Below are 121896 nucleotides of genomic sequence, written 5' to 3'. Positions count from 1 at the left end.
TGCATGGAGATATGGTGGTATACTCCATGCTGGGGTAAGATGGTACTGAATCATGGTTGAAGGATGGTGGGGAACCGATGGAGTATGTTTGAATACTCATCCCTGGAAGTGGCGATGGCGGTGATCTTGGGCCTGCAGGTGTTTGTGGCATCCAGGTGCACCGAATGGAAGGTGCAAGCGTTGACCAGCCTCTTGCCCTTCATGTCGACCAACAGTCCGTGTGCCCTCAGGAAGTCGGCTCCTAACAACATAGTACCCAGTGAGGCTAACACGAACTTCCAGCTGAATTTCTTTTTCCCGATCTGGATCTGCACCCTGCGGATACTGAAGGTCTTGATGGCGGAACCGTTGTCTGCCCGCAGGTTGGGACCACAAGATCGGATGCATGTCTCAAGGGTGGTGGGGGGCAGGACGCTCAGCTCCGCTCCTGTACAGCCATCAATGGTGGCTGGCCGGGTCGTTTCCCCTGGTAATCACACATTTGTCGGCACTTGCAATCTTGCGCTTCCCAGCCCAAGTAAGTCCTTAAATGAATCTCTGATTGAGTTTGTCATTGAGGAGTCTGATGGTGGAGGGGTAGCAGCTGTTCCTGAACCTAGTGGTGTGAGTCTTGTGGCACCTAGACCTCTTTCCTGATGGCAGCAAAGAGGACAGAGCATGTGCTGGGTGGTGAAGGTCTTTAATGATTGCTGCTGCCCACCGACGGCAGTGTTCCCTGTAGATGTACTCTGCTCGAGGAAGATCTAACGGAATAGGGAAGGTTTGTGATCCTCCGCTAGCGCCAGCATCTCGTCCATTAGGGCCAATGGTGTGAGGGCCCCAAGCCCGTCGAGATGCAGGAGCCTGGAGGCACGCTGCTGAGGGGAGAGCCCGAAAGTTCCAAGGACCAGGTTCTTGAGGGCAGGATATTTACCCTTGGCTGGTGGGTTGTGTATTAGATCATCCACCCTGGCTGCCATTTCTTTGTCCAGTGCGCTCATGATGTGGTAGAACATCGTGGCGTCTGCTGAAGTGTTCCTCAGTTGAAACTGCACCTCCACCTGCCCGAACCACGTACGCGAGCAATGGGTCCAAAAGGGGGGAGGTTTGATGGCAACAGTGTTGATGTCTGCCAGATCCATGTTCTTAAGACCAGAGAGGCATCTGGGCTCAACGGGGTCACCAATGTAGTGCTGGACACAGCCAAGAAAGACTCAGCCACCACATTGAAAGTTGTTAATGACTGTTTTTATTCAAATTCAGCACCCGCTCTTTTAAGGGCAACATGTGCTCAGTCACTTCGTGCATTGTGACAACATAATCGCTGCTCCAGGCGCGCGCTGGGCAAGATACAGGTATTTATTTAAATTAAAATTCAGGGTTATTGCAGTTCTTAAGTTGTTGATTCTGAAAATGGCCAACTACCCAGTGAAGCCCTATTCATCATCTATTCAGTTTTAGATGAGGGACTTTCAGTGCTGCTTTCCTGACTTGCTCTGATAAATTAATTCCAAGAGGGGCTCTACAAAATAAAACAAATGAGAGTAAATTAATATGAACAGTGCATTCTCAAAAATGGCCACAATATTCAAATGTACCTTTCCCTCAGTTTTGAACATCATTCTTAAATAGCATGGCAGAAAATCAAAAAAATTGCACTCACACTGATTTTGAACAGAAACTAAAAAATTGTTACTCACTTAGGCTCATATCGAATTGTTTTTGGTTTATTCAGAACACCAATTCCTGCTCTAAGTCTCTCAATGCCATTCCTAAAAAACAGAAACGTACATGTGTATATCATTTTAATGGTTGTACATCATTTGATAAAAAACAAATATTATCAAACAGGAAAGTCTGCAGACATGATTGTTCTGGAGAAACTCAGATCATGCAGGACTTATAGAAAGCAAAGGGTAACCAATGTTTAGGGCCTGAGACCTTTGTTAAGCTATGAGCAAAAAGCAGGTACGTGTCTGAATAAAAAGATGGGGTTCAAGAGAAGAGGAGGGAAGAAGTAGCACGGGGGAACCTATCCCAACAAGTAAGAGGTCATAGGTGGGAGGGCAGAAGAAAAAAAAAGCTAAGATGACAGAGGGAGGAAGTAGCTCTTTGATTGGAGGGGGTGGGGAGCTGGAGAAAAGAAGGCAGACGGATAGGGAAAGAGGCATTATCAAAATCTATATATCAGAAAATGGGCAGCTTATAAGAAGTGAATATTAAATTAAAAGTAGCAGCAGAGTATGTCTCATGAAAACAGAAAAAAAGTATAAAAAGATTATATTGATCTATTTTTCATTTACACCTTCCCATGGGACAAGGTAACTGATGTGGAATAAAACTGATCAAATGCAGGCAATGCATTAGAGAAAAGTCAGACCACCATGTTTAAACTGTAATCTTGCTCTATCACATGTTGAATTTTGTACTCAGTACTGGAGGGCACGGTACCATGAAAGAAGACACTCAAGCTAGGAAGCATCGCTAAGAGCAACTACAATAATCTTATAGAGTTTGGTTCCAATCACAATATAAAATACGGAGATCTTGAAGAAGTATTCGAGTTAGTAATAGGCTCAGGGTCTAAATTCACGTCAAAAGTTGAATATGCAATAAGATAATACAATTCAAATTAGTATTAACTTTAGAACTGAACTAGGCAACTGATCTTTCACTCATGAATGAATCATTTTTACTCAGATGGGAGGGAGGATATGGAGAAGTAGTGAAGGAGTAAATCTTGGCATCAACTGAAACAGTGAGCACACAGCAGGATCTTTCAGAATAAATGACCAAGGTGTGCCAAATGGCCTTCCTTTTCTGTACCTATCTTATGCCAAGTTGAAAATCTGACATTGTTTTCTATTACATCAACAAATTTCCTAATTAAAAATGCTGAAATTTATGTAACTGTATATGTATATATATATATTGCATAAAGAAAATACATGTTCAAGAGCTAAAGAATAATCTTACACCTTGAGATTCAATCAAATAGTGAGGGAAGGAATTAAGTGATTAATGTTAAACCATGCAACAGCTGTGCATTCAGCCTCTGGAGTGCTCTTGTTGCATTCAAAAACTACCTAATGTCTCAATTTTTCTTATGCAATTCAGTGTCCTGTTTCTACTACTTGTAGTGGACTCTGTAACATATTATATGGAGGGGTACTAGAAATTATTGCTGATCTAAAGCAGTGCTAAAAACTAGCTGAAGGAGGTGCTGAAAGTACACTGCTAAAGGGGAAATAAATTATTTACAGTGTTTTAGAATCATTACTTCGAAATTTGGACCACAATCCAATAGAAAACAAAGTCAAAGTTGTCCAGATGAATTTCAACCGCTTCTTGGAATATTGAAGATGACAATTTGTCACACATTTGTGACCAAGAATCTGGAAGATTCCAAGTATGTGCTTTTTTGACTCAAATATTCTTCAAAAGAATCAAACAATAATAACATCCTGGCTTATGCTCCTCTCACCATGCAATCATGATGCCATTGTCTGTGCAGAGCTTTGGAGGAGGACACTTCAGTGAGATCCCATTTGCGTCAGTTACAATCTGCAGAACTTTTATGATATATTCATTACTGGCCACTCCACCTGAAACCACCTGAGATGATGCAAGGAATAAACATGAATAAATATTACAGAAATAGAAACATAAAATGTTAACTGTCGGAAATTGTCAATGAATAAAAATGTAATCCTGTTTCCTTAATAACCCTTATCAGAAGGCTGCATTGGATACTCTCCCAGATCTCTTCAACATGCCCTGCAAATTAATGACTACAAAATGTGCAAGAAATCAATATGTAAATCTGTTGCATCTCTTTAAGAGACCACTTAATTTCTGTGTGCATGTCACTTGATAGATTGTGCTAACAAAAGTCTACTTATACCTTTAATTAGATCCTCTAGTCTAGCAGATGCAGCCATTAGCTTTCAGAAAGCAGAGAAAACAGGAGGCCATATCAATGCTGTGGTCCAACATGTCACTGTAGGAAGGGTTGGGGAATTAAAATGGTTGGCTACAGGAAGCTCAAGTTGAGATACACAAACAGGACATAAGTGTTTGGTGAACCGTTTTCACACCGCAGGCGAGCAGTGACTTTACGCTGTCCCAGTGAAATTTACGGGAATTCAGGACCTCCCGGGCCTTTCACACTGCAGTCCAAATTCCCGGGAATTTGCCCTCCCCAGCAATTTAGGGGGGTGGGGACTGCCCCAACCAATAATGGGTTATGCACTCACAGGAGTGAGAGTACGTTCAGCCCCATCCGTCGGTTACTCGTCCACCCACTCCCTCCCCCGCTTCCCGGCGTCGCAATGGCGGCACAGTGCGGGATGAATGGCCTATAATTCCTCACACAACTGGATCTGCTCTGGGAAATCCAGCTAGATGAGGGAATATGGTTAACATAGATGGCCATTCATCCCACATTATGCTGCCATCGTGATGTATTGAAGGGGCCCGCTGTTGTCAGAAGGTATGTATCTTTTAATTTTAATCACCTATGTGATGCAGCAAACAAGCGCTGATGTCACAAGACTTCTCCTACTTGGCTATTTGCCTTTTCACACCACAGGAGAGGGTGATCTGGGAACATTTCCCAGGAATCTTCATTCTACACTGGGGTGTGAAAAGGGCCACTGATGTAGAGGAGGGCCACACTGGGTACATTGGATGCAGTAATTAGGTTGGGTGATGAGCACGTAAGGCTATGTCTCACCTGGAAGCACTGTTGTAATCCTGATGGAGGTCAAGGTGGAGGTGTAGAGACACTTACTGTGGGAATGATCCTTGCAAAGAGAACAGGGTGGAGAGGATAAGATTACACTAAAGTTAGTGCTATCCTGCTACCTGATTCCAGGTGAGGTAGAGCTTCACGTGCACATTGCCCAACCTATATTTTTTGTACCCAGTGAGGCCTCCTCAACATCGATGAGACCATTACAGATTGAGCAACCACTTTGTCCAACAATTAAACTTGAGTTTTCTGAAGCCAAACATTTCAACTCTCCCAACCATTCCTACAAAGACATGTCTATCCTTGGCCTCATCCATTTCCAGGGTGAAGCCAATTGTAAACTTGAGGAAGACATCTTCCTCCTGCACACCCTTAAACCTAATAGCATGAACATTCTAATTTTAGGTCAACTCTCACTTCCATCTTTTTTTTTTAAACCTCCTCCTGTACTTATTTTTTTCTCTAACTTTTTTTCTCTCTGTCCCTTCCTAATGGTTTATCTCTTCCCTGTTTCTCCATCTCTCACATGCTCTGTCCTATATTTTATCATCTCGGGGCCCTCCCTCCCTCCCTCCCTCCCTCCCTCCTCCCTCCTCCCCCCCCCACTTTATGCATGAAATTTCACTTATTTTTTCTTAGTCCTGATATAGGGTTTAAACCCAATCTGCAGCCTGACCATCTCTCCCCATGACTGCTGTCAGATCTGCTGAGTTATTCCAGCAATTCTGCTCAAGATCCCAGCGTCTGAAGCTTTTGTTTTCCTCTTGTTGCTAACAGATATGCAAAAGCAGACCAGATGAGTCTGCATCTCACTGTCCCTCCTTGTTATGTAGAAGTTCTTGTGTTCATCATCATTATCCAATGGTGTCATAATAAAGAATGATAACTCAAAGGAATAGAAACTCTACATAAGAATTGGCTGATATGGGAGAAGACTTGTGTGGACCATAAACAAGTGCACAGATTACTGGGGCAAATGGCCCTTTCCTATGCAGTTTCTTCTTTGTAAATGTTAAACTACTACTGTTGGAAGTGTTCTCCTCTGCACTTTCCTTCTACTGTCACTGTTCTGTTTACGCACTTCCATTTTACCTCATGATGCCCAGCACAGGCAGCAGTGAGAACGCTGAAGGAACTGCTCACACTAACCACTCATTTGCAAAAAAATGATATTTATTTGTATAGATAAAATACTTGTCCTGCATCTGTATTGTTTGTCTGTATGTGAGCTATGTCTGGTTGTGTGTCTGCATGCTTTGCACTGAGGACTGCAGAACGCTATTTCAAAGGTTGACCTTGTACAATCAAATGACAATAAACTTGACTTGACAGACTGTGCCCAAATCGTGCATAGGTGTGGCATGAGATACTAACCAAGGCTGGGTTTGATTGAGGTAACAAGTCTTCTTTCTTACAGAAGAGAATGGCTCGATGTGTACGTCTTGCTAAGTGAACAGCAACTGTATGTTGTACAGTAGCAGCGATGTCGTTCACACATGACAGCAACTGTCCACTCTGGATACCTGCTTACAGAAATATATGCAACTTATAGAGAGTACGAAAATGAATCAGAATTGAACCACATAAAGTAAAAATATAAAAGACCAAAAAACCTTCTTCCTTTTCCTTTTTGATAATTATTTGATTGACCTGATTGCGGAGACCAGAAAAGGAAAAATCACAGTCCAGGTGGCGGCTCATGGGCTGTGTTATTTCAACATGCAATCGATTTCCCGTTCTGGCCAAATATTCAATGGCTTCACCACCACTCATTGTACAGCAAGCTGGGTGATTTTTCAGCGACAGTCTCCTTGCCACCTGCAAAGAGTGTAATGGTTTAAAATCACTATTATCAGAAAAACTGCCTTCACTTATTATGTTAAAAAGCCTTAGAATTGTTTCCAAACAGCTCTGATCTTTAGAAACATTTAAAAATGGTTGAAAGTATTTATTTATATAAACTACTCTTGAACAATTAAAAGACTAATTATCACTTAGAAACATATATTTAGTGGTAAATATTGGTTTCCAAAAACATCCAAAAACTGAGTAAACTCAATTACAAATCAACATCCAAGTTCACTCCTCCCATATTTCCTCAATATTTTTGGCTGCAGTCAAATACACATCAGTTCATCAATGAATAAACCAAGAACAACTGCATGTGAACTTCCTGCAAAAAATACTTTGATAATTTAGTCTAAGATCTCAGATTCAGCAAAACACAAAGTTGATTTTTTTTTAATTCATTTGTTTTGTGTTTTCCTTCTGACTGAAGCTTGCACGGAATCTTCTGCAGCTTTGAATCCTGTGGTAGGACATCAGTATCTCACAGATAAAAATTATATAAACTTTTTCAAATGTACATTCTTATGCATGCCAGGCGTAATGAGTAAGAGATGGTTAGATAACTGGAAGCGTGTGTTTGCATAAGAAATGAGAAATTGTTGTCGAAGCTTGCTTTACCTCAGCCTACTCCACCTCAAGCACTGCTCTGCCAATCAATAAAATCATAGCTGATCTGCCTTTGACCTCGACCACTTTCTGCCGAACCACCCTCACCCTCCATCATATCCTTGGTTCTGTTTGTCCAAGCTATTTATATTTTAAATATCTTCTTTGGCTTGGCTTCGCGGACGAAGATTTATGGAGGGGGTAAAAGTCCACGTCAGCTGCAGGCTCGTTTGTGGCTGACAAGTCCGATCCGGGACAGGCAGACACGGTTGCAGCGGCTGCAGGGGAAAATTGGTTGGTTGGGGTTGGGTGTTGGGTTTTTCCTCCTTTGCCTTTTGTCAGTGAGGTGGGCTCTGCGGTCTTCTTCAAAGGAGGTTGCTGCCCGCCAAACTGTGAGGCGCCAAGATGCACGGTTTGAGGCGATATCAGCCCACTGGCGGTGGTCAATGTGGCAGGCACCAAGAGATTTCTTTAGGCAGTCCTTGTACCTTTTCTTTGGTGCACCTCTGTCACGGTGGCCAGTGGAGAGCTCGCCATATAACACGATCTTGGGAAGGCGATGGTCCTCCATTCTGGAGACGTGACCCACCCAGCGCAGCTGGATCTTCAGCAGCGTGGACTCGATGCATAAAGGCATCATAAAGGCTAAATATCTTCATTATTGAAACACTCTTGGAGAAAAAAATTCTTCCTTGCCTCAACCCTAAATGGCCATCCCTCTAACCTGAAACAACATTCCTTCACCATTGAGACTTTGCACAGTTCATGCAGAACTTTTTTAATGCTCTGCCGTAAACAGCGAAATTTGGCTATTAAGAGATCAGTAAAATGGATCTAATTCCACTTATAACTAATTAACTATTCCCTTATTATCTATAATAAAATCTAAGACAAATGCATGAGGTGATGTGTTTGCAATGACTGAAGTTGCAATTGTTTCAGAATCGGAATTTTTTGTCATGAACAAGTCATGAAATTTGGTGTTTCATGGCAGCATCATATTATAACCATCTTATGACATTACTGTAAAAAAATAAGTGTATGAAAAGTAAAACAGTGTCTTTGGTTAATTGATTATATGACTGATGTTGTAATTGTTTGTACATCAAGCCTGACTTGGGGAAAGAGATACAGGAATACCAGAGCTAGCCTCGCCAGGCCGAGAAACAGCTTCTTCTCAGGGGCAGTGAGAATGCTGAAGAACCAAAGCATTTGCTTGCACTATCCATCCGAAACTCTTATATTAACTAAACTAAATCTATTTATTTTATGTTTAATTTGTCCTGCATATGTATTGTTTAACTGTATGTGTGCTATGTCTGGTTCTGTGTCTGCGTGTTTTGCACCGAGGACTGGAGAACGCAGCTTCGTCAGATTGTACTTGTGCAATCGGATGATAATAAAATTGAATTTCAGGTTTAATACTTTTTTTCATTGTGTTGAAAGTTTTAATAATCTCAGCTTTTTCCAGTGCAGAAACGTAACAAACATATAAGATAACAAGACTGAAAATTTTAATGATAAATTAATATGCTTTCATAAGTCCTACAATTTCATGTACAGTATATCCTTTTTTAAAATTTTAAAGTACAAATTATAATGATCTGATAATGCATTTTTAAATAAAAATTCATTATTTGAATTTTGGGATTTACAATATTAATTAATCCACTGGATAATTCAAAATATTTTCAGTATTATTACATTAAGATGAGGCTTAACATGTACACTTTGTTCCTGGTCCTTGGATTTTTAGATGTGACTTGAATAAATACTGTTAAAATTCAGCTGATTTTTCATTGCTGATTTTAAGCTTTCCCTCAGTACATACCTTGTCCAATGTGTCTCCTGGGGCTTCATCCAATGTCTGTCCAAGAAGAAGAAAGTCATCGACTCCACGGACAACAGCAAGTAAACTATGACCACCGGAGATCAACAGGACCAGAAAGGGAAATTCTACCGCCTGCAGCATTCTAATGGTCAGTGCATGGGCTTCCATATGGTGAATAGGAATAAAAGGTTTCTCGTATTGTTCTATTAGTTTTAAGCTGTACTCTAGGCCAACACGTAGGCTTAGAGCAAGACCTGGTTTTATTGTAGTTGCTATTGCCGTGAGTTCATTAAGGGAGACTCCACTGTTATCCATAGCTTCCTTCACTACTCTGTCCAAGTGCTCTCTGTGTAGCCTCTGAGCTACAGGTGGAATAATTCCACCTGTCCTGAAACAAAACAAATATATATTTGTTTGATATATATATATATTTCTGACTTATAAGTTAATAAAATACTCAAATACTTATTCTTCCTTTTTTCAGTTAAAACACAAAGGTAAAGACATTTGTTGGAATCTTTGATTTTTCACGCCATGTGGATGTCACTGGCACTTTAACTATTACAAGCAAATCCCCATGTTATGAATGCCCAGTTTCTGGACACTTCTACATAAAAGTTTTCCTCACATTATTAAATTTAAAAGTCCATGAATGGAGAAGTAGTTTCCTCTCTTGCTCCATTTTCAGTCATTGTTCTTTCTTAACGGGCTTTTAACACTTCTGATGCTATTTACTACAATAAATAAATGAAGGTATGGGTGATTTTTTTGAAAATTTTCTGACTTTTGGATAAATCCGACTTAATGACATCTGTAAAAAGTGAAATCCATTTGTTAATCTGGGATGGTCTGTATTGATAAAAGAGAAAAGTGGCATGTGTGCGTTTCAATTCAAATGTCACGTGACTGAAGATGCGGGAGCAAAATAAAACACTGGAGGAAGGCCAATGTTTCAGGTTTGTAACCCTGCTTTATGCGATTGACTTTCCTGTCGTAGTTTCCAAAATCTGCTTTGCAAAACACCTTCTGCTTATGAAATATTCAGAAGGAAATTCGTGATCCAAAATGTATCTATCAGTTGAAGGATGTGAATTTTTTTTCCTTCTGATAATGAGAAATTCTTTTCAGATTTGCATACATTGGTCTAAAATTTCCACGTTTTCTCAAGGTGAATCACATACAAACCTATTTTATTTTGTAATAAATCGTCTAAGTTAACCAAGTTAACTTAGAAGTTAACTTAGAAATTAACCCAATAATGTTAATTTTCACATTATGTTGAGCATAACATATATAACAGGGGATTATCAAAAGGCAATAAGCCAAGTGAAATGGTTACTTATTCCTGGAATTATTTTACAGAATTGTGTTTTATTGTTTCAAAACAATTTAACATTGGCTTACAAGTATCAAGGGAAATACAGTACAGCAACTGGCAAAAAAAAAACCCTTAGTTTTTAAGTTGACCATCTCTCAACATGCTGAATGTTTCCAGCATTCTCTGTTGTGCTTGAATTTCTATGCAAGTAAACGAGAAGCAAGATTGTCAGAATTAAAACAATTTACTTTGCAAATGTCAGCCCCGGAATCATAACTGGTGCAAGTATTTTCACCTACTTCAGATGAGTTTCTTTCTGAGAATGCAAGGCTTCTCCTAAGACGCGCCCTCTCTCGGCCACCACCGCCGCGGCAGTGTCATCGCAGCTGGTTTCTATGCCCAGAACCACGCTGGGCTCGCGCCACGGGTGGCCGTGGAGCCCACGGGCAGCCACCGAACTCAGAGCGCGAACGCGGAGACAACGCATCGTCATGGCAACGCAGACCGGGTCAAGGTTCGATTTCCGAACCCAGCGAGCGAGTGCACGCCTTTCCTGGGCCGCTTCGCAGCGAGACGATCGCATCTCGTCTGGCCGGACCTCCACAAGGGTAGGACTCGTCTGTGTTCCCGTTTGCCTGTTCCCCGCTGCAGAGGCCGTCGAAACGTTCCGCCTTCGTTAAATTATTCCTCCTAATTTCGTCGCCAGATTCGTAAATATATTCACGTTCCTCTTTTAGCCTCGATTTCTCCATTAAAATGAAATGGAGAGAGTCGAGGGAATGTAGCTCGTACACATTAATGAAAGAAATGCTGGAGGAACTCAGCAGGCCTCGTAAATATGTAAAAGGGACATTTCAAGGCCGAGCGCCTCCAGCATTTCTGTGTTTTGACTACAATCACAACGTCTGCAGACTTTCGTGTTTCGCTACATCATGGAGAGGAAATGGATGAAAAGGCCACAGTTCCGCATGGCAGCCCAGCTCTCCCACCTCGTTCTGTTGGTTATTCTCCCTCGGCACACGGTCCAATGTGAGGATCCCTCTACCTCCATAGATGCTAGCTCTTCCAGTCGGGTTGTTTATCTATTTATGTTTTTCTTTGAACTAGCTCACCAAGACTCCACCACTTCACTATCAGGACCAAGCCTCCATCGTGAACTCCCACTCTAGCTCTTCTCAGCCTCCCTTTACTTTCTCAACCCTTCCCTTTCTCCTTTACACCCTCCGCCCCATCCTCCTCCCCCTTTCCTGACATCTTCCACCAACCTCCCCCCCCCCCGACAACCTCCACCCCATTGCCCCCAATCCAAGCCCTGTCTGGTCTTTACCATCTCTTCCGATCTTCCCCTCTCAGAGTCGGAACATTCTGTCCTTAGAAGAGGCCTCACCTTCATCCCTCTTTGCCCACACCTCAACGAGTCCCATGCATGCCATATGCCAACACTTCTTCCTTCGGCTCTGACTCCATGCCTATTACAACCCACTACAGACCCTATCTCCCACCTTAAACCTTCCTCCTGGAAACCTCATTCTGGCCTTCTGCCTGCTCTGGATCTTTATATTTCCAATTGCCACCAAGACATCAACCCTGTCAGAATCGGAATTTATTATTATGAACACATGTCACAAAATGTGTTATTTTGTGGCAACACTACAGGAGTAAAAATTGCTATAACTTGCATTTTTAAAAATACATAAATTAGTGCATAATAAAAGAAAAAGTAAGGTTGTGTCAGAAATATGATGGTAGAGAAGCTATTTTTCTATAATCGAGCATTCATCTTCAGGCCTTCCTGATGGTAACAGTGAGAAGAGAGCATGGCCTGGCTGGTGAGGGTCCTTGATGATAGAGGCTGCTTTCTTGAAGCATGCCTCTTCTAGATGTCCTTAATGGAGTGCAGACTCATGCCTATGATGGTGGTGGCTGAGTTCACAATTCAATGTAGTCTTTTCCTGTCCTGAGCATTGCTATCTCCATACCAGACAGTGATGCAACCAGTCAGAATGCTCTCTACAATACATCTGAACAAATTTGCAAGAGTCTTTAGTGGCATACCAAATCTCCTCAAACTCCAAATGAAATAGAGCCATCGGTGAGCCTTCTTCATGACTGTATTGACATGAAAGCCCCAGGATAGATCTTCAGAAATGTTGGCACCCAGGAAGTTAAAGTCCTTTACCCTTTCCACTGGGGTCCCCTTGATGAGGACTGGTTTGTATTCTGATTTCCCCCTTGTTGGAATCTAGGGGTTAAAACAGTATGAAATAAATGATTAATTAATAAGTGTATATTTACTGCATGGTTCAGGGAAAAAGGAATGTGATTAAGTGGCAATCACAGCATGGAGCAAAGTTGGCTGAGCAAAATTGTCTGCTCCAAAATACAGGGAGAGGAAATGCATAAAACGATTTAGGAGGAATGCTCAAACTAAAGGAGGTGGTGAGTAGCACAGGAGACACAGGCCAGATCAGAACAAAGAATGGCCTGCAAGAAACAAAGGGAATGGAAAACCAGTCTAGGAGGAAGATTAAGGCAGGGGGAGGTGTTAAAGAGAACAGCAGAAATTGGCCGGACAAGAACAGAATGGTGATTAGAAATATCTGGGGATGAATTAATTTCTGATCAACACAACAGGATAGTCTGGCCTGGAGGATTAAGATGGGAGTGCTACACCCCAGATATCTGCAAAACAGGAGATGACTTGTGATAACCCTTATGCAAAAAGATCTAGCAAAGGAAGACAACTTTTGTTCTGTATGATAATGAAATCTAGCAAAGGAAGCCAACTTTTGTTCTGCATGATAAGGTTGATCTATATAAACTGAGCCAACTGGACAATAGGGGTCAGTCTTGGGGAATAGCTCACTGTGCAGGTGACCTATGAACTAATGACTGACCCAGAGCTCTGTTAAGTTTTATTCTTGTGCTGTGTAATAAATTGACTGTTGAACCGAATACCTTCTCCTATCACTTCATTCAAAGAACACGCTGGACTCAGACTACACATAGACTAAATTAAGAGTAAGGTAAAGCCAGAGTCCGACAATTTGGTGACCCCGACGTGATGAAGATGGAGAAGTGACGGAAAAAAAAGATACGAAACACCGGTCGATTGTGGTGATAACAACAAGTGACCATCCTACAAAGGGAGGTAAGCAGACGCCTGTTTTAACGAAGTTCTGCTATTGGCAAAGATAAATTGTGTGTTGTCACTACTCTGCAAAAGTCCTCGTTAAAGCCAAAGAATAAAACAAAAGGGGGTTGGGAGTCCCCCTAGTAGAAGGGGGTTGGAGTCCCCTGTAGTAGAAGGGGGTTGGAGTCCTCCTAGTAGAACAGGGTTGGAGTCCCCTGTAGTAAAAGGGGGTTGGAGTCCTCCTAGTAGAATGGGGTTGGAGTCCCCTGTAGTAAAAAGGGGGTTGGAGTCCTCCTAGTAGAAAGGGGGTTGGAGTCCTCCTAGTAGAACGGGGTTGGAGTCCCCTCGTAGAGATCTCGAGAGATAGGTTTAGACACTTGGCCAATTAGAATAAGGTGTATGGTGATGGTTATTTGCTTCTATAGTGTGTAATAAGTATTTGATTAAGGATCGTGTACCATAGTAGTGTATAAGTATCTGTATAAGGTGCATTGTGATAGTTATTTGTTTCTGTAGTGTGTAATAAGTATTTGATTAAGGATCGTGTACCATAGTAGTGTATAATCAGTATCTGTATAAGGTGCATTGTTTTATAGTTATTTGTTTCTATAGTGTGTAATAAGTATTTGATTAAGGATCGTATACCATAGTAGTGTATAATCAGTATCTGTATAAGGTGCATTGTTTTATAGTTATTTGTTTCTATAGTGTATAAGTATCTGTTTAGGAATCGTCTAGTGTATCATAATAGTTTATAATAAGTATTTGTTTAAGGATCGTGTGTAGTGTGCTGCTGGTGTTCATAATAACGTGGGAAGGGACGAAGTATATTGCAGGGTGTCAAAATCCTACCAGGGGAGAGACCCAGTGAAGTACAAAGTCTAAAGGGTTAAAAATCAGAACAGAGATGGAAGGAGTAAATAGGGATGTAGGGCAAGAGCTCGGGGAAGACAGAGGAGTTCCCCCATCTGTAAACCAACAGTGGGAAAAAACAAGGAATCAATTACTGGGAGGATTACCGAAGGGAGAGGAGGTACAGGCTATGGCACGGTACGAACAGATATGGAGAGAGCTGCAGAGTCAGGGGAAGGTACCACGAGGGTTTGAAAAAATCCGGCTGGTACTGTACTTAGGAGAAGCAGAGAGGGAAGCAGCCAAGGAGGTACAGGAACATGAGGCAAAGGGACAAGGATCTATATGGAATAGAAGAAGGCTTAAACAACAGAGAGAAGTGAAGGAACAGAGAAGGGCAGATTTACACATTATGACATTGGCTTGCATGGCTGTGGAAGCGAACCTTCAACATGATATTAAAAAGGGATCCCATAACACTAAGGAGAATACGGGGGAGGTGAAGCCGTCAGCCCCGTTATATCCAGAGTTACCGGAGACATTGCCACCACCTTATTCTATTCCCCAAATGCCAGCGATGCAGATAAGTGAGGGAATAGTGAATGTCACTGAGTTAACAGGTCCAGAACTACATGAGGCGAAGGAGAGACTGAAGAGAGTTACGCAGGAGAGAGTGGAGGAAACAAAAGAGTGGGTGCACGAAGTACAGAACGATAGATGTGCAGTAAGGAAAAATAGTAGGGGCTTGGGATATACAAATGAGAGAGAGCAAGAACAGACACTTGAGAAAGCCTTCTCGGTAGGAATGTCAGAGGATCACACCACCCCCACTCCTCACAATAGACAAAAGGAGTCAGAGGATGAGGAGATCTTGACCTTTTGGAGTCAGTGTAAGGAGAGTTGGACGGATAAAGCAGGAGTACACCCAGCCACAGATCCCTTGCAGACTACACTCTTTAGGGCTGCAGTAACGAGCGGACTGCCAGCTGTAGTTAGGGAAGCATTAGAGAACAACCCTGATATTCCTGGCTGCTCGAGTGAGCAATGGGAAAAACATTTGACCCATCACATGAAACGTTACAGGGCTAAGCAAAAGGAGGACAAACAAACTACGGAGTCGGCACAAGTGCAACTCCTTAAGCTTCAATTGGAAGAGGCTAGGAAAAAGGCAAACGAGGCAAAAAAGATTTCCTCAAAGGGTGCGAACCAGATGATTCAGCAGCCACCGCAGCCATCACCTATGTCCCACCTATGTGGCCAGAATGGGAGGTCCAATGGGGGGATTCCGAGTAAGAGGGAGAGGTCGGGGTGCTCCACGAATGCAACCAGCCGTATGTTTTGTATGCGGTCAGCCAGGACACTGGAAGAGAGACTGCCCCCTAGCTTGGGATCCTCGGGACACTGGGAGAAGGGGATATGGACCACCACAAAATGAGCATTGGGTCCAGCCCCAGAGATCGTCAGTGCCACCCCCAGTACATCAGGCACCCTATGCGGCTCTAGCTCCGAAGAGACAATTCCCTTTGCTGACAGAGGAGGAGCAATATTGCCCACAGTGACGGAGCCCGAGCACCCACGAGCAGGCTAGGTTGGCAGACCCTTTCCTGCAGATTAAAGTAATGGACATGGAAGTATCCTTTTTAGTGGATACGGGAGCCAGATTTTCAACACTTACTGGCGCTGAGTTTCAAGATAAAACATCATCCTCTAGCGTCCAGCTGATAGGGTTCTCGGGTACACCAGAAAATCTGCCGTTTTCTACACCACTAGTCACTTCTGTGGCGGGACAGACTTTTACACATCAATACATTTTGTCAGCCAGGTGCCCTACCAATCTCTTGGGCAGAGACCTGTTGGTCAAGTGCGGAGCATCGATCCTTTGTGGACCCAGCGGAATAGAGGTCACCTTTCCAAATGGATATTCTATGAACTGTTCAGTAACTACACTTCATTCCGGTTCTAAGATGTTGTTGGCGGCAGCTGGAGGATCCACGTCTGAGGGACAATGGGCTGACATTTACTGGGGGCTGTTGGAAACAGAGGACCCACAGAAGGGAGGGCTGCTAAAGCTTTATAATCAATGGAAGCCGTGGATCCAGACGTTACACCCGTATACCCCTCCCTCGGACCCTCCCCATATGACCCTCTTTTACGATAGGGATGGGGATGAAATGTATCAGCATGCCTTTTATGAAGAGGTAGAGGGCATGCTATGGGAAATTAATTCGGACTACATAGTGGTAGGAAAGGAGGGAGTGGCCGCTACGGTGGCACTGACATCTGAACAGCTGGAATGGTATGAGATGGCAGGTGAGGCCATTCCTCATGTCACCCTTGCAATTGGCACTACTCACCAGGCAAAAGAATTGGGACCGATGTGTCGGAACTTGAGGTCCCTTAGTGACTGGTCTGACACCCAAATACCGACAGTGCAGTTCTCCTCATCTGGTCATGCATACAGAATTTTGTCTCCGACATATGATCAAGTCCTCCTTGAGCATAGACAGATTGAACGCTTTCATGGTAGAGAGAAGATGGATCACCCCGACTCAGCCCCTATGCTAGATTCTCTCCCTGAGAACCTGTGGTCAGTGGGATCAGCAGATGTGGGTTTTTGTCAGCAGATTGATCCCATAACCTTCGAACTGTCAGATTACACCCCTATTTGGCAGATGCAGTATCCCAACAAACCTGAAGCTGAGGAAGGTTTGGCAGAGACCATTGATGGCCTTATGTATTCAGGGGTGTTGGAACATTCGCGTTCTAGTTGGAATACACCCATCTTACCTGTTCCTAAACAAGACACGGGCAAATATCGGATGTCCCATGACTTAAGGCGCATCAATGGTATTGTGAGAACACCCACAGTTCCAGTACCAAACCCATATACTGCCATGACTGCTTTAACCCCCAACCACAAGTGGTTCTCTTGCATAGATTTAGCGAATGCTTTCTTTTGCTTGCCGCTGGCAGAACCATTAAGAGATGTGTTTTCGTTCACGTATAGAGGTAGAAAGTTGCGGTATACTAGGCTTCCGCAGGGCTTTATCTTATCTCCAGGGATTTTCAATCAGGTGTTGAAAGAACAGCTGGGGGGGCTAGCACTGCCAGGTGGGGTAGTTCTGATCCAGTATGTAGATGACATCCTATTAGCAGCACCTGATCATATCTCCTGTTTGGAGGCCACCTGTCTCCTGCTAGTGCAGCTGTTCAAGGCAGGCTTTAAAGTCTCTCGCTCAAAGCTGCAATGCTGCAGACAGGTGGTCACCTTTTTAGGTAGAATGGTCTCAGCGAAAGGCACAGGGATTTCCCCTGCACATCGAACAGCGATACTACATCATCCAAAACCAAAGACAGTTAAGGAAATGCTTTCGTTTTTGGGTTTGTCAGGTTATAGTAGGCAGTTTATCCCATCGTATGGTGAGTTGACACATCCACTGCGAACTTTGGTGAATGAGCAGGGGATGAGGAATCTGGGAGCTACACTTGATTGGACTGCACAGGCTGAGATGAGTTTTATTCTATTGAAGCAAGCTCTTACAACAGCTACAGATTTGGCAATTCCAAATTATAAACTGCCTTTCTTTTTGGATGTTTCTGAAAAAGCACACACAATCGATGGTGTTCTTTTTCAGAAAAAAGGGGGTGGAAGATGTGTGCTCATGTATGTGAGTATCACACTAGACCCAACGGAAGACAGACACCCACCATGTACGAGACATGCAGCAGGAGTAGCAAAGATTTTACAAAAGGTGGCACACATAGTAATGGGACATGGCCTGACGGTATTAACAACACATAGCATTGTAGCATTTGTGAGCTCGACAGCATGTACAATGACTTCACTAAGGCAGACGAGACTAGAAAAGATCCTGAATACTCCAAATGTTACATTTACCCATGAAGGCATTAACATGGCAGACAATATGGGAGAGGGAGAACCACACTGTTGTGAGAAGAGGGTAGTAAAGGATATTAAAATAAGACCTGACTTACAGGCTACACCCTTAAGAGAACCAGATGAAACCTTATTTACAGATGGGTGTTGTTACAGACACCCCACAGATGGATTGAAAGCTGCCTATGCGGTGGTACGAAAAACTACAGGAGGATTTGAAGAAATCATTACAGGGACAGTGAGAGGAAAGGAGTCAGCACAACTTGCAGAACTACAGGGAATGATAGCAGCATTAGAATGGGCAGAAGGGAATGAGGTCAATATATATACAGACTCGGCATATGTGGTAGGGACAATACAGGTTGAACTTAGTCAATGGATTAGAAGTGGGTTTTTAACAGCAGCAATGACCCCAATTAAACACGAGAAGGACGTTAGGAAACTGGCTGAGGCCCTCCTGAAACCAAGGGCATTAGCAGTTCTTAAATGTAAAGGACATGATAGAACAGATACGATGGTGGCTCGGGGAAATCAGGAAGCGGACATGGCCGCTAAAAGGGCAGCAGGATACGGCCCTCAGTTTATTATGATACAGGCAGACAGAACAGTACATGACTTATTACCACCGTGTAGGGTAGAAGTAATAATACAGGAACAAGCAAAGGCATCACCTCAGGAAAGGATGGTATGGGAGAAAAGGGGGGCAACCAAGGATCAAGGACTATGGAGATCGATAGACGGGAGGCCAGTTTTACCATCTGGACTCATGAAACCCCTCCTCGAGGAGGCGCATGGGCTAACACACTGTGGAAAGAAGCAGATGATAAGGTACTTGATACATTGGTGGCACCCCTTCCTGCCGGCGATGGTGGAGAACCATATTAGAGAGTGTGAGGTATGTATAACTTTCAATGTAAAGGCGACTGTAAAGCCACATGAAGGACAGTTCCCATTACCTAAGTTACCAGGGCAGGAAATCGTACTTGATTATACGGACATGATTGAGAGGGTAAGTGGCTATCGATACCTCTTAGTAGCAGTAGATGTGTTCACAGGGTGGCCGGAGGCAATCCCTGCCAAAAGAGAAGATGCAAGGATGGTATGTAAATTCCTGATCAACCAGTACATTCCGAGACACGGATTTCCTAGGAAAATTAGGTCTGATAATGGAAGTCATTTTAAAAATAACGATCTACAGGAGGTAGAAGCAATGTTGGGATTGAAACATGCCTTTGGAACGGTGTACCATCCGCAATCCCAAGGGAAAGTGGAGAGGATGAACCAAACAATAAAAGGTAAGATCGGGAAAGTACAAGCACGGACCAAACTAAATTGGGTGGATGCGTTGCCCCTGGCATTAATGTCAATAAGGAGTTTGGTAAGTTCTGTGACAGGATTTACTCCATATGAACTACAAACAGGGCACCAGTTTCCAGGACCGGGAGCCGAAATTCAGACTACGAAGAATGAGGTAAGCTCAATGGGATGCAAGTCGGACTCTGGCTTTACCTTACTCTTAATTTAGTCTATGTGTAGTCTGAGTCCAGCGTGTTCTTTGAATGAAGTGATAGGAGAAGGTATTCGGTTCAACAGTCAATTTATTACACAGCACAAGAATAAAACTTAACAGAGCTCTGGGTCAGTCATTAGTTCATAGGTCACCTGCACAGTGAGCTATTCCCCAAGACTGACCCCTATTGTCCAGTTGGCTCAGTTTATATAGATCAACCTTATCATGCAGAACAAAAGTTGGCTTCCTTTGCTAGATTTCATTATCATACAGAACAAAAGTTGTCTTCCTTTGCTAGATCTTTTTGCATAAGGGTTATCACAAGTCACCTCCTGTTTTGCAGATATCTGGGGTGTAGCACTCCCATCTTAATCCTCCAGGCCAGACTATCCTGTTGTGTTGATCAGAAATTAATTCATCCCCAGATATTTCTAATCACCATTCTGTTCTTGTCCGGCCAATTTCTGCTGTTCTCTTTAACACCTCCCCCTGCCTTAATCTTCCTCCTAGACTGGTTTTCCATTCCCTTTGTTTCTTGCAGGCCATTCTTTGTTCTGATCTGGCCTGTGTCTCCTGTGCTACTCACCACCTCCTTTAGTTTGAGCATTCCTCCTAAATCGTTTTATGCATTTCCTCTCCCTGTATTTTGGAGCAGACAATTTTGCTCAGCCAACTTTGCTCCATGCTGTGATTGCCACTTAATCACATTCCTTTTTCCCTGAACCATGCAGTAAATATACACTTATTAATTAATCATTTATTTCATACTGTTTTAACCCCTAGATTCCAACACCCTCTTGGTCCACAATCAGTTCCTTAATTTTGCTAATGTTGAGTGCAATGTTGTTGTGCCACAACTCAATTAGCTGATCTATCTCACTTCCTCATTGCCACCTGTGATTCTGATGAAGACTGTGGTGTCATGGACATATTTGTAGATGGCATTTGAATTCTACCTAGCCTCACATTCATGGGTGTGGAGAGAGTACAGCAGTGGGAGAAGCATGCATCCTTGAGGTATATCTGTGTTGATTGTCAGTGAGGAAGAGCTATTGTTACCAATTTACACTGACTTTAAGTCTTCTGATGAGGAAATCAAGGATCCATTTGCAGAGGAAGGTGCAAAGGTCCAGGTTTTGCAGCTTGCTGACCTGTACTGAAATGTTGAAAGCTGATCTGTAATCAGTGAGAACCACCCTGATATAGATGTTGCGGTTGTCTAGATGATCTGGGGCTGAGTGGAGAGCCAATGAGATTACATCTGCTGTGGACGAATTGTAGTGGGTCCAGGTCTTTACTTAGGAACGAGGTAATTCTGGCATGACAAGACCTCGATTTCACCAAACCCCTCACTCATTCCGATCTCATCCCCCCGGAATACCTTGCCCTCCACTCTCTGTGCACTAATCCAAACCTCATCATCAAACCTGCAGACAAATGTGGTGATGATGTGGTCTGGCATATCAAACTCTATCTGACTGAAGCCAAACGACAACTCTGATACCTCCTTTCACTTAGCCCTTCGACAGGACCCCACCAAAACTCATCAATCCACTGACTCAAGCACTATCTCTGAACATATCACTTCTGGTCATCTCCCTTCCATGGCCTCCAAACTCATTGTTTCCAAACCCCACACAGCCCGGTTCTACCTCCTACCGAAGATCCACAAGCACAATTGTCCCCATAGAATAATCTTTTCCATGTTCCCCTGCTCCACTGAAATGGTAATTTGGTTACCTCAACTCTGTTTCGTACCCCTTGCTCCAGTCCCTCCATACCTATATCCACAATACTTGACATACCCTCCATTACTTCAAAAACTTTCAGTTCCCTGAATTTGTCTGTCTCATCTTCACCAAGGTCATTCCGTCATACACGTCAATACCCCATACCGAAGGCATCAAAACCCTTCATTTCTTTCACAACAAACCTGACAAGTTCACTTCACTGTAACACACATCACTTCTGCCACAAACCCTATCACTGAATCATTCATTGGAACATGCATGTAACAGCAGTTGATGTCTGTTGCACAGAAGAAACTGGATATAAATTCTGACAGCCAGTGATCTATGGCACTGTGAATGAACTGGTGGTCAGGTCTGTGTCAACCAATGATGTGTGTTACAGTGAATGAACTGGTGGTAGAGTGGTAGAGACTCTGGCAGCCAGTGATGTGTGTTACAGTAGACTATTTATGTAGTATAGCACAGTTTGGCTCAATGCTCCTGAAGACCACAATAGGTTCCTCCCGGTTTCCACCTTCATCACATTCTGTGGCCAGACCTTCTATTTTGTTTTGTGAGAGATGGGAAAACTGATCTAAAATTATGAACATGAAGGAAACTAAAATTCATACATCAGTTAATGGCTGTAACCAGTACAAACAGGATGAGCTTGGGGATTAGGATGCAGGAAAGCAGTCAGCACGATTAACATAAGAATCTTCTAGTCTTTGTGACAATGTAGGAAGTTGAGGTAGTCTGGATCAGATAAGGGTCTCCTAGCCCTGGACAGAAGTACCAAGTCCTACATATCTAATTAGCTAACCTTACACAGATTTATACATATTAAATTAGCCAACCCTAGACAGGATGAGCCAACTCTGCATACCAAGAGACTGTAGCCCCGAGAATCAGGAAGGTGTGAATAAGGACAATAACATGAAGGGACACCGACAGGATACCCCCTGGTTCTCCAAGTATACTGAAACTGCACGTAGGCAGGAAGGATTGCCTAATGCCAAACCTCTCCAGCAGGAGGCAGAAGAATGTAAGGGGGAGGGTATTCTGATACTGAAATTTACTGTATAAAAGTTGGGTGAGCCCCAGTGTATGTGTGTATTCCCAGGGTAAGGGGAAGCACCCAACTTTGCATTGTTGTTGTAATAAATGTTCTTTGTTCTCAATATTTGTCTCGAGCAATTTCTTTAAAGGTACTTCTATTTCTAACAGTTTGTAATTATGCAGCAGGTCTGTCTCCATGGAGAATCCACCCTTTCTCAATCCAGATGCTGATGATGAAGTTAATTTCCATATTTCTCTGTGGTCTTGCATTTAATCAAAGAACATGTAGGAATAAAAGGAGGTTGGTCAGCTTGTCAGAAAAGAACAAACTGATCCCTTTGTTCAGCACTTGGGTCTGTGGAGTTAGAAGTCATACCTCTTCCTAGTATCCAATGCTGTTTAACTGTGATGAGAGTTTCTAACTCTCCCACCTCCTTAGCTAGTGAATCTCAGGTCCCTAGATTTTTATGGATGCATTTTAACTTCTTTCTAATTATTCCACAAAATTAATTTATGTCACTGGTTTTTGACTTATCAGATGCAGGAAACAGATTTTCCCTATTTACTCTAGGTTTCTCATAACTTTGTACATCTCAACTAAGTTTCCCATCAGTCTCCTTTGTTACAAGCAGAGGACCCCAAAACCCAGCAGCAATAGAAATTCACCAAGACAAATGGCTACTTAAACAAAAGTTGCTTTTAATTTTCTTTAAATATAAAAACAGGATCAAACTTTAACTTATTACTATTAACTTAACCTAACCCTCTTCTAATTCTAAGCGCATGTGTATGTTATGTGTATATGTTCAGGAAAGTCTTTTGCTTTAATACTCCAGTATTAAGAGACTCTTCGTCAACCTTGTGGATGACATTACACCTCAAAAGTTAAATAAATGGGACCCAACAGTATCTGATAGATGTTTTCGATGTAAAAAAGAAATGGGAACAACAATTCATGCAATCTGGACATGTGAGAAAGTAGAAAAATTTTGGGAAGATCTAAATCAGATATTAAATAAAATAACAGAAAACAATATACCAAAGAATCCAGAGATCTTCCTCCTAAGTAACATAAAAAACAAAGAATTTGGAATTGATTTGGAGGATGCACAAAAAAGATTTAAGATAGCTCTAGCTGTAGCAAAAAAAATGTATTATGTCAACCTGGAAATTGGAAGATAATTTGAAAATACAACAATGGTATATAGAAATGAATAAATGTATTCCATTAGAAAAAATAACATATAGTTTAAGAAATAATATTGAAATATTCGAACAAATATGGGAGCCTTACATGAAACACAATAGCGAAAACCTACCGGGGACAATCACTACCTAAGTTAACGGAAGGAAAAGGAAATGAAAAGAATGGACTCAGTGGAATTTCTGGTGTATTTTTATTGAATGACAACATTGTCTGACTGGTTTAATGTATCCTAGATTTTGTACCTTAAATGGACGGGAGGGGGGAGGTAGGGAGGGTGGGATGGGAGGAGGGGGGGTGGGGAGAAAATGGCACTGTATATGTGTGAAAAGAAAAAAGTGTGTATCATGGTTAATGTGATTTATGGTGTGAAAAAAAAAATTTTAAAAAAACCTTGTGGATGAAAGTAGAAGGTTATAAGGTAGGAAGGGTTTAATATTTTTGGTAGGAATATATAGGCTGGTACAATATTCAAGGGTTGAAGGGCCTGTACTGTGCTGTTGTCTTCTAGAGTTTTATTTTAAGGTTTAAGTTACATCAGAAATAGTGATCAATACGAACGATAGGGAAAAGATCACTTCTCCAAATTCACCAATATCAGGCAATTCTTATACTGTGCACAGAATTTAACATTTATGAATTTTCACCTGGCTCTGGTACTTAAAGCTAAATGGTAACCGCTCAGGAAAGTTCTTGTTGGTTTCAGAGAGATATTTGTGGCTCATTGGATACACTCAAACTAATTTCCTCCAATCAGCCACTTCATTGTCTTGCTGAAGAAGCTTGCCCTATCATGAGTTTTCCAAATGATAACCTATTCTTCCAGGCCACCACAGAGTTCCTCTTGTTTCCCAAAGTTCACTCTAGCCATCCATTTCGTCTTGTAAGAACTACAACAGGCTGAACTCAGAACTCACGACCCGTCTTCAAAATGGGATTTTCAAAAAGCCTGCCAGCTTGCCATGTGCAGCCTCAAAGAACACCTTCTCTCTCTTACACACACTGTCTCTCAGAGAAATCCTGTTTTCTTTCCTCTCTGCTTGTAAAAAAAACAGAACCCCTCCCAAGGCTAAAACGTTAGGGGTATTTAAGAGACTCTTCGTCAACCTTGTGGATGAAAGTAGAAGGTTATAAGGTAGGAAGGGTTTAATATTTTTGGTAGGAATATATAGGCTGGTACAATATTCAAGGGTTGAAGGGCCTGTACTGTGCTGTTGTCTTCTAGAGTTTTATTTTAAGGTTTAAGTTACATCAGAAATAGTGATCAATATGAACGATAGGGAAAAGATCACTTCTCCAAATTCACCAATATCAGGCAATTCTTATACTGTGCACAGAATTTAACATTTATGAATTTTCACCTGGCTCTGGTACTTAAAGCTAAATGGTAACCGCTCAGGAAAGTTCTTGTTGGTTTCAGAGAGATATTTGTGGCTCATTGGATACACTCAAACTAATTTCCTCCAATCAGCCACTTCATTGTCTTGCTGAAGAAGCTTGCCCTATCATGAGTTTTCCAAATGATAACCTATTCTTCCAGGCCACCACAGAGTTCCTCTTGTTTCCCAAAGTTCACTCTAGCCATCCATTTCGTCTTGTAAGAACTACAACAGGCTGAACTCAGAACTCACGACCCGTCTTCAAAATGGGATTTTCAAAAAGCCTGCCAGCTTGCCATGTGCAGCCTCAAAGAACACCTTCTCTCTCTTACACACACTGTCTCTCAGAGAAATCCTGTTTTCTTTCCTCTCTGCTTGTAAAAAAACAGAACCCCTCCCAAGGCTAAAACGTTAGGGGTATTTAAGAGACTCTTCGTCAACCTTGTGGATGAAAGTAGAAGGTTATAAGGTAGGAAGGGTTTAATATTTTTGGTAGGAATATATAGGCTGGCACAATATTCAAGGGTTGAAGGGCCTGTACTGTGCTGTTGTCTTCTAGAGTTTTACTTTAAGGTTTAAATTACATCAGTAATAGTGATCAATATGAACGATAGGGAAAAGATCATGTGGCAAGTCAAAATTAGAATGATAAAGCTTTTATTTTAGCCCAACTTCCTCCCAAATAAAAACCGTCCTAACAGTTTGACCCTGAACTCATTGGGAACTGTCCAGCAGGCGGGGGATTAGTTAGTGGCACAAGAGGTAGAGAACGAAGGTGGGTGGGAGAGGAGGATTTCAGCAAAGTCTCATCACTGTATCAATTGCGCGCGGATCGATCGCGCTTTCCCCGGGGTTCCCTTGGTAACGGCACCGCCCGACCGCAGCCCCGCGACTGCGCATGTGGACTACGCCTCGTGCTCCAATCAAGGGGACAGCCGGGTAATGCAACGTCTGCGCCGGAAATGTGGCTGTGTGCTGGACTTTGCGGATGAGAAGCCTGCCTGCTGTTCTTGCAATTGATCGGGTAAAGAGGTCCATCTGTCGGAAACGCGATGACCGCTTTCGAAACGTGCATGACTCTGCATCTGTTGGAAGAGAAACAGTTCATGTTGCAGAGCGAAGACCTTTGACAGAACTGAGGCCTTGATTGTTTCCCCAAATCTGAGGTCGAAGATACCATGGAGCCACAGTGCAAAAAGAGAAAAACTGAAACATTTGGCTCTTTCACTTGGGAGCTGATGCCCGTACTCTCAGACGAGAAGTCTTGTGAAGTTAAATTTCTGGAAGCATATGCAGCCCCCATTATCAATAAAAAACAAACAGCGACTCTTGTCAAACGTCTGGCTGATGTCTATCCATTAAGCACTCTCCCACACATCAAGAGAGTACGACCATGCAGGGAGAAGAAAAGTAATCATCCTTTAGAGATTATTATTTGCCTACTTAGTGATTTGAATGACACAGGTGCACTAAACGGAGAAGTCACTCTTAGTGGGCTCTTTCCAGAAGGAAATATTGATGTCATTGGTCTTGGAGAACCTTTTTTGGTCAAGATACCTGCACACCAACCATTGACGAGACTGCAATTTGAAGTTGCTAGCCAGCACTGGCCAACATCGTTCCATGAAAACAAGCAAATGACAGAAGCCCTCAGAGGCCAGCTATTTAATATTGAAGAGAAAGCAAAGATGCAGGCTTTTATGGAGAAAGCCATTGAAGTTGCAAAAACAGGAAAAGAATTGGGGATGGAACCAGTTGGTGCTGTAATAGTTAATCCAGCATCTGACAGTATAATTGCTGTAGGTCATGACTGCAGAAATGGACTAAATCCTTTGCTTCATGCAGTTATGGTGTGTATTGATCAGGTTGCTTATCGGCAAGGAGGTGGTGCTTTTAATCATAACAAGTATCCGAAGTGCAATTTTACATCTGCAGAACTTTTTCTAGGTTATGATGCAATCAGCATTGCAAAACCTTTGCATCTGTTAGATGACCATATTCCAAAACAAACTGAGGCAAATGGACTGCCTTACATATGCACTGGGTATGATTTGTATGTTACCAGAGAACCCTGTGTGATGTGTGCAATGGCATTGGTACATTCCAGAATACACAGAGTTTTTTATGCAACCTCCTTCCCAGATGGAGCATTGGGAACTAAATATAAAATACATACAAGAAAAGATCTTAATCACCATTATGATGTTTTTAAAGGACTGCTGGAAAAGGAATGTCAACTTTTATACTATTGAATAATGTTTTCAGATTTTCTTAAATAGTTGGTAAAATATTTTTAAAAGCATTTTATTTTTAATAACTTTTAACTTGATTGAATACACCTCATGGAATTTTGTTACTGTACTTATTAAATAATTTTTGTCATGCTCTATGACTGAGTCTATAATGTACAAAACCCATCTTGGCCTCATTCTGAAATAACCTGTGATTTGAAGTAATGCTTTTAAAGTGACATCATACTGTAAGCAGCAGTTCTGGACAAACAACAAAACTGTATACATTGCAGTAACTAGTAATTGATTTTTAAAAGTTTGAAATTGTGGCCTCTTTGCAAAACCAGTGCATAGAAAATGTGGAATGAATTTTTGTGTAATTTAAGATTTAACAGAGGATGGAAAGAGCAGAGGAAGGAGTGTTTAAGGGCTTTTGAAAATAAAGCATGAAATGAGTGGTGATAAAAAGAATGTGGGAAGAGAATGTAATTTGTTGAAGAGAATGGAAATGGGAGGTGGAGCCAACAAGAGAAGTGAGGAAAATATGAAGTTGGCTATCAAAAGGCATTGTGGGGGCAAGAACCCTCTGATAATGAACAAGAACAAGTCCTGGAGGAAGACATGAAAATTATAGGGTTTGATTCAGGTGACTATGTATGCAAAGTAGAAGTGGATGAAACTGAAAAAGATGAGTGTTAAAAGTTTTCTCTTTGGAATGGAGGCAATAGCTGGGAGTGAGACAGCACTGAAAAGTGTGCAGTACTTGGTCGATGAGGAAGGTAGCTTTCACATCAAAAGGGAATTTGCCTCTCAGATCAGCATTTCTTTTTTAAGGTCTTCACAGTAACAGCTCATCTGATGAAGTTGTTACTCAGGACCAAATGCCCTCAAATTTTCAAACATATCCACCACAATACTGCAAGAGGGAGTGTCTTTTTATGTTAGATAAATAATGTATTTTAGTAGAATTTTTTTTTTACATAAGACTTTTCATCTCAAGGCATCCAAAGTATCTTGTACTTAAGGGCAGCACAGTTACCACAATGCTGTTACAGCACCAGTGATCCGGGTTTGAATCTGGTGGTGTCTGTAAGGAGTTTGCACATTCTCACCATGACTGGAAGGGCCTGGTACCATGCAATATGCATGTCTGTCTGTCTAAATTCACATTACCTAGAAGCACTATTGTAAATAGAAAACAAGGAAACAAAATTGAACAACAAGTTCCATTTAAAAATCCCAAAGCACTTTAAGAATAAGAAGAGACCAAAGGAAAATTTAAAATAGGAAAGTCTGTAGATGCTAGGATTGTAGTGCAAGACACAAAAGTACTGGAGAAACTCAGCAAGTCATGCAGCATCTGTTGGAAGTAAAGGGTAACCAATGTTTTGGGCCTGCACCTCTCATCAAAAGAGCCAGAGGGCATAGGTGAGGAATGATCATCATCTGTATTTGGTAAGAAGGACATTGTTGCTGGAGATTTGGGAGGTGAATGGTGAAATTCTATAACATGAAAAATGAGTTATTGGATGTCGTAGCAGGCTTTAAAAGTTGATAAATGTCTAGAACAGTGGTTCTCAGCCTTTTTCTTTCCACTCACATCCTGGTGTTCCTAAGCAGTCTGATCTTGGAAATTAAGCAAGCTCAAGACTGGTTGGTACTTGGAGAGAAGACCGCCTGGGAATACCAGGTGCTGTGGGTTTCTGTGACGGGCACTGGACAAAGTGGCAAAAATTAAAGAATCTCATCTATGTTCCATTCTAAATGTAGTATTTATATAATAACAGAACCTTTACCAGCAAGTTAACCTTGAGGGTATCCTGCACTCAGACTCTCTAGTTCCACTGAACCTTCATTTTCTACCCATTTGAAAAGTGGTCACTTCTTTATTCCTCCTATCAAAGTACATGACTATACACTACACTGTATTTCATCTGCGAAACCTGTGTCAATCACTTAACTCCTTGCTTTCTCAACACTACCTGCCCCTCCACCTATTTTATCATCTGCCAACCTGGCTACAAAGCCATCAATTCCTTCACCCAAATAATTTACATGTGAAAAGTAGAAAAAGGAACAACAGTAGCCACTGGCAGGTAACCAGAGAGGCCACCTGTGTTCTTTCTCTGCCTTCTGTCAGCCAATCTTCTATCCATGCTGGTACCTTTTCTGAAATAGGAAGAGCTCCTATCTAATTTAGCAGCCGATGTGCAGCACCTTGCTAAAGGCCAGAAAATCCCAGTAAACAACATCCATTGACTCTTTGTTTATCCTGCTTGTTGCCCATCAAATCCGATACAATTCTTTAATGAAGTAAGATTTACCCTAGAAGGAAACCATGCTGATGTCAGCATTATGAGATGGACATCAAGATGCATAGGAAATAAGATTGGTGGAGCCCTGACAGATTTTTAAAATCTTTGCTAGTCATTGCCTAGGTGCCAGATGACTGGAGAACAACAAATATCCTACCTTCATTCAAGGGCATCAGAGATAAACTAAGTAATTCCAGGCTGGTGAATCAAACATCAATAGAAGGGAAGTTATTGGAAAAATTACTGAGGGATTAATTAGATTTTGATCTGTGGGTATCACTTTGAGGAGGTGGGTGTGAAAAGTAAATCCTGTCAAAATAATTTAATTATTTAAGGGGTTAACAGGAAGTACTGATGAGGGCAGTGCAGTTTGGCCTTTGACAATGTTCCACATGGGAGGCTCATCCCAAGGATTTGCATTAATTGGATCAAAGGCAGGGACAAATTTGACTTTATAAGAGCTAAAATATTATGCTAGAGGGTTTTTTTAAATGGCAGCGCTGCTGTAATGATAACATTGCTAGTGCGGACCTAGAGGAACAGGGAGCAGAGACACAGCAATGCTCTGCAGTGTCCTATTGCCTGGTCCCAATTCCAGCAGTTCAATACATGCTTTAAACCAGTGGTTTTCAAACTGACCCCCCAAACTAATTTTCTACCTATGCCATAAGTGCTCTATGATTAGTAAGGGATTATTTAAGGTGGTATATGAGCAGGAAGGGAAGGTTAAGAACCACTGCTCTAGACTCAATTTTTACTGAAATATTTCACTTGGAAAAAAATAGTAATTGGCCCATTTCCTTTGGAGCTATGAAACCCTGCACATAACGAGTCAATTAGGTACGATTAAAACAGTGGTTTTCAAACCTTTTCTTCCCACTCACATCCAACTTAAGCAATCCCTTACTAATCTCAGAGCATCAATAGCATAGGGATTATTTAGGGTGATAATGTGAGTTTAGGGGGCAGTTTGAAAACCACTGCATTAAACTTTTTTTTTATTAAAAATTCTGCAATTGTGAGGTCTGTACCTTAGATAGCAGCACCTGTTCTTGCCAGCAGGCCTCGAGGGGTTGCAAACTCTGGAGGTGCAGCGGACTGGTGCAGGGCACCACCAATTGGGATAACACCCCCACTGAGAAGCACCCTACAGGACAATGACCTGCAGGGGGCTCAGCAGCTGAAGGACCCACACTCATACGAGCTGCACGGTGTTGGTGACTTGCAGTCGAAGGACCCAGAGACTGCGGGCTGCTGGCGGCTTGTGGTCAAAGGACCCACACAGACTGGGGGCTACTGGAGACTGGCTCATGGGAACCAGGATTTGACAGGGTGCTGATGGCAAGAAGGGCTCTTGTAATGCCTCGGTTGCTGAAAGCTTCCTAATCGCATCAAAGGTTTGGACCTGAAGCTCGGGTTGCCAATGGATTGGATAGGGTTCCATGCAGCTGCAAAGGTTGCGACAGTACTGGAGGAGATTCAGCGTCTCTGAAAGGACTCTCTTTCTCCTGCTGTTAGGGTTGCCAGGCAATACTAATGGCAACTTTGGAAATTTTGTGTTCATTACATTTTTGGTGGTATTACATGACAGTAAAATGAATGTGGAATCTTTCTGCAAGTATGTGACAGGGATTAAAGTTGACACCCTTCCCGCTATTGTGATTAATAATGACGTGAACAAGGTATATTTTATTAGCAAGTTCACAAAAGGCATGAAAATTGGTAGCAAAATCAGTGAAGATTGTTGTCAGGCTACAAGATGATATTGATCAAAGAACAATGGCAGATAGAATTCAATCCTTCTAAATAAGGGTAGATGTACAACACAGATCCTGCACAGTGAATTGCAAGACCCTGAAATGTACAGAGAAATAGATGGGCCTTGATGTACAAATCCCATGATCCCCAAAGAGTGCATGTATATATTTTACAGAGATCATTGAATGTCTTAAAACTCAAGGACTTGAATGAGTATTAAAAAACAGACAGATTCTATTGTAACCTCAACATGACATTCCTGTTTATACTCCATGCCCTGAGCAATTAAAAAACTGAAGACACTGATAAAATTCTCATCATGCCAAATTCAAAAATAAATTTATGAAAATTGATTACAGCAAAATACACATTTCATATTACACTGAAACAGCAACACATCAAAGAGGCAACCATTCAAAATTCCACATTGCATTTCTAAAAGTTAATTACACTTTTTAAAAAAGCATGGGCCACAATATTGCAAGCTCAAAACTTTTTATTGAAGAATCAAATTCCAAAGAATATTGCATAGAACATGTAGATGGTTTGCATTTGGAAATACCAGTAACAGAAAGAGCAATTCCCTCAAACATTTTTTTTTAATTATATTTTTTTTTCACCATTATCACAAAATCACAAGTTTAAAGAAACAGTAGATTCATGTCTTCTTTTGTATGCACCTGTTATAATACAGAATGGTAAACTAACCTCGATTGACATTTGTGTTGCTGAGAAATCTCTTGAACTTGTAAGATCTTGATGTGTCAACAGCCCATGTTTAGAGTCAATAATTTGGGTTACTTATCCAATTCTTCAAATTAGGTGCAAGAGTTTATGAAGATAAAAGGGAAAATATTAGGCTGAGAAAGTAAATGGACATCCTGTTCCCAACATCATGTCATTTGAGCTCCCCAAGAACTGCAATTGCAGCTGGGAGACAGGTCTAATATCCTCTTTATACAGGTAATTAGCTCCTGCTTCATATATTTTCCTGAAAGCATGCAAGAGATTGAGAAATTGCCATGGCAGTTCTAAGCACATGAACTTTGGCATTTTTATCTCATTGCCAACACCAAAGTAAATAAGCGGTAGAGAAGAGGTGGGAATCTTTGGCATCAACCTTTTTAAAAGATCATTAACCAAAACAACCACATAAATCTTCAAAACATGGCAAGTTTTTTCCTGAAATACTATTTAGTAATTCTGGCATTCATAAGCACATGAATACAAAAACTGCTTTTACACAATTGACTGAACACTGGCAAATTACTCAAAACATACAAATGTTTCACCAACTAGACCAATGTGGTAAAAAGGAATCTATAATCACATACATTAGCTTCAAGAATTTTGCGATTTATAAATCAATCTTGTACCATTTGTATAATCTTGAAAGAAACAGCATGCCTTCAATCAAAATGACAAAAATCATAAAATTCAAAAACTGACACTCATTTTATACACAGCAGTGCCCCAATATTCTGTACCTCAGTATACACTGCACTCCAAGGGTCCAAAGTTGCAACACCTCCATGCAACTTCTGTCTTATACACTTGGCCAACTTTGTTTAGCCTTGTCAAGTTCCTTCCCATGTCAGAGCTGGGCCCGCCCAGATTTTTCCTGGGAAGCTTTTTACAGGATTAAGTATAGCAGTTCCAAATGACCAGATTTCATTAGTTTATCCCATTACAAAACCATGATTATAAATAGCATTTTGAAATGGTTACAAACAATGAAAACAGCAGAAAGATATATGGACTGCTCAATAACAGTACAGCAGATTACCAGTTTTAAGTCTTCCCAGTACATGTAACAAGCTAGTTAGCAGGTGGATGACAATTTCTAATTCAGTACTTATTGATTCCAAGGATCCGAACTCCATGTAATTGAGGCAGCTTGGGAATCAACACTGTCAAAAGAGAAACAGTGTTGACAATAAAATGTGTTGGATCATACTTGGTGTAAAAACTGGCCAGAAAGTACCTACAACAAGAACAAAAACAGCAGAATAAACAAACAAAAGCAGCAATTTTTTTTTTTTTTAAGATTAGGCTTTAAATTAAGTTTGAAAGCTATACAAAATTTGTGCATTTACCCCAATAATTCTGCAACAGGATACTCAGATTTATACACACACACAAAAAAAAATTTGGAGTGTTCTGTTGTCTTTCGTTATATCCATCAACAAATTTAATGACCATGTACAGCTGGCCAGCTCCAGGATCACGAGGTGAGCCATTGATGGAAATATACTGCAATACCTTGTCATTTTTCAATTTCCTTCAGGAAAAACACGGTTAGCAAAACGGTTAGCGCAACGCTATTGCAGCACTAGCGAACTGGGTTCAAATCCAGCGCTGTCTGCAAGGAGTTTGTATGTTCTCCCTGTGTCTCCTGGGTTTCCTCCTGGTGCTCCAGTTTCCTCCCACTCTTCAAAATTTACCAGGGTATTTGGGTGGCACAGGCTCATGGGCCAGAAGGGCCTGTTACCATGCTGCATGTCTAAATTAAACTTTAAAATACTCCAACCTCCTTTCAAAATGAAATTAATCGAAACTAATGATGCCCAAGGTATAATAATATATAATTGGAGTAGTCGGGCTGATGCAACTTTGGTTGCAGTTTGAATTATTCACCATGTCTTACTACCATTCAAATTACAGGGATTTTAGAGGAAGAAATTGTACAAGTCCAATCCACCAATACAGAATCCTTCAAATATGGAATCCATATCACCTTAATTGCATGCCCAATATCTCCTCCGCTAGATCAGAATATCAAGCTTGCCCTCCTTGCTAACAATGTAGGAACAACTACAAGACATGTCCCCATGCTCAAATCCTACCTTTATTTTGCACACACATACTGGTCAAAAAAAAAGTAATGCAGAGAATAGGCTTCCATTGTTACTTTGTACCATCATTTAACAGGAACAAGGATACTATCAATCAATTTGCATCATTGCTGTCCTAATTTTCCCTTTGGTATTTCACAAAATAGGGTTCATTTTCCAAAAGCTAATTGTAATTGAGCTCTCCCCCAACTCAATTTGAAAAGGTTAATTAAGAATCAAGTTTGCACTCATTTTCATTGCTTTCACAACAGAAGGTATAGTTTCAATAATTGGTTTCAATAATTCACACTCCTATCAAGAACACTGAACGTTGGTTTAAAGCTAATCAAAAGTCAGACTGGTAGAGTTTCAAGAACACTTAAAGAAATAGGTTCTTACAGAATAATTGGTGATATGGTGAGGAATTTTCTGGAAGATGTAAACTGTACTCCATAATCCAATTGTTCCCAATGTGTCAGAAGTCTAGCTTTCCCTTGATCAGGTGTTTCAAAGGGTGTCCCCTTGACTGCATGCAAGAACACATACATTCCCTGCAACAAGCAAATATCAGACAAATTAGTAATATTTACAAACCCTTTAAACAGAAGACAACCAGAAACCAAAGATTTTATGTTCAAAGTTCAATTTTAATTGTCAGAGTACATTCATGACATCATATACAGCCCTGACAATTTTCTGCAGGCCAGGCAGAATTTATACTTATCAATAGTACAAAAAGATAATACAAAAGAGATGTAAACAAGGAAATGCAAACAAACTGCAGTATAGAAAATAAATATTCAATAATCGATAGTGTGCAAAGTAAGAGTCCTTAAACAAGTCACTGATTAGGTTTGTTATTTAGGAATCTAATGGTGGAGGAGTAGCATCTGTCCCTGAACGTGGTGGTGAGAGTCTTGTGGCACCTATACCTCTTTCCAGATGGCAACAGCGAGAACCGAGAACGTATTGGGTGGAGTGGAGCCAAAAGATAAACACTCAGTGGCACAAGGACAGCTTCCCCCACCTCCATCAGATTCCTGAATAATCAATGAACCAAAGCCACTGCCTTACTTTTTGTGATCAGCTATTTTTTTTTAATTTATAGTAATGTTGTAAGATGGTTATAAAATGAATGTTTGCCCTATGATGTGGCTGTAAAACACTGAATTTCATGACTATTAATTTTGATTCTGTTGACTGCTGCTGCTCTCAGACAGCTGCATTCCACATAGGTTATCTTGACGGTTGGGAGAATTTTGCCTTTGATGTACTGGGCTGTGTCCACTACCTTTTATGGGCTTTCCGCTCAGAAATATTGGTGCCTCCATACCAGGCCATGATGCAGCTGATTAGCACACTTGCCACTACACATTCCGATGTCATACCAAACCTCCATAAATTCCTGAGAAAAAGGAGGTGCTGACATGATTTCTTCACATTAGTATGTTGGGTCTAGGAAAGGTCCTCTGACATAGTGACTCTCCCAGGAATTTCTATTTGCTCACCCTCTCCACCACTGATTCTCCAATGATCACTGGATCATACTCTTCTGGTTTCCCCTTCCTAAAATTCACAATCAACTCCTTGGTTTTGGTGACATGGAGTGCGAGGTTGTTGTTAGTACAGCATTTAGCCAAGTTTTCAATCTCCCTCCTGTATGCTGACTCATCGCCTTTCTTTATACAACCCATTCCCCTGGTATAGTCAACAAATTTGTAGATAGTAGTGTTGTTGTACTAAGCCACACAGTCATAGGTGTATAGCTAGTAGAAGCAGGGGACTAAGTATGCAGTCCTGTGGTGATGGAGATTGTGGAGGAAATGTTCTGACTAATCCTCACTGATTGTGGTCTGGAGGTAAGGAAATCCAGGATCCATTTATGCAGTGGGGTATTGAGGCCCAGGTCTTGGAGTTTGTAAAAATACAAAATGCTGGAGAAGCTCAGCAAGTCAGTGTGCTTTATGAGGGCAAAGGCAAAGATACAGAACCAATGTTTTGGGCTTGAGACATTCATCAAAGTTTACACCTTGATGAAGGGCTAAAGCCTGAAATGTTGGGTATTGATCAACCTTTGCTACATAAAGGACAAATGTTTGACCTGTTGAGCTTCCCCAGCATTTTGTCTTTTTACTTCAACCAGTGTCTCTCAGATTTTTGTGATTTAAGTCTTGGAGTTTGCTGCCCAGTTTTGAGGGGATGATGCTGTTACTACATTCAGTGCAGGTTAGCAATTTTCCCAGCAAGAAATATACAAATAATTTGGAACTTAAATTAAGGCCTCCTACAATGACAGGAATGGACAGGTTTGCTCCACTAGGAGCAAACCAAATGGTCTATTATAATAATTTTATGAATCCAAATTGTGCATGACATCTTGGAGAATATTTTAAAATCTCTACAATTAAGCAATAGTTTAAAACTAAATTCAGGTGGATATATTGAAATTAGATTGTAGATGAAAATCTGGAGAAAGAAGAAAAGTCTGCAGATATCAAAGTTGAGTCTGTGTATTGCTGTAAACAAAAATCTAGACTGTTGTATTCAGTCTTAAAAAGTGAGCCCTACACCAAGTGCAAAACTAATGGCAACAAGTTCAAGAATCATCATAAAAAAATTTAACAATGAAAACAAGTTACTCACCAAGTTGTGGATGACGTTGGTTAAAGTCCATACAACTGGAACAGTGAAGAAGGGGATACTCAAGAGCACAATATGAAGCATTCCAACACCAAGCGCATAGGTCAACCATATTCCTCGGCTGTTCATCACCCTTGTGTTAGGATTGACTTCACTGTGTGCAACACCCACATTCATCTTTCCACCTTCAAAGGATAAAATTCACAACTTTCCTGAAATCAAAATTATAGGACGTCAATACAAATTCTGAAGTGTGCTATTCAAAGCATACTGAGGTACTTGAGTCATCAATTCTACTCCAGCTGCTTGAAGATGCCATCAAAACTTATTTGAGAGCTATTAAATGGCAGTTCAGTATCAAATATTTACTCAGTTTTTCTTTGGAAAAGTGAATACTTTTCACGCTATTGTATAATATTGCATAATTTTCCATAATTCCTGTATATTAAAAAAATTGCTCTATCCACCCCCCCACCCCCCCACAAACAATCTCTATGGTTAGTGACAGTTTTGAACTCTAATCCTTCAACTAGTTTATTCTCAAGATGCCTCAGAAGGGTTCTGGTGGGGGTGCAGGGAGGTGGGGGGGGAAATCAAACAGATAGAGGAGAGGAAAAGTAGCATCTGGATGAAAAAGTGCTTGAACTTGAAAAGCAAAATGATGGTAGCTTGGCTGCAAGATTACTGATGAGTTTCACCAGGGATGAGAGCTGGTCCACTGGTGTTCGAGCTAAGAAGGGGTGAGTTAGGTTTGGGAAGGTCAAAACAGCCTTGGCCAAGTGTTCATATGTAATTTAAAAGTATTAGAATTCATAACTACTATTCTCAGTTTTTTTGTGCTTTTTATCTTCAATATCCCTTCTATCCCAAATTAATTTCAGTGATCCAACTGGTTTATGCAGACTGGTGCAGATTTGTCTTGACCTATACTTCAGGTATATTCCGATACACAAAACACAGTATAGGGCCTTTTATAGTGAAATGTAAAGACAGATTTCCTCTACCTTTAAAACACTCGACTTACCTGCATAAAAGGTCCAAAGGTGAATCGGTGGGTCCAACACGATCCAGGTTCCCTCCCCCAAGGGCGATAGTGTCAGAGGTGGAGTGAAGTCACTCCACCTGCTGTATAAAAGGATTGCTGCTAAAAGCGGCTCCTAAGGGGGGGAGGGCTGACGACATCACAAATTTTAAAGTACCCATCTGCAAAAAAGGAGATTACGAGGCGCAGAAGGTCTGCTTGAGTTCTAAGACTGCTCGAACAGATTTCCACTAGCATTTGTACCTGCTGTATATAGTGTTGTATATAGGGCGTTTTCATTTCCCACGCGCATGTTCCATGTCAGGGTGGCGGGCAATGCTACTGCACGACATGCCCCACCTCCTTCACCTTCAGAAGCCTGCTGGGAAATCTCTGCATAAAAGGACCGCATGATTTGCCTTTTCTGTCCTCTGCATAAAAGGTAAATTCACCTTTTATTTCTGTAAAGTGAGCAGGGAATAATGCGGCTTTTGCGCATTAAAAACCCCTCTGATTTTCTGCATTTCCACTGTCAGGGAACTATATAGATGGGTCATTTCTCCCAATTCTCTGCTTCTGGATATTTAGCATCTTTGTTTTGTCCTTTCCTTTCATCCTCGACTGCTATATACCAACTAAAATGTTCTTGACATGTTTTGTCTTGCAAGACATTTTATTGGACATTTTTTGTGAGCAGTTCCATTCCACTCCCTTTCCTGTCCTACAGAACAAAGTGGATTCAGGATTTTATAGTTTGTAGCCTTTGATCGAAGCTGCACAAGACAGCTTAAAACCGAGGAGGTAGAGGCAATTTGTTCCATCAGCTTTTGACACTCCTATTTCACATGGTGGTGAAGCAGGAGGTTATGCTGCCAACGTTTGACCTGTAGTTTCCTTCTGATCTCAATGATCACAGTCAAGTTCCGTGAAGTGGGAATCTACAGCAGTTTCACAAGCCTTGACAGCAAAGAGCAAGTACATTTTAGTTTGAATGTTCCAACAGATTTAATTATTACACATTGGAGAAACAGCAAAACAACCATTTCAATTTTTTTTTTTTTTTTTTTTTTATAAATGCTCAGCTCAACAAACCCTGTGGAGTTGCAGAGAACAGCAGCAACACCTTTTTGGGTTCTTAAACTCTAGAATTTGCAGTCAGTTTCAGTGTACTGGAATGACCAACTGACCATTATTCCTATTGTTACCTGCACAAAACCTAAACCAAAAAAAAAATAGCCAGATCTGCCCAAAACCCTTCCAGTAACTGCATTCAATTAATTGAAAGTTAACATACAAAGAAAAGACAAAGGCCAAGCCACAAATTCAATGTGTTAATTACTCTCTAATTGCCAAATTTATCCCACATCTTGAACAATGAACAACTTTCCAATGCCACAGGTGCATTAGTGTACTGTATCCAGGGTTCCTCCCACCTCAATAACCTATGATCAAGAACTCACGGTTTATTCCACCGTCACTATATTCTTAAAATGAAAGCTTTGCCTGATGAGTCACCATACAGGAGGAAGATTGTAAACTTGGCAGAATGGTGCACCACCAACAACAACCTTGTATTTAATGTCACCAAAACTAAGGGACTGATTGTTGACCATACCATCCAGTGATTATTGGGGGAAATCAGAGGTGGAGAGGGTGAGCAAATTTAAGTTCTTGGGAGTACTACTTCAGAGTATCTTTCCTGGACCCAACACTAATAGCATCATGAAGAAAGCATGTCAATGCCTCTATTTCCTCAGGAGTTTGCAGAGGTTTGGTATGACACCAGAAATCCTGGCAAATTTCTACAGATGTGTAGTGGAAAAGTGTGCTGACCAGCTGCATCACAGTCTGGTACAGGGACACCAATACCCCCAAGTGCAAAGCCCTCCAAAAGTAGTGGACACAGCCCAGGACATCACAGGCAAAACCTTCCCACCATTGAGAACATTTACAGGAAATGCTGCCGTCAGAGAGCAGCAGCAATCATCAAGGATCCACACCACCCAGCATGTGCTCTGTTCTTGCTGCTGCCATCAAGAAAGAGGTATAGGTGCCACTTGACTTGCTCCATCAGGTTCAGGAACAGTTGCTATCCCTCCACCATCAGACTCCTCAACGACAAACTCAATCAATTAGGGACTCATTCAAGGACTCTACTTGTGCACTTTATTGATAAGTCGTAATTCTGCCTTGCCTGGATAGTAGGTGATGTCATGTATGTACTCGGGCATTAAATCTGAAGTCTTGCCTGCAGTGATTCCAGCACTGAAGTTTAACTACATTTAGAAATTTAATAAACACTTAAATATACAGGTGTATAAATGCTTAAAAAAAACCTTACTATGCATCAAATTATTTCATCTCTCCACAGCACCTCTTTTACAATTTTACCAAATTTTAATGTCTTAGCTTATAACACTCATGCATTATGAAAATTTGTTTTGTTTTCTCTAATTTTCTTATTGTTCAAATCCACATTATTTTTTTCCTCATCTAAAATAGATCCAGAACTTTGCCTACCTTACATTTGATCATGGTATTTTTTTCTAATTCAGGAGATCAGTTACTTGTTACATTCCTCGAACCAAAGTGTTGCTTTAGTTGAGTATGTCATAATCCCAGAAACTACCAATTCAGCAGTTCTGAGCCATTATTTATGCTTCACAATCACATTCCACCTTTGTTCATGTTAACCTAACATGTCCATTATTACCTGTACTAGTCCAATTTAATCTTATCATTAATTTGATTGGATTTAAAAAAATATATATACATCAACCTGGAAAAAGGACATGGGTGAAGTCCAGCCACAAAACTTGAGTAATTAATCCAAACTTGCACATCAAGAATGTGCTAAAAGCTGCCTTTTAGCTAATAGAAGCCTTCTCAGGCCTCTCATTTGAATGTAAGCAATTATATAGTAGAAATTCTCCCTAATTTCCTGGTCCATACATCTCAAACAAATAATTTAACATCCAAAAATTTGATCAATACAGTATTTAGTTGCAGTTCAGATATTATTTGCTTTTTTCCCCCACCAGTGGAATACAGTTACAAGTTCAAGAATGGCTAGAAGGGTTTTAGAATGCATCAACTTGTGGGCGGCATGGTTAGTGCAACACTTTTACAGCTCCAGCAATCGAGACCGAGGTTCAATTCCCATGCTGTATGTAAGGAGTTGGCATGATCTCCCTGTGTCTGCATGGGTTTTCCCCGGGTGCTCCGGTTTCCTCCCACCATTTGAAACATACCAGGAGCTGTCAGTCAATTGTGTGTAATTGGGCAGCATGGACTCATGGGCTGAGATAGCCTGTTACTGTGCTATATGTCTAAACTAAAAAAATTCTCATTGCCTTGCATCACATCTTCAATAAAACAGAAAATGACAGAAATATTCAAATCAGGCAATCTACCAGGAGAAACATTCAGCATTTCTGGTAGACAATCATTCATCAAAATCCTTGACTGCTTTTTTTCCCCTCCAGAATTCGAGCAGCTTCAGATTTTGCTTTCAAATCACATCTCCAAGATTTGGTGGCATACTACAAAGATCAACTTTCAGCTTCACCCTCTCTCTTTACAATGGTTATTCAGAATTAAAAAAAAACACAACATATCATAAAATCACCCCAACCATTATACTGTCCCCAATTCTCCGACAGTTAATAAACAAGTTTCAAGTTATGGTCTTACTTGTCCTAATTAACTTAATTAATGCTTCAAACCATCCAACCTTGTGTCATATGTTGGATTTTTATTTACATACCAGTCAATCTGGATCAGAGTGCCATTTTCAATACAGGGTATTCAATGTGCTTTATATTTTAAAATCTGGTCAGTTTGAAAGGCCCAAAGATACGAATTAATTTGCAATCAAACTATCAGATAAAACATTTAACTGGATCTTATCAAATCATCGCAACCAAAACTTTGAGGGTGAGGGAATGAACTGAAGATTAGCTTTACTGATCACACCTTTTTTTTTTAATTTAAACTTTGAAACGCCTTTACTTTGACCCTTGGCCAAGGTGTACCATTGATCTAATAACTCACAAAATTGGCTACAGCCCTTTTGCTTTCCAATAGTATGTTAATAACATCAAGTCATTTTGGCATTTCTATTCTAACTCTGGCCCTTTGGACCCTCTCCCCTGACTTCCCCAACCCTCCCCCCCCTTGGATCCTTCCTACCCTCCACCTCATGATTCCCCCCATTCTCTTCCCCCTCAACCCCCTCCCCACCCCCACTCAACACCTGCCTGTTCTTTACCATCCCCTCCAACCCCCAGCTTTCAGAAATGGAATGCTTTGTTCTCAGAAGAGGCCTCATCTTCATCCCCCTTCACCCACACCTCGAGTTCGGTGCAAGCTACGATGTCAAACTCTTCTTCTGATGGCTTAATCTCGGTGCCCACCTACAATCAGGATTCTCCACCCCCCCACTACACACCCCTTCTCCCATTTTAAACCTTCCTCCTCCTGGACACCTCGAGCCAGCCTTTGGCCATATTTTCATCTGCTGCCGAAACATCAACCTTCTCGACTTCACGACTCCCCTCACTCATTCCGATCCCACCCCTCTGAACGCCATACCCTCCACTCTCTCCACACTAATCCCACCTGACCATCCATCCTGCAGACAAATATGCTGCTGATATGTTCTGGCTCATTGACCGCTATCTGGCCCTAGCCAGAATGCAACTCCCAGAACCTCCTCTTACTTACCCCTCCAACAGGAACCCACCAAAATTAACAAAACCACCGTCTCATGCACCATCTCTGTACTAGTCACTTCCAGTTATCACTGTTGCAAAGCCTTCATCCTAATTATTTTCCAATACTGCATTGCCCAGTTCTACCTCCTTCCCAAGATCCGCAAACCAAATGATCCCAGCAGACCCATCATTTCTGTGTGCTCCTACCCCACTGAAATGGAATCTGCCTACCTCAATCCAGTCTTGTCCTCATGGTCCAGTCCCTCCCACATCCATGATACTTCATATGCTCTCCATCACTTCAACGACTTTCAGTTCCCTGAACTCGACTACCTCATTTTTACCATGGATATACAAGCACTAAACACCACCATTTCCCCTATACCAAAGGTTTCAAAGCCCTTTATTCCTCTCTTGAGAGCAGACCCCACCAGTCACTTACACCATCACCCTCGAGTTGGAAGATTTTGTACTCATCCAAAGAAGTAGCCATTGGTACCCACATGGGCCCCAGCTAGGCCTAATTTTTTGTTGGCTACATGGAGCAAGCTATGCTACAAGCTGACACAAGCAAAGCTCCTCAATTATTTTTCCAAGACATCAACACTACTTTGGTGCTGCCTCATGCATTAACAATGAGGTTATTGACTTTATCCACTTTGCTATGAACTCCCACCTCAACCTCAAATTCACTTGGATCTTCTCTAGTAACACTCTCCCTTCTCTCAATCTCCATTTTGGGAGACAAATGCTCAACAGCTATCTTCTACAAACCCACAAACTCCCACAGCTACTTCGACCACACCTCCTCACACTCTGTACCCTGTAAGGATTCCATTCCTTTCTCTCAATTCATCCATCTCTGTCGATCCTGGATCCCCCTTGTCCTCATCTACCAGCCTTCCAGCCTCTGCAATTAACATATCATCTTCTGCAATTTCCACCACCCATGTCATCCCATCATCAGGCACATCTTTCCTTCTCCTTTCCTCTCAGCTTTCCGCAGGGACCGCTCCTTCCGTGCCTCCTTCGTCCACTCCTACCTTCCCACCAATCACCTACTTTGCACCTAACCCTGGCTGCACTTGCACCCAAGCCTCCTCCCTCACCATTACTTGGGATCACAAACAGTTCTTCCAAATGAAGCAACCCATGAATCTGCAATGGCAATACTTCACCCAGTGCTCTCATTGTGGTTTCCTCCAGATCAGAGAGACTCACTGCAAACTGGAAGATTGCTTCATTGAGCACCTGGGCTCTGTCTGCCACAATAGCAAGGATCACCCAGTGGCTACCCATTTCAATTCCCCATCCCATTCCCTTGCTGACCATGGTCTCGTGCGCTGCCAGAATGTGACCACCCTAACATCAACTTCTCTGCTTTCTGTTGGCACCACCTCCCATCTATTCCTATGTCTCCTATCTTCTTGCTCAGTCTCCCTCTTCAGTTTTTGTTAGGCACTTTCAGGGGGCCAAAATACCCCAATGTAAAGCCGCATATTCTACTCCTATGCGGCTGTCGGGAGGCCACCTGAAAGTGGAGAACCCAGCCAGGAAGAGCTCTTACCTAAGCCTCCTTCCGAGAATCCCCTGTAGCACCTGAAAGCAGCAGTGGGACTATGGGCACAGTCCACAGGAGCCGGCGTTTGCTTGGACGTGGCTCTCCTTCAGCTGGCACGTTCAGGTGATAGAAAGGGCTCTTCTCCGCAGCCACCCAGCCGCGTCTGCCGGCACCTTATCTGCGTCCAGGCACCTGAAAGCGGCTATTGTTTCCTCCTCCCTTCCCCCACCCCACCCCCCCCCCCAACTCTCCATTTCGAGCCAATACTCCCATCCCCTCCCACAATCCATTCTCACCTTTCCTCTCTCCTGTCCAATGAACACATTTTGTCTAATGATCTGCACTCCTCTCCCTGCTCCTTTGAATTCAGGCGCCTGCCTGCTTTTCAGACACAAAGTATCGGTTATACATCCCTCCCCCATGGACGACCCCCTGAGTTCCTCCAGCATTGCTGCGCTTCTACACACTTTCGTGTTTCACCCCAGCCTGTGCTAGAGAAACGAACTGCCACCTTAAAGATCTCGCATAGAAGGCATGCTGAACGCGAAGTGGTTTGCATCGATCGTCATGATCTAGGCTCAAAGGGGAGGACTCCTGACAGCACTAGGCCCTGCACGATCCTCAATGTACCATTCCATAGAAACAGCACGCTCACCGGAACGATTCGCACCAGAGTTCACCCCAACCCAGTGACCGCGTCGCTAGGGCGAAAAGGCTGATTTTAAAACCAGACGTCACTCTCAAATCCATACCTGTCCCACCATTCGCTGGGTTCTTGGTTTTTCAACTCCCTTTAGAACGGAAGTAGTGTGACGCAGTTTTGAGCGACGGCCGCAGCGCTCCTCCTCGTCCAATGGCCGGCCGGAGCTCCCGGCGGCGGCGGGCCACGGACCGAAGGGCGGGATTTCCACGAGCGCGGACGATCCCTTCGCCCGGTGGACGACGCGCGCACGCTGTGATCGGGTGGCGGCGGGTTGGATGGGGTGTGAGGCGCCCGGGGTGAGTGGCCGTGTGGTGCGGTGAAAAAGCCTGGGGGTCATGAGGCAGTCTTTCGAGGGCATGTTGACAGCTGGAGTCCCATTTGGAACGTCACCGGAAAAGTTTAAGCACTTGGTTTGGGTGCTCCGAGTCACCTCACGCGCACGGAACCATGGGAAAAGGATGCTCCTTTCGCACTCGGTGTCGCTCATTATTGATAGGGAGGAGGGGAGTCATTGGATCTGATTATTTATCTGGCCGAAGTCTGCAAAAGTAATTAGAATATACATTCAGACGAAAAGAGTTTAGGCTTGTTGCGACGACAAGTTCAGCAGAAATACTCTCATCTGGTGCTGGAGAGTCCTTCATTGCACAATTTCTTTAAGTCCAAGAGAGCCAGAAAGAATCAGAATTTATTGACGTGAATTGGTTGCTTTGGGGCAGCAAATATTGCTATAAATTACATTTCAACAATAAATAGTACAAGAAAAATAGGATGGAGTGAGATCATGTCTATTTCATGGTCCATTCCAAAATCCGATGGCAGAGGGGAAGAAGCTGTACTTGTGCCACTGGGTGCTGGTCTTCAGGCTCCTGCAGCTGCTTCCTTCTGACAGCAGTGCGAAGAGGTCATGGTGTGGGTGACTCTGAGGTTTTTTTTCCTGTCCTTCATACCAGACTGTGATGCAGCCAGACAGAATGCCCTCCATAGTATGCCTGCACAAATCTGCAAGTTTTTAGTGACATACCAAATCTCCTCCAACTCCAAATGAGGCATAGCCACTGGAAAGCAGCCTCTATCCTCAAGGACCCCCACCACCCACACCATGACCTCTTCGCACTGCTGTCAGAAGGAAGCAGCTGCAGGAGCCTGAAGACCAGCACCCAGTGGCACAAGTACAGCTTCTTCCCCTCTGCCATCGGATTTTGGAATGGACCATGAAATAGACATGATCTCACTCCATCCTATTTTTCTCGTACTATTTATTGTTGAAATGTAATTTATAGCAATATTTGCTGCCCCAAAACAACCAATTCACGTCAATAAATTCTGATTCTTTCTGGCTCTCTTGGACTGAAGAAATTGTGCAATGAAGGACTCTCCAGCACCAGATGAGAGTATTTCTGCTGAACTTGTCATCGCAACAAGCCTAAACTCTTTTCATCTGAATGTATATTCTAATCACTTTTGCAGACTTCGGCCAGATAAATAATCAGATCCAATGACTCCCCTCCTCCCCATCAATAATGAGCATTTGAATTGTGCTTAGCCACACAGTTATGAGTGTAGAACAGATTCTCAACCTTTTTTCTTTCCACTCATATACCGCTTTATTCCCTATGTCGTAGGTTCTCTGTAATTACCACTTGCTTAAGGTGGTATGTGGGTGGATTGAAAACCACTTTTAATTGTACCTAATTGACTCGTTATGTGCACAGTTTCATAACTCCAAAGGAAATGGGCCAATGACAATTTTTTTCAAGCAAAATATTTCAGTAACAATTGGGTCCAGAACAGAGGTTCTCAACCTTTCCTTCCCACTCGCTTACCATCTTAAGCAACCCCTTACTAATCACAGAGCACCTATGGCATAGGAATTACTTAAAGTGCTATATGAGTGGAAAGAAAAAGGTTGAGAACCACTGATCTAGATAGAAGGGAAAGTGGGCCAAGAAATTGCAGATGGAATTTAACTCAAACCAATGCAAGCTGTTGCTCTTTGACAGGTTACACCAGGGCAGGACTTGCATGGTGAATGGTAGAACTCTGGAGAGTGTTGTAGAACAAAGAGAATTTGGGGGACAGGCCCATGATTCTGTGTTACTGGTCAAGAAGGTGATGAAGTGATTAGGGCATTGAGTATAGGAGCAGGGATGCCGTGTTATAACTATACAAGACAGTAAGACCACATTTGAGCATTGTTTGCAATTTTTGTCACCCAGCTACAGGGAAAAATATCATTAGGCTGGAAAGTTGCAAAAAAGGTTGACAAGAATGTTAAAGGAAGTGGGAGTTTGAATTATAAGGAGAGGCTGGGACTTTTTTCACTGAAGCACAGGAGGCTGAGAAGGTACATGCAAAGGTTTTTTAAAATGAGGGGCATATATATAAGATAAACAGTCTGCCTTTTCCCCTCATGTGGGGAATTTACAACTAGAGGGCATGTATTTGACATTTAAAAGAAATGTCACCCTTCACACAGAAGTGTTGTATGGACCAAGCTGCCAGAGGAAGTGGTAGAAGTGGGGACGATTGTAATTCAAAAGTCATTTAGATGGGTACAAAGATGGGAATAATTTAGAGGGATAAGGGGCAAATGCAGGCTCCCTTGGTTGGCATGAAGGGCCAGTTCCTGTACTAGAACTCTAAAGCTAATGACAACAGTAATCAGAAGGAGTTGAATGTCAAGAGTTTTCTACTGTGAGGATTCTGGAGGCTAGATCACTAGAACCTAAGGAACATCTACAAATTTTTTGAAAGATCAGGTAATGTTGAGGGCCATATAGGATTGGCGTAGAAGAGTTGAAGCCTGGCAAAGAACAGCCAAGATCATACTGAATGATAACGTCTGCTTGAGGAGCCTGGTAGTTTTCCTGCTCCTATTTACCCATTTGGTTTTGATCCATCTAATGTAAGGTCAATTGAGTCACTGTGGATTATAAATCATTCTTCAGGCATTATTACTTTTTACTGTTTTTTTCTTTTTTATTACATGTTACTGTTGCATGTTAAAATGTTCCCATTAGTAATTAGAGCAAGAGATTAATTTCTTGTAACTGATGTACCTTGTTACAGGCATATATTCGTCCACTAAGTCATCATGCAGCAGTTACCACCCAGCACCATTAGACTTCTTTCAAGCTCTCAGTCAATATCCTCGGTTGTTAATGTTGTGAAAGAACTCGTGGAAAATTCCTTGGATGCAAATGCAACAAGCATTGAAGTCAGATTAGTAAGTGTCATATTGTTATTTTCCTTGCCATCATTTGTAGTTATAAATAATAATTTCGACTTACAAAGGATCTTTAATACAACAAAACATCCTAAAGCATTTGTAGTGAGATTAGTAAAAATAGATGCTAAGCCACATAAGCTGAAGACAGGCTGGATGTCTATAAGATCAAGCATCATCTTGTAGGAGGAAAAGAGTCATTGGGAGGTTTACAGAAGTATGTTTTGAGCCCATGCTTTGGAAACCAAAGACAGTACTACAAATAGTGCAGAAATAAATTTGTGTATGAACAAATATTTTGGAAGGTTATTAAGCTGGAGAAAATGGCAACGAGAGGGAGCGTATGAGTGCGTGAATGGATTTGGAATTGATAAAGATGCTGTTCAGTTAGGATTTGACACTGATGCACTGCATTTGCTGCAACTTTGATCAGTGGCACCAGAGCTGTGGTCGGCCTCAAATTTATGTAGAATAGAACAAGAGAGACTGGCCAGAACTGTATTAAAATTATCAAGGGCAGAGGTAGATGGTCATAAGTTTGACAAACTGCCACAAGTTCTTTGAGAATGTTGGCAGCCAGTGACATAAAAGACCCCATCATCCTGGTCACAACTCTACTCACTGCTACTTTGGGGCAGAAGATACAAAAGCTGGAAGACCAGTAGTTCTAGGTTCAAGAACTTTTTTTTCCAACTGCTATCACGCTCTTGAACTCCTCCTTATTACACTAATTGTGGACTGCTCTGACACCACAAAAAAAACTGGCTGCACTATTTCACAGTCATTTTTTTAAAACATATTTATTGTCTCTTTTTAATTCATTTGGCCAGAATTAACATGTACCTAACCAAAGTTCTGGACCTGCTGCAATTAGCCTATCATCACAATCTCTCCACAGCAGATGTAATATCGCTGGATCACCTTGAAAATAGCAATTCTTCATCGACTACAGCTTGGCCTTCAATACCGTTATTCCCTCAGTGCTGATCAAGAAGCTACAAAATCTGGGCCTCTGTACCCCCGCCCCCCATGCAACTGGATCCTTGACTTTCTCATTGGAAGACCACAGTCAGTACAGCCAATCAGAATGCTCTCCACAGTACACCCATAGAAGTTTTCAATAGTTTTCAGTGCCATACTGAATTTCCTCAGATACCTCACAAAGTATAGCTGCTGGCAAGCCTTCTTTGTGATTGTATCAATGTGGAGACTCCATGACAGATCCTCGGAGACGTTGACCAGTAATTTGAAGTTCTTGATCCTCTCCAATACTGAGCCCTCAATGAGGACTGAGTCATGTCCCCTGACTTCTTCCTGAAGTCGACAATCATCTTGTTAGATTTGCTGACGTTGAGCACAAGGTTGTTGTCGTTACACCATTCAACGAGCTGATCTATATCCCTCCTCTACGCTTCCTCATTGCCGTTTGTGATTCTGCCGAAAACTGTGGTACACCTGTATTTATACAGATTCCTGAATAATCAATAATTTTATAAACCAAAGACGCTGCCTTACTTTTCGTGCACTATTATTTTAATTTTTTTTACATAATGATGTTGTAAGAATTTCATGACTTGCTCATGACAATGAGCAAAAACAAACAATCGTTTGTTTTTGGAGGGGATTGTTTTTCTTTAGATGGTAGGGTTGATGACATAATATCTGAAGGTGTAGGGGTAGTTTATAACATTAACTAATGTGGTATCAGATGTTGAGTAGTCAGTAAATTATTCGTTTCCAATATTATTTTGGATTGAAGGTGAGGTTCGTTCAATATAAGAGAAATTTGCAAGTTAAGGACTTAGGGCCAGGGAAGAATCCTGGAAGTTTGAACCGATGGCTGAAGAGAAGAATGGGATGCATCATAGGCAGTAGGCCTAGATGGTTATAATTCTACTGACAAAATGTCCATGAGCTCCTCATCCATGTTATTGGAGAGGATTAAAAAGTATACAAGGGGTTAAAGAAAATAATTACTTTTATGTTCCAGAATAATATAGGCAAAATGAGCCATGCTGTTGCATTATTTAAAAATAAAAGGAGGAATCTTCAATGTGACCTCCCCAACTGCTCCTGTGAGGGGTTAATTCTCATCACTATCCATTTTAAATTAGAAGATACTGTGAACTCACGGGGTCACCTCTTGGAACAACACTGACTTACCGCAGCTTACAAACAAATAAAGAATCCACTCACTCACTTCTTTCAGCACACCATAGAGTCGACTTTCTTTAATTATTCACAACATTGCATTCTTCAACTCCCCAAACACCACCCAGCCAAACTCCTCTAACCTTCTCATTGGCTCACTGCCACATGGGTGATCCTGACGCTCTCACTCTCTTCCTCCTGCATCTGAGATCCATCACCCGTATACTGACGCTTAACACAACCGTGCATGTGTGCTATTACTCACACATGCTGCATTGCTTATCATCATTGACTGGCCCTTCTCCCGATACAGTTAAGTGTGTGACTGCGACAGACTTCTGGAGGACGATGGAGCTCATTCCCCAGTCCTGAGGCGGAAGTAGTGAACAGTTTAAGTTCTTAGATATAAACGTCACTAGTGACTTGTCCTGGTCCACCCATAATGACGCAATGGCCAAAAAAATTGCATCTGTGCCTCTACCTTCATAGAAGCTTGAAGAAATTTGGCACATCACCAGTATCCCTTAACAATTTCCACAGGTTCATCATTGAGCGTACAGGAATTTCCCTGCCCAAGACAGCAAGAACCTGGCTCTGTCCATCATACACACCCTACTCCTCTCCATTGACTCCATCTATAATTGCTGCTGCCTTGGAAAAGCAGAAAACATACAATAGAAGTCAAAACTCTGGATACTAGAAATCCAGGCCACCTGAGAATCCAGACTTTTTGAAAACTCTCAAACTTTTTCTATTTGGTGGGCTTTTGTGGGTGTGCGTGCACACGTAAGTGCCATAGATGCACAGAGGGTGGTAACAAGCAACATGCTTGTTGACTTTATTTTTATTTAAAATTGATCATTTTGATAAATGAAGCATGCTATATTTGCTAATGAATAAACTATCAACATTTACCTGTTCATCTCTTCTTTATTCCTCCTTAAATTTGAATTTTAAAAGTATTGCAAGACAATCCAGAAAGTACAAGCACTGAATCCCTGAGCTGTGCAGATTTTAGGACTTCTCTGTATTAAAATACTCATCCCACCCCAGCCACACTTGCTTCAACTCCTTCCTATCAGGAAAAAGATTCATAAGTATGAGATCATGCACATCCAAATTCAAGGACACTTTTTTTTCTGCCATTATACCTCAAAAATAGTAAAATTATGTTGCCTCTGCTCTACCAACCGATCATTCTCTAACTCTGCACTTTTGTACTGTGCTATCTGTTAACAAAGCAGCCTCTATCACTGTATTTTCAATACATATGATAATAAACTTGGGATACAACACTTTTTGAAAGATCCTTGGATTCTGGTACTTCCTTGCCATGAAAAAACTTCGAAAAATGTGTTTGTTTTGGTTCCTTTTAGATTAGCTGCACATTAATGCTGGGTGTATTGGCCTTGGAGAGGATGCTGATGTTGAATCACTGACGCTGCTTGTGGATTTGAAAGATTTGTAGAGGTAGCATAGAAGGCATACCTCCAGGCCTTTGACATGCAACTTATAGATGCTACTTACAGAGGTGTACAAGGCTGCCTGAACATTGGGTTAAGTCTGAGCTACTTGAGTAATTTAATTCCTTTGGTAATCCAAGGCTTTGCTGGCAATGGAGAAAATGGTGAATTTGATCATCAGTATCTACCTTCATTGAAAGGTGCCTACCAAAATGTTCAAAGTGGTCACATTGTCAACCTTTATTGCAGAGGGGCTGTGTTTTACGGTAGAGGAAAGTTGGTGGTGGACCTTGGTTTTACAGATGTTAAGTGTAAGGCTCATTTTCTTGTGTGCCTCAGTGAACATGTGATGAAGGTCTGGAGCTCATCCACTGAGCTGTACGTATGCAGTTAGCTGTGTACTGCAGCTCTCAGTGAATTTGGAGTGGCTTTTGTTTCAAGAGTAGTGGCAGTATAAATTAAGCAGCTTCCTATTAACCTTGTGGTTTAGCTCTACGCCAGTGGAACCCTGTGGAGGTGAGATGCAGTACTGCAGCAAGAGAGGTCAGTAAATATTTTGGGATGAATGTGTAACCTTGCCTGGTCCCCTTTCTGGTCTGAAATTGGGTCTGTGGTGGGCCATTGGTTAAGATCATAGCTTGGGTGCTGTCGTATAGCAGAGATAGGATAGAGACAAATTTCTGAAGGTAGCTGAAAAGATGCCTCACAGTCCATCTTGACTGAAGGAGACAGTGACCTGAGAGATCAAAGTGTAGTGATGAGGCTGCTCTGTACCTTTTCCTGGAATTGATGCCCACTGTCTATTGTGCCGCTGGAAGGAAGGGATCCATATGGTCATTTGGGGAACCCCGCTATTGTTGCCACAGTCTGATTTGTCTCCTTTCTTGGATATGGTTCCCAGTGTGGTGAATGTGAGGCCCTCTGGCAGGTGGTTCTCTTCCTTGATGTGAGAGCTGAAGCTGTGGATTTATGACAAGGGATTTTGTGTCCAATCTATCCTGCAACATTCTGAATCACAGTGCATCTTGTCAACATTACAAGCACCTCCACTTTTGATCTAATGAAATGTTTGCTCATTGGATACTTTCTAACAAAGGCTCTTTGTGTCTGAAATAGGAAAACAATGGTTTTGACAAGATTGAAGTGAGAGATAATGGTGATGGAATCAAAACTGTTGATGCCCCTGTCATGGGACTGAAAAATTACACATCCAAAATTACTCATCACGAAGACCTGGAAGCTCTGGGAACGTATGGATTTCGTGGTGAAGCTTTGTCCTCTATCTGTGCTGTGTCTGAGGTAAAAGATGAATATTTACCAAACATTTTTAAGCCACCACATTCACATTGCTCGGACAGTTATTGAGTATTATTAGGTCAATAGAAATAAAATGTGAAGAAAACACCTGGATTTCTGTAAGGTGTAAGTGAAGATTCACAGGTTAACTGTAAGGAGTTGAGTAATATGAAAGAACATACACAGGCACATTGCAGCATAACCATTCCTCATGCCCATTTTGATCACATTAGAGAAACAAAGCAGTTGATCTTTGCTCTGGAAATGTTAAGAATCCGCCAATTTGAGCATGGAGCCACGGAGTCAGAGTTATACTGCAGGGAAACAGGCTATTTGGCTGACCATTTCCCAGCACGTCTTGTAGCCTTCAATGCTGAGTTGATTCAAGTGTTCATCTAGACATACCTTAACTGCTGATCTACTTCCACCACACTTTGGTAGTGAACTCCAGGTACTTGCCATTCTCATCAGATGTTCTTTAAACCTCTTTCCCCTTATCCTAAATGAGACTCTTATAGTTTTATTGACCTCTAATTGGAAAGGTAATTCGTGAATCAGGATGCTGATCATGATCCGGAATGTTCACCACAGCAATGGAACACAGCACGTGTTTGAGGATGATCACAAGTAAAAGCCCTCACCCCATTAACATGTCCAAGGAAATCCTGGTTAAACAGCGGCACGGTTACCATAGAGATTAGAGCAACCCAATTAAGATTCAAGTTATCTTTATTGTCATATAATAGTACAGAATATGCAATTTTTTGTTTGTTTATTTAATATTTCAATGTAAACTACTACAATAAAAATATATACATTCATCATTAAAATATATAGTGACATTTTTTCCCCTTTTTCCTCCCACCCCATAACATGAAGTAAAAGTAAAAGAAAAAACAAAAATAAATGAACAATAAAAGAATACAGAATATGCAATATTACATGAATTATTTTTTGCCTGCCATAAGGTAGACAAAGAATTGCTATTAGTGTCGCCTGGTATCCCTTACTGTAGGATAGAAAGAGAAGTAAAAGAGAATCCCTTCCGAATCACTGAGTGTCCATGGATTCGCCTCGAGCACTCCCACAGCTTCTGCAGCTGCACAGATCCCTGTTCAATTCTCAGAAACCCGAGCTCCAGATCCAAACCATCAACTTGATCAGGAAGACTTCACCATCTGAGGCCCATTGGGAGCCCTTCTTGCCTTCAGCGCTCTCTTGAATCTTGGCTCCAGTACCTGGTTCCCATAGGCGAAACTCCAGCAGCCCGCAGCCCGTGTGGGTCGCCTGCAGCCTGTGTAGGTCTCTCAGCTGCTGAGCCCCTCATTGGTCCACTGCCATGGTCACCATCCTGTAGGATCGGCTTCTCTGACCTTACAGCACCAACAACCCAGGTTAGAATCTGGCACTATCGAAAAGGAGTTTGTGCATTCTCCCTCTGTCTGCATGGGTTTCCTCCAGATGCTCTGGGTTTTTCCTACATTCCAAAGATGTATGGGGTTAGTAGTTTAATTGGTTACGTGGCTATAACTGAGGGCGTGAAGCAAGGCTGCGTTCTCGCACCAACCCTTTTTTCAATCTTCTTCAGCATGATACTGAAACAAGCCATGAAAGACCTCAACAATGAAGACGCTGTTTACATCCGGTACCGCACGGATGGCAGTCTCTTCAATCTGAGGCGCCTGCAAGCTCACTCCAAGACACAAGAGCAACTCGTCCGTGAACTACTCCTTGCAGACGATGCCACTTTAGTTGCCCATTCAGAGCCAGCTTTTCAGCGCTTGACGTTCTGTTTTGCGGAAACTGCCAAAATGTTTGGCCTGGAAGTCAGCCTGAAGAAAACTGAGGTCCTCCATCAGCCAACTCTCCACCATGACTACCAGTCCCCCCACATCTCCATCGGGCACACAAAACTCAAAACGGTCAACCAGTTTACCTATCTCGACTGCACGATTTCATCGGATGCAAGGATCATCAACGAGATAGACAACAGGCTTGCCAAGGCAAATAGCGCCTTTGGAAGACTAAACAAAAGAGTCTGGAAAAACAACCAACTGAAAAACCTCACAAAGATTAGCGTATACAGAGCCGTTGTCATACCCACACTCCTGTTCGGCTCCGAACCATGGGTCCTCTACCGGCATCACCTACGGCTCCTAGAACGCTTCCACCAGCGTTGTCTCCGCTTCATCCACAACATTCATTGGAGCGACTTCATCACCAACATCGAAGTACTCGAGATGGCAGAGGCCGACAGCATTGAATCCATGCTGCTGAAGATCCAACTGCGCTGGGTAGGTCACATCTCCAGAATGGAGGACCATCACCTTCCCAAGATCGTGTTATATGGCGAGCTCTCCACTGGCCACCGAGACAGAGGTGCACCAAAGAAGAGGTACAAGGACTGCCTAAAGAAATCTCTTGGTGCATGCCACATTGACCACCACCAGTGGGCTGATATCGCCTCAAACCGTGCATCTTGGCGCCTCACAGTTCGGCGGGCAGCAACCTCCTTTGAAGAAGACCGCAGAGCCCACCTCACTGACAAAAGACAAAGGAGGAAAAACCCAACACCCAACCCCAACCCACCAATTTTCTCTTGCAACCGCTGCAACTGTGTCTGCCTGTCCCTCATTGGACTTGTCAGCCACAAACGAGCCTGCAGCTGACTTGGACATTACCCCTCCATAAATCTTTGTCCGCGAAGCCAAGCCAAAGAAGAAGAAAGAAAAAAAGGATATATTTGCTGACATGAGCTTGTGGGCTGGTCGGGCCTGTTACCGTGCTGCATCTCTCAATTAAAACTAAATTTAAAAATTAAACAGCTATCTCTCTTCTCCTCCCCCCACCTCCCACCCCACCCCCCAAGATCTCCAAGCATTGGTGGAGTTTGGGCGGTGGTACTGGTCTCCTGGAGTTATGATCATTCACTCAACTTCTGTAATGGCATTGCAAAATGTACAGATGCACTGAAATCCTTTCATGGTGCAGCCACTCCAAAAATAACAATTGGAGCATTAAATTAAAAGGAGATAATGCAAAAGATGGAAAGATAAATATTCACCATTACTAGGGCTTTTCTTACTTGAGCGATGGAAGGGAGAGGTCTTAGATGGTGAAGAGTCTTAGATGACCAAATGCTTTGCAATCAAGAATGCAGTTCTCAGTGCTGTTGCCTATGTAAAATGTGACAGTCAACTTGTGTGCAGTGAGCTTCTGCAAATAGGATTCTAGTAATTAGATGATCTATAAGGGTGATAGTGTAGAGATCAGTATTGTTCAGGGGACCAAGAATAAACTATCTGCTTTTCCTAAGAGTCATAGGATCTTTTACGATCACAAGAGGGCAGAATGGTCCTTGGTTTAATATGTTGCACCCTGCCTTGGTTCTCTACTGGATTATGAATGGGATCTGACTCAGGCAAGAATCTTATCAACTGAAGGACTGCTGACACTGTAAATATAGTTCCTGATCAGCATGTGCAAGCTTCTACATGTAATTTCAGATGGTTGAAGATTTATGGAATAATCAAGGAAATCTGGCAACAATTAATGTCATATGAGAGCTCGTAGCAGTTTACAGCAGTATTTTTTTTAAATTCTGCAGTATTTGGAAATAATGAAGGATTCAGGTTCAAGATTCTTTTTATTGTCACGTAATAATACATCAAAAAGTAACATACATGATATAATTTAACTTTTTTCTGCCATAAACCTGGCATCCCTAACAGGAGAAAGAGAAGCAATAGAGTCCCTTCAGAGTCACTGAGTATCTGTGGATTTGCCTCCATTGCTCCTGTTGCTTCTGCAGGAGCATAGACTTCCATTTGAATTTTTGGCAACCTGATCTCAGATCCAAATCTCCAATAAGATCAGGAAGCCTTCAGTGGCCTAGGCCCTTCGGGAGCTCTTCTTGTCCTCGGCACTCTCGAAACCCAGCTCCGATGCTTGGTTCCCATGGTCCAGTCTCCATTAGCCTGCGGTCACCGTGAGTCCCTCAGCCACTAAGAGAGATCCTCACTGATCCACTGGCATGATCACCGTCCTGTGAGGTGTAAGTGAAGATCCACAGGCTACCGGTAAGAACTCGTCTCTGCTTCTCCTCAATGGGGAGGGTGCTATCTCCATTTCTGGTGCTCTGCACCAGTCCACAGCACCTTGGAGTCTGCAACCTCTTGTGGCTGCTGCCAAGTGCAGACACCACTATCTTAGGGACAGACCCATGGTTGCAGGGTCCTAATGCTGGCAGCTAACCCATTTGAAGCCTGTATGGAGCCGCTAGCATTAGAACCAGGCAGTTGAACCCTTCGGAGCAGCACTAGTGGATCCATGCTAGCGTCAGTGCAACCATTACTGCAGACCTGGTAGTGCTGCCATTTTAAACAAGCAGATCAGCCAAAGAAGGTAAGAGATTAAAAATGTTTAGATATTTCTGTCCATTCCCACTTCTAGTTTTCAGCCTATAAAGATGCAAACCCCAGATGGAGCACATTCCCAGAGGAACCCATGATTTTGTGGACCACATGTTTGCTCATGCTGTCAACAGCCAGCTCATGCTGGTGATGTTTGACGTTACTCCTGCATTTTATTTGGACTAAATTATTCTTCAGTGGGTTTGGACAATAAGTGTAGGTTAATTGCTTGACTGAGACCAATTGATTAAGCGCACAGCAGGTGCGTTTAATCACTTTAGTGATTAGGATGAGATTGCTGGCTGATTTAAATCAGCTGTCAATCCTTTCTTGGAGCAGGATTTCAGCGCATGATCGAAATGGTTTTTTAATGGAGCATTGAATCATGACTGTCTTCTGGTAGAGGTTTTGTTGCATCAAATGCTATTTGGATCCACTTTTCCACAGGTTATTGTCACCACCAAGACCAGTGCTGATGAAGTGAGTTTACAGTATACACTGGACGGTGCTGGGCATATCATTTCACAGAAGCCTTCTCACATGGGACAAGGTATTCTATTTACATTGAGGTTGTGAGCACGTGTGTGTCTGTTCATGCCAGGTATTCAAGGGTTGAGATTACAACAATGGATCTTCAAACTTTGTGATTAAAAATTAAAGTGAGCAGGGAATTAATTAATTAGTAATAGAGATATCCCAAACTAAATGTCTAATTTTTTAAAAATTTGAACAAGAGAAATCAAAGTTTTAATTGGAGTGTATCGATTTATGATTGGATTTCATAATTATCAATTATATTGACATTCAGGATATTTTAGAAATAGTTTGCATTTTCTAAGAACTATGACAATCTTGGAGTATTCTAAGATCCTTTAAATTATGCACATTACAATGGAAAAATTTGATAAATTTGCATTCTAAGGTACCAGAAAATGAAGATGTCCAGTTAATCTGCTGCAATGATTGATTATTCAAATAAAATCAATGTCCAGGACCTGGGAAGATCTCCCTCAATCTTATTTTTCATCCTTTTTACCTTCTAGAGAGTCCAGTCCTGTCTGACAATGCAGCACTCTCCCTCTGCTTACAAGCCTAAATAGTGTGATCATAGCTCAGGGGCATAATGACCTTCTGATCTGTTTTGCTAGTTCTGATTCAACACTAATGTAAACATGTTGGGTATTGAAAAGTGGCACAGCAATTGTGGGAAAATGATAAAAGGAATTAATAGGCTAGTTACTCCTAAACTTGAAAGTGTTCTCTATGGCCAATTTTGAAATGGATTTTGAACATTTCAATTTTGTTTTGTTGCCTTTTTCGGTTTTTGTGTGAGTCATTTGAAAAATCGTCATTTTATGACAGCTATGTTGTCACTTCCCACTTCTATCACTAGATGGAGCATCACAAAATCCAGAAGGTCCGGATGGCCATTCAAGTTTCTGTAGGATCACACATCAACCGAGGATTATTCAATTTGTTCTTAGTCCATTGGAGATCCAATAGTTCAAGAATTTTTTTTAATGTCATCATTCCTATGGTATTTCTACAGAAGATAAACATTGAAAGTTCATAAATTGCATGGTTTCTTAGCCAGAATACATTTTGGATTTTGCAGAGAAGATTTGACAATCATTTAAACATAGCCTTAAATTGTTTGATTTTCTCTATAGCTAAAGTTAAGTAACTCAGAATATTTTTCCACAGCATCTTCTTTCAATTCCTAAAGGTGAACTCCCAAAGATGGTATAAATTATGCTTTGGGTATGTTTGGAATTAACTCTGTTTTAATAATCCATTTCCTTTCACAGATTCCATTTCACAATTTCTTCTGCTTCCGTGCACTAATCTTTTTTCAAAGAACTCTTAGATGTCAAATATGACTTGTATTTTACAAATATCTGTTCTCTGTCCTCAGCTTACATATTTTAAATGAGTATTAAATTTATCCAATATTGTGGCCTATCAATGTTTTGTTCACCACTGCCGTCTCATATCATGATTTTCTTGTTTTTTTAAGCAAGGGTGCAGATAATGCAGAGGATTTCTATTAGTTCCCATGTAACTTCCCTCAGAATAAAGGTAATCAGTTTCTTATTGATTCATAAGTCACATTATCCTCATTAATAAATATACTTGCTCTCCTCAGAATTGGACAGGTTTAAGGGTCAAGTCATTTGAAATATTTGCCCTCTCCCCACTATTGTTTCTTGTTAATTTCAATTTACTGTCCCTTCCATAGGAACAACTGTGACTGCGCTTAAACTTTTTAAGAATATTCCCGTGAGAAAGCAGTTTTACTCAACTGTCAAAAAATGCAAAGATGAGCTGAAAAAAGTTCATGACCTCCTAATGGCATATGGCATAATAAAACCAGATATTAGATTTATTTTCACACACAATAAGGTAAGAAAAAAATTTATACATTTAAATTTATTGGAGCATCTCAACTTGATCATGGTATTCAGTGATTTTAATTAGTAAAATATTTGGTTCTATGGTGGAAATTTGTGAAATTCAAAATTTAATTTTTTTTCTTTTGTTTCTCCCAATTTTCTTTGAACTTGATATGCTGCACATTTTGGAAGATATTTGCTCAAATATTTCGAGGTTAAAGCATAGTCTCTGTACATAATAATTTAAGTTGGTGCATATTTTTTTTAATGGGTCCTTTCAGATTCTGGCATGGCCACAACGTCACGAGTCTTCCATTTGTGTTAACTTGCGGACTCTTGGTCTAAATTGTAACTTGTTCACAGCTTTGGGGCTAGTTTTGTTGTCTGCTCTTGTTCATTTGTAATATACTCCTCTTGTTAGCCACCTCTGATAAATTGAGTTGGACCCAAGCTTTGTTGTTACTGCGAAAACCAGATGGATTTTTGCCTTTTCCTCGTTTGTGCTAATTCTTTCCATTGTCATTTGTTTATATTGTTTGTAAAATGAGCGGAATTAAGGAATAAGGATATTGATAATGACTCCTTTGCTGGCATGTGGACCAGAATTTTTTGGTTTAAATATTGCAATCATATTGGCTGTGATTATAGAAGCTGTCTATCTATGTTATCCTGCATGAATTGGAAAAGGTCTGTTCATCTCTTGTCCTTACGATTATGCTACAAAGTATGTACTGTAATAATTCACCAGATATTCAAAGAGCCAGATTTAAAGAGCAACATTTAAGAGCTTTTGTAGTTGTGTTTAAATGTTGAGCAATGCAATATGATGTTTGCAGAGGCCACAGAGTTTCTGTTTGTTTTGTTCTTGGCTGGTTTGCCATGAAGATGGTTTGGAGAGAGTTTGGCAATCCAAAATGATTTTTTGTCGTTTGGGGTACTTGCTGGTGAGTGGAGGTTCGTAGATGTTGAGGCACAGTTTATTGTTTGACTGTGCCCTTTTTCTGTTTTTTATGGGCACATCCTCAGGTCATGGGTTCTTACTAAAAAATATTCAAGTAATGTTGTTTGCATTTTTGTTTTAACGTCCAATTAGATACCGGTAGTCCTAGACTTCTGACCTACGTGAGTTACGTCCATCCGCACACACAACCAATTTTTTTTTTTAAAAAACCTCTACGCATATGCATGTACTATATAGGGCCATGTGCACCATTGCCATTCAGTAGATGCACAAAAAAAATGGCAAATGAGGAAAAACTTATCCCTTTTTGATAGAGCTGCTAAGAGACCGAGGAAAACCATAACTTTGCAGGTAAAAATCTTGAATGAGGAGGATGTGTTTGACAAGATTGGAGAGAATATTGGTAGTTGACATTGAAGATGTGGAAGAGTTATTGGATTTTGAATCAAAGAAATTGACCAATGAGGACAACTTCGAATTAGAAGAAAAATCCATTGCAGAGGTGGAAAAGAGGAAAGAGAGAGAATGAAGAACCACAGAAGATCTTCACCAGAATGTTGAAAGATTTGCCAAGATTGATCACCAAATTGAGGGCACTTTAAGTTCTTATTATCAAATTTATGATTGGGGGGGAAAAAAATATAGTGCAAACGAAATTAAGCATGTTCTTTTAAATATCCTTCTTCAAACCCCTGCCCATTGACCCATGAAAGGTGGTGAGGAGCCACAGCCAAGTAGCAGTACAAGTGCAGTGATAGGATCAAATTCAGATGAAGAGACTTCTGATTAAAGTTGAAATGTTGACAATCTTTATTAAAACCATAGGTATTGTACAGTACAGAATTACTACAGTATTAAAAGTACTGTATATGTTGAGATTCTTTATTAATTACTTGAAGTTCATATGTTGTATATCTTTATTAAAGGTTCTGAAATACGTGTTGAGAATCATCATTTAAAGGTTCATTTGTTGAAAACATTTTTGAAAAATTGTCTCAGGACCTGGTTTGGACTTGTGACCAATTTGAGTTATGACCAATCCTCCAGTCCCAATTACGGTCATATGTCCAACTTATGTGAAGTCTCCACGCTTTCAGTCAAACTGTATCACAGATGAATTTATCCAAATTAAATGTCATGTCTTTCCATTCTTTGTGAAATTTAATTTTGGCAAGTACGTTGTTTCACTGGGTTGAACAGCTGCTTTTAGTGCTTTGATTTAGAGAATTGTACAAATTTGTTGGTGCAATTTCTTGAGTTGTGACCATTGAGGTTTCTGGTTTTCCTGGCCAGAATAAGTCGAATGCTCATGAAACCCAATCACTATGCAAGTTGTGAACAAATCTGTTGCCTTTTGCTGCTTGCTTTCAAAAAGATGTTGGATGTGGAAGAGTGTGATCTGAGTATGATGGAAACATTGCTAATGTTTTGACATCTGTAAAGGTGCTTTTTTTCTTTTTAATTTTGTTTAGACATAGAGCAAGGTAACAAGCCATTTTGACCCACATGTCCGTGCCACACAATTAACCTACAACCCCCACTATATTTTGAATGGTGTGAGGAAACCAGAGCCCCTGGGGAAAATTCGTGCAGCACGGGAAGAACATCACTCTTTACAGACAGCACAGGATTCGAATCCTGGTCCCAATCATTGACACTGTAAATGCATCGCGCAAACTGCTCTATACCAAACATTTCAGTAGGGATGAAAACCCTTCCTGGAATCACAATGCAATTAAATATAATGTGGTCAAGAAAGAATGGTTTACACCACACATGTCAAACTCTGGCCCGCGAGCCAAATGTAATTATTGGCCTGCAAGATCATATTAAATATATATTAGAGTTGGCCCGCTGGCCGCCACGCCAGTATAGCGCATGCACACTGAAGGTGAAAATGAAGACGCCGGAGGTGTGGAGGGATCTCCGAGTCCCGAATCCCGGGGATTGGAGCGCCGCACTCAGCCCGCCCGGCTCCCGGACACACAGACGCGGCTGGAGTTGGGGACCATCCTCGCTGGGTCTGCGCTTCAGCGGCGGCGCCGGACCGAACGTCTCGTTGGCGATGCCTCACTCCGTGTGCAGCGGACCCTGCCTCCCGCTCCTTTTGTTGGAGACGAGCCCGGCGCCGTGAGATCACAGTTTAATCCCTCTCCAACCATGGGAGGGGGGTGGGAGCAACGCGCTCTTCTCAGCCAATTCCTCCACCGCCCCGGACGCCGGCGTTTCAACGGGGGTTCGGGTGCCTTCGTCAGGCGACCGACCTGTTGGTCCAAGACAAGGGGAGAGCGTACAAGCTCCACACAGACAGCACCTGAACTCGGATGAACGTGGAGCTGCGACCCCACATTCCACATCAGGACTGTGTGTAAGATTGGGAGCAATGAGACGGAAGCTTATTTTGTTCCTGTGATTTAAGCCTTTCTTGGGGGGTGGGGTCCTTCTCTGACCACTTGCCTAACAATTAACCTAATCAGATGTGGAGTTACCACAATACAACAGTTCTCAACCTTTTTCTTTCCACTCGCGTCCCTGTGCCATTGCTCTGTGATTAGTAAGGGATTGCTTAAGGTGGTCTGGGTGGAAAGAAAAAGTTTGAAGACCACTGCTTTAATCATCCCTCATTGACTCGTCATGTGCACGGTTTCAGAACGCTAAAGGAAATGGGCCAATGACAATGAAAGAGTTTATCCAAAACTATTATTAAACATTTATTTTAATAAGAAAATGTTTAATATTACATATGTTGAAAGAAGAGATAACATGCAGATGTTATTGAAAATTTTCAATAAATATTTAGTTCGGCCCTCGACTTAGTCCAAGTTTTTAATTTTGGCCCTCCGTGAATTTGAGTTTGACACCCCTGGTTTACACTCTTTAGAGCAAGAATTTGATCAGCAGATACTTAAAGAGGCTTTCCTTAAGTTTGCTCAATTTTATTCATAAATCACTATCTTTAGTTTGTTGACATTCCATACAAATCATTTCATGAAGCAGTTAATTTAGTTTTGACAATTAGTTTTTAAGGAGCTCTGCTGCCAAGAGATTGTTAAAATGCCGGTATTATTTTTGTTGCCAGCAAAGCAATGTAAGAAAAGCTTAGATATTTATCTTGAATCCACCTTCCTGGTTTAGATAAGTGTATTTTAAAAACAAATGTTACAGGGGGTAATTATCTGTGCAATAAATTTATATTTATTTCTGAAAAGCACCTTGCGCAGAAGAATAACCGGTCTAGAAACAGGAATTCTCAGAGCTGTGAATGCTCCATCTACAATGTCTGGGATTGTAGTGGAGAACCCATTAGAGTGCGCTGCCCAGCACTAGGGAATGATATTGGGGGGGCGAGTCAGGACCTGTGGCTGTATACATGATTAGATTCTGTGCAAGGCCTACATCAGATAGGAAGTTGTGGATTTGTATGATGGATTTAGAAGGGCTGAGAAAATCACTAGGGTTTCCCTTTCCTCTAGTGACAACGTTCACCAGGAATATTGCTTAAATAGGCCTCAAAGAATTGAAGATCCTTTCCATCCAGCACACTTTTTTACCCTCACCAACAAGAAGGAAGTACAGGGGCATCAAAATCAGGACTGCCAGGCTGGGAAATGGCTTCTTCCCACAGGCTGTGAAATTGATGAACAGCAACCTGTAACTGAGTAAATCATACCAAAATATTTATTATAAATTATATCTTTGCGTATATATGTTATTATTTTATAGAGGTGCTCCTCAACTTGCAATGGCGTTAAATAGAAAAAAATCATAAGTTGAGAAAGAATACCGCACCTACCAATTTTTTTATTACATTTTGAATACCTTAATTCCACACTGAAAAAGACCATTACTTTCGAGACTGTGTTGCATTGTTGAGCCAGCATTGCAAGAGAGTATGCTGTACAATACTCTCGCGCGATGCTGCCTTCAGTCAGCATCACGAGAGTAGTGTACCGGATATCACAAGCACAGGAACAGATCTGAAATTGAAATTACAGATTTGATCAATCGTAACTTCGAAAAATTGTAAATCGGACTTTTGTAAGTAGGGGAGCACCTGTATTGTGTATGAATAAGTGTGTACCATGATCTGGAGAAAAGCTGTTTCATCAAGATGTATATGTACTGTTCTTATCAGTTCTGCTAGTGGTTCTATAGTTAATGAGAACAGTGAGGGAGATGGTGGACATCCCTGCCTTGTTGATCTGCTTAATTTAAATTGGTTTGATATATATAGATATATAAATATATAGATATTTAAATCCATTTACTGTCACTTGCGCCAATGGTCCCTTATATAATGCTTTAATCCAATTAATATATTTCTCTGGTAGGTTGAATTTTTGTATTACTTTGAATAAATAATTTCATTCTACTCTGTCAAAAGCTTTCTCTGTGTCTAAAGCAACCGCTACTATTGGAGTTTTGTTTCCTTGTACTGCATGGATTAAGTAAATGAATTTACAGATATTGTCCGTTGTTTGTCTTTTTTTAATAAATCCAGTTTGGTCTAGTTTTACTATTTTTGGTACACAGTCGGCCGATCTGTTTGCTAATAGTTTTGCTATTATCTTATAATCTGTGTTAAGTAGAGATATTGGTCTATACGATGCTGGTGTTACTGTAATTACTGTAATTATTGCTGTTTTGCATGAATCTGGAATGTTTTATGTTTTTTCAGTCTGGTTCATTACTTCCAGGAGAGGAGGAATTAATAAGTCTTTAAATGTTTTATAGAATTCTATTGGAAGTCCATCCTCTCCCAGTGTTTTATTGTTCGGTAGTTTTTTAATATCTCCTGTATTTCTTCTATTTCAAATGGTTTTATTAATTTATTTTGCTCTTCTTTGTAATTTTGGTAGTTCAATTTTAGTTAGAAATTCATCTATTTTGTCTTCTTTCCCTTCGTTTTCAGTTTGATATAGTTTATTCATAGAATTCCCTGAAGTTTTCGTTGTTCTCAGTTGGGTTTTCTGTAATTTGTTTGTCCTTTTTCCTTGATGCCAATACCGTTCTTTTAGTTTGTTCTGTCTTAAACTGCCACGCTAGTATTTTGTGCGTTTTTTTTTCCTCCTAGCTCATAATATTTCTGTTTTGTCTTCATTATGTTCTTCTCCACCTTGTATGTTTGTAGTGTTTCATATTTTCTTGTCTGTCAATTCTCTTTTTAGTTGTATCTTCCTTTATTACTAATTCTTTTTCTGTATTTATTTCCCTTTCCAACTGTTCTATTTCTCGATTGTAGTCCTTCTTCATCTTAGTTACATAACTTATTATCTGTCCTCTGATGAATGCTTTCATCGTGTCCCATAGTATAAATTTATTTTTCACTGATTCCATATTTATTTCAAAGTACATTTTAATTTGTCGCTCAATGAATTCTCTAAAGTCCTGTCTTTTAAGTAGCATGGAGTTTAATCTCCATCTATACATTCTTGGTGGGATGTCCTCTAGCTCTATTGCCAATAACAGGGGTGAGTGATCTGATAACAATCTAGCTTTATATTCTGTTTTCTTAACTCTTGAATGTGGGCTAATAACAGGAATAGGTCTATCCTTGAGTATGTTTTATGTCTACCCGAATAATATGAATATTCCTTTTCCTTTGGGTGTTGTTTCCTCCATATATCCAAAAGTTCCATTTCCTGCATCAATTTTAATTATAAATTTGGTTACTTTGTTCTTTCTGTTAGTCTTTTTTCCAGTTTTATCCATGTTTGAGTCCAAATTAAGGTTAAAATCCCCTCCTATTAGTATATTCCCTTGGGTATCTGCGATCTTCAAAAAGATACCTTGCATAAATTTTTGATCTTCTTCATTAGGTGCGCATACATTGAGTAAATTCCAAAATTCTGAATATATCTGACATTTTATCATTACATACCTCCCTGCTGGATCTATTATTTCCTCTTCTATTTTGATTGGTACATTTTTATTGATTAATATAGCTACTCCTCCCTCCTACCAAGTCCATTTTAAGTGAACTTTTACTGAAATACTGTAGGTGGCAGCAACACTGCAGTGCAATCTCTATTTTGAAGGAAAACTTTTACACAAACGATGGAAATTTCAAGAACAAATATTTTACAATTTATAAATTAAGAAATCACATTTCTGGCCTATACAGTGGAGCAAAAGAGAATTTTTGTGGTTATGGTTGATTTTCAATTATGCAAAACTATTTGTGTAGGATAAATGGAAAACATTGATAGAATGATAGAAATCCAAAATTAAAAATCAATTTTCTAAAAGCACCCAGGAAAGGAATTGGTAAAAGCTTATTGATCAGAAGCTTTGAGTCTGTTTCTCTCTCCACAGATTCTGCATGATATGCTGAGTATGATGAGCACTTTCTCTTGCTATTGAGTGTCATAGTCATACAGCATGGAACGTGTCCTTTGGTCCAACGTGTCCATGCCAACCATGTTGTTCTGGGCTGGACCCATTTGCCTGCATTTGGTCTATATGTTCTGTCCCTTTTCTGTCCGTATATCTAACTGCCTTTTGAATGTCGTACCCACATCTGAAGTTCTCTTTGGTAGCTCGTACCAAATGCAGACTCTCTGTTGGGGGGGGGGGGGGGGGGGGGGGGGGGAACTGCCCCTCAGGACCCTCTTGAAATTCTCACCTTGAACCTATGCCCTTTAGTTCTTGAATTGTCTACCCTGGTAAATTGACTGTGCGCATTCATTTTATCCATGACCCTCATGATTTAATAAACCTCTATAAGCTCATCCCTCAATCTCCAGCTTTCTAGGGGGATAAAGACCCAGTCTATCCAACCTCTTTCTAGATTATGTGGTTCCATTTTTTGAATATTGTCATCATTGAATAACAAAATGAAACCTGTTTCTTAGCATGCCTGCAGAGGGTCCCAAATCTCTAAGATTAAAACACCTTGGAAGTCCAGTAAGTTAACAGCTTGTCAGATATGGAGTGAAACACAAGTGAAACTCCAGCAACTGCCTACATTTTGCTCATGCCTTGATGTAGGGCTCAGGCCCGAAATGTTGATTATGTATCTTTATCTTTGCTACATAAATTGTATGTACTGTGTGACTTGCTGAGTTTCTCCATCATTGTTTTTAAAGCATGTCAAATATGTTCACCAGTGAATTTTGCTTTTCCGCAAGAAATTGGTTGGTCTTTATCCAAAGAATGTGGTAATTGCTTGCATAAACTAATGTATTTAAGGGAAAATTAGATAACCACATGAAGAGAAAGGAGTACAAGTCTGTAGTGCCAAGAGTTGAGTGTAACTTCAGAATGTTGATGCTTTTGTGGCATATATACAAAAGCTTACAACATGTGGCCAAAATGGCATATTTCAGTGTTGAAAATACTGTATAATCCAATATAATTAAAGAAAAATAACAATCTATTTTGCAAATTTTTTTAAATTTGAAATTAATGGTAGAATATATCTTGTTCATTTTTTCTTTTCTGCAGTCTTGCACAATCTTGCCTAGATTGTTTGATTAATTTGTTAGAATGCCAGAGCAGTATGCTTCCAGAAGCCAAAATCAATTTAATGTCTACTCAAGCATTCCAAGACCATATGCTGTTCTCTATTCAAGTCACATGGGGAGATCAGTAGTAAGTTACACTGTTCTGTTAGTGGTATGGAGAAAGCAAAGTGAAGACATCTTTATAGCAATGTTGCTAAAAGTAGAGTGTCTTCTCTCTCCTTATAAATTGAATGCATGTTCTAAAATGGAACATTCGAGAACCACAAGCTAGCATAGGAACAAACAATTGCCAATGCCATTCTTGCAAGCTTCATCAACATCAACCTTCTGAGATGTGTTTTTCGCATCTTTCTTGATAAGGAGCATTTTTGTCATTTTTTAAAAATTAATCAGCTGAATGAATCTAAACTTTAATGTTCATACATTGAACAAAAACAACAATCTATGATGAAATCATACATTTCTGGCTAGTTACTGGGATTAGAAATAAATCAATCCTAGTGACACTTTACAGATGTCAATTGGTAGTTAATGCTGACTGAGGAAAGTCACTAATCTTTCCCTGAAACCTTGGTAATAAGTTTAGTCCTTCTCAGGAATTTACTAAGTGTTTTGAGAACACCATATTTTCTTGTGGAATAATCTCAGGATATTAGAGGGAGAATATTCATATGATAAACTTTGAATTAGAAATCCTTATTTCATACCAAAGCTGTCATTCAGTAGCTCTAGGTAGATTTGGTTTCATGTGTTTTGATGATCGGGTTTCAAAGTTGCAAATTAATATTTGGATCATTGTCAAACTAAAACCATTAAATTCCATTGATCTTTTAACAAAATTATTCCCTTTGCTACTGTGATTTATGCCCATGTCTGGGTGCACAAACATTTTACCAATAATAGCCAGCAGTAAAGTTAGACAATTGAACCCAATGGCTTATTTCTATAACTTTAGGAGCTGTTTTCACAGTGAAACCACACTGCTTGTTTCTTTTTAATTGCTTTATTCCAGGGTTTGATAGATATGCCATGAACTATATTCCAAAACTTATTTTTTTTATTTAATTGTGGGATTGAATGTAATTTTCCATTTTCTCTGAAGATGGTTGCAACATGAACAAATACTTGTCCTCCATTTGTTGCAAACATTTTGAAAATGGAGAATGTAAAGAACAACACTGCCCTTTGTTTTGCAAAAATACATAGAAGCCCCAGTTTACACAGTAATTCTAATTCCATAGAAGCCCCAGTTTACACTGTAATTCTAATTCCATATTGAGCTAGTAACCTAACGCTAATATCCTGGATGCTAGAATGTGGTTTCATGTCATGCATGTATCAACGCTATTTGTGCTTTCCGGTTATGTTTTCCTGAATAGAGACACATTCACTGAGTACCACGTGGTCCTGGGTGGCTTGTAAATACCATAATGTATGAATGGTGTTACTCCTTTTAGTATTTTTGTCATTATGCTGTTATTTTTTATTGCTGTAGTCAATGTTGTCTAAGAATTGATTTAAAATCTGAAGAAGCCATCAGAACAATTTTACGTATTTCAGTTGTTTTTATTGTTGTGCTATTTTTATTTCCTAAATTCCAAATGACTCAGCAAATCTATCAAAAACGTGTATATCCTGCAATGAAACTAAATACTCAAGACCAGTTTAACTTTGTGTCAAATTAAGGGAATTATTTTTGATTGTCTTGCAATTTTCTATGATTATTATCATAAATGACTAACTTCTTTAATTTGCTCAGACAAGTTCCATTAAAACTCTGCTAATCTACCACATCTAAAACATTAGTGGTGCTGTGTTAGCAGATTTATTAGACTGTCAGGCATTATTCTATTAATATTCCATTTTAAGTCACATTTTTAAGAATAGAGTAGTAGAATAATAATATTTCTAGTGAATGTGTTTATAAAGGATTGTGAATAAGTAACCAGGTAAGTATAAACTGAATGGGAGAGTCAGGGCTACACATGGACCATTTGGGTGCTGGGGCCCTGGTGAGGGGAAGGTCAGTGAGGCAAGCATGACTTGGTATCCCAGATGATAAACTATCAGGGTTGCCAAATGGTCAAATGGTGTTAATTGGAGTTCTTTTCATTTGTGTAGCGAGTTAAACATATTAAAATATTTCTTGTTGATAAATAAGATTGGTGAGGAAGAGTCACTGAGGACAAGGAGAGATAGAGTGAATTTGGGAGGAAATTTCAAAGCTTGTGCCCAGACAGCTGAACCAAAGCCATCAATGGGAATGTGTGAGAGTTCAGACTTTGAGGAAATCTCAGGTGGTTGGAGAGCTGACAAAGTGAGGGAGGAAGCATCAGAAAACAATCTTGATTGAGGTGTTGCTGGATTATGAGTCCGTGTTTAGACCAATGAGCACTGAAAGCTTTGCTTATTTTGAAGCCCTTTTTCTTGTGGTTTGCGTAGAATTTCTTCTTAACCACTAGTCATCCACATCATTGCAATAAACTACCTTTTTGTATTCTTTCCTTGTACTTGTAAAATATGGTGAAATGGGTCTTTCTGATGTGCAATTTTATGAAACTGCAGATGACTTGACTGAAACAGACCTAAATTTAGTGATAGGATTTGATTCCCTGCCATTATATTTCAGGCAGTTGTATGGCAAAAAGCCAAGGTGTCAGATCACAAAATGGCCCTGTTAACAGTTCTAGGAACTGCTGTGATGGTCAGCATGGTACCTATCCAACATCGTGAGCAAGAACCTGAGGTTAGTATAAGGTTACAATGATTATACTGGGAGGTGGGGGTGGAAGAAGAGAGAAAAAAAATCAGTGCTCAGCATTTTGTTGCAATTACCTTAGTCAACAATCTTTCACTTTGTCTATTGTTTGAAAAAATGTTAATATGTTAAGTATAATTTTGCTCAGTATTTTGATTGTACAGAATTTAACTTATGGGAAGTATGAACATTTTTGAACTTTTTGAAATGTTAATCAGTACTTTGGTGGTTTCCCCTTTATTTCTAGCATAATGTTTTACATTTTTAAACATTCACAAACCTGAAATCTGGTTTCTGGAAAAGATTTTTTCCTAAACTTATCAAACTTGTGAAATAATATTGACTTTGCATTCCCTATCAGGGGAGTATTTCAGAGAGCCAGGCAGGCACTTAAAAAAAAATTTGTGAAGAGATGATTAGACAATTGTGCTCAATATATGGCTGAAATTCCAGTTGGGCAAAAATGCTTCACTGTTAAGACTGGAATCAACAAATCATTCTCTTGACATATTCCAACATGTACTTTGTTAAAATAAGTACAGTTTCCTATTAGAAAGTAAAACTAAAGGTCTAGAGAATAAGAAATTTTGTACTTTTTTTTAAAAACAAATTCAGATGATATTCTAAGAGCTGTCTATAATTTCCTGTCATTAGGCACCTACTGTTATCCAGTAAATTTAGGGGCTCCATTTCATGCTGTAATTATGATTTGCATTTCTTTATCCAATTTGTTTTAATAGCAGATTTCAGATTTATTGTCAGAATACATATGACATCACAGGCAACCCTGAGATTCTCTTTTTCTGTCGGCAAGGTAGAATTACCACTTACTGGTAGTGCAAAAAAAACTGTCCACGTGTAAACGAATGTAAACAAACTGCAATAAAGAGAGGAAAAACCATCATTAAAGTGCAAAAGTAAAAGTCCCTGATTGAGTTTATTGTTGAGGAGGAAGGGTTTATTGCTTATGGTGGAGGGGCAGTAATTCTTCCTGACCTGGTGGTGCAAGACAAGGCAATATCATTCAAATAGCTTGCTCCTGGCTTTACCAATGTCATGAGATTTGTGGAAGAGGGTCTTGTGAACTTAATGGACCATGAATGTGAACAAAATTAACACCTTTATGCTTCCTTTGAATGTTTCAAGCAAAGATTGGTGGGGAGAGGGGTTAATTGGGTTGGAAGTGGGAAGTTGGGGCAGGTGGGTGTACATTACCAAATAATATTTGTATGTGCTTTCACTGGGGGTTATCAAAGGAAATTTGTATAGATGAGGCTCCATTTCTTGCAGCCAACAAGGAAAAACTGACAAGAAATTCTTAAAGGAATAAAATCACAAAAACAATAATTACTTTCTGTAGCATTGCATTAAATTCACTACTGAGAGAAACCTGTTTACAGAAGGGTATCACCAGCAACAAGGCTAACATTATTACCCATTTCCACTTCCCCTTGGCAGTGAGCCAACCCTTGAAGCTTGACATCCTTCTGGTGCTGTTAGATGTTGAGTTGCAGGGTTTGGACCCCTCGATATTGAAAGACCAACAATCTATTTCCAAGTCAGGATAGTGTGTTAATTTGTTTAAATTGAATTTATCTATTATTTCATTATTCTTCTTGTCATTCTATGCTTATGTACTCCATTTGTATCTCCATCCATTTGTCAATCCTCCTGGTGTTTTGTACCCACAGTTTATTGTCATTAATTTGATACATTGAGCACATTTAGATACTTAACCAATTTATGCCCATGTTGAAATATGCTACTTGTCAACAAAACAGAGATCCAACAAATTCCAAAGGCATACCACATTTTTGGGCATGTAAGAATCATCTGTATACCCCTTTGTTACCATTTTGCTCTAACTATAAAAGCTTTGAGAGTGTATGTCCATTCCTTGATAAATGGACCACCATCCTTGATGTGAATGTTCAGCAGCCTGCTGATAAAGAAATAAAAAAACAGTAGCCATTTGCCTGAAGAAGGCAGCCCATGTCGATAATGGCTCCCCATCATACTGCTCAAGTTCTTGAAGCCCACCACTTCCAGGTTCAAGAACCGTTTTGATTTGCTACAGCTATTGGACTTTTGAACCTCCCTGAGGTATCCTGACCATAAATTTCTATGACACCATCAAAACACCTTTCTATTGAAACATCACTTTTTTTAAAAACACTAACTGCAACTGTGAATTTTTCTTTTTCTGATTCATGCCCCCATTATGATGCGTGGAACCTGCTCATATTTGATATTGTGTCATGGATGTTTATGATGGCTTTTCTGAAAGAAAAACATTATTCTTAACCCCCTCCCACCACAATGCCCACCAGAAATTCTGCTGTTAAGCTGGTTTCTGGAGTCCAACTGCTCTTTAGCATCTTGGAAAACAAGTTGTTAGGAATTGACAAATGTGTTCTGACTCTAACATGGAACCTTCACTAATTGCAAAAATAACTAGGGAAACATTGAAGCCTGTCATTTATGTTTTAATTTGGTAATTATTTCCAAATATATATAATGAACAATGACAAGCTGCTTATACATAGTGCGGAAGCAAATTATTTTTCAACTGCTAATGGCATTTTTTTTAAAGGGTTTTGTAAGGTAATGTGTTGGAAAAACATGTTTTTCTATTCTGAGTGATTAGATAATCATTCATTCATTTGCACTCCATTCCATTTAATACATAACTCTACATTTTTTTCATAAAGCCTGATTTCTCACCAATTGATATTGTTGGAGATATTTTCTTGTAACAAATATAATCTTAAACCATTAGACTCATTCTTATCATGAAAATGCTAATTTGCTTGATCAGATACAATTCAAAGATTGTTTCATATTCTCTTCATTGGTTTGAAATAGCATAAATACAAAACCAAGCTTCTAATAGTTTAAGTTGCAATTTCTTTCCCCCAAAATAAGTACTTACCCCTACTGGGAAACCTTTGACACTGCCCTCTAACCTGCAGTACTATCAATTTATACAATTTTTCCCCAAGGATTTTGCAACCGACCTCAACTGCTGGCATTTTTCTTGGCTTCAAAAGTGCAGAGAACAAGCTCGGTAAATTTCTTCACAGCAGTATTATAAAGGCAAGTTGAAATCCTGAGTAGAGTTCTACATGGTAGTAACACAACTCTGGAAGTAATTTAACAGCGGCACAGAATTCTGGCCCATTGGTTCACAGGTAAAAGTTAAAAATCCCACCATAGTTATGAAATAAAACTAAATAAAGTAACACTAACCATGAAATGACTGGTTTAAAACCCATCCAATTCACTAATTTGCAGGTAAAGAAAGCTCTTGTCTGTACCTGGTCTATTCATAATTCCAGACTTGCCACCTTTTTGGGCAGTATGGAAGGCAAATAAATGTTGGTGTACTTGAATAATTTTAAAAAAAGAATGGATCCGGTCATGTAGAATAACAACAAAAGTGGTTATGCCAGCTGCACTGAATTTGGAACAAAATATGCACCTCACTCAAAAACTTTAGTATTGGATGTATATAAAAGTTAACTCTTCACTATAGCATCTTTAGTAAAGATGTGTTACTTCTCAAAGTGTTGTAAAACTAGATTTAAAGGTTTGAAGTAGCTCCTGCAATGGAAACTTAAGCTCTCAGCTATTGTAGCAAAATGAGAGGATGACCTCATTTGTATCTCACTGGGTGTCATGACCAAATCCACGATGCACAGTGGCTGAGAGATTGGGATGTAGCAAGATCAGCTGCCACAGATATGAGATCATTCTTTTCCAGTTGAGCACAAAAGAGTATATCAATATGTCAAGTGACAGGAATGGGAGGTTTTGTTGGTGCAGGGTATATGGGAACAGAGGATTGTGGGTGCTTCCTGGTTGATGGCAGCTTATTTCAAAATAGAAAGGCATTATCCAAGATGAAGGAACCATTTGTAATAGCAACTTGTTGGGTGTCAGGAAAGGAACCTGAATGGTCAGAATCTCAGAGGTAACAGCTGATCTCTTTCAATGACAGAATGAACTTGGAGTGGGTATGCATGAAGATGGGAGAAAATAGAAAGAGATGTTAATATTTGCAGATGACTTTGGTCAGTAGCCCATTTAAACATTGACTTTTCACTGATGCTGATCCACAGGTACTCTTGCTTCTTATATCAAAGAAAATGTTCAGCATTTCAAATTCCTAAAAAACAACAGTAAAACCCCTGTTATCTGGAATTTGAGCAGTTGGCAGCGTCAAGCAACCAGCTAAAAGTTGTAAAAAATAAATAGGTTAAAAAAAATACAGACATTTAGAATTGGTGAACCTTGCCGTTAGTTCGTCAATCATGCAATACACAATCTTAAGCAACCAGAAAATTCACTTTTATCTGGCATCTACCAATCAGTATAGGTGCCAGGTTTTGTTTTAAACTGTAATTTGGCAAATGTTTCTACGTGTGATTTTTTTTTTTTTTACATTCCAAAATATTTGTTTGAAAAAATTGCAAAATTTGTACCTATTGCAAGTAGTGATTTCTGACTGTGCTTTAGGTTTGTATTTGATGAGTCCAGAATCTTGTACCAATTCTATAAAGTTAGCATTTCCTTTCTCTGTCCCAGTAAAAAGACATGTTTACATAGATATCCAAGTCAGTTTGTACCATGTTCGTACTTGTCCATTTCTTCCAGAATTATTCATAAATGTTAGCTATTGGTTTGCAATTTAGTAACATTTTAATTTGCTGTAAGTTGATGGAAATAGTTACAGCAAGCAGTAAAACAAAATTTAAGTGAATCATTGTTTCTGTTCCAGTTGGAAAAACAAAGTGTGTAATGGTTGCTCTCTAAAGGGAAGATGAAGAGCATAGGGGGAGGGTCATTTTGAACGGAATCTGTGCAGGCCAGAAATGACAGACCAGCTGCTATTTTTTTTTTATAAATCTTTCACGATGAATGTATCGGTCACATTGTAAACCATTGGTTCATAAAATCTAATTTATCACTTCTGACAGATGTTTTCATTCTGACCTCTGTGTTTACTCAGTAAATAGTTTTTGCCTTTACCCTTTGCCTTGCATACATTCCAGCATTCAGTCACGTGTTGGAAACATGTGGTAATTACTACTAATGTAAACAAATACTAATTTGCACAATTAGTAAAATTCAGATAATGGAAACATGGAGCAAAATAAAAGAAAATATTGGGATACTTTTGGTAAAATTTTACTTTTGGTAAAATTGTACTGCTGGTAATTCTGTGAAATGATACCTATCTGCTTGCAGATATAGTATGTGGATAATTTATTTTTTGAAAAAAATTATTAATTTTCAGTAATAAATTTGTACAGTACAATTATAGAATATGCTACAGAGAAGATAAAGAAAGCATTAAGAGAATAATCATACATATGAATTCCCAAACCACAACCATAATAATAAAGAATGGAAAAACCCTCACCCTAAACAAGGTTGAAAGTTAATATTGATGAGACAAAGTAGCTTACTCTGAAGTGGGACAACATAATGCTAAAGTTTTATATTAATAATAAACCTAGAGACTATTGTAGTAGTCCATGAACGGGCCCCCATAATCTTTGGAATCTAATGTTTGAGTCATTAATTGCTTTTTTCCAAATTTAAAAAGCAGACATTACATCCCTTAGCCATTGTGCATGATTAGGTGGGGTATTATCTTTCCACTTAATCAAAATAGCATATCTGGTCATCAACTAAGTCACGGAGAAAATGCAACATTTAATTGGAGTTGGTAAAACGTCATCTTATCCAAGAGTTCCAAATAGAGCAACTAAGGGATTTGATTCTAATTTTAAATTGAGAATCACCAATAATGTTTGAAAAACTTCTCTCCAATATTTTTCCAAACTGCTGCACATCCAGAACATATGAATTAAAGAAGCATCACCAGTTTTCCATTTATCACAATGAGGATTTATGTCTGAGTAAAAATGAGATAATTTCTCTTTAGATCTGTGGGCCCTATGTACAACTTTGAATTGCAGCAGGCAATGGCGAGCTCAAAGAGATGTAGTGCTATTGAGTTTGAAAATGGAGTCTCAAACTTCATTGGACAGCGAAAGATTCAAAACCAGCTCCAAGGCATGCGTGGATAGTTTTAATGAGGTGAATGTAATATTTGACTTTTTTTTTGCCATAAGGAATATTTTGTAAAAAAAAAATGAGAAAATGCAGCTCTTTCACCTTGCCAGGTTGCATCCCTAAGAGGGAATTAGATAATGGGTCTCTCTTGTGCATTTTTTTGGTTTGACTTCCCAAAATGAAAGATCTGAGCATTTGCTTCTAATTTACCCCTGTGATTCAGATGGCTCTTGGTGGATAATTGTTGCGAACAAGGTTCTGCTCTGAAACATTATGCTAGGAAATCAATTGATTTACTGAATTTGTGTTTTATTTATATCCATATTTACAGATTTTCCTCAGTGGTTTTCTTCCCAAACCAGGTTCTAATCCCTCCTCAGTGAGTCTCACCACCCCTGAAAGAAGTTTTATTTCTGTGAACTCCAGACCTGTCCACCACAAGAAAATATTAAAGGTAGGTGAGCAACTTTTTTTTTTAAACTGAATTTTCTTGTGTGTTCTAAATGTACTTGAAGAATATTGACTATCTTAAAATAATGTAGTTCAATAATCCTCTTTCATGTGTGCTACAGTATTAGATGTATGTAAATCAAATCTTGACATATGATTGTATTTATTTGTATCTCAACATACAAGGATCTGAAGGGCAGTTTGAATTTCATTTTTGTTGTTGTTTTACATACTCCTCGTGTTTGCATGGGTTTCCTCTGGGTGCTCAGGTTTCCTCCATTCCAGAGAAAAGACTTGGGGAGATGGTAGATTGATTGATGACATGGATGTAATTGGGTGGCACGGGTTCGTGGGCCAGAAAGGCTTGTTACCATCCAAATTAAAATAAAAACTTAGTAATTTGATAATATACATGAAAATGCAAAGAGTATTACATGTAACATTTAAGATTTTATTGGAGTTGTGACAATTCCAAGTTTGAAATTAATTGGCTGCAATTTCAATATTTACCCTGAAGACTACTTCAAATATATCTGGTTAAAATAATAACTCATTAAAGTTGGATAATAACTCAATAAAGTTATTATTTCTGCAAGAGGGACTGAATATACTATGTAGCTCCAGTAAAATTTAAGTTGTACCTTTTAAAGGTTTTTTGTGTCTTACTACTAAAAATGAGTAAAATGTCCGTGAAATACTGAGTCAAAAATACTGAGTCAAACACAGATGTGAAGATAAACCGATTGGAAAAGCTATTTATTTATTTATTTAAATCATCGTTTCTTTTGCAAAGTATTGCTTCATTTTATGCCAAAGCACTGGATACATTTCTCAATACTTATTTGTCTGTGAATAACAATTTACTATTTGATCTTTTCTATTTCAAATGGTATGTCTAAATTATTTAAAGTATGTCATTCAGGATGTGAATCCAATTAATTTTCAAACATTTCAGGATCCATGTAATTTATCCAACAGTGGATTTGAATTTTCCATTTGAGTGTAATAGTTGCTGATTTAAAATATTGCATTTTAGCTGCGCGCTACTCGAAGAAAGATGCACATGGGTGTAGTGAGGTATAGCTCTCTGATTTATTGGGGCTGAAGCCCGGCTTTTATACTATTGGAATTCCCACCAGCAGACCATCAATTGGCGTTGCTGCCCGCATAACAATAGCAGGTTTCCCAAGCGTGGGTCCCCTTCCTGCATTCCAATGCCTTCTTCCCTGTGCGCTGTCCCCTAGCTGTTGGCTGTGCAATGGAGGCCAGCGCTATGTTGGAGATGCTGGCCCCTGTGCTGCCTTAGCTGTATGATCACTGGTTTGCTTGCTGGGGCTGGTGCTGCTGAGTGGTCTGCTGGTTCCCGACTGCCACAGCATGATTTTTATTTGCTTGTTTTATTAAATTTTCAAATTCATTTTGGATAGATTAAATTTGGATGGAAACTATTTCTCCAAACTCATTTTTACAAAGATGACAATATTAGATTGTTGTTTCAACATCTAGTGCCTGTTCCAACATTTGGCACATTTTAGTGAAATATGTTGAAAGGACGTGGTTTTGAAAAGCTCTTTGTTAAATATTTAGTGTCAGTAAAGGTGAAAGTGTACTGCATCACGGTTTGGTATGTGGGCACCGATACCTCTGAGCGGAAAGTCCTACAAAAAGTAGTGGATAGAGCCTAGTAAATTAAAGGCAAAATTCTCCCCATCACCAAGAAAATCTACACTGGTGTCGGAGAGCATCAGTAATGGTGAAGGATCCACACTGTCCCAGGACATGGTCTGTTCTTGCTGTTGCAATCAGGAAAAAAAGTATGGATGCCACAAGACTCATCCTATCAGCTTTAGGAATAGTTGTTACCCTTCCACCATTAGACTCCTAAACAAAAGCCAGTCTTAAGGACTCTTTTTACTTTGCACATTACATATTACTAAATATTTATTTTTTTGTGTTGCAAAGTCGATTTTCCATTTCCTTTTGTATGAGTTTTTTTTCTGAGTACAGTTTACACTACCAATAAATCAAAATTCTGCCCATCCTGCAGGAAAAACATTGAGTTGTATATGACCCCCATGTATGTACCTGACAATAAATTGCAACTTTGAAGTTAAAGTTAGCACTTTAAAAATATTTATATATCTAGTTCAATATATATCTAGTTCATATTTTTGCTACTCTGATCCAACTTTATTATGTTGGTTATTCGGGAAAGATGAAGACAAAAAGTCTGCAGATACTGGAATAGCACACAATGCTGGAGGAACTCAGCGAGTCAGGTGTCATCTGTACAAACCAATAGATGGTCAATGTTATTAGCCAAAAACCCTTCATCAGGAGTAAGACAGTCAGCCCGAAAAGTCGACTGTCTATGGATGTTGCCTGACCCGCTGAGTTCATGCAGCACTTCGTGTGTCGCCTCCTGGAAAGATGTTTGATTTGAAATTTCTGTTTGCTTTAATTTCCAGTTAGTCCGACAGTATTACAGCACTCAGTGCCAGAAGGACTCTTCACATACTCGCTATCCAATTTTCTTCTTGAGTATCTTGGTTCCAGCCTCAGTCATAGATGTCAATTTAACACCTGACAAAACCCAAATCATGTTTCAAAATAAGGTAAGGCAAATTAAAAATGTCTCGTGTACAGTCATAAATAGTAAAAACAATTATTGAAATAGAAGATGAAAAACATTTTTTCAGCAAACAGCATACTCCTGTTCGCAATTATGACAGTCCTCGAGTTGTAATAGTTGTGCATAGGTTAAAGATTTGGATACCGTCACAATATTAGGAAACCTCAATGTATAAAACTTGTCATTGTGATGTTTTCACATGACAACTACAGGTTGGATCTGGCCCAAGTTTACCCTATAGATATGGCAAGAGCACCAGAAATTGGCATTTTTTTAAAACTTGTATATTACTGGATAATACCGAGTGACAGTAAGAGTCATTTTGCTAGTTGATCCAATGTACTTTATAAGCATGCTCTTCCTCAAGTGCCTTACCCTCTTGACCATATCACTGCAATAACCCACTGGCCTTTGTACAGTAAACAAGGTATTGGGAATAGGAGAAGAGTGGAGTGGAGAGGAACATTCTGACGGCTTCTGCTTCCACTGACTGTTGTGCCTCTGCCACACCCTTCTTTATTGGCCTGTTGGATGAGCTACTGTGCAGGCACTGCATATTAGAGATTGGTCAAACCACTGAGTTGGCCAAAAATCTTTACTCTCCTTGTACACCTTTGTTTGCTTTTACTCATTCAGCCACCAAGAGAAATGGATTAATAATTGGGATCTTCCAGGGAGGTTGCACAGATGTAAAAGATGTGCAAGTGTTTTCCAGTAATTAATGAAAGGGGATACACAAGTCTCAGAGACCCATTTCAAGGAGCACAAATTTTCTGCAGCTCAGTTTGAACCATAAGTATAACTTCTCATTGCCACCATTGTTGTTCCTCCATCCCTTGATCATCCTCCTTTAATAAAACTCCATTCAGACTTGATGAGCATCAGTGAGTGGATCTCAAAGAGGAATACATGCTCTAGAGAGAAAGAGCAAGAAACATCTTTGATTCACCAAAGTAGTATTTGAAGGACCTTTAACTTGTATCCTAGCTTCCTAGAAGTTAATCCTCTCTGCATGTATCTTGCGTCTAAGGAAGAGCAGGCCTGGCCACCTTTCTGGTATTGGTGAGGAACATCAGTTTCTCTTGTTTCTGGAATATAAAACAATGCCTTTCCCCTATCTCTTGTGAGTGGAATCTTCCATCACCTGAATCAAAGGTGCATCCTATTTTAAATAGACCTTTGGCTATGCCCTGAATTATGATGATGAAGTCTTTATGAAGGACCTCTTCTTAAAAACAGCAGAGGGAAGACGAAATGAATTAGTTGGAGGAGACTTTAATTTCTGCTGGACCCAATACTAGATAAATCAGCAAGAACAATAATGAGGGTGAAAGCAGCAAAAACCACAATTTCATACATGAAAGATCTAAATCTTATCTATGTATGGAGGCAATTAAATCTCTCAGAGAGAGACTACCCTTTTTACTCAAGGATGCATGGCTCACATACAAAGATTGACTTTTTTTTAATGTCTATCCAGTTAAAAAGTGATTAAAAATGGAATATCTAGCTAGGCTTCTATCAGACAATTCTCCATTAATATTAACTATAGCAATAATGGAAAAGCAAGAGAATGTATACAGATGGTTCTCATTACTACACTGCTTCAAAAGAACAGACTTCTGTGAATTTATAAAGAGACAGATAAAAATATTTTGTGAAACAAATCTGTCTACTAATAATAGTTTTCTGATATGGGACATGCTTAAAGCATATTTAAGGGAACGAATTATATTCTATACGAAGAATCTTAAGGAGCATATGGCAGAAGTAAACAGTTTGGAGAAGGATATTAAAGAATTAGAAAAAAAATAACCAAAGAACAGGATTACAAGAAGAATAGATGACTAGAGTATAAAAAGCTAAGATATAGTACATTGCGAACTTATAGGACAGAAAAAGCTATATTAAAAACTAAACAACATACTATGAGTTGGGTGAACGGGCGCACAAAGTTTTAGCTTGGCAGATTAAAACAGGAGTCATCAAGAATGGTAAATGCTATAAAAACAGAAGCAGACACTAGTATATAACCAAAAATAAATTAATGATACTTTTTTAGACAATATAACATGAAACAATACAAATCAGAATTACCAGGAGATGAGAATGAAATGGAAGAATTTTGCTGAATTTCAAACTTCTATGGTTGGAAGAGCAAGAGAAAGGATAGAATTGGATACTCCCTTCACAAGGAAAGAAATTGAAAAGGCCCTGGGCACCCTATAGGCTAATAAATCACTGGGGGAGGATGGATTTCCACCTGAGTTTTATAGACAATTCAAAGAATTATTAATGTCCCTTTTAATGAATGTCCTGGACCAAGCTGTGGAAACACAGATACTCCTGGAGTTATTCTAAACCATGATTATTGCAATGTTACCAAAAAAGAATATGACCCACAAAAAACTTGTCAATATCCCTGTTAAATGCTGATTATAAGATACTAGTGAAAGCATTGACTAATAAGTTAGGTCAATACTTGCCAAAACTGATGCATACAGACCAAGCGGGACTTGTTAAAGGAAGGCATTCCTCAAGTAGTCTATGAAGATTATTTAATATAATACACATGGCTAAATCTGAACCAAATCCATGTATTATAGATGCAGAAAAGGCATTCGACCATTTGGAATGTCCCTTTTTATGTAAAACACTGGAAAAATTTGGTATAGGCAGAAAATTTATAAATTGGATAAAAACGTTATACCATAAGCCACAAGCTAAAATAATAATAATCAGATGTCGGCGGTGTTCCCCTTGACAGATCAAGCAGACTGATGACTCCTGTCCAGTGCTTTTTATTTTAATGATTGAACCGCTGGTGGAAATAATAAGAAGGGATCTGGATATAAAAGAATTCAAAGTTGGGCAAGAAGAACACAAAATCAGTCTATTTGACAATGATGTGCTATTGTATCTATTGGAACCAGCTAAATTTTTGCACAAATTACAAGTAACGCTTGAAAAATATGGAAGCATTTTAGGCCACAAAATAAATATGGATATAAGTGAGATAATGCCATTAACAAATTTTGAATATGAAAGATACCAAAAAGGAAGTAAATTTAAATAGAAGATGGGTGGAATAAAATATCTTAGAATAGCGACTGACAATAACTTGCAAAATCTGTACAAACTAAATTATGTTCCTTCTCTTGGGAAGATGAAAAGAGACCAACAGAAATGGAGAAACTTACCGATTACTTTGGTGGGAAGGGTGAACTGCGTCAAAATGCAAGTGATGCCAAGACTGCAATACCTTTTTCAATTGCTGCCTATTCCATTACCTAAAAACTTTTTTTAAACTACTAAACAATCATATTAGACAGATCCTATGGATTAATAAGGTACCAAGAATTGGAAAAACTGACATGGGACTATGGGCTGGGAGGACTTAGACTCCCAGATTTCAAAAATGTTACCTAGCTGCACAGGCTAGATTCCTCGCAGCCTTCTTCACTGAAGACAAACCCCCCCCAAATCTTGGGTTCAAATGGGAATGTACTCAATGGAGGAGGGAGAACCAAAGGACTTTATCTATAAATGGAAAGTCAAATCACTAAAGCAATTCTAATACATATGATTAGAACATGGCAAGAAATTGATGAATGTATAGGGCAAAAAAAGTAAGGATATCAGTAAAAGCACCATTGTGTAAAAATGTGTTACTGCATATGAACATTGGCAATAGGATATTAAATTCGTGGTATGACAAAGGTACAAGATATATTAAGGACTGTTAATGGAAGGAACTCGTGTCCTTTGAACAATTAAAACACAAGTATGGAGTGACCAATGGGACCTCCTTCTGTTTTCTCTAGCTTAGATCATTCTTAAGAGAAAGATGGGGAACAACGTTGACCCCACCTGAAATTTGAAGATGGGAGTTGGACTTGGGTGTGGTGATTTCAGAAAGATGCTGGTCAGATTGGTGTAAGGACAGCATGATATCAATTATAAATGGACAGGTTCAGTATAATTTTTTTTACACCAATTATATCTTACCCCACAAAAGTTACACAGATCAAAAGCTGAAATTTCAGATGTGGGACTGAAATAGGAACTTTTCTACATGCCACTTGGTTGTACATCAAAGTGAGGCCATTTTGGCAAGAAATCGTAGAAAATTTAACCAGGATAACAGAAGTGGCTGTCATAGGTGACCCTGACTTGTATCTTATTAGGTAATTTCATGCAAATAAGTGACAAATTGACCAAATATTAAATCTCATTTATAAAAATGTATCGTGATCACTTGGAAGTTGTAGCATAATGGACTGCAGAAATAAACAGCTGTATACCCAAGGAAAAAAATCACATATAACTTAAAGAATAAATATGACACTTTTGTAAAGGTCTGGCAGCCATACCTGGACCACATAGGGGCCCAGATACAGTAATAAAAAGGAACAAAAGTATAAAAGTAACTATGATGTATACAAAAATGTAATTTCCCCAATTGTACTCTATATACTTTAAAATGTATGTAAGGTCTGACGGTGAACGGATCTGTATGTATGGAAGGGAGGGACTGTTCTGTTTTTGTCTTTATGTTGTGAGGAAAACGTTTCATATATTGTATATTTAAAATTTTACTATGTATATTTTTTGGGGAAAAAAAACAAAAATAAAATAATCAAAAAAAGACCTTTGGCTGACTGTTGGAAATCATAGCCAGGCTGAGTGGGCTTTATCATTAGTTCACAATTTGAATGAAAATTGGTGGCTGTGATTAGATGATAAGGAATTTACTTGCTGTAAGCAATAAGTTTTGAACTCAAAACAAAAACACAATTGAAAATTTGAGCAAAAGTATGTTTGACAAGGAGATGATCATGTTAGTCGAATAAGTTAGGACCAGGAGTAAGGCACTGGTCCTCCTCAAGCCCTCAACTCTGCAAGATGATGGCTGATCCATCTATCCTAAACTTCACATATTATCTATCCCATGGTAACCTTTCACCTCTTAACAGGTGCCTCTCCAATCTCTACCTTAAAAATGTCCTGTTGCTTTAACATTTTTTTGGAGTAGTTCCAAAGATTTCCAAACCCCGATTTTGGTTGTTTTTTTTTGGGTGGGGGGGCGGGGTAGTGGGGAAGGAATTGCAACTTATTGCTGTTTTATTTCTTTAGCCAGTAACTAAGTGTAGAACAAGCTACCAGCTGAAGTGGTGAATGCGGACTTAATTTTGATATTTAAGAAAAATTTGTATTGGTACATGGATGGGAGGGGAATGGAGGACTGTGGTCTGGGTACAAGTCAATGGGACTAGATGAACCGATGGCCTGTTTCTGTGCTGTAGTTTTCTATGATTTCCCCCTACCCTCCCCCACCTTAATTCCAGGTTCTGCCAGAAGAGGACACATCTTCTCCACATCCATTCAAAATCTTCTATATTTCAATTGTCATCTGTTACTCTTCTAAAGCCTACTAGATTTAAGCCTATCCCATCCAACTGCTCCTCATAAAACCATACATTCCAGATATTGTTTCAATACATCTTCACTGAGACAGGAACTTTTCTACATGCCACGTGGTTGTGCATGAAAATGAGGCCATTTAGACAAGTAATCACAGAAAAATTAACATCCTTCCGTAAATAAGCTGCTCATTCTCCGTACTCCACTCGGTCACACCAATGGCCTATATAACTGAAGCATAATCACTTTTGTATAAATGTCCCAGCAAAAATAACACGCTATGCCTGCATAATAGGTTTTTATGAATCATAATCCAGGACACCCAGATCCTTCTGTATTTTGGAGCTGTTGATCCTTTTGGTCTAGTTTTTGGGACCAATCGAAACCTAATCTTTATCCATAAAATTAATGATGCTCTGTGCAGAATCTTACTATAATTTTTCTCTCAACAGGAAGCCATCTTGTTTGTGATTGAGAAAGTGTTGATTTCAGTTTATGGACCACTTCCTCAACCTGATGAACCATCCCCTGAATGTTCACCAGAAGCTCAACTTGCTGGCAAAGCCAAAGTTAAGAATTTTGATCCCTCACCAACAGCAGAAGCTTCTCTGGTAACTGACACTATAAATACTTGTTCTGAAAACATTATTTTTTCTAATAATACTTCTGAAGTGGCAGTGGATAAAAATGAGCATATTGATATTGATGTAGCAGAGACCAAGTCCAAAGAGAAACCCAATCCTTCTGAGAACATGCAATCAACTTTTGTACCAGAATTTGATGTGGCATTTTCATTAGATGCTGATGGTATTCTTTCAAAGGGTCAACCGGACATTAACAATAGAAGTTCTAATTATTCATCCTTTGTACCTGTGACATTAAATGAAGAGATCTCAGTTGCAAAAGATTCCAATGAATTAACTGCAGATGACTGGAGTAAGGGCATGATGAAAGATTCTTTGGAGCAGGTATTTGCACCCATAAAGCTTTTAGTACCCCAGGATAGAGCTGATCAAGAACAAGTAACTCGTGAGGAAACCGAACAGCACAATCCACCTGGTAATAACCAAAATAGGAATCTGCATATAAATTCTTGTAATGTGGTGCAGGATAAAATTGGACAGATCACATTATACGACTTGATCAGCAATCGCACTGTCAAAAGATCTCTGTCAGCTTCTGCCTTGTTCATGCAAGAAATTCGACCCAAACTGTTAACAGAAAACCCAAGAGCTAATCTGCAAGATGTTAGCATGAAACTTGAAGAGATGTGGAAAAATCTGAATGAGGATGAAAAAAAGAAGTAAGTTTCCAGATTAAACCTTTTGACCTCATAACCCAATAGTTTCCATTCTCTGTGACTCATTGAGCACAGTGAGTAAATCCCATTACTATTTGAAATATAAAGCGGAAAATTCTTTTGGCATGTTAGAGATGCCATGCAGGCTGTATTGTTAAAATATATTATGTGCCTCTTTTCCAGGCTTCTGAAATTAATTGTTTTAGTGCATGTCTTACATTTTCCGTTCACTTTTTCCCTTCAAGCAAATTTCTTTATAATGAAGTGATTATAAATTTTCCAGTACTTTTGAACACATCTTATTCTAAATTAATGACCCGTTGTCCTTTTACAAGATTGTTATTCCTAATGCTTTTCATAAAACTAGAATTTGTTGAGTGGTCATTCATTCATGAAGCAAAGTCATTAATGTTAAAGTCTTTTTTAACTAAATTGTTTCTTTTTGGGATTTCTCTGGCAAGTTGAGTTAAAGAAGAAAATATGCAGATGCTGTGATTGTAGTTTACAGAAAATGCTGGAGAAACTCAGCAAGTCGTGCAGCGTTCTTTATGTGGCAAACTTGCATCACCAACATTTTGGGTCTGAGCCCTTTATCAAGGTATGAGCAAAAAAGCAGCCAGGCACCTGAATAAAATGCCTGTGGTCCTCCCCTGCCCCTCCCCCTACCAGATAATAGGTGGATATGGGGGAGGGCTCAAGAAAAAAAAGCTTAGAAGTGATGGGGAGAGGATAGTTCTCTAAATGGGGAAGGAAAGGGGTGGAAAGCTGGAGGAAAGGAGACCGAGGGATAGGGAAGAGAGGGAGACGGGGAGTGGCCTAAGGGAAAACCAGAGAAGTCCATGTTAATGGTATCTAGTTGGAGAGTGCCCAGACAGAATTTTAGGTCTTGCTCCTTCAACTTATGGATGTCGTTGGTTTGGCAGTGCGGAATTAAAATGTTTGGCCATTGGGAGATCCTATTATTGCTACAGACAAAGCAAAGGTACTCAGCAAAACAATCTCCCAGTTTGCATCCAGTCTCACCAGATGACCCTCACAGATTCACAAGTGGTATCAGAAAAAGGCCAATCCCACTGTTTGGGGCCCCGAATTGTGGTGAGGGAGGAGGTGTGAGCACAAGGGTAGCCCTTCCTGCGGACACAGGGGAAGGTACCAAGGTGCAAATTAGTGGGAAGGGATGAGTCAACGAGGGAGTTACAGAAGGAATGGTCCCTGCAGAAGGTGGAGAGGGGAAGATGTGCCTGGTGGTGAGATCCTGATGTAAGTGACAGAAATTATGGAGTTGAGTTATATTATGAGAAATAACTTAAATGCAGAGACTGGTCAGGTGGTCGTTAATAACAAAGGGAATCCAGTCCTTGTGTCTTATGGCAGAGGGGGCCAGGGCAGATGTACGGGAGATGGAGGAGATGTGGGTAAGGGCTGAATTGGTATAGGGAAGCTATGCTTTTTGAATAAAGAGGACATCCTGGATGTTTTGGAACATCCTAAGTGGAGATGCAATTGAGATGGAGGAATTGAGAGAAAGGAATAGAATCCTTACAGGGACAGGATGTGAACAGTGTAGTCGAGGTGATTGTGGGATTTGGTGAGTTTATATTTGTAAGAGGTGGTGAGCTGCCTCCTGGATTGTTCTTTTTGTTAATTTTATGACCGACTAAAATTTATTTCATCACAAATTGCAGCAAACTCTTAAGGACATGAGAGGAAGAACTAAAGATGTTTTTTCCGCGACCCATAGTCTACTGAGGGACTAGAATTCAGTACCTGAAAGGGTGGTGGAGTCCTGTGTTTAAGTAGATAGATATGCAGTGAATTGCTGTAATTTAAAAGGCTATTAACCAAGAGATGGAAAGTGGAATTAGGATGGATAGCTCTGTCTGACAACACACTCTATGAATTTATATATTCATGGATTAAACAAAGGACATTGATAAAACATTATGAAATAATGGAAACTGAGAATCATAAAAATTGCTGAGATAGATATTGTGTTTTCTATCCCAGAGGGTCATGGGGATTCTTGATAGAAATATTTAAAGAGGAGGTAGATACATTTTTAAAAGATTGGGATATTTGAGGGCTGTGGGGATCTGTACTAAAGAAGATCTAAGATCTGGGATAGACCAGCCATGATCATAGTGGATAACAGACAGGTTTGAGGGGCTAGGTGGTATATTACTGCTCCTATTTTCTTGTGTTAAAACTCTCGAATACCCGTGTGACTCAGTGAGATAATGTGTTACTGAACCATGAATACTAAGAAGATTATTGAGTTATAGAGTTTTGAATATTAAGGAAATCTAGGAATTTGAGGTTATTACAGAAAATTAGTTGATCAGGAATCTTATTGAATTGTGAAACAGACATGAGGAGCCAATTGACGTTACTTCTGCTTTTATTTCTTGTGACTACACTGCAGTGTAGTAAGTGCATTTGTATATATGTCTAATGTGAATGGACATTAATGAATATTGAAAAGCATTATGGTTTATGAACTCCATCTAGTTGGAGTTCTGTTTCCTGCTCTCTCCCCCCCCCCCAGTAGAACCTTACAAATAGCATCCGCTATCAAGATTGAAATCTATACATTAAATTGGAAAGATTCAGTCAACTGAAATACTCTAAACATTATCTGCACAGCTAGTTAAATTATTTAACACTTTCTCCCTTTCCACTCTTTTCACTTTCCCACTGAAAACAATTGTGCATGATAAAGCTTTAAGTTTGCAGAGAGGATTGTGCATGGACCTCCGAGAATTTAGGAGAATCCGATTTCGGATAGTCAGAGTTGTACTGTAAATGAAGTTGGTTTGGGTAGAGCATCAGCATAGAAAATTAAAAGTGGGATTGGCCTTTTGCTGATTCCACTTGTTGCCATCTGTAAGGTGAAGTCCTAACATTTCATTTGAAATTCATGTATAGGATCAATTGTCCCCTGGTGTTGCACTTGTATATTATTAAAAGTGTCTAAGATGGGGGAATCTAATTTTGTTCGCTCTTTTAAAGGGAACATCTTGTGTTGGGTATGGGGGTTGCATGTTTTCACTGTAACTGGAGGTTTCAGTCAGGTCCTCTGATTTCCTGTTGCATCTGAATAATGTGGGGAGGTTGATTGCTGTAAATTATCTTGAGTGGCAGGAGAAAGGGGAATTGAAGATGATGGTGAATGAGCAAGCTGCTGGACTGCAAGAAAAATAAGATATCGGAGAAGGGACCGATTGTTCCACTGGACTTGATCCACTCATTGGTCTCTTTTCATGCTGTGTTAAAGATTGCATTGCTTTGCAGTCAACCATTACCTGTCCTCATCTGATATCCAGAGAATTCTTTCTGGTAGGAATCATCTTTTTTTTCCCCTCCCCTTCTCACTAACAGCCTTTCCAGGATCCTGTGGCTATAATACACAAATGCACAGGAGAAACTCAGTAGGTCGCACAGCATCCATATGAAGTCAAGTGTAACAGATGTTTTGACCCTGAGCTCTACGTAGTAGAAATGTTGGTTATCGTTTACTTCCTCTGGATACTGCATGGCCTGCTGAGTTTCTCCAGTACATTTGGGTATTGCACTTGACCCTAACATCTGCCAATTTCTTGTTTAATTCCCTGTGGCTAATTGTATTGTTTCGAGCAGTGTTTTACAAACTGCCCCTCTAATCACAGAGCACTTATGGCATAGGGATTGATTAAGGTGGTATGTGAGTGGAAAGAAAAAGTTTGAAAACCACTTTTAATTGTACCTAGTTGACTCGTTATGTGCACGGTTCATAACACTAAAGGAAATGGGCCAATGACAATTTTTCACAAGCAAAATATTTCAGTAACAATTCGGTCTATAGCAGTGCGTCTCATTCTTCCCACTCACACCACCTTAAGCAATCCCTTACTAATCGCAGAGCACTTGTGGCATAGGGATTGCTTACGGTGGAATTTGAGTTTTGGGGGGCAGTTTGAAAACAACTGGTCTAGAGTAATGAGGATAGTTGAGATGTATAAATAATTCCATCAGATTTGTTTGCATCTGTTCTGGTTGACATATTATCAAAAATTTTCAGGAAGAAATTCTATCCTTTCAAGTGGAACTGTTTCTTCCTGACGTTTGGAAGCATTACAAGCAAAAGCATATGAAACCCCTTTAGTACAAACACATAAATGTCGTGGTCTTAGCTATAACGCTGTCTCCATAATTTTTCTATAATACTACCCATTCTTCAATTTTTTTAAAATTCTTTCTTTGATCCTGTCTCAGTTCATCTCTTCTACTGAAACTCCTGGCTTCTGAGTTGATGGTTGCTTTCCAAATTCCCCTTGTTGCGGAGAAAGAATTTCACTACTAACGCCAGGATAAGGCTTCAGAAGAGTTTTATTGCAAGGTATCTTGGAGAGCGAACCCAGCACCCAGCCTGGGCCAGCTCTGTAATGCGCTGCGATGCAGCCCAATTTATACAGTGAAGTAAACAAGTGGGTACACAATATCAGTAATTTCACAATGTCAGCAATTTGGTCATATCATCGGAACAAGTTGCGAGACAAGCCATAAACAGTCTTCTGTTATCAGAACTTTGGAGAACTGTGGAACATTGTGTACCTGCAGACATGCCGTAGCCTTGTGGTTTCTGCCCTTGCCTGAATAATATGCAGCTGGCTTCTCATAAGTTCTAATAAACAACTTATGGATGGATTCTTAGCGCTTTGTGTTCGGATTTTCTTCCACACCCCTCTCAAAAATTGCAAATTATTTTACGTTCTACTGCCTGCATCTGAGTGTTCATGTTTTGGTGCAGCCATTTGGAGCAACACTGGTGAAAATGAGAAAAGCAGACAGGGAATTAAATCAGATTCATTTAAAAAATTATTAATTTTAGGCTCTGTGATTGGGCATTTAAAATAATGTGTCTGTTATGGTTGGCAGTATGGCTCAGCTAATAGAACTCCTGCTTCCCAGAACCAAGACCAGGTTTAATGCTGATCTCAGGCACTGGCAATGTGAAGTTTGCATTGTTTTCCTGTAATCGTATGGGTATCCACAGGGTATCTATCTTGTCCCTCTTTTACACTTCTATCTTCAATATAATAATTTCAACAAACTTGTTCTCCATTAAGCGTCTTGGCAAGATTTTTCCTCCCTCTTTATGTAAGCTGGCATCTCTTTCCAATCTAACTGGATTTTTAATTAGGTTAAAGGCACCATTAGCACAGTAAGATTTGAAACATTCAACTGAAGTGGAGGCAAGGAGTGCTAATAAAGTGAAATCTGTAGATAAGGGAGAAATCTTCTTTTCTCCTCCAACGCCCCCCCCCCAAAAAAAAATCTGCGTGAGATAAGAAAGATGCTGTCCTTGTAAGAGGCTAATAATCACAGTCCTGGGGTATTGAAGCAAGAGTTTCTTTGGCTGCCATTTGTTCTTTACAGCACATCACTTACAGCCATTTTATCAGTGACCTTCTCTCCAGCATTAAGTCTGAAGTCGGTGTGTTCACTGATTGCACAGATTCAGTTCCATTCTCGTAAGGAGTTGATCCCCCTGTGGACCAAGTACTGGAAAACATATAGGCGTGGTCTGATGTGTGGTACAATTGTTACTTCCCAATTTGATGCCAGACAATGACTATTCAACAAAAATGAGGCTAACCACTTCCCTTTAACATTCAATAGCATGCCTTTGTCAAATTATTGGGATTGCCATTGACTAGAAACAGGGAGACAAATGTTGTGGAAGCTGAAGTATGTGAGTTGTGTGATGGATTGCACAATTCCTGCTTGCCTAACACCGCCCCATCTATTGCAAGTCTGGAGTATGATGGAATACCCCACCCTGCCTGAATGAGTGCAACTCCCAGAGCAGTCAGGATCATCTGGAACAAATTAGACATAAGCATGATTGATTTGTTTTCCCAAGTGTTTAACCCCATTGCATGACTGCAGTAAGTACAAATTATCACACCTCTTTCAGCAGAAGCCCCCACACCCCAATCTTTCCCTTGCTATGGGATACTTTGCCGTATCCTTTTTCCCCAGGGAGGGGAATCTATAACTAGAGCGTATGGATTTAAAGTGAGAGGGAAAAGATTTAAAAGGGACCTGAAGGGCACCACCTTCACTCAGTGGAAGGTTGGAATATGGTACAAGCTTTCAAAGGAAGTGCTAGAATTGGGAGAAATTGTGTTGTTCAAAAGATATTTAGACAAGGGCATTTTTTAAGAAGGGTTGAGAGGGATATGGGCCAAGCACCAGGAAATAGTGCTGGCTTGGTTGGCAAGGAAGTTGGGCCAAAACCCTGATTCCATTCTGTGGAACTCTCTGACCATGTCAGGAGATGACAAGAAGCAACGTCATAGTTTAATTTCAAGAGCTGAATGGCTTTCCTCTTCCATAATGATTTGTGAATGACGTAATTTTTTTTCTAATCGTACATGGGATATTGTTAATCCTTAGTTGTATCTGGAACTTAGATGCTTACTGGTCAATTTCAGCTAGCGTTTGAGAGCGAAGCGCAGTAATCCTGTGATATTCAGGCAAGTGGGATAGAGGCACCTCAGTGGGATGTTTGTTCTGCCAAAGATATTACAAGACCATGGCAATGTCATGGGTAAGAGCAGGAGAGGAATGAGTGGGGCTCATCTTTATCAACGTTACACTGACTCTGTTGACTCAAGTAAACAACATTGGGCCTGAGAAATCGGCAGCTTCTTCCAAGACACTTGCATCATTAAAGATAGGAAATTATTCTTAGCTAGCCACAAAAATTTCATACTTTGCCCAGCAGGAGATCAAGGTTTGATAAAGTGATAATGTGCCATGAAACAGAAAATTTGCTGAATTTTACAATTTTTTAGTTTCATGTAGTTGGGTCACTTGCTGTAATTGCAGTGAGATGCTAAATAACTGTGCAGTTCCAACTTTGTATTTGTTGCCTTCTAATAACATGTAAGATAGTTGTGTCAACAGTAATTACATGTTCAAAAATATATGCATGTAAGAGAATGGCATTAAACATGGGTAATGAATACACGAGTTTTTGACATCATGTTGAAGATGTACAAGACGCTGGTGAGGTCACATTTGGAATATAGTGTGCAATTTTAGTCACCGAGATGTAGGATGGATATTATAAAGTTAAAAAGGGTGCAGAAGTTAACGATGTTGTTACCAGGATGAAGGAAACTGGGTTATTGTGAGAGGATAAACCAGGCCTGTTATCCCTAAATTGTAGGAGGTTGAGAAAGGACCTTGTTGAAGTCTATAAAATATGGAGGGACATTGATAGAGTGAATATTGACAGTCTGTTTATTAGAGAGGAAGAACTGAAGACATGACTACAAGGTGAAGGGGTGGGATTTAGAAGGGACAATGAGGGGACATTTTTTTCACTCAGGATGGTGGACATATGGAATGAGGGTGCCAAAGTGGTGGAAGCAGATACATTAGCTTCCTTTACAAAACACTTGTGTACTACATGAACGGGAGGGGATGAGGGGTGTGGGCCTATTGCAGGGAATAGTGACTAAAGTATGAAAGGCAGATTGTTTGGCACGGACAAGTTGGGCCACTTTCCATGCTGTAGGACTTACGACAATGACATTTAACTTTTCACACAAGACTCAAGTTTGTTTATTGTCATTTGATTGCAGAAGTACAACCTGATGAAACAGTGAGCTTCATTCCTCAGCACAAAATACGCAGACACACAACCAAACATAACACACATGCATACAATACGTATACAGGACAAGTATTTATATGTACAAATAAATAAATATTGTTTTGTGAATACGAGGGTCTCCATTAGTGTGAACAGTTCCTTTCGTTGTTCAGCATTCTCACTGCTCATGGGAAGAAGCTATTTGTCACCCTGGTGGTACTGGCTCTGATATGCCTGTATCTTTTCCTGATAGGAGCAGCTGAAAGATGCTGTATGCAGGGTGGAAGGGTCCTCATTGATTTTGTGCACCCTCTTCAGATGATGATCTTGGTAGATCTTGTTGATTGGGGAAGGAGACTCCAGTGATCCTCTCTGCCGCTCATGTGGTCCTGAGGATTAATCTCCAATCCATTTCTCTGCAGCCACTATACCACACTGTGATGCAGCTGGCTAAGATGCTCTCGACGGAGCTCCTGAGGAAGGTGAGCATGATGGTGGCTGGTCTTTTCAGGAAGTGCAATCTCTGTTGTGCCTTCCTGACAAGTGAGGAGATGTGTGTCCACAATAGGTTATTAGTTAAGTGTACTCCAAGGAACTTGGTGCTCTTCACTCTCTCAACTACAGAGTTCTTGATGTGTAGTGGAGGGTGGTCGTTCCTGGTCCTCCTGAACTCCATGATCATCTCCTTTGTCTTGTCCACATTGAGACTCCGATTATTACTCTCGCACTACACCACGAGATTTTCCACCTCTTCCCTTCGTGGGTCTCATCATTGTTGCTGATGAGTCCAACTATTATTGTGTCATCTGCAAACTTGATGACACTGTTGGAGCTGTGTAAAAGTATTGAGTATTTGTCAGGGGTAGATCATGCTTAACAAACCTTATAGAGTTTTTCAAGGGGGTTACAAAAAAGATTGATGAAGGGAAGGCTGTGGATGTTGTCTATTTAGACTTTAGTAAAACTTTTGTCAAAGTTCCCCACAGGAGGTTAGGAAAAAAGGTGGAGGCATGAGGTATAAATAAGGAGGTAGTGAAATGGATTCAGCAATGGTTGGATGGGAGGTGAAAGAGAGTAGTGGTAGAAAATTGTTTGTCAAATTGGAGGCCGGTGACTAGTGGAGTTCCTCAGGGATCGGTCCTGGGTCCACTATTGTTTGTTATATACATTAACGATCTGGAAGAAGGGGTGGTGAATTGGATAAGTAAGTTTGCAGATGATACAAAGATTGGTGGTATTGTGGACAATGAGAAAGATTACCATAGCTTAAAAAGAGGTATAGGAAAGCTAGAGGAGTGGGGTAAGAAATGGCTGATGGAATTTAATACGGATAAGTGTGAAGTATTGCATTTTGGAAAGGCAAATCTAAATAGGTCATATACATTGAATGGTAGACAATTGAGGAGTGCAGAGCCACAAAGGGATTTAGGAGTTATGGTAAACAGTACCCTCAAAGTTGATACTCGGGTAGATAGAGTGGGGAAGAAGGCATTTGGAATGTTGGCCTTCATAAATTGGAGTATTGAATTCAAGAGTTGGGATGTTATGATGAAATTGTACAAAGCATTGGTGAGGCCATATTTGGAATACTGTGTGCAGTTTTGGACACCAAATTATAGGAAGGATATAAACAAAATAGAGAGAGTGCAAAGAAGGTTCACGAGAATGTTGACAGGATGTCAGGGTTTGAGTTACAGAGAAAGGTTGAGCAGCCTGGGGCTTTTTTCTCTGGAGCGTAGAAGATTGAGGAGGGATTTGATGGAGGTGTTCAAGATTTTAAAAGAGACAGAGAGAGTCAACGTGGATAGGCTTTTTCAATTAAGAGTGGGGGATATTCAAACCAGAGGCCATGGTTTGAGATTGCAGGGGGAAAATTTTAAGGGGAACATGAGGGGAAATTTCTTCACGCAAAGGGTGGTTGGAATGTGGAATAAGCTTCCGGTAGAGGTGGTTGAAGCAAGGGCGTTATTTACATTTAAGGAAAGACTGGATAATTACATGGAGGGGAGAGGATTGGAGGGGTATGGACCAGGTGCTGGTCAGTGGGACTAGGAGGGTGGGGATTTGTTCCGGCATGGACTCGTAGGGCCAAACTGGCCTGTTCTGTACTGTATGTGGTTATATGGTTAAAGACTGGGTGAACTCAGTAAATACCTGGGAAACTGTAAAACAAAATCCAAGTTCCTGATAGAATTTGGGGCTGTACTCCTTGTTCATAGATTTCCTTGTATCACAAGATTGGTCAATTTTTCCTATTTTCTTGCACTTTATTTTTGAAATGTAATTTATAGGCATATTTGAACTGTGATGCTGTCGGAAAACAATGAATTTCATGACAGGTTCATTGCAATAAATTTTTATTCTGATTGTTCGTCATGAAAGGAGGCCACTTGGTACAGATTCTGTATTGGCTCTAAGATAAACCAACTCATCACACAGACAGCGAGACTGCTGAATGACTAATGAACTGCTATAACTCTGAGACTCCACTATTTTTAATAATATTTAAGTTTATTTTTACATATACTGTTCTTGTCAGAGGAATATCAAAGCCAGTACCTCCAGACTGAGAAATGGCTTCTTCCCACAAGCAGTGAAAATGCTGAACAGTCACCAGAACTCTTCACTCTAACCATCCGAGACTCTCATATTTACAAGACCATTCTATTTATTTATTCATGTGAATATTTGTCTTGCATATGTATTTGCGGCTGTATGAGTGTTTGCACTGGGAACCAGAGAACACTGTTTTGACGGATTTTACTGGTACAATTAGATGATAAATAAACTTGAACTCTCCCCACCTTCTTCCTATATCTTCCACCACCGAATCTTCTGCCACTACTAATCCTTCACCTTGTAAAGTAAAATAGGCTTTTTAATTATCTTAGTTCTTCTTTGCCCCTTAATCCTTGAACCCTCTGCTAATGGGAACAAGTTCCCTCTCTACTCTGTCCATAGCATTTATGATTTTAAATACTGCATAAGTTTGCCTCCACCAATCCAACTGGCTGAGTTCCAAGGAAAAGAATACCAACTTCTCCAGTCTGAACACCTGAAATTATTTTAATAAATCTCTTCTGAAATTTCTCCACAACCTTCGCATCTTTCTGAAGTGTGGCGCCCAAAATTCACCATTGTACTTTCTGGCTCTTTTATTCTCATATTTATATAGCCCAGCACCCTTCTTGCTTTTTAACTTTTGTCTTTGCTTCTTTAATTGAAACATGTGAATATACTCCTAGGTCCCTCTATTTTTGTAACTTTTTAGAATTGTGCCCTTTAGCTTCAATTGCCTTTTCTAAGTTTTTTTTTCCACCTAAAATGAAACATTTGTTATCTACTCCCTGTTCTGCCTTTCACAGTCTGTTCCCACCTCCATAATTTGCATTATTTGTAAATCTAGAAATTGTGCTCTGTACATCAACATCACATTCATTTTTATTTTAAAAAAACAGTGGCCTTTGGGAACCTCATTCTGATACAAAAAGAAACTGTCCTGGATAGACTTTTTAAATAAATTGATTTTCACCCTCTCAGTGCCTTTCACACTAATATTGGGAAAATGGAAATTCCCTACTTTTATAACCCTATTCCTCTTGGATCTGTATGTGATTTGTCAACATATCTGCTGCTTTATCTTTTGCCTACCTGCAAAATTATCATCCTCTTTTTGTTTCTAAGTACTCCCCACCCATATGGCCTGATTTGAAGTTTTAGCACATTCCTGACATATCCTTGGTGGCAAAACATCAGATGAAGAGTCTAATGATGTTTTTGAGAAGGTGGAGATGGGGAATATTGGAGTAGTGGGGTGGGGGGGGGGGGGGGGGGAACTACTGGAGAAGATAATATGTTCAACTATGTCAAGAACAATACAACATAAATTACCTTTATCATAGTCCCAAATTATGTCATCTATGATAGGAGAAAGAGGAAATTGGGTACTGACTTTGGAATTGATGATTGGCTTCACCCCATAGCACATACTAAAAAGAAACCTTTTTTACTACAAATAACCCTACCACCAATGTTTCTAAGAATAAGAATGCCCAGTTAAGTCATGGAGGACTATGGCCTACAGTCATAGGATAAGATTCTGCATCTGTAATTATTCCACAAAGTGAGGAGAGAGTGATCTAAATTCATAAGTAACAACCAGTTAAAAATGTGTATTCTTGAAAAGGAGAGATTGTATTTCTCATCTTAATCCAATTGATCATCTCTAGCCCTGATGCCCACAAATGACATCTGATTCTGATTCCCAGGGTGCAATACCAACTTGGATTTTCCAAGTGAAAGGTTTAAAAATACATTCCATCTTCTCCATGTCTCTGGTTCATTTTAGTATTAATTGGGGTAGCTTGCAATTCTACACTATGCATTACAAAATACTTTTTTTGATGATTTATAATGTTTACAATGTACCATGGGGAGTTCCTTTGCAAAGAAAACTGATCCATACACAGGAAAAAAATTGTTCGCTCTTTTAACGGTCATGTTCTCCTAAGTGTTGTAGTAAACTTGGATCTGCAGCTGATGTACTCTGCCAGAGTCCCAACTGTGTGCATGTTTCTGATCATTGCTAGTTTTCTATCTCCAACAAAATACGTTTACAAGAATTGTGAATGGAAAAAAGCTTGCAATACATTTGTTTTCCACAAGATGGCTTTCAACCATTTGGTTTGTGGCAGCAATTTTGCTACTGTGTGGAGTTGCATTTTATTTAAAGCATCTAAATGTGACTAATTTTGTCGACATGTGAATACTTTACAGATGTATTTGATCATTATATATGTTTATCTCTTCACCTTGATTTTTCTGAGATTTATAATCCCTGTCGCATTAGATCATGCAAATAATTTTCTGCTACCCTTCAGTTAGATGTCCATTATGCTGCTATTCCTGATGTCATGCACTGATTGTTCTTCATTCTCAGTGGGCTTCTGACCCGTGAAGTTATTTTACCATGACACAATGCTTGGTGCTTTTGAGAAACAAAAATTGGGGGAAGGGAAGTGTGAGAAGTAATCTTGTTTACAATTTACTGAACAACTGGCAATAAAATAATATTTTGTGATTTGGTTAAAAGGTGCTTACTGGAATACAAGATAAATATGTTAAGTCCTACTCCAAAGCAGACCCTTTATTAATTACATGCATTACACTTTTTAATTGAGAGTACAGGAACCATTGAGATGATGCTACTTTTCTAAGATGGAAGGAGACTTGTGTGGAGCACCAAACTGGCAATGACGTTTTAGATTGAATGTCCCAATTGTCTGCTGTAAATCCTATGTAAATTTTTGAAGTAGTGGGCAGGATTTGTCTGATACAAATGAGTTTTGCTCGATTCAATCACTTTTAAATCAAAGCAAATACTGTATTTGGCTTTTAATTTGTTTGGCTTCTCTGCTATGTTTAATCCATGCCTGTTCTATCCCCTTCACTTCTCCTTTCACTGTCACTGGCATTTATCTTTAATTCTTTTTGTTTCTTGCTGAATTTATTTGCCTTTTCATCTTTTCTCATGTTTTACTCTTGTACTACTTCCTACCTTATCCTGTCTGTAAAACTGAAGACATCAGAAGGGAGAAACATCAGAGTTCAGTCCTACAGGTCAGGGATGTATAGCTGTACCAGGAGCTTGACAAGGTGGCCAGTAGAGATAGTTAGAAGGGAAGCTTGGAATCTAAGAAACCTTGAACTTGCAGGTGCCAGAATGATGAGAGTAAGCATTCCTGTGTTCTCTTGAATTATTTTTTTCTTCTCAAACCATTGGATCAGTCTGCGTAATCAAGTAATAATGAGGACTTTCCCTGCTGCTAAAAGCAATGATGGTCAGAGTAATGAGATATGTCTAAATGATGGTCTGACTGAGCTCCAAGAGCACATCATTTAGCCTCTCATACCTGTTCTGCTGTTCAGTAGGATAATGGCACACTTTATCAGTTGTATTGTAATTGCAATCATGATGTCGAATTTGCTCCATCTATTCTCACTAGCTTTGTGATTGGCACGTGTTCTGAAAATCATCCCACAATATAAATGGAGATTTTCAGAACAATGACAGCTTCAACACTTTATAGAATCAGTAAGAAATTCTGTAGTATTTTTGGGAAAGTTTGCTGTTCAATTTGATTAAGGAAAGGAAAAGAGCTGCATATTTGCTGTTTTTGCAGTCATGTTGGAAGAAGTATTTCAGCTTTTTTTAAAAAAAAGTCTGGATCATTGCAGGACAATAAAAATGCAACTTTGCTGATATTATCCTTTGCAGATATTAAAGATTTCCAAGAATTTGGAAATCTTTGGAATGTTTGGTTTGACACTTAAATCTCTGGTTTCCTTAAAAGGCAATGGATACCTAATCTTTTCTAGTGTTGCACTGTTGATCATGCTTCTTTCCATTCTATCACGTCCATTGTACATGCTCTAGAATTTTTTTTTTAATGTTTTTATAAATAATAGTTGCATCTGCTTATTCTTCAGCAATTAACTGTTTAGTCTTGCATTTTCCCCTTGAGGCATATGCTTCTTTGTAAGAATTGATTATAAACTTTCCAGTATTTTTTATACCAACTTTTGAGTCCCAAGTTTATGCTCTCCTATTCTTCTAAGAATCAACCTCCTTGACAGGAAGTGTTATTCCTTATGCTTTTCATAATACCCAATTTTGTTGCAGGTTAATTCATGAAGCCAAGTAATTCATTTTAAAGTATCTGTGTCTTTCATGTTGAAGTCTTAAGCAAGACTTGGACTTATTGTCCATCCCTAATTGTGTTCAATACCTGGTGAGCTGTCTTCTATAGAGTGTTTTAAAAACACACAAAAATGCTGTAGGAACCCAGCTGGCTTTGCAGCACCAATAGGAGATAGATATATTGTTGATATTTTGGGCCTGAGCCCTTCTGTTTCACAGTGTTGCCTTGTTAATTTTAAACTAGAATTTTAACAAAATGTATTTCTAAATATATAGACAACATTCATTTCTATTCAAATATATTTTATGTGCTACTAATGTAGTCTCTTGGGACATGAGAAGAATTAACATTTTCTTTCTACCAACGATTTGATGAAGGATTGGAATTCAGTGGCTGAAAGAATGATAGAATCTTCCCACTTAAGTAGTTGGACATGAAGTTATTTAATTTATTAGCATTGGAGATTTGTTTATTGTCCCATGTACTGACAGTTTTTAAAAAAAATTCCTAGTTGTCCAGACATTCCAAAAGAGTCAGTGCTCTCCGGTGCCACTTTTAATTTAAAAATTCACAGATGACATCGTAAAACCAAAGTTAATCATAATAATGGTCAAACAAGAGTTCTAGCAGGCAAATCCGATTCAAGGTGACTTCCTTCCATTCCAGGAAGTAATCAACATGATGCGTTGCTGTGACCTTCAAGGCTGTGAACCAAAAACTAGAAAATGGGATTAAGGTAGATAGCTCTGTTGGCTAGCATTGACCCAGTATTCTATCGGTGATTCGAGTAAACTGAAGAATTGCAAAAATATCACGAGGAGAAAAAGAAACAAAAGAAAAAGGCTGCATTTGACTTTAAAAACTCCAAAATCCAACCACCCTTCTGGCTCATTTGGCTGCTGAACTATACGACTAAGGAGGTTCTAAATTTAATTCCCATTGTTTACAGAATATGACAACCTCTTCTGGGACCAACACAATTGGAACCTATTGACTGAGAGAAATTAGCTTAATAACTGATCAGTAGATTTTTGGTATTGAAAAGGGTATGGTATTTATAGAGGAATGTGTTGGGTAGAAAAAAAATATATCAACCACAGTCTTCCTAAATGGTGGAGTAGACACGAGGATCTACTTTTGAATGGTTTACTTCTGCTTCATATATTTATGTACTTGTTGCTAAGTTTGTGAATTGATGCTCCCATTGAAATTTGGTATCACATTAAACCAAGGCATTCATTGTCCAGCATAGTCCATTTTACTGTGTGGGAATTTATCTTTACCATACACTAATATTAGACAAGAAATTCATCCCTTGGATATTTTACCTGCTACTAACTAATCTTTTTGATTAAGAAATCAGCTGTGGCTGTTGAGAGTCCGATGAAGTGAAATAAGAGATATGATGGAGAATTCAGTCATTTAATTTTGAAGTGAATGGCATATTATTTCTTCAATTTAAATCTATTTGCTCTATTAAATGTTATCTTGCCAAGGATTTAGTGCTACTGAAGAAGTCTTGTGTCCATATCTTACGCAGTTAGCTGCTTTCTAGAAGTCTTTCAAAAAAATATATGCATCTTTGGTTTTGGCACTGTTACATAAACTAGAAAGATGAATTCACTTATTCCTGTTCTAGGCTGAATTAGCACATGTGGCAGAAAAGATGATCTGTTGACTGTTTTGTGGTCATTTGGTCACATCGAGAAGATTTTCTTACTTTGGAGATGATGAAAAGTTGTTGCATACTGGTTTTAAATTGTGAATCAGGCTTTTTGGATGATCTGGCGTACTGTTCTAATTGACTACCTTTTGTGCTCCTCTTGGTACTGCTTAACATAATTTTTTTTAAAATCTGCCCTTACACTCATTCTTTCTCATTTAAATGCCATTCTCTCCATTAAAGAATCATCTAATGTCATGTCAAATCGTACAATTTGTTTTATTTGATCTTTTAGGGAGGAAGGTAGTTAATGTGGCATTTAAGCAAAGTGATTGAGGTGTTTGGTTAATCTTAATTATTGAATCCTTCTACTACTTTATCACGGTGATTGTAATTGGAGTCTGTAGTATCTTGAGCTGCACCTCTAGTGGAGAAAAATAAATGGGGGTTGGAGTATAATTAGTAAAAGGCCTAGAGGTGACCACACCAAAGACTTGCATAATCCAAAAAGAAGCAGAGTTTTTAATTGGTAACAGTACATAACTCAGTGGTCAGGTCAAAGCTGTAACTCTGTTAAAGGATTATGTTTCTGTTGAAGAGATTTTTCCCCTCCAGCTGTACAGGTAGCAGATGGTTTCTATCTCAATAGTTATTGTTGAGGCAGTCTCTCCTCTACTTCTTGAATATGATTTATTGCTTGTCCCAGAAACCCAATTGGATTCAATAGGTTGAACAGAATAAAGTTACCATATGTGAATGAAGCAAATCATAATTAGTTACAACTGTTGAATAAACTGTCTATATTTTTTTAATTGACACTGAATGTTCAAATAAAAAGTGATCATCTCTTCATACTTCACAGGAAACAGTAAAATGTACTTCACAATAAAAGATACTTCCTTAATAGAAGATATAATGTCTTACAATTGCATTGGCCATGTAATGGTGTTGTAATTTTATTTTTAAAGTTACAATATAGATGCTAAATTTTATGTCAGGTTAATGAACTCCAGCTGTAAGCATCATTAGCCAGTTTTTTTGCTTTTTCTTGGCAAGTGCTCACTTCAGATTCAGTCTATTGATTGGATGAATGTTGATACTTAGATTTAAATGAATTCTGCTGTTTTTCTACTACTAAGTTCATCATTGTTACAAATAGTTGCTAATAGGCAGTTTTTTAATTATAATCACAAATACTTTACTCAAATAGAAAACTGGAAAAAAAATGCCCATTCCAGTTTCATCTATAAATAAGATATGAAGAGTAATTCAGAAATTCCTTGGCTGCAATCAATCTTCATCATATTTTTATTCTGTTATCTTAGCTCTGAAAATTATACGTGAGATGTACTTTGCATTGAGATTTGACTTGGAGATTTCAGATTTATTGTCAGAGTACAAAGATGACATCACATACAGCCCTAAGATTCTTTCTACTGCGGGCATGGCAGAATTACCACATTTTGGTAGTACAAAAAAAATCAATAAAAAATGCAGTCGTTAAATGAGTCTCTGATTGAGTTTGTTGACGAGGAGTCTGACGGTGGAGCGGGAGCAGCTGCTCCTCAATCTGGTGGTGCGAGCCTTGTGGCACCTACACCTCTATCCTCATAGTTAGCGAGAACAGAGTGTGGGCTTCTGGAAATGAGGAAATCAAAGATCCAATTACACAGTGGGGTGCTGAGTCCCAGATCTTGGAGTTTGCTGATCAAATTTTGGGGGATGAGGATGTTAAATGCCAAATTAGTCGATATGCATCTTTGCTGTCCAGGTTTTCCAGGGGTTTGTGTAGAGCCACTAAGATGCCATCCATGTAGATCGGTGGTACGATAGGTGAAATGGAACTGATCCACGTTGCCACTCAGACAGGAGCTGATGTGCTTCAACACCAACCTTTCAAAACACTTCTTCACTGTTGATGTGAGTGCTACTGGTTGATAGTCATTTAGGCAGATTACCACACTCTTCTTGGCACTGGTACAATTGAGGCTTGTTTGAAACAGGTGGGTACCACACCCTGACTGAAGGAGATGTTGAAGATATCTATGAATATGTTGAAAGTTGGTCAGCACAGATTTTAATACTTGGTCAAGTACTCTATCTGGACTGGATGCTTTCCTCAGATTAGCGTTACTGAAGACAGCCTGCGTGTCATCCCCAGATACGGAGAGGAAAGGATCATCAGGGCACATGGGGGAAGCATGGTGGTGGTTCATTCTTGTTCTTGTGGTCAAATCGGGCATAGAAGGCATTGAGTTCATCTGGGAGTGAAGCTTTGCTGTCTCCTACAGCACTGGATTTGGTTTTGTAGCAGGTTACGTCATTTTAGGCCCTGCCTCAGCTGTTGGGTATCCTTCATGGTTTCCATTTTTGTCCAGAAACTCCATTTCACCTGGGAGATGGCTTTCTGTAGGTCATAACTGCACCATTTGTGGTGATCTGGATCTGGACTTGCATGCCAGCATCTCTGCTTTTTAATTATACTTTAAAGCATTTTGGGATTTTTTTGTAAATGGACTTTTTATAAAATTGCATTGATGCAAGCTATTTTTCATTTCTCTGTAGAGTCCCACTTTATGTATTTTCTAAATAAGGTTCTTCCAATAACACAAATTGGAGGCAAAGATGTACTTGTATTGAAGTGATATTAATGGTTCTGAGAGTCAAAATTATATATTTTTAAATGGGTTAACATGTTGAAAAGCCAGGTGTAAAAGTATTTTTATCCTTCTAGTAATATATAGATGTAATGTTGAAACATGCATTCTTACCAATAAATCTGAAAATATACATCCTGAATAATTTTAAATTTATTTCCCTTTACTTTTCAGTTTGTTAAAATGCTTGCATGATTCTAATTTTTTTTTTTAAAAACAAAACAAGATTTTTGGAGTGTTTTAGTGGCTTCAACCATCTTCAGTTAACACATCCCAATACTAAATGAGTCTTTTACACAAATATCCTTTGGATGATTATCATTGTTGCTACTTTCAGAAAGAACAAACATGACATAAAATGCTACATCTGGCACTTGTTTAATGTCAATACTAATTTGGTATGACATCAGAAACCCTGGCAAATTTCTACAGAGATGTGGTGGAAAGTGTGCTGACCAGCTGCATCATGCATGGTCTGGTATGGAAACACCAATACCCCTGAGTATAAAGCTCTCCAAAAGGTAGTAGACACAGCCCAGGTCATCACGGGCAAACCATCCACACTACTGAGTAGTACTGCTATAGGGAGTGCTGCTGTTGGAGAGCAGCAACAATCAAAGATCCTCACCACCCAGCGCACGATCTATTCTCACTGCTGCCATCAGGAAAGAAGTATAGGTGCCATAAGACTCACACCATCAGATTTGGGAACAGCTGCTACCCCCTCCACTATCAGACTCCTCAAACAGAGACTCATTTGAGGACTTTAATGATTTTCTCTCTATTGCACAGTTTATTTACATTTGTTATCTGTTTTGTTCTTTGTTACATGTTTTACACTGTGTACAGTTTATTTTTTGCACACCCGCAGGAAAAAGGAATCCCAGGATTGAATGTTATGTCATGTTTGTACTCTGATAAAATTTCTGAATTTGAAAGTGGCTTTTATTGTCTTCCTTTCTGATTGAGGTTTTAATTTTCTCATTGAATAAATATATTACATTGTAATAAAATATTTTAGCACTTAGTAATTCCACAATCGCAGTATTCTACCAATTAATATGGAAACTTCTGCTCATTTTCATCTGAGTCTTCTGCAGAGCGTTAATAAATTTAAAAGAAAAAGATAATGTTTGAAATCAAATTTCACTTTTGAGTTGATAGCTGTTTGTAGATGGCTGAATTCAATTCTGAGTTTTCATTGGACTGTAGATTGAATTTCTACCAGAATGGCTGGACCTTCCTACATGTATTTAGTTTTCCTGATCAAGTGGCTTGACATGGGTGAAGAGAGATCTGTGTAACCAAGAATCTAGGTGGCATCCTTATTTTCATCTCTTGGGACTCTTCAGTATAAAAATTGGAAAGTCAGTTGCACCTGTATAAAAAAAAATTTGGTGAGCCACATTTCGAGTAGTGTGTGCAGTTCTGGTTACCACTCAATGAAGACTTTAGATAGGGTGCAGAAGAGTTTACCAGAAAGTTGCCTGGATCGCCATGTATTTTCTTACAGAAGAGGTTGGACAAACTTGGATTTTTTTCTATTGAGCATTGGAGGCTGAGGAGCAACCAGATATTTCATAAAGTTATGAGAGGCATGGATAGGACATGAGGTTTTTTTGCAGAGCGGAAATATCAAATACAAGATGACATTGTTTTAAGGGGAAAGGGAAAGTTGAGAGGGGTGTTGCAAGTCTTTTGTTTTGCACAGGGAGTGGTAGGTGCTTGGAACACATTGCCAGCAGAGGTGTTAAAAGCAGATTTGAAGCATCCAGACAAATATAACAACAGGTAAGGAATAGGGGAATTATTGACCACGTGGGGCAGGTGAGACTAGTTTAATTTGGCATCAAGCTGCAGACGTGGTGGGCTAAAACACCTGTTCCTGTGATGTTCTGCTTTATTTCGCGAATAGAGTTGTGACAACGCCACTTTCTTCATTTTGTGTGCAGTGTTATGTTGATTTGCAAAGTTGTGTTGCAATGGTCTCGGCTTTTTTTTTTGTAAAACTTCAAGAGATATCAAAATCTGTTTATAAGCAGTATTTCTGAATATACAAAAATGTACATCCTAACAAACCTGATTTAGTTCTGCATGTTTTTCAATTTAAGTTTGAACAAATTTTTTTTAGGTATGAAAACAAAGCTGCCAAAGATAAAGACAGATACAATTTACAGCTGAAGAAAGCCATAGAAGAAAATACTCATCACAAAGTAGAAAAACAGACAAAATTGGCCCAAGCATTGCAGGTCGCTAAGAAACACAAACAAAATGCGCCACTTTCAAACCAACACATATTGGACAAACTTTTCCAGTCACAAATCCAGAACAAAACCAGCTTGGAACTTCCTTGTAAGGCAATAGATGTTCCATTTTCTTTAAGTGTTTTAAAAAAACAACTTGAGCAACTTTCCAAAAGCCACGGGACGGGTGGTGAAAGACTTCGTCTCATTAATTGCTTGACTTCATACAATGGATGTGTCGTCGCCTCTGAACAGAGGCTGATGTTGCTAAATCCTTTCCGAGTGGAAGAAACTCTTCTGTTTCGAAGACTGATGGAGCATCACATCTTTGAAACAGAAATCCTTGATTCACCAATACCTCTAACAAACAGGTAAAATAAATATATTAGCATTTTGAATCTTAGATTTACATTATTGTTTTATTTATAATTTTGTTCCATTGCCTTGAAAATAACATTAAATATTTAATTTTATAAATCCAGTGTGCTGCCATGTATGTCCATCAGGTCAAATGCTAAATGCATTCTCCTGACAACTATTTTCCCTGTATGGATTAAAGCCAGTAATATGTATCTTTGGTATTTGATTGCTGCAAATAATTAGCACAGAATTATAGCTGTAGTTTAAAGAATTATTATTCTCTCTCTCTCTCGAAACAGATCTGTTAATGAGTTAAGCAATAATGATTGCTTTAAGTATATTAACTACTAGGCATTAGGAAGTGTAATGGCACGTGAACTATTGTATGTTATCTGTAATCTACTATTCATCATTGCCAAGGCTAACCTGTTGTCTAATTTGTTTCAGCCAGCTTGGTGGACCCCAGTATATAGATTGCCTCTATAATATGCAAAAAGAAAACACTGCAATGAATGGGATAACTTGTTTTACAGATCCAAGACTTGTCTCTAATGGGTTCAAGATACAGCTAATCACAGGTATGTTGTAAGTTGACTGTTATCTTCCTGAAATTGTAGCTCCTACTAATAAATCAAGCACATTTTTACAGAAACATGAAATTAAGGAGACTTCCACTTTTATTTCTACACCCAAAAATTCATTGTGTTACAATGTACAGTTTTATTATGTGATGAGAATTTTAAGGACAGTGTACCTATTTCTAAATCTACAATTGCAGTTTTTTCCACACGTCTGTTTCAAAGCTTGGCTGTTGTTCAACCAAATGAAAAGTATAAATTCTTAAACTCTCCAGAGGGAGCTCTGCTATTTTCCTGGAGAGGCAACTTATAAGCAATAGCATGGTTTTGTTATATGAATGCCATAAGCTGACTGGTCAGATTTTAGTTAACCAGTTCACTAAGTACAAACAACTTGGAGCATGTCTGGAGATGCTTGAAAATTAAATTTAAACTTTTCAGATCCATTAATGCTGAGCCAAAGTTCCATATGCAGTTCCTCTAAATGATGGTGAGGGTGGGATTCTTTATCAGTTATTTTTCACTATATAACACTCCCCCCCCCCCCCCCCCCCCAAGTCCTTTGTGTATTTTCTAACAGCTGGTGAAACTGGAAGGTTACTTTAGCCTATTATACTATATTTAATCCATATGGTCAAAAATGAGCTTTGAGGTGTAAAGGCACCCGCTGTCATGACCTTCTTGCTGCTAAATGCAGTTTTTGGGTCACCAGCAATGTATACTTTACATAATCATCCATAAAACATACAAAATGTGTCAGAGATAAGGCGTTCCACCCAATAATAGCAATAAATTATTCTGACAGATTTGCTGTGTCAGTAACTGGTCAGTGCAAGAAAGAGCATGAGGTTTTTTGCAGGCACACCTTCCTCACATGGAAAAAATTTTAGGGGTCTAACCTTTGCAGCAGATTTCTAGTGACAGCATATCAAAGCAATGCTGTGCACCTGGGAGGAAAAAGTTGAATTTTGGCCTTTGGCACAGGAACAAACATTTCCATTGACAGAACTGCATTGCATTAATCTCCCATTAACAAATGTTGAATGCTGAAAGATTCCGTTTTCCTAACATATAATCCACACACCATGTTTAAGATTTTTGTAAAAGATGTGTAGAAATTTTTAGTTCCGTAGAGATTCCAAAGTTGATATTCTAAACAAGATCTGGTATGCAATGGGCATTTAAAACCACTTAGATTATTTTAATTTACATTGCCACTTAGCTGCAGAAATGCTCTTAATTTTGAAGTCAATCAATTCCAGGTCAAGGTGAGGACAGAAAAGGCACTCAGTGTGCCTCCTGATGCATTGACAAGGAATGTTGCCTACTCTATCCATTGGCAATGTCTTCAGAGTGGACTGCACCATTTCTCTTTTTACAAGGGGGTCATGAGTGAAAAGGAAAAGAGAGAGGGGGGAGTGATATTACCAATTATTAACATGACTTTTATGTTTTTAAGTTTAATTGAAAAAGTCTGTCTATTATATCCAAGTTATATTGTAATTTTTGATGTTGAAAAATAGAACTTTTTGAGCTATTTTATTCTGAAACTCTAAAGCCCAACAGGAGTCTCACTATATTATAAAAATTAGATAATTTAAAAAAAAACTTTTGACTGAATTACAAACCTTGCAAATGGAAGTAAATTCTCAGTGGATAGAATGAGAGAACATTTCCACTTGAAACTCTTTACACAGAATAGTTATTTCCAAGAAAGGTCACCAAGTGAAGATTTATTTTCCTCTTGCTGAGAGGATGGTTTTTCAGTGTCCCTGTCAGGACGATCTTCTAACATGTATGGTGCAATTCAGCAAATACGTCACTCACACATTCCACTGGGGCTTGCTCCTTGTCCAGGGTGATGCAGGCACTGACCCTGGATGAAATTTGTTATTAAACATATTTGACAACTGATTCCTTTACTTGGGAAAAGACACTGCCTTGTTTAAATCTGCTTAGTATGGCCATCCCTGAGAGGTTGCCAAATGTCACTCAGGCCATGTGGGAATTGTTAACACAAGGAGCAAGTCAGAGCCTGAGGCAACTTTTGATAAACCTTGCAAAGGTTTGCAGCTGTAGTTAACTTCAGTTGAAATACCTATAGCACTTTAATTTCAAAACAAAATCATTTATTCTTGTCACTTCATTGTTGTAGAGAAGGAAAGTTTAAGTCTGCCACTGTATTTAACTTTTTAAGTCACTAAATCAACATGCATTAGCTCCATGTTTTAAAAAAAAAACATATTTGCACTACACACAATTAAAGATTAAAATCCGTCAAATCTAGAGCTGTTTCTTTTTTTTGTGATTAGGTGGTTCAATGGGAGAGCATCTTTTGGAAATCCAAGAAATGGCGAGGTGTTTACCTTTCTATGGTATATCTGATTTACAAGAAATTCTGAATGCAATTTTAAACAAAAATGCTCAGCATGTGCACCAATGCAGACCTTTAAAGGTTGTAAATTATTTGGAGGTAAGACGCTTTTGGAAAATACCCCCAAAAGTAATACATCAATTTAGCAGGTGGTTCTAGTGGAAATCAAAAGATTTTTATAATGAAAACCTGATGATCTTAGAAATGGATAAAAGTGCTGTTAAGGCAGTTTTGTTATTTCATCTTCAGATGGTAAAATTAGACATTTGGAGATTTATAACATTTACAAATATTGTGTTTATCTTGTTCATACCAAGTATTCTATGTATGTTGTTCTCTATCCAAGATTAGGAGAAGGGGCATTGATATGCTCCTTACAAAAGTGCTATGTAACTTGACAGCATGGGAACGCTCATAAGCAATGGAATGTCTTCCTCAGTCTATTTTTGCTGCCTCCTTTAGGGGAAACTCATTCCTTGTACCCTGCTGTTGAAAGCTCCAATGACATTGAGCAATATAGGGTATTGTGGACACAAGACAGACTACAATATTATGGTTCAGCATGTTGGTGATTTTGCCTGCTTTAAAAATATATATGGTTACGAGTTTCCAGTACAGAATAGGCATCTTAAACAATACTTTGCCCTTCTGTAAGCTTCTTAACAGTTGGTTTCAAGGAATTGCATCTGAAATGGCTTGAAATTAAGATATCATAGCACAGATGCACAAATACAGGAAGGATATAGCAAAGGTGGGAACTTCTTGGTGTATGAAAGACTAGTAGACTCTGAAGGCCTAATAGCAAATAGACACATGAGCAGTTGGGGCACTATAATCTACAGGGTCTGAACAAAGATGAGGAAAGTGAAAATAGCTCAGCAACTGAATGACCACACAGGTAGCAGGCAGTTAGTTAGTTGCTTGCGGTTAATAGACTCACAGAACCGGGATAGTGTATGCTGAGGGCAAGAAGGGTTCCTAATCATGTTAAAGCTTTGGATCTGGAGCTTGGATTGCAACAGAGAGAACAGGAGTCTGTGAAGTTGCAGAGGCTTCAGGCAATTCCACAGGCACTCAGTGTCCCTGGAGTGACTCTTTTGCTACTCTTTGTTGCTTACTGTAAGGGGCTCTGGGCAATATTAGTGGCTACTCTTTGTCTGCCTTACTGACAGCAGAAGGAAATTTTGTGTAATTTTACATTTTTCGTACTATTACATGACAAAGGAATCTTGAATAGCTTAACTAGAGCACTATTTTTGGCCCGATGGAGATTTAAAATTTAATTTAAATTTAGACATAGAGTACAATAACAGGCCATTTGGGCCCATGATCCTGTGCCACCCAATTTACACTTCCCTGTGCATTTCAAATGATGGGGGGAAAAAACCGGAGTCTCCGGGGAAAACGTACAAGCTCCTTACAGACAGCGCAATATCAAAGCCCAGTCTCGACCATTGGCACTAACTGCTATGTCAACTATTGCCAAGATGTTAGGCTTAATGACCACTATTCCCATGAGTTTACAACAGAATAGACCATTGAGCCCATCAAGGTGAGCACTGGCATCAAATGATATCAGAATTGGGACAGAAATCCCAACATGTTTGTAGTATAATGTTACTTACCTCTTAAAGCTGAGCACCATTAAAAAAAAAATGCCTTGGATCTTTAAAAAAATCTATACTTCTTCTACACACATTCTGCCACTTCCTCCCACAATAAGGCAGTCATCCTCATCCATCTGTGATTGGAAAAGTAATACCTGCTTGAGGCACCTCATCTATTCCTAGATAGCACACACAACAAAGCTTTCCCCTACATCTTGGTGCAGGTGACAACAAACAATTAAATTCATTGTGAAGCCTGGCCAGCTCCAGTCACAATCACCAAGTTTCCATATAGCCTTGGGTACAGTCTTTAAAGTGACAAATCCCCAATCACACCAGCCATCTCCAGATGGACTTCATACTCAGCTCCTTAGTGTTCCAGAAAACCAGAGAGCTGACAGTCAAATGGCCCACTTCCAATCGTACTGACACAGTAAGCCAGCAGATTACTTGCTGCCAACTCCACCCAACTACTCTGAGACATCCTTGTACTGATCTTTCTTCACATTTATTTTTCCTAAAATAAACAGAAGATGCTGGAAACAGGTCAGTTGGCATCCTTGAAGAGAACAACAGAGTCAACATTTCAGGGGAAAAAAGACAATGGAGCATTATCTGTTTCTGTCTCCAACGATGCTGCCTGACCAGCTGAGGATTTCCATCATATTTTCTTTCACTTCAAGCATCTGCACTATTTTCCTTTTGAACCTCTTTTTCTCGTCCCTGATTCCAGCTCTACGACAAAGTGGTTTACTTTGTAGATGGACAAAAAGATAAAGCTGGCAAATACTGAACCTATTTGTGTTTAAACCTTGCCTTCAAGTGAAAGTTAATTGAGATTTTGGCCTTTAATCTCTCCCAAGTATATGAGCTGTCAGCCCATAAAAGGACAAAGTTCCTACCTCATTTCAGATGTTAGCATTTGCTGAAATGGGAGTTGATAGATGACCTGTTGAAACAGGATCAGGTTCCTTCGATGCTGATATTCATAATCTAGGTTCATGTGAAAAATGGTCATTTGACTGATGTAGCAGAATGCTACTGTATCTGGCGAGAAGGCAAGTAAAAGACAAATTAAGGTCAAATCAACTGCAGCTAATTGACTCAATAGAAAATGGACAATGAATTTTTTTGTGTTTTAAGAATTTTCAATCAACATGTAATCAAAATGAAGAATTATCAAAAAGAAAAACATCAATGTCAATTAAAAAAAATACAAATATCGATCCGCATGTCGATCCGCCTGTCGATATTAAAGAAAATGAGAAAAAAAGGTCAATTATTATAAAGAATCTTTGGAGCGCAATACACAAGTGTTGGAGAAACTCAGCAGGTCACACAGCATCTATTAGTTTCTCCAACACTTTTGTGCATTGCACTTCAATCTGCAGACTTTCTGTTTAACTGAATCTATGGAACAAGTTTACCCTCTTGATGAATGACATCACCTGTTCAGCTGTGTTCAGGTTATAATTTAACTTCAGGGTACTAAATAAGGCTGAATTATGGTTCACTGATTTAACATATTCCTCAACATGAAAATAAAACTCATGCCATGGTCGGTCAGGTCCTATTAATTCATTGTTGATTTTCTGAGACATGAATACAATGATTTTTGCTACACTATATGGAAAGCAACTTTAAAGTTTCAGTCTATGTATGGCATTTTATACTTATTCTCTCTGTCCTCTTCTGCAACTTACCAGGCCCTATTATAAAGGTACTCAAGCTTTCAAAACGGAGGTCAGTTTCAGGAATGCCTGGTTTGTCCACTTGTGCTCTTGACCTTTGTCCTTTGCCCCTTCGTTCCTGCCAGTAACAGGGCCAGAACCTAAGGGCAAAGAGCAGAGTCCAGTGATGTGTATTCACGACCTGTTTGTTCTGCATATTTTCATAATAGATAGAGCAAAGAGATGAACTGTCCTGACTGCATCTTCAAACCAGAGAAGGATAAAGATGTTATTTCTTGGCATCTCTGGAGTTCAGAGACATTTTGCCAAAAAACCTATGGTGGTTCAGGGTGAATTAACAATTTGTTGTAGTGATGAATATCTATTTCCATGACTTGGTGGATACTTGAAGTGCTCTCTTATTAATTAACATACAGTTGTAGTTTGAAGCTACCCACAATGAAGAAAATTCTGTGGGAAAATTTATAAACCTCTTTATACATCTCCATTCCCAGTGCATGGTATGAGGGGCATGTATGAAAAGCATAAGTGAAAGCAATGGATGGCGTAAATATTTATATTAAGAAAATATATAACATTTTCACAAAAAATGAAATAAAATGCAACTCAGTCCTCAAACTTGTATCTCAGCACATTTGATTACAATTTTGCTTTAATACTTATTCACATGTATTGGTTTATATTCTTCTGAAGGGAGAGGCTGTTCGTATGGCTCGACAGTTACCGCTGTGCTTTTCAAGGGAAGACATAGAAGATACATTGTTAAGGATGCACCAACAACTGGGAAAAGATTGTAGCAGCTGCATTCACGGCCGCCCATTTTTGCATCATTTAGCAAACATTCCAGAAACAAGCTGACTTGACAACAACATACAGATACTCAAGTATAAAGAATCACCACGAGTTTCACTCCTTGTCTCTCTCTTATATCAAATGGAAAGTAAAAGTTGAAATATTTCTTGTTCCTTCCCTCTCATTTTCTTTCCTTAATGGGGAAATAGAGCACCCCATCTTTTTTATATTTTACCAGAAGTGGTATGTCATGGACCAGTTCATTTCTCACTCCACGTGGGCAGTTGCGTACCCAGTGAACTTCAGATCAAAAGTTCCATAATGGAGGTTTTTTTTTGTTGCATGCTCATAACTACCCATGCAGGTGAAACCAAACAAGTAGGGGTGGGGGTATAAACTCAGTACACCAGGCATTATCTGTGGAGAAAGAAAAAATGTATGTTTTGATGAAAGGTCATTGACTTCAAACATCAGAGTTTCCATGTTTATCTTTTAGGTTGGGATACAAAAATGTTGAATTTTGCTGAATAATTAATTCAGATGTTTTTGAAACTTTTATGTCTTCGATGAAGGATTGTTTCCCATCACTGCTACTCACAACAGAAACAAGGAAATAATTATTGATCCATCAGTAGGAATTATTCTATCACAAGCCATGAGTGTTCAGTTAAAACCTGATCAACAAAATTGACATCTTTTCACTCCAACAGCGTCTAGAGTTTGGGGTTCTTTACACCCCTCAAGTAAATCACTGCAGAAGTAGCAGCTGATTCTTTTGATAATGCAAATAGAAAATACCCAAATGTTCAAGAGAAGGTAGGCATATCATTCATTGTTGCAAGTCTCCCACGGTAAACATTATGTTTCACCTTTTTTCCTGTGCCATCTATTTTTTTTTGAGGTAAAGATAAATCTATACATTTTGAATTGCATATTTGATCTTCTGTTTGGAACTAAATTTGTTTGTATTTCTGTCTTCCCAAAGTCTTTCACGTTAATAAAACTACTTTGGTGGCTGTAATTTTACATAGATTGAAATGTATTATTTTGGCAATCAGCTGTGACTTGTAAGTTGAATATTTCTTTTCTACTCGTTCACATTAAAATTGTTGCACTTTTCACTGGTGGCATCATTTTTTAAATCTATGATCATTAGTATACTTCACTGATTGCCTAAGAGCCAAGCTTCTCTGGATCAATCTATATTTCTGAATATCTTTCAGCAGGAATTTGATGGAAGCATTTGAAATCTTAAAGAGAAAAGCATTCTCATTGATAGAACACAGTAATAATGGAGAATGGCAAAAGAACCCAAACATGACATGAGGCAAATAATTTGTTCCCAGTGTTTAAGGTCTGAAATGCCCATTCAATTCCAATATAGCTGAATAGGTAAATTAATGGGAAAAATTTGTAGGACTGGAGAAAGAGGGTGGGGAATTGGGAGTAGCTGGATTGCTCTTGCGTGAAGGCTTAACAGGCTGAATGCCCTTTCGTGCAGTAACCATTCTGTAATTTTTTTTAGTAAAACCTTTTGGCTATGTTTGATCCATTACCAAGTCCTCATCACTCACTCATTCTTTTCCCTCATTCGCTCCCGATTTCAACACTTCTAATTTAAGATTATAAATAGTTTCTTCATGCCCTCCCTGTGTAATTTTTTTTGGTAAATCTCCACTCCTATTCAGACACAGTCTGTTATTACTTCTAAGCTTTGTGGCAAACTCTAAAGTGCTGAGCATTCACTTTATCCGTGTCTCTCACTATTTAATCACAAATAATCAGTGCTTATGAGATTTGATCACATATGTCAGATGAACTAACTTTCATTATTAAACATTTACCATTGTCCACCTATCCATTTAACCTTTCACCCCTTGCTGTCAACAACTGCTTTTAAAGAAAATTCAAAAAAACTGCTTTCACTCCCTTTGGAGGACGAATCCCAAAAATTCAAGATTTTCTGAGAGAAATTAATCGTGCTTCCTCTCTGCCTTGGCTGTTTGTCCACTTATTTTTGAACAGCAACTTGGAAGTTCCATAATTTTCTATTAATGTAAACATACTCAGCACATCTACCCTGTGAAGAACTTTCAGAACCATAGCTTACAATCCAATTGCTTTTCATTCTTCTAAACTTTAGCGAATGCAAACCTAGCCTACCATACCCTGGATCCAGCCAACCCAACTAATTTTACAGTCCAGGTTATGTTGCATTCCATCCTCCCTACTTTGCATGATGCTCTCTCTTCCGTCATACAGCAGAGAGCAGGCTCCAACTCATCTAGTCAACTAAGTTGACATTATGGGCTTGTCCTATTTCCCTGCATTTGGTCCATATCCATCTAAGCCCTGTCAATGAATTTGTCCATGTGTCTTTTAATTGTATTATTGTGCCCACTTCTACAATTTCTTATGGCAGCTCATTCCAGATACAGATTACCACTATGAGAGGCATAGAGCGAACAGCAGCACCTGTTTCCCCATATGTCGTGGAATCTGCTGCACAAAGTTAAAGGAGGGAAGTTTCTGGGAGATATCAGGGGTAAGGTTCTCTTTTTCCCCCGCCCCACAGAGTTTTGGATGCTTTGATTGCCTTGCTGGGGATGCTGAAATTGGGGGTATTTAAGAGGCTCTCAGACAGACACACGGATGAAAGAAAAGAGGGTTATGTGTAGGGAAGGTTTAGTACTTTTTCTTAGAGAAGGAATTTTTGGGTCAGCACAATACTGAGAGCTGAAGGGCCAAGTACTGTCATGTATTGTTCTATTATGTCCCTCAAATCTCTCCCCTCTCACCTTAGGGTGATGCTCTCTTGTTCAACTACCAGGGGGAAAAGACTGAGCATTTACTTTCCCATTAACCCTAATTTTATAAACTCTGCAAGGTCACCCTCGGCCTTCTTCACTCTAGAGAATAAAGACCCAGCCTATACAACCTCTCCCTATAACTCAAGCACTTTAGTTTCAGTAACATACTGGTGAATCTCCTTTGCATCCCTTTCAAAATACTGAGGTTTCCTATAACAGGGTGACCAGAATTGCACACAGTACTCATAAATGTGGTCTCGCCAATGCTTTGCATGCTGAATCATGAGATCTCAACTTCTGTACTCCATATCCTGCCCAAAGAAGGCACTACCACTTTGTTTAACCAAGTTGCCGCTTATGGGCTCAAAGGACCCCAAAACCCAGCAGCAATAGAAATTTACCAAGACAAATGATCACTTAAACAAAAATTGTTTAAAGATTATTAAAATCATGAACACAGGATCAAACTTTAACTTATTACTATTAACTTAACTAACCTAACTTAACCCCCATCTAATTCTAAGCGCACATTCTTTGATTCACAGTCCAATCTCACTCTTCTAAGTTCACTGGTTGCAAGCAATTGTTATACTGTGTGCAGAATTTAACATTTATGAATCACCAGGTTCTTGAAAGGTAAATGGTTACCGCCCAGGAAGGTTGTCAGTTTTCAGAGAGATTTGTTGCTCATTAGGACACCCACAACTGATTCCTTTGGATCAGCCACTTCAGTGTCTTATTGAAGAAACTTGCCCCATCAGGGTTTTCCAGATGATGACTTCTCTTTCAGATGACCAGAGTTCCTTTTTGTTTCCCTTATTTCAAGTGAAACATTGTACAACTAGTCATCTCCTCTTTGACCAGGCTGAACTAAGAACTTCTACAGTTCAGCAGTAGCAGCTGGGATTGAATTCTCCCTCGCTCATACACACAGAAAACTACATGACCCTCTTAGAACAGTTTGTTCATCTGTTGCTTTCCAAAACAATAATCCATTACTCCACAGCTCATCCAATTAACACCTACTTGTGAAGTCCTTATAGGCATTCTTCAAAGTTTTTGCAAAGGCTTCTGGATCCTGAACTGTCTGGGTTGAGCAGAGCTCTGGCATTTTAAATGAGATCTGTTTTGAAGTGTTTGTATGTGACCTACACTTTAAAAAAACCTGCCACAATTTATCTCCTTTAAAACATATCTATATACAAATCTGTCACACCACTTTCAATACCCAGGTCTCTCTATTCTACAAAACTTTTCAGCCCCTACCATTATTGTGTCATTCACAAATTTTCCTTTTTTCTTTCTTTGGCTTGGCTTCGTGGACGAAGATTTATGGAGGGGGTAAAAGTCCACATCAGCTACAGGCTCGTTTGTGGCTGACAAGTCCGATGCGGGACAGGCAGACACGGTTGCAGCGGCTGCAGGGGAAAATTGGTTGGTTGGGGTTGGGTGTTGGGTTTTTCCTCCTTTGCCTTTTGTCAGTGAGGTGGGCTCTGCGGTCTTCTTCAAAGGAGGTTGCTGCCCGCCAAACTGTGAGGCGCCAAGATGCACGGTTTGAGTCGATATCAGCCCACTGGCGGTGGTCAATGTGGCAGGCACCAAGAAATTTTTTTAGGCAGTCCTTGTACCTTTTCTTTGGTGCACCTCTGTCACGGAGGCCAGTGGAGAGCTCGCCATATAACACGATCTTGGGGAGCCGAACAGGAGTGTGGGTATGACAATGGCTCTGTATACGCTTATCTTTGTGAGGTTTTTCAGTTGGTTGTTTTCCAGACTCTTTTGTGTAGTCTTCCAAAGGCGCTATTTGCCTTGGCGAGTCTGTTGTCTATCTCATTGTCGATCCTTGCATCTGATGAAATGGTGCAGCCGAGATAGGTAAACTGGTTGACCGTTTTGAGTTTTGTGTGCCCGATGGAGATGTGGGGGGGCTGGTAGTCATGGTGGGGAGCTGGCTGATGGAGGACCTCAGTTTTCTTCAGGCTGACTTCCAGGCCAAACATTTTGGCAGTTTCCGCAAAACAGGACGTCAAGCGCTGAAGAGCTGGCTCTGAATGGGCAACTAAAGCGGCATCATCTGCAAAGAGTAGTTCACGGACAAGTTTCTCTTGTGTCTTGGTGTGAGCTTGCAGGCGCCTCAGATTGAAGAGACTGCCATCCGTGCGGTACCGGATGTAAACAGCGTCTTCATTGTTGGGGTCTTTCATGGCTTGGTTCAGCATCATGCTGAAGAAGATTGAAAAGAGGGTTGGTGCAAGAACACAGCCTTGCTTCACGCCATTGTTAATGGAGAAGGGTTCAGAGAGATCATTGCTGTATCTGACCCGACCTTGTTGGTTTTCGTGCAGTTGGATAATCATGTTGAGGAACTTTGGGGGACATCCGATGCGCTCTAGTATTTGCCAAAGCCCTTTCCTGCTCACGGTGTCGAAGGCTTTGGTGAGGTCAACAAAGGTGAGGTAGAGTCCTTTGTTTTGTTCTCTGCACTTTTCTTGGAGCTGTCTGAGGGCAAAGACCATGTCAGTAGTTCCTCTGTTTGCGCGAAAGCCGCACTGTGATTCTGGGAGAATATTCTCGGCGACATTCTATTTAGTAGAATCCTAGCGAAGATTTTGCCTGCAATGGAGAGCAGCGTGATTCCCCTGTAGTTTGAGCAGTCTGATTTCTCGCCTTTCTTTTTGTACAGGGTGATGATGGTGGCATCACGAAGGTCCTGAGGCAGTTTTCCTTGGTCCCAACAAAGCTTGAAAAACTCATGCAGTTTGGCATGCAGAGTTTTGCCGCCAGCCTTCCAGACCTCTTTACTAATCTTCCAGACAAATTTACTAATCTTTTTAACTACATCGCCATCTAAGTTGTTAATATAGATAACAGTGAATCCAGCACTTCATTAGGCCCTGGGAATCTATCCATTTGAATACTCTCCAAGGCTGCTGTGAGGTCATCAACTGGGGTTTTAATAAACATACCAGTCTTATCCACACTTACAGGAACATCCAGTGGAGTATAACAAAAGCTGCAAGATGTTAAAATGCACATTTAACAACATCTCACTTTCCAGCTGTCCCTCTACCAGCAAACATCCTCTCCCAATCAACTTCCGCAAGTTGCTGTCCAATTACTCCAAAATCAGTCTTGTACTGCACAAATTTAGCATTTCAACACGTGGACCCGGCACGTTTGGCGTGCAGTTAACACAACGCTGTTACAATGCCAGCAATCAGGACCAAGGTTCAACCCATGCTGTCTGTAAGGAGTTTGTACAGTGTCCTCCATAATATTTGGGATAAAGATATTTTTGTCCTTTATTTGGCCCTGTACTCCACAATTTAAAATTTGTAATCAAACAATGTACATGTAATTAATGTGCACATTCCAGATTTTATTCAAGATTATATACATTTTGATTCGACCATATCGAAATTATAGCACTTCCCCCCTCCACAGTTCCCCCACTTCAGGCCACCATAATGTTTGGGACATTTGGCTTCACATGTATTTATGAGTATTCAGGTATGTTTAATTGCTTCATTAGTGCAGGTATAAGAGAGCTAGGCTTGCTTCTAAGCTTTTGATCACCTTTGGAGTATGTAGTTGCCATTTTTCTACAAGGACCAGAGTTGTGCCAATGAAAGGCAAACCATTATGAGGCAGAAAAACAAGAATAAAGCAGTAAGAGACATTGCTCAAACATTAGGGTTGCCAAAAATCAAATGTTTGGAACCGAGGATGAAAGAGCCCACTGGTGAGCTCATTCATCGCAAAAGGACTGGTCGGCCATTGAAGATCTCCACTGCTGATGACAGAAGAATTCTCGCCATGAAGAAAAATCTCCCAACACCTGTCCGATAATCAGAAACACTTCAGGAAGCAGATGTGGT

The 121896-nt window shown here is 39.7% G+C and overlaps 4 protein-coding genes across 17 annotated transcripts; 2 read left to right on the top strand and 2 right to left on the bottom strand.

Annotated features, from left to right (window-relative positions):
• Positions 1-1205: 1205 nt before the first annotated feature.
• LOC138761845 (tRNA N6-adenosine threonylcarbamoyltransferase, mitochondrial-like) lies at positions 1206-11011 on the bottom strand. Of its 2 annotated transcripts, none has more exons than XM_069934712.1 (7): positions 10635-11011; positions 9018-9405; positions 6346-6550; positions 6107-6258; positions 3464-3594; positions 1680-1751; positions 1206-1501 (listed from the first exon to the last, which is right to left on the bottom strand). In XM_069934712.1, the coding sequence occupies exons 1-7, from the start codon at positions 10916-10918 to the stop codon at positions 1423-1425; spliced, it is 1311 nt and encodes a 436-aa protein (XP_069790813.1). In that variant the 5' UTR covers positions 10919-11011; the 3' UTR covers positions 1206-1422. The 2 variants fall into 2 exon arrangements, with proteins under 2 accessions (XP_069790813.1, XP_069790814.1); XM_069934713.1 differs by having other exon boundaries at positions 6107-6255.
• Positions 10708-116327, top strand: LOC138761844 (PMS1 protein homolog 1-like). Of its 12 annotated transcripts, XM_069934700.1 has the most exons (14): positions 10708-10943; positions 13318-13486; positions 47951-48107; positions 52838-53020; positions 57877-57979; positions 59669-59832; positions 70879-70995; positions 77423-77545; positions 80010-80156; positions 86050-86900; positions 107695-108177; positions 108614-108744; positions 111057-111217; positions 115110-116327. In XM_069934700.1, the coding sequence occupies exons 3-14, from the start codon at positions 47976-47978 to the stop codon at positions 115272-115274; spliced, it is 2760 nt and encodes a 919-aa protein (XP_069790801.1). In that variant the 5' UTR covers positions 10708-10943; positions 13318-13486; positions 47951-47975; the 3' UTR covers positions 115275-116327. The 12 variants fall into 12 exon arrangements, with proteins under 12 accessions (XP_069790801.1, XP_069790802.1, XP_069790812.1 ...); XM_069934701.1 differs by lacking the exon at positions 13318-13486; XM_069934703.1 differs by lacking the exons at positions 10708-10943; positions 13318-13486 and adding an exon at positions 45020-45174 and having other exon boundaries at positions 111057-111119.
• Positions 26034-27783, top strand: LOC138760092 (probable inactive tRNA-specific adenosine deaminase-like protein 3). The gene has a single exon (XM_069930499.1). It carries the CDS (start codon positions 26279-26281, stop codon positions 27350-27352), a length of 1074 nt encoding a protein of 357 aa, XP_069786600.1. The 5' UTR covers positions 26034-26278; the 3' UTR covers positions 27353-27783.
• Positions 31727-45070, bottom strand: LOC138761846 (ORM1-like protein 1). Of its 2 annotated transcripts, none has more exons than XM_069934714.1 (4): positions 44928-45070; positions 36882-37090; positions 34638-34789; positions 31727-33388 (listed from the first exon to the last, which is right to left on the bottom strand). In XM_069934714.1, exons 2-4 carry the CDS (start codon positions 37053-37055, stop codon positions 33253-33255), a joined length of 462 nt encoding a protein of 153 aa, XP_069790815.1. In that variant the 5' UTR covers positions 37056-37090; positions 44928-45070; the 3' UTR covers positions 31727-33252. The 2 variants fall into 2 exon arrangements, with proteins under 2 accessions (XP_069790815.1, XP_069790816.1); XM_069934715.1 differs by lacking the exon at positions 44928-45070 and adding an exon at positions 44831-44892.
• Positions 116328-121896: the final 5569 nt, after the last annotated feature.

The sequence above is a fragment of the Narcine bancroftii genome, chromosome 4 (assembly GCF_036971445.1).
Source record: "Narcine bancroftii isolate sNarBan1 chromosome 4, sNarBan1.hap1, whole genome shotgun sequence".
In the NCBI taxonomy this organism is placed as follows: domain Eukaryota; kingdom Metazoa; phylum Chordata; class Chondrichthyes; order Torpediniformes; family Narcinidae; genus Narcine; species Narcine bancroftii.
Note: the sequence above shows the minus strand (reverse complement) of the source record. Positions and strands in the feature narration are given on the sequence as shown.

What these genes read in the sequence shown, in the direction of transcription:
- LOC138761846 (XM_069934714.1), bottom strand. Translation starts at nt 37,055, where the DNA reads ATGAATGTGGGTGTTGCACACAGTGAAGTCAATCCTAACACAAGGGTG. An exon ending in CCAACGTCATCCACAACTTG is followed by an intron (nt 34,790 to 36,881) that starts GTGAGTAACTTG and finishes TGCTTGTTGCAG; the next exon opens with GGAATGTATGTGTTCTTGCA. An exon ending in ACCATATCACCAATTATTCT is followed by an intron (nt 33,389 to 34,637) that starts GTAAGAACCTAT and finishes TTCTTGTTGTAG; the next exon opens with GTACTTTCTGGCCAGTTTTT.
- LOC138761844 (XM_069934701.1), top strand. Translation starts at nt 47,976, where the DNA reads ATGCAGCAGTTACCACCCAGCACCATTAGACTTCTTTCAAGCTCTCAG. An exon ending in CAAGCATTGAAGTCAGATTA is followed by an intron (nt 48,108 to 52,837) that starts GTAAGTGTCATA and finishes TGTCTGAAATAG; the next exon opens with GAAAACAATGGTTTTGACAA. An exon ending in AAATCATGTTTCAAAATAAG is followed by an intron (nt 80,157 to 86,049) that starts GTAAGGCAAATT and finishes TTCTCTCAACAG; the next exon opens with GAAGCCATCTTGTTTGTGAT.
- LOC138761845 (XM_069934712.1), bottom strand. Translation starts at nt 10,918, where the DNA reads ATGCGATCGTCTCGCTGCGAAGCGGCCCAGGAAAGGCGTGCACTCGCT. An exon ending in AATGGCATCATGATTGCATG is followed by an intron (nt 1,752 to 3,463) that starts GTGAGAGGAGCA and finishes TCTGTTTTTTAG; the next exon opens with GAATGGCATTGAGAGACTTA. An exon ending in ACAATTCGATATGAGCCTAA is followed by an intron (nt 1,502 to 1,679) that starts GTGAGTAACAAT and finishes TTTATTTTGTAG; the next exon opens with AGCCCCTCTTGGAATTAATT.
- LOC138760092 (XM_069930499.1), top strand. Translation starts at nt 26,279, where the DNA reads ATGGAGCCACAGTGCAAAAAGAGAAAAACTGAAACATTTGGCTCTTTC.